Source organism: Lacerta agilis, chromosome 5 (genome assembly GCF_009819535.1).
Source record: "Lacerta agilis isolate rLacAgi1 chromosome 5, rLacAgi1.pri, whole genome shotgun sequence".
Lineage (NCBI taxonomy): Eukaryota > Metazoa > Chordata > Lepidosauria > Squamata > Lacertidae > Lacerta > Lacerta agilis.
The window spans coordinates 45,554,598-45,698,776 of record NC_046316.1 but is presented as its reverse complement, the minus strand read 5'-3'; the positions used below and the strand labels follow the sequence as shown (position 1 = coordinate 45,698,776).

Genomic DNA, 144,179 nt, shown 5'->3' with positions numbered 1-144,179 from the left:
CAATCAAATAAAACTCAGGAAGTTATGTTGAAAATTTTGGAGAAAATACAGACAAGTCGTTGGCTCCAGAAATTTTCTCCTCTGGCATCAGTGCTTAATGACATAGCCTTTCAGGGACTGAGAGAAGCTCTCAGACAAGACATTAAGCTGACTTTGTAGATATATGGTAGTATAGCAATATTATACCTCCCTCTGTGTTTTGAGCACAGTCCCTATAACCAATCTTTCTTGGAGTACTACCAGTTTTGTCCTGGTGTGTCCAGAAACAACAAGATAGATATCTGAGCCCCAGAAATCTATCAGCTTCACCTGTCCCATCATGTGGGTATTTAACCTGTCAGGTAGTTACAATATTTGTAGAGGCATGAACCTCACCTTAAGAGACAGCCAGGACTCAAGGGACAGAGAGGAAGAGGAGCTTTGCTGCTCTGGAAGGTGCAGAGACACCAGTCATAGGCCAGGAGGACTGAGACAGTGATTAGCCTCCCAAGTCATAGACCCCTGACATGGGATCGCTGGTAGCAGTATCTGAGAGCCAGAGCTCTATGTGGGAATGAATGGAGTAGTGTGTGAATTATAGACTCCAAGCCAGAGGCCTACCACTTTAGGGTCCTCCACTCCTTGGGGATGGAGTTGAGCCTAGGAAAGGTAGTCAGTTCCATGAGAAGCCCAGAAGAGCATAGTTGAGCTCTAAACATTATCCGAACAGGTGCTCTGCCAGGAGCTATCCAAGGTCCTGCAATTCTAGCCTGATGCTATCTGGCTGATAAGCCTCCCTCAGGTGTCCATCAGGCCCCATAGCTTGTGGTCAGAACAGGGCACGTAGTAACGAAGCCACCTCAGTTCAGCATCCTTAAACTACACAGAGATTTCTAGCATTTAATGCCACCCTCCCACAGCAGTACGCAAATTAAAAGGATGCGAGGGATGATGATGTGACCACCGCATGCAGGCTGCATTAAATTGCTCCCCGTGGCATTTCCCCCCATGTGCTGACTGCTGGTGTGCATTTGGCTCATCATGCAGCTCAGTGGGGAAAAGCAACCAAACTGCTTGTCAAGGCAGGCACAGAAACAATACATTAGGGGGAGACAGCTGCCACACACAGCCGTTTAAATCAGCCTCCACATGGTGGAGTGTGGGCTAATGTACACTGGCCATCAGGGTCCAGTTTAAAATGAAGTAGAGAGATATCCCTTCTCTAAATATATAGGCACTTCTAAATAGAAGTGAAGCATCAAAAGCCCTTATTAAAATTATTGTGTGTGCAAGGGCAGAAAGAAACAAGCAAGGTGTATCTCACCAGGGAGACCTGACAAACAAGTTTAATTTAAAAAATAAATAAATAAACAAGAATGGCTTTTTTTTTTTTAAAGGCTTTATACAGACATGTGTGCTTGCATGTAGCAGAAATTATCGATAGTAGACGTCTACTCGATTTGTTTCTGTTTCAACAATGGGTACTTCATATCAAAGCGTTTCTTATTATAACTTTCTGATTTGTTGAAATGTTGTTTCAAGCCTTCTGACAAAAGTGTATGACAAAAGTGAACTCATTTTCAGAGTGTGGATCCTTATGTAGTCAAAATGGCACCAACAACACACAAAAGGGAGATCTCCACAGTCTCAAGGAAATCCCAAGGCTGGTAAAAGTACACAAAAACTTTAGGGGGGAACCTGGGAGGGGGGAACTCCCCCCCAAAAAATGTCTTAAGAAGAATCAAGCATATTTAATGTCTACAAAGTGCTGGCTGACTATTGGGAAGGGGGTACAGAAAACTGAAAAGGGGGGAATGAAACTGAATGGAACATTCTGGAAAAGAGCATGGCTGGCTGGAACCCTGAATTGGAACAATGCAGACTGCAACATTCTGTTGCAGGTCATGCCAGACTATATGAGCAGCATACTAATTTTCCAAGTCTGGCTTCTTATGTAGACTACATGGCACCAGACATGCACAAGGAGCAGCTATCAGTGGGACTCAGTAGGGTTTAAGGAGATGTGAATTAAAACGATTACGAGCCTTAGTAATGATTCTTGTAAGCTGCTCTGAAAGCCTTTTTGGCTGCATTACCTCAGTGGGGAGTTTTCTGCTGCATATTTCAGCAGTGGGTGGGGCTAGACCCAAAAGTGGACAGAGCTGGACATGCACAAAATCATACACCCTTAACACACAAACGCACACTTGACACACACCCTCCTCCTATCTAGATGATCTTTTGACATAATATATTATGTGCTGCCAAAAAAAAAAATCTTCCTTTAATGGAGCTTTCTTTGCCAATGCAAATGGCAGTTTCTGGAAGCCTGATCTGCACTGGGACCATAGTGTGCCTTGCTCTCACTCTGGTCCTGATCCAGATTGGGGTATATGGACCTGTAATTTGCATTGCTGAAAAATATTCCCTCTACATAATGATCCAAAAGTAGCTCAGTGCAAAGTTATTGAACTGGGGAAACTCATTTTCAATCAATCATTTTATTTGTATGCTGCCTTTCCAAAGTTAAAACCATGCTCAAGACGGCTTACAACATATGAAAAAAATTACATAACTACAAACATAACCAAGGTAGTCATAGAAAATAAACAAAACATCAAAAAGTACGCAACCAAATTGAACAATTTCCACATAAAGCGTAAGATAAAAATAGATACAAAAAATTAGCAGTGGCAACCCCCCCCTAAACAAGAGCCCCTGAACAATACCCCTGTCCAAAATTCTGCTCAGCAGCCCCAGCCTCAGTCAAGGCAGAAAAGGCCTGCAAGGCAGGGAGCAGGTCTTCCAGGACTCACAGCCAGTAAGGCTCAAATCACCACTCAGACAAGAAGCTCATGGAGCAGAGAAGGGGTATAAATGTAATGAGGTGGATTTCAGCTATAGGGATAGGCAAACTGTATCATACGAGGTAACAAGTACTTTCTGCATGCATCCTCAGGTTCATTTAATGTGGATTAAGCACATTGCTTAAGCAAGAGCAGAAGAGTGGATTTCCCTCAACTTTTCACTATACGCTTACTACAGATGACGTTGGGAATGGACATTGAGACTCTTGTTGAGCTCAATGTCTTTGGGGAAACTCAGCCAGATGGGTGGATTAGTTAGTTAGTTAGTTAGTTAGTTAGTTAGTTAGTTACACACTAGTTCATCTGTTATCTATTTACTTTCACTTGTTTCCCCCTAGGTGTTACTTTACCACAACTTTTATCACCATGCATTAAGTCACGACATTCCACTCAGTGTAGACAATGATATTGCTTTCAGTCATTGGAAGAATGCTCACCAACTCACATGTTTTCCTTTAGCTTTGATGTGAAATGGGACTCCATTCAGGGATTTTAGTTTTTTGTTTTGTTTTGTTTTTAAGGGAGGAAGTGAGCTGAAAAAGAAGACAAGATTGACTTTCTAACCCTGCAGTGGCTGCTGATCTCAGCAAGGACACTTGAAAACCCAAACAACCTGAAAGCACAGCGCCTCATCTCAGAGCTGTTGCTGATTCAAGGTTCCCATAGTTTTCAAAATAGATGTTTTCTAATGTGAGCATAAATCTTTGCTTCCTGAAATTGTCTGCAGAATGCAAGAGGAGAGGGAGAGAGAATCAATATTTGGATAGGGTGAATGTACAGAAAACAGATTTTACTTCCTGGCAAGAAAAAATCCCTGTTTCTACAGCATAAGTAAACTGGAAAAAAAGAGTTATTAGCAGCCAGTATTTATATACCATGCACTACCCTTGATCATACTGATTATAAGACATTATTTCAGTTTGCTCCTTATCTTAGTAGGGATGTCACTTGTTTCTGCCTACCATATAGATTGCTACTGGTAATAACATTTCACAGTTTTAAAGTGAGGGGGAGAGCAGCAGGTGAGAAACATTTTAAAAAGAAGGAAGAGCCAATTTAATATTATTGCTTTTTATTGGGGTTAATCGCCCACCATTTAGACCCATTGTAGTTGGTTTGGAAAACTGGGGGACCAATTCAAAGTTGCCCACAGCCTCGTGTCTTATTAAAATGCTAAACCTAAAAGCAGCCTCAGGAAGCTGTGAGTTTAAGCCTCAGAAACTACTATGCTAGCTGGAAGTAGGAAGTCAGCACACATTTTGCTTTTTCCAGTGGTTGATGTCACTTCTGCTGTTGTGGGCAGGGGACTCTCTCTCTCTCTCTCTCTCTCTCTCTCTCTCTCCCCCCCCCCCCCAGCGGTGACTACCACAATGCGCTGTCTGCCTGCTTTCTTTGCAAAGCTTGGAGTCTGCTGTCAGTGTTGTAGTTAAATATATGACCTGCTCATCATCAACAGGTCCCAGGGTGGGTTACAATTATTTTTGTTGTTGTTGTTGTTTGTTTATATAGTATCATCAATGTACATGTCTCTGTACACACTTAAAATAAGAAATTCTACCCCAAAGAGCCATGCGGTCTAAAACAACAAATATAAATAATGCAATAAAAACCAATAGTTTAAAATGCATGATTCACAAACCATTGCACTGGGTATAATAAGAGTAGCTAAACAGACCCAAAGGCCTCAGAAGAACATTTTCAAAGAGAGATTTGAACATATGGAGTGAGGGGGGCAGCCCACAGATGTTCTGGAGGATGATTCCAAGCGATTCCAAGCATGCAACAATTTAAAACTCAAGATCATAGGAATAGGGTGGGTTCTGGAAACACATCTCATGTGTCAAAGGTCGGGGGAAAGAGGTGCACCTTCAGCATTCACTGCGTAATGAAGAAGCCAGGCACACTTCTGTGGGGAGCGAATCCAACAACTTGGGGGCTACCACAGAGAAGGCCCTCTCCCAGGCCACCCACCAGACCAAGGGAGGTGGAACTGCCAAGAAGACCCCTCTGCTGACCTTAGCACCCAGAAGGGACTGTGGAGGCCATTTAGCTCACCACTGTTCATGGTGCCTGGGTCTGCCACCTTTAAGAAGCACAAAAACATAGCAAGCTGCCTTATATCCTCAGTCAGCCCATTGATCCATCTTGCTCACTACACTGGCAGCTGCTCTCCAGGACTTTAGAGCATCTAGAGATGCCGAGTATCAAACCAGGGACCTTCTTCATACAAAGCAGATGCTCTTCTAGTGAGCCACAGCCCTTTCCTCCCCTTTGGTGTTTCCAGGAGCAGCCTCTTAGCCTATTCAATAATCTGGTCCTTGATCTCCATCAGAAAAAAAAATTTAATCATGTGCAAGTCCAGATATTGCCTGGTCCTGATATTCTCCGCTGTTCCACAAACTTTGTGCAGAATCAGTGCTCCATGTGCCACAATTTGAGAACCTCTGGTTTACAGGGAAGTAAAACATGGGAGTGAGAAAAAGTTCAGCATCCCACCTCCATGCACTCCTCTTTTTGTTCAAGTAATAAAATGCCCAGCAGCTTACTTGGTGAGCTACTGTGGTGTAGTGGCTAGATGTCTGAACTATAACCAGATAGACCTGAGTTCAAATATCACTGGGTGACCTTGCACTCTAGGCACACTGTCTCTCTCAGTCTAGCATCAGGATAAAAGACAGGAATTATGTGCATTGCCCAGAATTCCTTTGAGGAAGGTAGGATAAAAAGAGTATTGGTACACAGAGCCGTCTTAAGGGGATCTGCCGCCCTGGCGCGGCTATCCCTCCGGCGCCCCTGCCATGCCGCCTCTCCGCCGCCTCCCTCCCGCGCTTGCCGCCCCTTGGGAGGGGGGTGGGCGAGCGGGGGATGAGGGGCGTGGCGCTGGAGCGGCGCGGGGCTCTGCGCGCCCTTCCAGCGCTTCCGGGACGGGAGGCGAGGGCGGCCAGCTCGCGCTCCCGCGCGCATCCGGATGGCGCGGCGCAGCCGGGCGGCGCGGCTGGGCAGCTTGTGCTTCATCAGGTGGGCGGCTGGCTGCGCGCGGAGCGCGAGCTGCCCGGCTGCGCGCGGGAGCGCGAGCCGGCCGCCCTCGCCTCCCGTCCCGGAAGCGCTGGAAGGGCGCGCAGAGCTGTGCTCCTGTGCTCTGCTGGGCAGCCAGAGGGCGTGGCGTGGCCGGCCAGCTCCCTTGCCGGGAGTCAGAGGGCGCTGCCGGCAGGCGCTGCCAGCAGGGCTGGAGGACGGAGGCGCCCTCCAGGCCATTGCGCCCTGGCGCGCCGCGCCACCAGCCCCAATGGATGAGACGGCTCTGTTGGTACATGCTAATGGGGAAGACGAGGGAACAATGGCCATATCCCATTCCTTAGAAATCAAATGCAAACATCTAGCAAAGGGAAGCAGAAAAGGCCTTTCTAAAAGTAGAAATCATACATGCTGAGAAACAGCGAAGAATGGCAGCACAGACAAGAAGGAGTACTAGAAGATAAGAATAGAGTTTGCTAAAACAAGGTCACTGCAGGCAAGGTTTCAGATTCCAGGCTAGGCTTGTATCCTTTCATATCCAATGGAGCCAAAAGGATTGAGCTGGCAAAAGTAGAATTTCTCTGTCAGTTTCTGCCTCACCAAGGTGCTTCGCTGTCAAAGCTTATCAGATTCATCATAGATGAAAAACAAAGACATAGGACCAGAGGGAAAGGTGGTGGGTGCTTGCTTTGACTTTTCAAAATGTAAACCAAGTTCTGAGTAGACATTTGCTGAGGGAAATGTACAGAATATGTCTGCCCAGAAATAGTTCCCATTGAGTTCAATGGAAGTTAGACAAACACACACCACTGATTTGCAAAGCACTATTTATTATACCACTTTTACAGTCCTGGCTGTAAAAAGAACCTTGGGAAATGGTTGCTAAGAGTTGCTCAAAAGCCTCTATTCCCCTCACAGAACTACAGTTTCCAGTGTGGTTTATCAGTCAATCTCTCTTCCCAGGGAATTGTAGCTCTGTGAAGGGAACAGTGGTCTCCTAACAATAGGAAAATATTTGGAATAAAGTATGTCGAAGGCCTAGCTATGTTTTGTTTTCTCCCTGAATCCCAATACAGCATTTTCCTTCTAGATAGCTGTCAGAGCCCAGTTTGTTCAGGAAACTGCGTATTTCTTGTCTAGGTTGGTGATCCAGTCTCAAGGATCCTAGATAACCAATCAGGGCCATCTTTACCTGGAGGTGCAAGGGGTGTGGGGCACCTGAGCACTGAATTTTTGGGGGGCGCCAAATGTATACTTACTGTATACTGGTTCCTCTCGATTGGCGGCAGTGAAAAGCAATGGAATGAAAATCCCCGGGCCCCCATCCATCGCTCTGTTACTCCATAGCGTCAAATATTCCCGACGAGTCAGGAAACAAAAGCAGTTTTTTCCGTTGCGCCGTTGTTACAGGTGAGTGGTTTCCCCCCCTAAAAAAAGGTCAACAACTTTGGCTTTCCCCCTCCCCAAAAAAGCTCAATAATAGTTAATTTGGGGGCGTTGGGCGGATCTTTGCATATGCTAAAGACGGCCCTGTAACCAATGGCAACTGTAAACAGCAGTTTGCTTGCTTAGTACGTCCTCTCTTTGTATCAAGTGCAGCTGACATCCTAACATCACATTGTTGTGGCTTTTCTGCACCCTACACCTGCAGCACCAGCAGCTAATGGCTATGTTCACATCAAATGCATAGAATCAAAGTCCTACACTGTGGCTCTTGGGTGGTTCTTTATACGGTTTGCCTTGTGTACACTTTTGCTGCAGTGTAATTTGGTTCGTTTGCTTATGCTGTGGTTTTATTGTTATTTCACAGCAGGCATGCAAGTGTTTTTTCATAGCGACCTTGAACTGTTTGTAAAGATAATACGAGGGGCAAATGTTTAAAACAGTGAAATAAAAATGAGCAATTTGCTCAAGCATTTAATGGAGTCCATTCAGCTGACTGAAAATCAAGGACAATATTATTACCTTTGGGGCTTAGCCTGTGTGAGAGATGAAAACCAGCAACCATAAATGGAGTTTTCTGAGATTTTCAGATGATAACTACTACTAGGGGAAAAGACACAGACTTACTGTAGATCCAGAAAAGTTAGAGTGAGTCTCTTTAGTGCAAGAGGACATTGCTACTTCCTCCACCCCCTTTGTATCACCCGCCTGTGAGTCTTGTGCTGGACTAGATGTGTCTGTGGTCTGACCCAGCAGGGCTCTTCCCAAGTTCTTAAATGCTTAAAAACTTTTTTTAAAGCACACACCCGTAAATGACCTTCAAAACTTTTCCCTGCACAAAATAAAAGCTGACTCAGAGCATGAACAACTGTTTTCCCTATCTTTTATTTCTGGGTTGACATGTTGCTGCTTGGTAATCCATGGTGTTTGAAAGAGAGGAGGCAAATGGCCAACTGAGGAGCGAAGCATCATGTGCAGAGGAGGAGTAAGTTACAGTATATTCTCAACATTTATCTCTAAGCCACCTTGAGTCTCATCAGGGAAAAAGGCAAGGTAATAATAATAAAGAGTCTGGGTAGAAGCAGAAAATACTTACGGTAATGGGGAAGGACAGGAATATCCCTCTCTAGTCCCACTCCGAACACTTGCCTCTGTTTAAGGTGCTGCCAACTGCCTCTCTATTTCTTAATTAGGATGTGGATGCTTCTTTCATGCAATGTGCCAGCTTTAAGCAGCACCTCCTTTCTTGCCCTGAGTCATCATGAGTAAATCTGAGGGTGGTGCCCTTAAACGGGTTGCTTTTTAACACCCAGTTAACTGAGTCTCGCTTCTTTATTCCAGGGTATAGCTGCCGTGGAGGACTGCACCTTCATTGGAGGTTTTTACATAGAGGTTGGGGGGCCATCTGTCAGGGATTATTTAATTGTGATTTCTATATTCCAGGGGGTTGGACTAGATGACACTTGGGGTCCCCTCCACCTCTATGGTTCTATAGAAATGTGACCAGATGTGATTAGTGACACGGAAAATATAAGCAAAGATAAGCTGACAAATTTACAATGTATGATTACTCTAAGGCTGAACGAGAGTACTTGGCAGATGTACTCATGATTTTACACAGAAATTCTGAAATATCTAGCAGTACAGACAAGATGGCTTGTGTGTGTGTGTGTGTGTGTGTGTGTGTATCTTCATTCTACCCCTTCCTGAGCTTCATACTGATCACCTGTTTAAGAAATTCAACCACAACGTGTACCTTATCAAATATATATATAAAATACTGAAATTAAAGTTACCTCCCACTAAAACTAGTTTAAACAGTTGGTGTTGGTGGATCACAATTGTCAACGAAAGACAGAAAGCCAACAAGTACATACAACTTTGCAGAGGACATCTAGGAGAAACCGTTCATGTCAGCCTCTTTGTCTTCCACTTGGCATTTCCTTAAAATATACCATACTGTAAGTAGCAGGCACCGCGGCTGTCTGAGGGATAGCTTTACACCAGCTTAGCACAAAGTGTAATAAGATGCCTGATCAATACTTTGTGCAAACAAGTACAATGCAAGGCACTTAGGAAAGAGTAAGCTGAACTATTTCTGTCTAGAGGTAGTTTTTGCTTAACTAGCTGCAATTACTGGAAAGGAAGAGGAGGATACTGCTGTCAATGTGAGCTGCTTAGTTGTGAGCAACCATCCAGCGGAAGCCAATACACTGATCTAGAAGTAGTAAGAATGAGAGATAAACTATCTCAGGACCTGAGTTAGCATGTTGATGGTGGTGGTAGTGGTGATTTCCTGTCTTGGTCCCTTTTGTGATTTGCCAGCCTTTCCCAAACAGGTCTGGAATGATGTTTGTACCGTTTAGAATGCCATCATGTTTTATGGGAGGGAGAAAGTCTATCAAGCAGAGGTTGGGTGGCCATTTGTCAGGGATGCTTTAGTAGAGATACCTGCATTGCAGGGGGTTGGACTAGATGAACCTCAGGGTCCCTTCAGACTCTACAATCCTATGATTCTATGGTGTGTCAAATTCCAGTGCCCTTGTCCCAGCAATAAGGCCAGTACCTTGGGTGGAGCACTATATTGTCCCATGACATTTGACAGGAGATATCAAGAAACAAGTCACTGCCTATCTACACCGTCCTTCCTTGGGTTCTATTTGTCAGGAAACTGACATTTAGACATGTAGCTCTCATTTAGGTTGCATGAATTTGTTGCTCTCCAAAGTGGTTAATCTATAAAACTGCGGCCATTCATACTGCACATTTTCAGATGTTGTTGTTTCCCCTCATATTGATACCCAAAGCAATTTCATCCTTTTGCAATGGAAAATGAGAAGTTAAGTTCCCGTGGCTGACTTTTAGAACTATTATCAAATTCTATGGAGAAAAACGCAGGCCTTTGGAGAGAAGCCACGACACCCAGCAAAATCCCTTGAAAGGAAAGATGAACCTCGTTCCATAATAAAGCAATAATCTAAGCTCAGGGGAAGGCTTAATGATCGATACAATAAACATTTACTCAAATCTGGAATGGGAAGGAATGGATTAGTAAAGAGGTGTAAATCAGCATCTCTTTGCAAGACATCCTATTTTCATGTTTACTAGTCTACTTCACTTTTCCCCTTAAAATATTTACATTACATTTCCAAGTTTAGTAACCAGAAGAGAATGCACTTCCTGGCAGCTGGTGTGGAGGACAAAAGGTCATCGTTTAGACATTAACTGTCAGGAAATGATCTCCCCCATGGTTATATTATTACATGATGCTTTTAAGGTTCTGAGCGCTCATAGGTTCCTTTTCTAACCCTCTTCTGCTTCTAACAGCAATTTATCTTTTCTTGAGTGCTAAGCTCTTTCTGCAAAGCTTTATGCCCCACTGACTGCCAGATGCCCCTTATCTTGGAGGCAACTATCACTTAATTTCCAGTTCGTAATAGCACCATGTAACAAGTGACACTTATTTTTCACAGCTGAGCTTTCTTCTTGCTATAGCACTCCATGAAATGGATGCCAATATTGCATAATATTTGTATTTGGAAATCCCATCACCAGACAGGTTAAAGCACATCTAATGATCAATGGTACCCAAAGACTTCCTTGAAAGGATTCTCATCTTTGTACAGCTACAATCCTAAGGCTTACATAGGAGTAAGCTCTGTTGAAGACAGTGGGGTTTCTTTTTTACGTTTGAATAAACATACTCTTATTCGGAAACAGAGGCTACTTTATTATGTCATGGACACATCCTGCAAATAAGTGAATTTATTAGAGCCTAATAAATCAATGTATCAAAAGTACATAAATGCTAGAGGTCATAATGCTCACTTTGCTTGTTGTATGCAACTATAGTTACCCAAGGAAAAGAAAGCAAAATAGGCCAATTGTCCATACGTGTGTGGGAGAGAGAAATTTGTTGTGTACTCCCAACTCTTCTTGAAAGGCACAGTACCGGAATGATCAAGCATCTGTTCCAAGTATGTTAAAGGGATTTGATGTGTGTGGTCTTCACACTTGAGAGGTTCGTAGAGTTTGTATTTGGGTATCCAAAAACGAAGTGTAGAGTGAGAATTGGCTAGGAAACAGGAAGCACAGAATCAGACATTCAGTTTTATGTCAGAGATCTTCTAAAACTCCCCTGAGAAATATTTCTAATGGAGTCTTGAACATCCAGTAGCTAAACATCCCTCTGAAGAGGTTTTATGTGCTGACTTACTTGGCTATCCTATTAATTTTCTTTCTCTGTTCTTGACTGTAGTTTGTTTAACCTTACACAAATGCCGAAGTCCAAAAACCCAGGCTCTCATTCATCCCAGTAATTAATTATTTTTAAAGTCACCCTTTCCTAAAATTAGACATGGAGATGTCTCAACCTCTTACACATAACGAAAGCAGCCAGCTGTTATATATTCTACAAGGCACTGCCATCTTGCGGTTGAATTTAGGAATGACTGCTCTCACAGAGCACAATAGGGGCCATCTCACTACATTCCTGCACATCTTTTGCATCCTGAACAGCTGATTCATGGGGGGGGGACATCCCTAGCATCTGAATTTAGAGAGGAACTATGTGCATTCACCCTCATATACACGTAGATGAATTAGAGAGCAGGTGGCACTGTAGTCTAAACTACAGTTGGGCTTGCTGATCAGAAGGTCGGCAGTTCGAATACCTGCGATGGGGTGAGCTCCCGTTGCTTTGTCCCAGCTCCTGCCAACCTAGCAGTTTGAAAGCATAGCAGTGCAAGTAGATAAACAGGTACTGCTGTGGCAGGAAGGTAAACAGTGTTTCCTTGTGCTCTGGCACTCGTCACAGTATTCCATGTTCCAGAAGATGTTTAGTCATGCTGGCCACATGACCTGGAAAGCTGTCTGTGGACAAACACCGGCTCCCTCAGCTTGAAAATCGAGATGAGCGCCACACCCCATAGTCAAATTTGACTGGACTTAACCATCCAGGGGTCCTTTACCTTTTTAGATGAATTGCATCTCCGATTCAAATAAATCCACAGATATCCTTCAGTTGATATAGGCTGCAATCCAATACCCACCTAACCTGAGTGTCAGCTTTATTCAACTCACTGGAACTAACTTCTGTGTAAATGCATTGCACTGTTAGGACTGCATTTCATATCACGATTGAGTTATGGACATTTTAGCACAGTTCATGAGCAATGACTCCTCCTTAAGGGCAGTGCTATTTTTTCTTGAAATAGAGGTGCTGGAACTCACCATGAACACCTCCCTTGCTCTCTTATAATGGCAACGGTGCCCACTTGAGAGATGCCGGAATTGACTTCTGGCAAGTTCCGGCTGGAAAAAAGCACTGCTTAAGGGACAGATGAAACGATAAAACCATTAGCTTGTCTTCACCAGCACAGGTGAAGAGATATCTTCCAGCCTCAAGACTTTAATTAAGATAAGTTCTTCAGCTAGCATCCAGGAGAGGTTGAAACATTTAGAACTCCAATGCTTCAATGTTCACATCCTCCCAAAAGTTTTAAGAAGAAATTATGAAACAGATTTTTCTAAGTTGACCTTTAGGTGGATCTTTTTATGAATAATTAATTAGGAAAAAGGAATCTTCTCTTTAGATGAGTGCTCTGTTTTTAATTATGCTCTTCATATACATTCATTGTATACCTGAATGAGCGTCTCCACCCCCATCGTCGAGCCCGGACACTGAGGCCCAGCGCCGAGGGCCTTCTGGCAGTTCCCTTGCTGCGAGAAGTGAGGTTACAGGGAACCAGGCAGAGGGCCTTCTTGGTGGTGGCGCCTGCCCTGTGGAACGCCCTCCCAGCAGATGTCAAGGCAATAAGCAACTATTTGACTTTCAAAAGACAACTGAAGGCGGCCCTGTTTAGGGAAGTTTTTAATGCTTGATGCTGTATTGTTTTTAATATTCAGTTGAAAGCCACCTAGAATGGCTGGGGAAACCCAGCCAGATGGGTGGGGTATAAATAATAAATTATTATTATTACAAGGATTGGTTTTATCAAACCAAAATAAAATATCTGGCTCCTACAGCCTTTCTTTTATGCTAACTGATGGGAAGCATAGGAAATATTTTCTGCACCTACTCACAGTAACATTGTTTTAACATGGCCATTTCTCCTAAGCCACTGCCATTGCCATATAAAGGTGAGGTAAAACAAAATGATCTTGCAGCCCAAGCTACTGTGTATTCTGAAGCAGAAGGCAGCTTTGTGTTCATCAAGGTTAGTGCCTGGACTCCGAGTGGGGGTGGGGTGGGGTGGGGTGGAATTGGGCTCCCAGCACAAGACCCGGCTAAAAGGATGTAATTTCTGCTCTCAGCATGGAACCAAGTGTTAACTGCTTGGACCCCACCCTCCCCAAAAACCCCTCTGTTCTGCTGCTCTCAGTGATTCTGCAAGCCTCACCCTGCAGGGAACACCACCACCCATCTGTTTCTACCCTGAGCCTGGGAAAACTCTGATTCTTTATCCCCAATGCATGCATCCCACCACCCTTTGCTTGAGTGGCAGGCTGTGGTCTCAGACATTCTAATTGATCTTTTGGCAGCAGTATACTGTAATTTGTATGGAAATGTGCATGTGTCAGCTCAGGCCGTCCTGCAGTGGACTGTGCACAGTCGTATCGTTTAAGAAGAGCACTTCTTGATCCACAATTTTCTCTGTGTAATTTGCACCTCTGCTTTACAGGCACACGAAGAACATTTCTATATACACACACAGAGGTGATGGGCTGTCAAAACATGAAGCTTTTGAGAATATTCTATATTGACTCAAACTCGGAGCACTTAACAATCCTCCTTCAAGCAGAATAAATGAGTTGTAGGCTGTTTCCTACCTAGGCTGATGTAGTAACTGAATTTGCATATGTTGCTCTTTGTGTGTTGCACTAATCCAAAGTAAATGGCCAGAGATATGTGCATTGTGTTATGTGCAAGAACGTCATTTTTCAGTGGGATTTAGATAGTTGTGGGGCATTCCTGGATTGTGACTCGTTTGCAAGCTGTAGCTCGGCCTAGACTTTAATGTCCTGAATATTGTAATACCAGTGTGTTGTTGTTTTTTTCTACTTGTGATTGCCCTTTCAGCTCAATCTTTGTAGATCTAAATTCATTTAGAAAATGGCTTTTATTCCATATCGTATCTGCACCAAGTACTGAAAAAATTAACTAATCAAGGATTGCAGTTTAGAAAACAGGAAAAAGAGAAAAGAAAAGAAAATGGCTTTATGATAAAAGGGACACATTTCACGTAGTACTACATTGTTACCGGTAATCACTCCATACTTTTTCTCCATGAGCCTGCTGGTCTCTCTTTCATTGTGTCTCCTTGGTGAAACTGTATGTTCATTTCTCCACTTCTGCATTTTCTTTTGCACGTAGGTGGGTCAGCCTTATGAGCCTATCACATATTGATGGAGGAGGGAACTCAATTGTTCTTAGCCATTTAAAAGTGCATAACTATTTAAGAGGGAGGGAGGCAGCAATAGTGTGAGAAAGTGTGCTACACTGAGGATGAAGGGGAAGGGGGCGGGGTGGGATATGTGGAATCCTCTAGAGCAGTGATTTGAGCCTGTGGCCCCCCCCCCAGCCATTATTTGACTCCAGCTCCCATGAGCTCCAGTCAGCATGAACAATGGTAAGAGATGATGGGAATTATAGTACAGCAACTTCTGGAAGGCTACAGGTTCTCTGCCTCTGCTCAAGGGCCTAGAATGCGGTACATATAGTATACAGTATATCTATATTTTAAAGTGTTGGATGATTTTTTAAAATGCTTTTGTGGCATCTAATTGAAGAGGCACCACCACTACAGATGCTTTCATCCAGTACGGGCCTACCATCCCAGGCCTGTGAGAGCAAAGGGCCCATTGTCCATGACCAAGATGGGTGGTAGCATGGGCGTAGCCAGGATTTTTTGGGGGGGCAGAACTTGGTTGGGGGGGCCCAGAACCAACATGATTGGTCAGTTAGTTAAGTATTTCTATTGTTTTACTTGATCTAGGGGGGCAGCTGCCCCCTGCCCCCCTTGGCTATGCCCATGGGTGGTAGATCATAGAAAATACATTGGAGTGGTTTCAGCCGGGAGGTATAAGTGGCAACAAATGGGGTTGTGTTTCCTAGCTATCTCTGGCCCCCCAAAGGGAAGTCTGCTGTGTATACAAAGCTAAAGCACTCCTGATTGAATTGTAAATGGCAGTTGCCTCGGAAATCTGATTTTAGGCTACCATTTTCAAGAGCAGTGAAGCAAAATTTAAACTCCATCCACCTGCCGTTTAGATTTGTTATTCCTATTTTACGGGATATTCTACAAGTACTGTGCTTTCTTTTCTTTTCTTATGACTGTAATGGCTTAAACTCTGGTGCATTTAGGTCTCGCAGATGATTGACAGGGATTTGTTAAGGATCTTGACGTAAGAGGTAAACAATGAGAAAAGTCCATTGCCACCTAGTTTTGCTGAAAGCTATTTGATGTGTGTTCCTATGCAACAAAAATTAAGTGTCTGTGTAGGTGTTCCATGTTTTTACAAGCTCTACTCTTCAGTTGTTATAAGATATTTAAAAAAAAACCACCACAATTTTCTCCCTTCAGTAAATGCTTCCTTTTGGAGAGAGAGAAAAACCCCACTGGAAAAGCATAATTCATCTGCCCACTTACAGCCTCTATTTTCTTCCTGGCAGTGAAGCATCTTTGACTGTGATTGTTGTTTTCCCTTTAAAGAAGCCAATGTTGAACAAGTGACAGATAAGACAATTTCCTACCTTCCCTTGACCATACAGATCAATTGTTCATTTAAACTGAAGCTGGATTTTGTAGAAAGAGGGGAGGGGGAAACCCTACAAAGCAGCCAATGCACTGCAGTGAAGATTCTGCTTGGCAAATTATCCTTCTAAACCAGGAACATTTAATGGGTGCTCTCATTAAACCAGCAGGGAGTTTAAAGGCAGCTTTAGTTCTCACATACATACAGTATGTGGTAGTTGTGAGGTTGGTTTTTTTTTTATTTATAAAAAAAAGCATTCAGTGATTTCCTCCCTTGCACTGAATCATTTTATTTTCTCTGCAATCTTTCGAAACTGTTTGGAAATATTGTGCATCTTTAGCTGGGAATAATAGAATAGAATAGAAATGCATCCCTGCAGAATGCTATAAATCTTCCTGAGGATAAAAATCTATGGAGATGGGGGAAGTGAACATGGTATAGTTAATGCTGTGCTGTGACCCTATGTATTTCCACTCTTCTTACACTTTGACAATATTTTCGTATGTTTTCGTAAGTGAACACCGTGCGTATACAAATACAGGTATGCTGCATTCTCATAGGATCATCTTGCAAAGTGTATATGTCAGGTAAAAAATGTTTCATTGAAATCTGTCCTCACCCCCGCCCCAAAATGAGCAAGCAGAGGCTCTTACTTGTAAGTAAGAAAGAGATCCTTCTTCAGACAGGTAACAGTATGGGCCCAGCAGAAAACACAGGGCTCAGCAACCTTAGTTCAGGAGTTCAAGAGCAGGGCAAGAAGTTCAGAACCAGATGGAGGCAATGAAGATATCCCAACAGGTTTCCATGCCCCGCTCACCAAGCTGTTAAAGGCGAGAAGTGACATGCTGACTCATGAGGTTTGTGGGAATGTCAGGATTGCTGATGCATGCTCTCAGTCAGGATGGGTGGGTCATCGCTCACCTGTGAAGGCATTGCTTGGTTCAAGGCAACAAGACTGCACCCTCCTGTTCAGGCTCCTGTTCAGTCGCTACTGCCTCCTGCTCCCACGTCCAGGGTTGTTCAAGGCCCTCCATCGAGGCTTTCTGCTCTGCAAGAAGGGAGGGAGGGAAGAGAAGAAGAAGAGTTTGGATTTGATATCCCACTTTATCACTACCTGAAGGAGTCTCAAAGCGGCTAACATTCTCCTTTCCCTTCTTCCCCCACAACAAACACTCTGTGAGGTGAGTGGGACTGAGAGACTTCAAAGAAGTGTGACTAGCCCAAGGTCACCCAGCAGCTGCATGTGGAGGAGCGGAGACGTGAACCCAGTTCAACAGATTATGAGTCTACCACTCTTAACCACTACACCACACTGGCAGCACCCCTGCTCCCTCTTCCAAAGCTGCTGATGTTGGGATGGAAAATGGTGATCCCTGTTCCTTCCCATAATTCTGCCTCCCCCTCCAGTGTCGGAACCTGGCTCATGACAAAATTAACCATTTGAACATTATAGTTATATCGAGCCATCTGTTACACTTGATTAGACTCTGTTATTCTTAAGCATAATTGCTCTGAGCCTCAGTGAGATTCTTCCACACCGAATATGCCAACTAGTGAGCATGGCTGAGGCAGGCTTTGAAGCCAAGGAAACTCTGAACACTCCGTGGAGCTTTGCTGCTCAGATGGCATTGCTGGATGGGGGCCTAAAAGTCGGTGTGGCAATTAATATTATCACTCTGTTCAGGTGCTTGTGAAATGCAAAGTTATAGGACAAACTAGGCCTTTATTTTTGGATGTAGTTTCCTTTTGAACGATGGAGGGCTGGTCTGGTAGAGGGTATTTGATAAGTGCAGGCATGACTAGCAATATTAGCTTTGGTTTCTAATGTGGCTTAAACACAGCTCATGGGGTGGCTGGGCTCTGCCACCTTCTATGTTCATTCATCTCATCTGGCTTCAGATTCACAATGTGAAGTGGGTGGCTTTCTGGAGCCTCTGCATTGTTTCTGCCCCAACGCCTCTGGGTTTATTGGCAAAGGAGGAGGATTGCTGCTAATGACCTCCCAGGGGGGAAAAAAGGGGAAACTCCTGATTTAGCGAAGGCCATTCTTGACCTTGACACAAGATGGGACAGGCAAGGGGAAGGACTCAAAATAGAGCAAATAAAAGAAAGGGAGATCAAACAAGAGCTTGAGGCTGGCCACATCCCCTCACCCCCCATTCAGCTAACACCTGGCTCAGTTAGAAAACATGACCGGCCCAACCTTCCCCTTGCAGCCAATTGAAGCTGTCATCTCCCAGCTTGTCACCCGCTGTATCTGGAGGCCCCCAGGCTACCCCAAGAGCTCTAATTAGGCCGAAATAGTCCTTCTGCAACTGACCTGCTAAGACCTTTGGCAAAGCATTTAACATCATTAGTTAACATTTTTTCTTTTTCTTTCTTTCTTTTTTCTTTTTTAAAAAGTGTGAATGTAAATGAACAGCCAGAGTATTTCAATAGGGAATGTCAGTGGCATCGTCCCCCACACCACCTCACACAGGCATATTTTTTTCCATGAATAGTTTACTTGTACTCACAAAAGTTGGGGGACGGGGACAGCGGGATGCATGTGCAGCAGAGAGGGATCCACCAGCAGATCCAGACACACGCAGAGCAAAAGCAAGGCCAGACATGATAACCTTCCTGCCCTTTGGAGATGAAAAGAGAGGGGTGGGAACCCACGGTATCTTAAAAGATAGCACCACTCTTTCTGCGAAGTCAAAACCAGTGTTTTCCCAAGAGTTAAGTCTGCTCATCACACACGGAATTACATGTGGAGGGACAGGAAAGGAGGGAGGGAGAATAGGAGTTAGTGCAGTTTTTAAGTCAGTATTTGAAGGATGACCATGAAGTAAACATATTGAACTCTGCAGCTGTGTAAACATGTTACACATAGAATCATAGAATCATAGAGTTGGAAGCGACCATAAGGGCCATCCAGTCCAACCCCCTGCCAAGCAGGAAACACCATCAAAGCATTCCTGACAGATGGCTGTCAAGCCTCTGCTTAAAGACCTCCAAAGAAGGAGACTCCACCACACTCCTTGGTAGCAAATTCCACTGCAGTGCTTTTTTTCTTTTAAAAAAAAAGTTTAGTGCTACTCTCATTTTGACTCAAGAAAATCACCATTTTATAGTTCAAATTGGGAAAAATAAATACAGTAAATGGACAAAAGTACCAAGATTCACAAAACGTTCAGGGGTATGCGTACCCCCAGAAAAAAACCACTGCACATTTGCCTCCAAAATAGATGGCCAAGCCTGCACTTGAACTATTGTTCAAGTAGTTCATGTCAGTATCTTTTTCTTAACTTGTCTCATTTGGGTTCAAAGGGGAGAATCTTGTAATTCTACTTCCCCCCTGCAGGTATTTTGATGAGTCGTGCAGAAAGCATGTCAGGACGTGTACATATTGGCAGTGTGGAAATGCATAGAAATGAGCCTGCAAGGTACAGCCAGAAAATTACCCTGCACCGTTTCTAGTCCTTATACATCTAACAACTATGCTCATGCTTGCCATTCCTATAATACATTCCAGTAACAGCTGGCACAGTTTGCATTCTGCTAGTCATGATGGCTATGTTCTGTCTTCAGTTTTGGAGGTAGTATACCTCTGAATATCAGTTGCTGGGAAGCACATGCAGGGAGATTCCCATGTGTACTCTGGTCCCACTTGCAGGTTTCCTATGGGCATCTAGTTGGTCACCGTGAGAACAGGATGAAAGACTGGATAGTCCTTTGGCCTGATCCAAGAGGGCTCTTTTGATCATCCCCAATCACTTTCCTTCAAAAAAGTGAGAACCCAATATATTCATTTTCTCTCCAGGTCCTTTGGGTTGTTTGGACAGATTTTCAGGGGAACATTAAAAGTGTCATTCATTCAAATAGGCATTTAATCTTCAATTAAAAACCCCCTGTGCAACTACAAAAAAACCCCAGTGTAACTAACAACTAACATATGGAAAACAGTTGTATTAAAAAGAAATTTCCAAACAATCCTCTCAAACAAAACATCACCATCATAACTAACTGAACAACGAAACCTAGCAAGTCTATCAACCAGAAATGGAAGTTTCTCAGAAAGTCTTTTGGGAAACAACAGCAGTTCCATAAGTGTCCAACAGAGACGGACCAGAACATCTCCCACAGCCTTTGGACCACTTATGGACCTTGATGACAATGGGCTACAGCCTGCAATGTGAAGCAGCAGGCAGGGCTTCTGTAAGAAGTGGGGGTGTGGGGGCTAGAATCCCCTCTGTGATTGGAGGTGTGACACTGAACATTCCTGGGGATGATCTGGCAAAAAAGACTGTCATTGCAGGCATGCAATGCTAATTTATAAAGAAGGGGAAGAGCTGCAACTTTGTTTTCTTGGAACCAAAACCCAACTGAAGTGTCTTCCTTGCTGTGCCTTGGGAGCAGAGCTGAGGTAATGGAGGTTGAGAGAGCCCATGACTAGCCTAAGGGGGAACTGTGTCCTCTCCTCATGCAAATTCAGAATCTAGTGTTGTGTCCCCATCCCATGGGACTATCAGTAATGCTGCACACAAAATTGTAGCCTAATGCTGCAATGATCTAAAAATAGGGCTACTGGCTGATTAAAGAAACTTTAGTTGTTTAATCAAAGAATCATAGAATTGTAGAGTTTGAAGGAACCTTAAGGGTCATCTAGTCCAACCCCCTGCAATGCAGAAGTCCTCAGCTAAAGCATCCATGACAGATCGCCATCCAACCTCTGCTTAAAACCCCCCAAAGAAGGAGAGTCCACAACCTAGTAGTTTGATTAATTAATTAGCCAATTGATCAAATCTGCAGAAGTTTGCATAATAAGACTATAAATTCAACACTTCTAAAGAAAAATGTGGTTTCTTTGTTTTGAAACGATGTTGTGTTACAGCAAACTTTGACATATAAAAGCCATGTCTTCATCAGTTCAGGGGAAGAGCTGCTTTTAATACAGTTGGTAAGTACTTGTCCTAAAAAAGAATAACATCCACCACTCAGGAAACTGGGGGCACCTTTAAAGGTTTTTTTATATAATTGATGAACTTGCTTAAATATCTCAGCCCTAAGGAAAATACTTTTTAAAATGCCTTGGCATGTCACTCACACCGGAATCTTCATTTTTCCAACCATTAACCAAAGTATTCAGTAACACGTGCCTATATAGATGGGTCTTTAAAAGATAATGCCTGCAAATCCCTGCTTTCAAGATAATCCAAAGGAGGCTTGTTGTGTCTGTGCTTTGCAAACCGGGTAAATAAAAGGGATGCCTTATTTTGACTCTGCATGCAAATGACAGGCTGACGGAGATAACATTCCCATTGGCCTTCCCAGGGCGGAATTGTCAATAGAAATTCTGCAAAAGACACTTATGGGTGATGATTGGGGGGTGGGGTAAGCATGGAGAATATAAGAAGCCCATCATAAAGGAGCATTTAGTGCTTTAAAGCTAAATACCTCAAGCATTTTAAAGCAAAGAAGAAAATCCAGTGAAGGGAAGCCAGTAACCTTAAGCACAGAGTACTTGGGAAGTCAATGGTGCTCAGGTGCCTAACCCCTTTCCCATCACAGACCTGTCCCAACCCAGCCATTTAGGGGGCAGCCCTCCAGCTGGGAAGCTCATTGAAAAGCTCTGGCTCCCTGCCTTGCTTTAGCACATTTGCGCAAGAGCCTCCCACTATGGCCACAATGGGCTCTGGGAGAGATGAATCAAACCTGTCAACAGCTGCAGGAGGTAAGCCCACAGCATTGTCTTAAAGGGCCAGCCTTGTTAAACGCAACCCTAAGCCCTGCGGCTCAGGCACCTGCTAACAAGATGAAGCTCCCTCATCTTCCCCACACGGTGGGCATATCTTGTCTTTGTGTAATGATTTAGCTTGATCGGCTTTCCTTCCTTTCACTGCTGCAGATAAAGGGAAAGGGAGACAGGGCTGCTCCAATGACCAGATAAAGCAATTCCCTGGGAAACATTGCTTTGCAACAACTGTTCCTGGAAATGTCTCAGCGATTGGAAAGCTCTTAGGGCAGTTCAAGAGCAAGGTTGCTAAAAAAAAAAAAAAAAAGATGTTTCTGCATATGGATGATATGTCTCCTTCGTGCATTTGTCGGGAATAACAGTGAAGTTGTTTTCAGCTTTCCCAGGGCATTCCCTCTGCAAATCAGGAATTTCCATAGGATATAAAGACATTAAGTAAGGATACAATTTAAGGACGGGGAAATTATCATCATCATCATCATTATTCTGCTACCTGGAAATAAGTCCTACTAAACACAGTGGGACTTGCTTATGAGAAAATGTGTAGAATCAAACTGTTAATGTACATTAATGCCACTTAATTCAAGGTACATGAATCCTGGTAGAAGGCCATGGCTGCATTCTTGTGCATATTTACTGGGGAGTAAGTCTCATTGCACTCAGTGGGACTTCAGAGTATCCACACGTAGGATTGAAGTTACATTGCCAGATTCAGGAATAGAAGCAACTGGTGTAGTGGAACAGTTAAAGTGTTGGACTAGGAACTGGGAGACCAGGGTTCAAATCCCCATTCAGATATGAAGCTCGTTGGGTGGCCTTGGGCCAGTCATTCACTCTCAGCCTAACCTACCTTACAGGGTTGTTGTGGGGATTAAATGAGGAGGGTGAGAAGAAGCATGTATGCTGCCTTGAGCTCCTTGAAGAAAAAGTGGGATACAAATGCAATATATATATTGAAGAAGAAGTGTGCATGCACACGAAAGCTCATACCAAGAACAAACTTAGTTGTTCTCTAAGGTGCTACTGGAAGGATTTTTTTATTTTTTATTTTGTTTTGACTATGGCAGACCAACATGGCTAGCTACCTACCTGTAACTAACTAGGACTTTGTGATTTAGGCTGCAATCCTATCCACTGAATTAGCTATTACCTTCAATTTCAAGATTTAACATGCATACACAGTCAATGAGATTTTTGGTATTGGTGCCTCGCTTATGGAACTCTGTCCTAGGGATGAGGAATACACTGATTCAGTCACATTTAAAGGCAAACCTGCCTGATTTGCACATTCCAAAACATTAAGCGAACCAAAACACAGCTGTCCTTCAAAATGTGCATTTCTTTGAAAAGTGCAGTGCGGTTCTCCAGCCAAGCAATGCGTATACCAGGGTAAAATGTGCATCTACGTGGTGAATGTAGAATACAAAAATGCACGCCCCTCAGAAAAACAGTATGCAAAACTGGCACATATAAAGGAAATATCACACATATATAGGAAGTATATCCTGCCTGGTGCCTGTACCTAACATCCAAAGACAACCAGAGTCTGTCACAACCAGCCCCTGCCTCCATATCAAGCATTTGGGTCTGCAAGGTTTTACTTTAACTTTTCCAATGCCCAGCAGTTATGTTACACTGAGCACTCTGCAGCATTGTGGGAAATGTAAATAGCCGCTCCCAGCCATCCTGGGTGCACTTCTGCTAGTGTCAGGTAAAAATGAAGTGACCTTTCATGGAAGGCTAAGAGGCCATGCCAGTGGGTAATCTGGACAAGGACTTCACTCTCTCTCTCTTAAGCAAGACAGAACAGCAACAGGAAACTCTTGATCTCACTCAGATACACCTATGCACAGCACCACCTAGTGACTAAGCTGTATGATGGCATTATCCACACAGTGCTCATTAGTGTGAGCGGAGGCATAAGAGGGCATTTTGCTCAGGGCCACCTTAAAGCTTGAACCAGCCCTGGGATACAACAGAGAAAAACCTGGAAAAGAGAAAACAGAAATTTCAGATACTGCTTGCTGCTCTGCACTATCAAGATCCTATGAAGCCCTCACTGCCCGTCACTTGGTGGCAGCACTGACACACAAGATGCCAAAATCCCACAGCAAATCTCCAGTTTTACAGAGATTTGCTCAGTAGCTATAGGCAACCACCATTTCCTGAGGAATATTATGTGAGCCAACAAGTTATTCAAATCAAATTTCATCTTGTTAATAGCTAATTATTACACTACAGGTGTGAAAAAGAACAGAATTGGCGAGAGCTACCATTTCATGCCTAACCTTTCTGCAGACTGAAGTGATTTTGCAAAAAACAACAACCTAAAAACTGGAACAAAACACCAACTTAGCTGTTGCAATTTTAAACAGGATTGCCAGATCAATATTTGTTTATTTTTAAAAAATGAAAAACATTATACAACAGCAGTAACATTTACTCTACAAAGAGGGATTGTTCTTTTAACAGAGGTGTTGGGAAATGCTAGAATATCTGCAGAAATGTCTGAACATTCAGAATATTGGTTGATTCCCTGCTGGGATTTTTAATATTTCATATATTTAGCTCTGACTTCTTACTTTTGACAGCTGGGTTCGGAGCTTTGCGACAGAGGAAACATGAATGGCATTGGGATTACTTTGATTTTTGTGTATGCAGCTGGCTTACTAATGGGTTTAGATCAGGGGTGGAGAATCAGCGGCCCAGAGGTCCTGTGCAGCCCATCTCCATCCAGACCTCCAGACACCCACTCTTGTCCCCTGAGAATAGCTTCCTTTTCTGCACTGTGTTTCAGAGATGGTTAGAGATGTGGCTGCCAATGTCCCAAAGAAAGGAAGGCATTGCAGTGAGCCATGGGAAGGGATTCAAGGAAGAAATAGAGTGGTAGGAGGGGGGAAATCAGAAATGGGCAGAACCAAAACATAAGGAGAATTGTGGCAGGGGGAGGGGGACTCACTGCAAGTGATCAGTTCCAATCTGTGTTAATGAAGGGGGCAAAAAGAGGGAGAGATAAAATGTTTAAAGAGGTGTGGAGTGGGGAAGAGAAAGGGGGAGGGAGGGAGAGAGAGATGCCAGCACAATGAAATCGCACAATGCTGAAAATTATACTCATCTTTGGCTCTGTCTGTGTCTTTCTGCTCTGCCCACCACATAGATGCAACCCCAAACAATTCCTCCTGAGGGAATGTAGATTGCAGCTGGGGGCAAGGAGTCTCCTTCACCCCAATTTGGATTATGAACTCCAGTTTGTGAGTGTGGATTTTGGTTATATGGTTTTTACTTTTGGTATCTTGGGATTAAAAAAAAGTCAGTGTATAAATAATAATAAGTCTTCCTTCCTGCTCTTGAAGTCTTCACATCAGAGATGCATGGCCTGCTCTAGAAAAGAAAAGTCACATAAACATCTTCATTGCAATGTTTGTGTTGGCTCGATGGAATTGGCTAAGCAAAGTATTTCATGTACAGCAGTGTACATGCTTCTCCCCACTTCATGTTATCTGTGATGTCGGTTAGGCCGAGAGAAAGTGGCCTTAGGTAAGCGTTTTGGTTGGCTGAGAATTTTGAATTTGTGTCTCTTTGATTCTTTCCTTTCAAAGTGGCTAACAATACGTTAAAACAAAAACAAAAGTACTAAAAAGCAGCAGAATGCAATAAGATACAAAGCCATTGTTACAACAAGGAGACATATCCCCCTCCCCTGCAATAAAGACACTTCACTGCCCCAAGCTGATCACCTCTTGAACCTAAGGATTAAGAGACAAAACCTCTTTGACCACTTGGAGCAACTCTGTTGGACAACTCAGAGCAGGTACAATGGTGGCAGAAAATAAAACATCGTCACTGTTAACACAGAATAATGCTTTAAGATGTTCAGCAGCCTGTGTTTGATTGAATTCATCACTAGTCTTTCTGCCACAGTCTAGTTGTCATCCTTGCCATATTGCTGCTGCCACCAAGAAGCTAGCATAGCATGAGCAGGGAGAGGATGTTCAGGAGCGATCCTATCAACTGCCTGAGTTGTTTCCTTATTCCAGAGGTCAACCAGGGCTTCAACAGGTTTGTAAATTGAGTGACAGAAAAAGAACCCAAGATTCATCATGAAACCATCTGGACTCATCAATTTTCTGGAATGGACCATCTTAATGGGACCACTATCTCAGCAGACACTGGTAAGTTCAAACCAAATCAGGTAAGAATCTCAACATGAGGAAAGAACTATACTAAAGGTATATCCAATGAAGTTGCCCTGTTAGTTTAAGGACTTCAGAGTAGACCCACTTAGACTCAGACTCAGACCCACTATGAGGATGAATAACAATGGATAGCATCTCCTGCTAGTTTCTCATTTTCCATCATTCTTTGTTGTCTGTCAATTTTGGCATATGCCAAGAGGGGGGAAAGGGGCAAAGACAAGTTAAATTCCTTTGATATTTAGTGTTGGGAGTTGCATAAAATATTGCTTAAACTTTTCACATAAGCTCTCTGTGTATTGGGAGTTCAAGCAAAGGCCAGTTTGTTCCAAAAATAGACAGCAGTGGCAGCTTATTGACACCAGCTCCTTCTCTTCAGATGTGTTAGGTTTGGGGGTTGTTTTTGTTCTTTTTACCTTTCATGTAAAATGTCTCTCCAGAGCCCTAGTCGTTTCCACACCTATCACACTGCTGAAATCGAAGTAGATACCTATTTTTTTTTGTCCCATATTACCTAATGACCTGTGACGCGGGTGGCGCTGTGGTCTAAACCACTGAGCCTTGGGCTTGCCGGTCAGATGGTCAGCAGTTCGAATCTCTGTGATGGGTTGAGCTTCCGTTGCTCAGTCCCTGCTCCTGCCAACCTAGCAGTTCGCGCCACCACCACAGAGTCGGACACGACTGGACCTAATCGTCAGGGGTCCCTTTACCTTTACCTTTACCTTTACCTCTTCAGTTAGTGATAGTTGCAACACCAAAACTACTAATAGACAACAAATGCAAAACAAATTTGTTTTGCCATGTTTTGATTGCAGCTATAGAGAGTGAGGCTAGTTACTAATACAATTGTTATAGTCACTTAAGCTAAATATACCTTTAGTACCTCATCTATAAATATTGAATTAAACAACACATGTCATAGTTGTAGTCATCGAAGAACACAATATCTATCTCAGCTACACACACACACACACACACACACACACACACACACACTCTTTATTTTCCTTAAAAGTTAAAGAAAATAAGGGAATATTATACCCTGGATGGGGGGATAGAAATAAATTATTATTATTATTATTATTATTATTATTATTATTATTATTATTATTACCATATTATTATTTTATTATCATTATTGAACTGTCATATTTTAAAATATTTACTATGAGGATGCCAATACAGATAACTTCCCAGTAAACTTCTCAATTTGTTTAAATAAAACATTTATTCCCCCCTGCTTATTAAAAACTTCAGTTATTTGGGGGAATAGGAAAAACACTGATACATTAACACCATGCAAAATTAACACATGCTTTTTAAAAAAGTTTTGTTCACTGAGTCAAATATGCTAAATCATATTTCAACTGTGTTAGGATATCAGAACATCTTTAGATTCAAAATGTTCCAGAAAACCCACACCTCTCAGCAGAACTAATAGTGTATTGGAGATCTTAAGACTTGTATGACTTCTCATGCCAGTCACCAATTTCATAGTTGGGTTACAATAAGCACAGCTGTAATCCTAGGTGTGTCTTCTCAGAAGCAAGCTGTGCTGAGTTCTATGGGGCTTGGTTCCAGGTAAGTGAATGATTGATTGCAGCCTACAATTATTTTAAATAGCTATTCAAACCTTTAGAATACATATTAACATAATCTCGTTCAAAAACCACAGTACGAATAATTCAGGATGCAAAATATTTTATTGTCTTTACCTTAATGTAGCATGAGTTCACCTGAAAAATCCCATTGTGGATTTCCCCAAACATCCAAATTCGTTACTGCTTGTATCTTAATATTTCATCATAGCATTGTCAAAAAGTTTTGTCATTCTATTAAGCTAAACTTGATCTTCCACTTTGAAATTGTGATTAAATTATGAGTTTTGCATAGGCATAGCAATAGCTGATATAGAAACTTACACACATGCACAAAATGTAGATTTTGTGCCTACAGTCTGCAAGCCCATTAACGCAACAAATGACAACATTGCCAAGAGAGTCATTATAGTCTATTGTGTCAATGATCCTTGAACTAATAAGTCTTTAAGTAAGCCTTGACATGATAGCTTACAACAGCTCCTTCATAATGTCAGTACAATGGAATCCTAGTGAGACGTGAGATCATTCTCTTACTATGTAAATAACCTATATTGTATAGCACATATGAATTTGCACACTACAGTCTCCAAATGGATTAGGGGGAAATTGCTGCTGGTTTCCCATAAGCTAAGAAGTTGGTGATGGGAGTTGTACTGAACACTAAGCAATTATGTTTGAGTTATTTTTTGTATCCCAGAGCATTAATCCAGCTGGAAGGCCATCTCATACTAACTGGCAGGAAAAAATATTCTTTAAATACCCCTTACTCCTGATAACATTTTATGGAGAAATGCTATGAAGAATCAAAATTAAAACCATCCACATGTTATAAATTTTATGTAGACATCATTTTTAAAAAGAACACTAAATGCAACAGCACAGGTATGACTACGCTGTAGCTGGTGAGCCATGTGCTGTTTCTGTGCATTTTAAGTGCAACATAATTTTCTTGAGAAAACAAACCAAAATGCTGCTGTCTAGGTACTAGTAATAAAGTAAGAGGTTACACCTTTTCCTCAAACACATGCAGGCATCAAAGGGGAAGACAGCAGTAGTGCAGTCACCCAGCCTGCAAATTATTGGAGTTTGCAGACCAATTTGGCTGGAAGGGAAGAAACTGGACTAGAGAACATCAAATGGTGTCAGGGACTGGTTGGATACAGAGGAATGATGGGGGGGAACCAGCTGGGGAATACTAAAGGGAAGAAGGCTCAGAGTGGTGGGATGACAATGGTGGTGGGATGACAATGAGTGGTCAGAGGGATAAGACTGGAAATAGAAGGTGTCAGAAGCTGAAGAGGTAACAGGGCTCAGTGAGTGGGGAGAGTCAGTGGCAGAGAGAAGTCTAGAAGAAGCAGAATGAGAGTGGGATGAGGGAAGTCAAGAGGCAGAGATGAGTGAAGACTGAAGAGGCACAGATGTTTTCCCCTCCTGCTGTGACAAGCTACCCTTCCCCCTGGTCTCCCAGAACCAGGAGAGGCATGAAGAGGGCAGAGGAGAAATTATTGTCACGCATGTGCAGTCTTAGATTGCTTGGCTGGCTCAATATAAAAAATGTAACTTTGAAATGAAATTTCCAATGGGAAGCATAACAATTCCTTCCAAACTGCAATTCAATGTGAATTCCACATAATGCTTTCTTGAAAATTGGGGAACTAGCAGAAATTTAAGGATAACCCAATTTAGAGGAAATGAAACTAACCAAAGTTTGAGACAGTCACTTTATCTGAACACATATGGAACTGAAAGTGATGTTGCAGGAGACTTTTCCACAATTTAGCCAGATCTCATGGGATGTAGAAATACACTGCAATCACAATCACACCTCCTTTAAGGAATGTCTTTTCAATTTAGAAACTTCTTTGGTGAATACAGAGACACGAGGAGGGATTAACTCCCTGGAGAGATACTGTGATATTTCAGAAAGGATGTGAAAGGAAAAGAAAATGATTCAGTGAAGATTTTTCTTCATTACTTCCCAGCCCACCAAAGTGAGCACACAATGAGGGAGGTTCACAAACATTGATTTTAGATCTGAGGAAGTATACAGCTAACAGCATTTTAAGTGTATCAATTTTCAGTTAGTTCAACAACATTACGAATGAAAAAAGAAACAAAGTGAAAGTTTTTATGGGAAATTGCAGGCTAAAAGTGATCATTTAGATTGTGAAATGTTTCTTTTCATGAAAAGTAAAGGGTTTTTAAATACAGAAGTAAAGTCAGGTGGGGCTTTTGCTTGCTTTATCCTTGCTAGACATTTTGCAAGCTGTAATCTGTGTCCCTTTCAGGATGGTAATCTTCAGCAATTTTGTTGCTCAAAGAGTCTTTTTTTGATCCTAAGAGGTACTTGCTAGGAAATTTATAGCAATAAAGATCATAACCAACCTTTGAGAAGTCTTGAGAAACAGTACACTCTGTGTTCAAAAATAAAAAAGGCCGTACACATCTCTAACCAAACTATGCCTAAAGCTTTCTGCAATAAGCAGTTTATACAAAAAAGAGCAGTTTAAAGCTTGCTTATGAATATTGTCAAGCTTCATAAATAACTAAGTATAACCCTGGATTTTTCTGTAGCCCTTCTTGTATGCAACAATAAAAAGTCCTTACGAAGTTATTCCCATTTTCTAAAGGGAAATGTTTAAGATAGCAGAAGTTCTAGTAAATGGTCTAAGAAAGGCAATGCATCAAGGTTCAATGACAACACAGAAGAAAGAACGAACCATTTTCATATGAAAACACTACAGTGCCTAATTTATTGTGATGTGTATAAACAGCTGCAAATGTTCAAATACAGATATAGCATACCTCTTTGCACAGTTGAACCAAAGAGCAAATGTAGAAAGGGACATAGTAAAACAAATGACATATTATGGCTGTGTTTGAACATTGTAGTAAACCATGGCTTATCATGATGAGAATGAACCACAGAGAGCCTTGGGTTTAAGTGTATTCCCCTCTTTATCCCTCTGTGGGTGTCTGCAAATAGTTTGGAGGCTTTCAGTTTTGTTTTTGATTAACTGCAGTTCATCATTTCATCCCAACCTGACAAACAAATAAATCTGTTTATTCTTGACTTGCAGCATTGAAGTGACCTCCCCGGGGTACAAGCCTGGGCAGTGTGATGGAGGTCCTGGGCTGCCCAGATGACAAGAACCCCCTCTTGGCCTCATTGATGTGGCTCAAAGGAAAACAGAGCAGTGTGTTTGGCACCAACCTGGCTGCAGGAATTGCCAGAAGGAGACGTACAAGGCACCACCCAACCCTCTGAGGGACATCTCTTCAGACTTGTGTAGGGTTTACTTCTTAGCCTTTCCTTCTCCCAAAGAGACTGCAAGGCAGTGGAGGTTTAGGATCACAGTTTTCCTTCTCCTAGATGTGCTGCTTTCTCAGGTTGACGAGCCCCTACAGCACTTGCAGAAACTGCCTTCTTGACTATTGGTCTCATCCGCTCAATCTGCCAGAGCTTGTCTTCACATTCAAGGGAAGTTCCTAGCTCATTGAAGGTTTGAGACCCATTGGCTACCCTCACCTTGTTTAGCCAGCCAGTCGAAGCTATTCCTGATGTGGCCACTGTCGCATGCTGACAGCTTCTAGGAGCCACAGGTGAGAACTGGGTGCAGGGTGGAGATCAAAGGTAGACAAACTACTCCAGAAGGAGCACAGTGTGTCTCCCACCTCCCCCAACATCCCTTATTAACTATGGTTACTATAAAATAGGCCAAATTCAAACCATGAATTATGAAGTGAGCTTGTCAAACAAAAGTGGAAGTGAAAGCTTCTGATCTTTTTGTAGCTCTGCTAGAGGAGAGCAAGGAGCAAATGAATCCAGGACTCACAGCACTTTGTATAATAAACCATGGTTTGTCATGATGTGTGAACGAAGCCAGATTCTATAGCAATGTGGGAAACTTTCTTTCTTAATAGGCATCTGTCCAACTAATCCAACTCCCATCTCTTGCGGGGGCTCAATTAGTGCCAGCACCTTCTGTCAAGAGTTTGGGTGTAACCTTTGACGCCTCCCTTTCTATGGAGGCGCAGGTTGCAGCCACAGCAAAGGTGGCATTTTTCCATCTCCGCCATATTAAGCAGTTGGTCCCTTATCTCTCTCGCTCTGATCTGGCCACAGTGATCCCTGTGATGGTCACCTCCAGGCTTTGTTGTTTTAACTCGCTCAACGCAGGGCTGCCCTCGAAGCTGACCCAGAAACTCCAGCGAGTGCAGAATGCCGTGGCGAGGCTCCTTATGGGGTCCTTGCCGCGGGATCACATTCATCCAGTGCTTTACCAGCTGCACTGGCTCCCGGTGGAGTACAGGGTCAGGTTTAAGGTTTTGACCTTTAAAGCCCTATGTGGCCTAGGACCCTCGTACCTACAGCATCGTCTCTCCTGGTATGCCCTGCGGAGGACCTTAAGGTCCATAAATAACAACACTTTGGAGGTCCCAAGCCTCAAGGAGGTTAGATTGGTCTCAACTAGTGCCAGGGCCTTTTCAGCACTGGCCCCGACTTGGTGGAACACTCTGTCACAAGAGACCAGGGCCCTGCAGGATTTGACATCTTTCTGCAGGGCCTGCAAGACAGAGCTGTTTTGCCTGGCCTTCGGCTTAGACTCACTCTGACACCTTATATGGGATTTGGTATATAAATTTTCCATTGGCTTTTTGGCTGGCCCATGTAGGCTCGAGTGAATATCTGGGGTTTCCCCCTTTATGGTCTTGATTTATGGGCTACTACTAAAATGAGGCTGCATTTTAAGCTGTATTTTAAGATGAATTTTAATTAACCGTTTTTTCTTGTTTTTCCCCCTATTACTTTTTATTTTAATTTATATTTGGTGTTAGCCACCCTGAGCCCAGCCCTGGCTGGGGAGGGTGGGCTTTAAATAACATTATTTTATTATTATTATTATTATTATTATTATTATCCATTCTTTGGAAAATTGGAGTGGGCTGCTTATCATTTTTGGAAGCTGAGCTGCAGAAGGGCTTTCATGATACAGGTGAACCACTACCTCTGTTTTCAAATACAGGTGGGTAGCCGTGTTGGTCTGCCATAGTCGAAACAAAATAGGAAATTCTTTCCAGTAGCACCTTAGAGACCAACTGAGTTTGTTCTTGGTATGAGCTTCAGATCTGAAGAAGTGTGCATGCACACGAAAGCTCATACCAAGAACAAACTCAGTTGGTCTCTAAGGTGCTACTGGAAAGAATTTCCTATTTTGTTTCTGTTTTCAAATTTCTTTTTTAGACAAAACACCATCCCTGCATAAAAGGGCATATTAGGAGGTCTGAGGAAACCCAAAGGTTTTGCAGAAGGACAAAAATTATTTAGGAAAAAGCCAAAGGTGAGAAACCTCCAAAATACAAACAACAGCAACAACAACCCCAGAACACATTCAGTTGCTATGGGATGCTGGCCGGGGGGCCGGGGGAATGGAAAACCAGCAGAAGTGAAATGGAATGGAGTTTCATGAAGGCAGGTATGGTTGGCTGCTGCTCAGCACATGTGAGTGACTCAACAGGAACAGGAGGGGTTTGCTTCTGCTTCTCTCTCACCCTCTGGATGGCCTAGTGGGGAAACATGTGGCTTGTGGTGCTGTGCAAAGATAAGAAGAACAAACAAGAACGAGGCCTCTGCCAGGTTTTTTGACATCTCTCCGGGTGACGAGGCTGACTAGATACAATGGCACTTGTGAGTTGTTGTTGTTGTTGTTGTTGTTTAGTCGCTCAGTTGTGTCTGACTCTTCATGACCCCATGGACCAGAGCATACCAGGCACTACTGTCTTCCACTGCCTCCCGCAGTTTGGCCAGACTCATGTTGGTAGCTTCAAGAACTTGTGAGTCAATGGCAGTGAAAGCCGCTGCCTATGCTGGTTTTTACTTTAGTCTCAGCAGCATGGAGAATTAAGCCCACTGGGCCTAATCAAGGCTGTTTCACCACCCAAAGGGAAAGCACAGGAGACAAAGAGAGGTCATGCTGAGGCTGCTCCTGTCTTGGACCACCTTTCCTTGTGGAAGCTGCAGCAAGGACCATGGGGCTCACTGAGCCTCCTCTGGGTGGCTGTGCCACCCAAGGAAGAGAGCAGGTAAGAAGACTTGCAGGACCAGCTGGCACCTGTCTGGCTTGCTCAGCGTCTCTAAATGAGTAACTGTGGTCTTGCAGATATCAGTGGGGAGTCCAATTCCCATGAGCCTCAGGCTGCATGGCTAATGGTGAGGAATGATAGAACAGCTTGTGTGACAGCAGCTGCAGGTGGCTGTATTACTGGCCGAGCAGCCAGCATGGGTAGCACATGCAGATACTGGGAAATACCCCCCCATTAAGGATTTCCTTATTCATAGCTGTCAACTTTTTCCTTTTTAAAAGGGAAATTCCCTTTTCCCAAATAGGATTCCTCGCAAGAAAAGGGAAAAGTTGACAGCTATGCTTATTCAGGTTGAAAACTGCAATGGCTGAGCTGCTGGTAATAAAAGAGGCTGCCCAATATGTTAAGCAGGCCAGCAGCAGAAGCAAGCAAGGTAATAACTAGAGAGGATGCTGTAAAACCATAAAATTCATTGGTGGAAGATGATGTCGTGTCTACAAGGCTCCTTGCACTTGGGATGCAGTATCCTCCTCTGAAGGCTGACCGAAGAATTGATGCTTTTGAATTATGGTGCTGGAGGAGACTCTTGAGAGTCCCATGGACTGCAAAAAGATCAAACTTATCCATCCTTAAAGAAATCAGCCCTGAGTGCTCACTGGAAGGACAGATCCTGAAGTTGAGGCTCCAGTACTTTGGCCACCTCATGAGAAGAGAAGACTCCCTAGAAAAGACCCTGATGTTGGGAAAGATGGAGAGCACAAGGAGAAGGGGACGACAGAGGAGGAGATGGTTGGACAGTGTTCTCGAAGCGACTAGCATGAGTTTGGCCAAACTGCGGGAGGCAGTGAAAGATAGGCGTGCCTGGCGTGCTCTGGTCCATGGAGTCATGAAGAGTCGGACACAACTGAATGACTGAACAACAACAAATCCTCCTCTGAAAGGAGCTCTGTAGCACACTTGTCCATATAGGAGGCCCCTTGAAAGGACATCAGGAAGCTCTCCCATATGTGCCCTCTGCAATGCTGGAAAAGATTTCAACAGGCAAAGACACATTTGTGCCTGTGTGGTGATAGCAGAAACAGCCAAAGAATGTCCAGAGCTCTTAACTGCCATTTTGCCTGCCGCTCCCCCATCGCCCCCAAGTCCAAGTGGGGCTCCATTGGTCCAGCAATGCCTGTCAGTGCGGTTTGGGCGCACTTCCTGATGATTTCCCTGTAGTATGGAGTTGAAAGAAAAAACTCTGGCTGCTCCCTGTCTGAAATGAAAGGGGGAAGGCGTGGGCTGCAAGCACTGATGAAAGAAGGCACGAGTCCCAGACAAAAAAGCACCGAGACAAGGGAGGGGAAACAGTTTTTTAATGTTAGGAAGCAAAGGGAAATGCCACACACATACGAAAACAGAAACAGAGGCAAAAATCAGCAGTTGAAAAACTGGTCAAAAAGCCAAAGAATTGGTTAAGGAGGAAAAAACCAAAATGCAATCACAAGCCTGAGCAGAACGACAGGAGGGTCTCTGTCTCTGTCAATACACGTTCTCTCTCACACACATGCGCACAGAGGCGTCTGTCCCAGGTGAAAGACAGGGAACAGGCTGAGCTGACAAAAGACTCGACGGCGCTTCCCGTCTTTGGGCACCAGGTGGCGCTACAACCCGCCGTGTCCCAAGTTTATTCAATCTCCGGCGGAACCTAATCAGCCGGCGCCGCGCCCGAGACTTTAATAACGCTCAGCAGGAACTTCCTCGTCGTCCTCCCTCAGAAGTCGGGGCTGATGGATTCCTAATGGACTCTGCTAAACTATTCGGCACAGGACCGAAGCCCGAAGGAAAGAACTTGAGAAGAGAAGGGGAAAGGGAGGAAAGCGATCCCGCGAGAACATGGTAATCTCGGGGCGGGAGGCGCGCGTGCCCCGTCTCCTAGCAACGGAGCCCCGGCGCTTCTCCGGGAAGACATGGAGTATTGCGGGAACCGGGCTGCGGGCGAGCAGCAGCAGCCGCGGCGGTTCACCATTGCTGATCTCAAACACCAGGCTGCGGAGTATTACCGCAGCAACGAAGTGCCGCAGCGCCTGGAGGAGGTGCTCAACGCTATGTTCTACCAGCGCCCAGAGGACTTCTACGGGCACCTGGTAAGCTGGACCTCCGTGTAACGGCACCCCCGCTTGCGCATGCGCCTTTGGCCCAAACCGGAGGCTGGGGCGAAGTATGCCTAGTGCGCACGCGAACCGGGAGGGGGCGGGGGAGACGCCTTAGGTGTGGGACCGGCTGGGTGGGAGTGCAGAACTGCCAATGACCTTAATGCAGGTTGTGTGTGTGCATCTGCATGGTAGTATTTTGGCCCTTTACAGGGCGAGCTTCTCCATGATATTTCCGAGGCAAGTCCCACTGAGCTCCTGTGTGTCCCCATTCAATCCAACGAGAGTTACTCCTAGCTAAGTGGGTATATAGTGGCTGCGGATTTACTGCTTAAGAAGTAAACAACAACCGAGAGCCTCGACAGCACCTTAAACACCAACATATTTATTTCATGGGTTGAAATCTGCATCATCAGATGTGAAGAGTGCACTCTGGTGGTACATGAAAACCCGTGTCATAATGAATTTGTTTGCAGAGCAATCCTATGCAGGTCAACATAGAAGTAAGTTGGGCGGGCAGTGGTTAGCATATGCTACTGTGCTGCCTAACCCTGAATTCTTGGCATGTAAAAGGCTTTGATTCGTACTGGAGCCTTATTTGCCCCTACGGGTTCCCATTGTTGCGCCCGGTGAGAAAACATGGAAGCAGAAAAGACCTGAGGCTGCTGGCTTCAGAGAGAGAAAGATTTAATTTCTGCATGCAGAGGTACTTCAGTGTTTAGATAGCCAAGCAAGTACAAAACTAGTCAAATTTCAGAGTTCTTATAGACAGTTCCCTGGCTCTTCCTCTTGTCCATATAAGGAACATTTCCTGTTGTACATTTCCTGTTGTACATATAAGGCAAAAGGACATATAAGGCAAAAGGACATTTAGCCAGAGTTGGTTCATGCGCACTCTAGCAAGGCCACCCTATCTCTTGACCTAGGCAACAGTTCCTCTCTGCAAGGACAGTTCTACTGTCTACTGTTATCTCCAGACACTTAGTCATCATTTGCCAGTGCAATGCAGATCAGAGTTCACAGCTTAACAGAGCAGTTTCATACAGAAAAGCTTAAAAAGTTCTTTTATACTTAATACAGTCACTGGACTAACAATACATTCAGGTAAATATATAGGTTAGCTAATTAACCCCTTCTTCCAGTACTAATGTACATAACTTTCTCTCAACTGGCAACACTGAGAACCTGGTTCTAGCTTTTCTTATTCTGGCCTCTCAGTGTGGATGACTGGCACATCAGAATTAACTGTAAGATTATTAAAATGATTTAATAAATAACTCTTAAAATATGAACTGACCTGTATTTTGTCTTCTATTTTTTCTGCTCCTAAAGCCCTCCAATAAACTTACGTTGCTACATATCAGTATAATTTGTACTGTCACCTGCATTATGATGAGCAAGGCACACTTAGGAGGTAGAATCATCCTGTACAATTTGCAAGTCTATTGTAAAGAGGATGTTCATGAGATTCATGCCACATAACTGTATAGGTTGGCAGAGTATACTTACATGGTGTATAATCTTATGAATTTCCTCTGAACAATATACTGTAGCATATACAGTAAATGTCATGATCTGTCTTAGTTTCCCATTGGTAAAATGACAATCTTATGACGTAATCTCAGTGTTGATTCGGATATTAATAAAACAAGGGTTACAGTACACTAAGCCCAATAGAAAATGTGATTTAAATGATTGGTAATAAAAGAGGGGATCTTTTTATGATACCATATGTCATCGGAAGCAGAAATAGTATTACATGTCATAGGAAGCTCACATTTGGGCAGGCTACCAAGACCTGCCAAAATTTGTGGACCTCTACCTCTGAAATTCAACCATCAGTACAAAACATCATAGTGCCTTTTGGAGTACTTCCTGATTGATCTTTTCTCCTGAATGCCAGGCAGCATGCCCTATACTAGCATGTGTCAGGGAAAATGCTGATCCTGTATTGATTCCTGCTAGTCCAAAGGGAAGGCTAGGATCCTGCAGAATCAATGTCAGTGGCACAATCCAAGAATTTATTGTGACCCATCCTTGACTTCATTGCAGATGAACTGGTATCATTACAGTTTACCATACTCCAGAAGATTTAGTGAAAGCCAAGAGGGTACCATTAGGATTTTAAAAAGAAAGTAGATAATATTGTTGGTAATAGGTATGATCCCAAGCCATGGCTGCAGGAACTACTAAATGAGCAGTCTGATAAATGTCAGGGAAAAGGTTCACTGCAGACAACTGTATACTAGGAGAATAGAAATCTCATTTTAAATATATGGGAAATAATTGCTATAATTGTTATCTTCCAGGCAAACTACTTCTCTGAATTATCAAAGCCTCCAGTGATAACCAAGTTAGTTGGGAGAAAGGTGCTTGATGGGATTGGTCGGCCAACGTTAGAAGTGGAAGTGTCATGCCGAGTTAGGAACTGTGTCAAGGTATGAACTGTTACTTGCTTAATTCTTTATTTGATCCAGAGATATCTGACTACCAGACTGAGGGCTGCTTGAAGCCCTACAAATAATATTGTCCGTTACCTTACCGGTATATGGACACTGGTCAACCACTGCCAATTTCTGTCTCAATATGATGAAACCAAAAGGCCCAAAGTAGGTTTGATGTTAAAATGTGTCAAGGCATTTAACATATCTAGGTGTTTTCCCTCTTAAATAGCCGCTGTGTGTTATGTGTGTGTCAGGATTGGGACGATGGTGCTTGGAGAAGGGTTTCCAATACTTCTTTTTTTCCTTGACGAAAATCCCCCCTCATGCTATTAATGTGAACAGAATCTAATTAGTGTGTCCTAGGGCTGGTAGCAATTCTGGAGGAGAGTTTCTTCAAGACCACTGCATGGTAGAACGTGGTAATGTCTCCCCTCCCTGTGCACCATGATCCCGAGTATAAAAAAGGTTTAGGGGCAAATTAGACATCATACTATCACCCTTTTGAAATTTGGAAGGGTCTTGTCTGCTGTGACTTTTTATAAAATTTCTTCACTAGGGTTGAGGGATAAGGATAAGGATGAGACACCCACCAAGGAAGTCTACACAGGGCTGGCTGACCCAAGACATTTTGCTGCCTGAGGTGAACCAGAATATGGCACCCCCTGGGAATTGTAGTTTGTTAAGGGTGCTGGGTTAGGGCATGGGCAGGGAATATAAGGCTCAGAGACCAAAGGCAGCCCTCTAGGCCTTTCTGTGGGGTCCAGGCCAGTCCTCTTGAGTCGTGCTTTGCATCCTCTTTGAGTTTTTTTGTTTTGTTTTGTTAACTGAAATGTGTTTTTGGGTGGAGAGAAGGTGCTGTGGTTGTGGGAGAGGGCTCATCTCACCCCCCAGAACCAGATGCACAAATATAAGATGGGAGACACTTGGCTTACTAGTAGTACATGTGAAAAGGATCTTGGGGTCTTAGTGGATCACCACCAATAGTGTGATGCAGCAATAGAAGTATAGTATCCAGATCAAGGGAAGTAATAGTACTATTCTCTTCTGCCTTGGTCACACCACACCTGGAATTCTGGACACCACAAGGGATATTGACAAGCTAACTAATATGATCAAGCGTCTGGAAACCAAGCCTTATGCGGAATGGTTGAAGGAGCTGGGTGTGTTTAGCCTGGAAAAGAGGAGAGTGAGAGGAGATATGATAGCCATCTTCAAATATCTAAAGAGCTGTCACATGGAAGATGGAGCAAGCTTGTTTTCTCATGCTCTGGATTGTAGGACTCGAACCAATGGCTTCAAATAACAATAAAGGAGATTTTGACTTAACATCAGGAAGAGCTTTTTGACAGTAGTAGCTGTTCGACAGTGGAGCGGTCTCCCTTGGGAGGTTGTGAACTCTCCTTCATTGAAGGTTTCTAAGCAGAGGTTGGATGTCTATGGATGCTTTAGTTGAGATTCCTATATTGCAGGGGGTTGGACTAGATGACCCTTGGGGTCCCTTCCAACTCTACAATTTTCTAATAATATAACCTAGAGGCATTTGAATTATTCAGAAGTGTATATAAAGTGTAGTTTACGTGGGAAAATTGAAATGAAAGGAGCTGTGATGAATTCTACTCTAGTAATAAAATTCTTTTAAATACCTTGGCAAAAGATTTGACATACGGTATGTGGAGTTTATAACATTTGTCTGTGAAAGTGATAACCCTCTCCATACATCAAAAATAAAGCTTAAATAAGCCTTTACCACAAAATGATTTCAATGTAGTGTTTATTATGTGAAATTTCAATGGGAAACCTATTTTTAAATACTATTCTGCAGAGGATTTGTTCCAGCGTGATCTCTTCTCATGCTGAAATTCTTGAAAATGCTTCACCAGAAGCAATTGATGCTGATGAAAGGGAAAGAGAGGAATCTATAAAGATAGCAATTGAATGGATAAATGAATCACTGAATGAAATGTTCAGAGGCCTTCAACCTACTGACCAGCATAAAGCTGATGAACTTCTAGGGTAAGTTTCACATATTTATTCTGCATGTTATATAGCAATTCTTTTCTTTTAAAAATCCATTATGTTGCACTTACAAGACTGTAATTCAGGCTGCAATTCTATACTTGAGAGTAAGCCCTTTTGGACTCAGTGGGACTTACTTTTGAGCAGGCTTGTATTGGATTGTACTTGTACCTACCAGCATGTGGCATACTTGAGGATTTGAAATGGCTGTGCTTCAACCATAACAGTCTGGTGGTCTGGAGGCAGATTATGATTGAGTTGAAGCTTAGTCTGTAAATAAAATTATCATCTATCTTGGGGGATACCAACCTGGAACCCATGGAAAACTTTAATGTGTCAGAGCCTGCTGTGATTTTATTTTAAATAAAAAAGTAAGTCTCTAAGCCCTCCTAGAAAGTTAAGCAAAATGTGCAGGTGCCCTTCTAAGCAATTTTAGTGAAGTGATCACTCATGGGCTAAAACCACTGACAGATAGGAGTAAAATCAGAGCTGTGATTGATGAGTTGTTTGGACACCAGGCAATGGGAATCCCTTGGGTCCTAAAGAGTTGCTGTTTTCCCTTTTATGCACTTTATCTGGTTCTGCCTTATTTTCTAGTAGTCCTTGGAATCTCCATAGTTTGTGCTTCCTTTTTACCTAGCAATCAGGATACATCTTCCCTATGGTGGGTTTCTTTGAGATCATGTACTCCCTAGAAGTTATTTTCTGCAAATATAACTACACAGTAATTACAAAATACCATCTCTAATTTTGTGTTATGCCATGCCTTCCATGACAGCCATTTCATGACACACCCACAGCACTCTTATCGAAAATCGAAATGTGTCTACTGGTCTAAAAAGGTTGATGGCCCTTGATCTATCTAATTCACCTGCTCAAAAGTTAGCAAACATGGTTACAGCAAATGTTCATTAATTCAGAGGTGCAGTTCAGTTGCAGAGTGATGGTTGGCATGAGGATCAGGGCATAGATGCCAAGGAGGGGTGTTGGGCAGAAATGTAGGTTGCTGGGTTTGAACCAGTGGTGTGAGGTGAACTTTTTTTGTAGGGGACCAGTTAGGGTCAGAGGCACCAGCTTGTGAGGGTAATTAGGTGGTCCCTGTCAACACCTTATTACTCATCTAGTGAAGGAGCTGCAGTGGCTGCCAATATACTCCCTGGCACAGTTCAAGGACCTGCTTTTAGCATTTAAAGCCCCAAACAACTTGGGACCAGAATATCAAAAGGGGTGCCCCATGTTTACTATATCTCTGCCTTGCAGCTGCACTGCTGAGAGTACAATATACCATATAGGTGCACGCAGCCTATACTGGAAACTGGGCTTTTAGTATTGCAACTCCAGCTCTGTAGAATTAGTTACCCACCAAAAATCAGGCAGGCACCTAACATGATGTTTAGGCACCTACTGAAAATATTTTTTTGTCTGGGAAGGCTTTCTTTGAGGCTTAACCCAGTCATTTACGGAAGATTGTCTTTATAGCTGTTGAAAGTGTTTCATTGTTTTTTACAGTTTGTATGGGTGGTTTTACTGTTTTAGAGTTTGTTGAATTGGTTCTTGGAGCTTATGTTTCTGTGTTTTGTGTTGTTTTTACTGTACACCACTTCAGTGGCTTTAAGCTGTGATGTGGTCTATAAATTTGCTTAATAAATAAACTGAGTGCAGAGACCAATATATAATCAGTGCAGATCAGATAGGACCAGAATTATATAAGCTTTGTCAGGTCCATTCCAGACAGTAATCTAACAGCAGCATTTTGGACTGGTTGTAGCTTTTGGACAATTTTCAAGTCCACGTGCTTAAACACTGCTTAAACTGTGCTGGTGGCTTGCTTCCACCAGTTATTGTCTATGAAGTCTTGACTGGAGCCACTGTGTATCTCTCAACTAGATAAACAAAATGATCATGGATAGGTTTAAATGCCAAATGGCGGTAAATTTTCAATGTAACTTATATCAGAAATGTATTATTATTTATAGAAGTGAAGGTAACAAATATCAGTGTAACCTGTCACCCTACAGTAGACTTGTGTGTGTCAAGAAATTTCTTGAAGTACTAAAGCAATCAGAGTTACTGTGCTTCCTTTTATAACAGTGAATATTTTGCAAAGAAAGCAGAAGAAGATGAAGAAAGAAGGGAAGCTGAAAAGGAGAAAGAAAAAGAAATCCAGGAAGCAGAGGCTTCTGCTGCTTCAGCTGCTCCAGCTCCCTCTGGGAAAAAAAAGCCAAACAAAGCAGGTTACAGAATGGACCTTGTATCTATAAAGTAGATAGCATCCCGTTCCATTTAGCAAATGGGTATCATGGCTCTCAGGCTTGTATCCAATGAAGTTGTCCCTTTCATACAACTTCTGGTTGTGTAATGGAACTTCCCCTCCATCTTCTCTTCCTACATGCCCCTTGCACACCCACCCACCCACTCACCCACCCAAATCTTTCTCTGGAAGGTTGGCGGAACTCCCAGAACAGATTTGGGAGACCACCTGAGGAGGAGAGCATGGGGAAGTTCTATTGTGCAAGTAGGAGTCCTTGCATGAACAAGTTGCCTTTCTTGGATAAAGCCCCACATTTACCGGTACTTTCTTACCTAAGCTTATGTTTTGTTTTATCACATTTTAATTAAATGTTTTTGAAATGTTATTAATGTTGCATTTTTATTGTTTTTGAGTAAGCCACTTATTATTATATGAAGGGGTATAAAATGTTATAAATGAATGAATGAATGACACTTTTGCACATAACCCTTTATGCTTTCCTGGATTCTCCACCCTTCATGTTTTGTGTCCCCATATCAGTCTGCATACTGGACTTAATGATCCCAAGTAAAGTCATGTCAGCTGTAGATTGAGTTGTGGGTGGGTGGTGCCAGGTGATTATCTGAATAGTAATTGCTTGCCTTTGTTGCTATGTGAGGCTTCAAAATGGGAATCACACAGGCAAAACTAAAGAAAAATATTGGGAAACACTTGATCTGGATACCTAGCTCTCTTTTCTTGGACAATGCCTTATCTGAGTATCAGATATGATCCCCATATTGCATTCTTTGTCTTGACACATGAATATGCACTCAGTTGTCTCATGTTGATTTGGTTCATTTTATTAGGAATCAGATTAATAGAGGGACATGGAACAGCACATCTGCTGTGAAGTTTATGTTGGTTTGATGGGATTTGGCAGGAAAACAGCACAATGGAAGGGTGCTGAGGGTGTTCCCTTGCCACACCTTTTGGCTTTAAACTGAACTTCCAGCTGATCTAGTTGCCAGCCAGGGCTATGCCACTTGTTATCTGTAACGTTGAGTAATGTTTCATTAATGGAAACAACACCCAGATCATATTGACCCTTGAGAGCAAGAGTCTTAAGGATGTGACATCCATTGACTCTGTTTAACTTGAGGGAAATGTGTTGAGTGTTTCTCCTCTTATTGGCCTTTTGCATAATTGCAGTGACCTGTTCATGATAAGAAGAAAGTGTTCTTATTCGTATACTCTTTAACATTTCGTATCTTTCATGATTGTCGCAGTGCTTTTTTGTCTGACAGTACTCACCAGTATGGAGTACCATCACCCCTTTTGTAGCAGCTCATGACAGCCATTTTATGCCAGCACCCTTGGCATTTTTATGAAGATTATGAGTACTGGCACCCCATTTTGTACCAAAAACACTGCTCAAAGTTAAATTTGTTTAAAAGTAGTACGGTAGCAGAAGTTTGTATTGCTGCATTTGCCTCACTGATAATTTTAATTGCCATTCTTGATTTCTTAGCAAATATAACAAAATCTTTTTTACTTTTCTGGGAGAAAATATTTAATTACTGGAATTTCAGCAGTCTCAAAAGAAGCCATTATTCTCCATAAAATGACAAGAATTTGTCATTTTATGGAGAATAAAGATGATTTTTGAGAAACTTTGGAGAACAGCCTGTTGCTTAATGCCTGACACCTCACTCATACTGCACTCATTGCTGTGCATTCCAGACCTAAGAAAGATCAAATATATGATGTGCTTCAAATTAAAGAACACTTTGGTTGGGTGTCTGCATAGAGTTCCATAGTTGCACTTGACAGCTTTCATGTTCTGCTGTTCGAAAGTTCTGTTAAGTGCTTGGATTAAAAGGTCAGGTTTTCAAAGGCACTCAGCACCCACAACTAGTGCTGGATTTTCAAAAGATGCCAGCTCCTATTTTAGAGTGAAAGCAAACCATTGGATGATAAGAATTTGAGGACTTGAGGACATGAATGTCACAGTGGGAGTTTATGGTTGCTAAGCTCTATGCTTCAGAAATCCAGCCATTATTAAGGTGTCCAAGTGAGAGCCAAGTAATTTTCAAAATCTACTCTAGATTCTTAGGTTTTGTGCATATAAAACACTTTTTGGAAAGTCTGGATCTAAGGGTGCTAGAAGATGAAGGGCATAATAGTAATAAGCAATGGAAGAGAAAAGGAAATAAAAGAGAAGAGTTCTGTCTGAGACTGAAACAAGCCTTTATTGCAGAGGTCAAAATATCAGATATGTCTAAGAACAGATGTGATTTAAGCCTAAAATTTAGGTGTGACAGCATGGGTTATAGCCTGCACCATGAGAGGGAAAGGAGGCAAGCCAGCCAGCCAAACCAACCCCACCTTCCTCTCACCATTGCCACTGTGGATGACTTTTATTTTTCTCTGACTCCCTGACTAAACAACCGCTTCAACTTTCTGTTGGACCACTTTAAGCGGTCCAGCCTCCTGTCTATATTGGGCAGAGTGGTATTTAATTAATTGGTTTATAAATTGCTCCTATATTCAGTAGTGTGGAAATGTAGAGTAAAAAAATAAATATAAAACAGATAATCAAACATAAATTTTATTTATTCAAAACTGCAGACATACACAAATTTGGGAAGGACTGAGAGAAAAGCTTTTGACATGACAACATGGAGGCTTGTTTCACATCTATGGAAGATGAATTCCAGACAACTGGTGCCACAGTTCTAAGCGCATGTGTCTAAGTCACAGCATGCTTTACATGCTTTGCTATAAACATCAGCAGATCTCCATTCCCAGATCTAAGTGACCAGCATGGGATGTAGGGGGGAGAGGTGGCTTCTCAGATGCAGAACTGTACAGGCAATTCCTGTTTCCACAGGTGTTGGATTCTCGGTCAAAGCGCATGTCTGAAGAGCACACATAAGCCTGCCCCATTCCGCCCCCATTCCTCCCTCTTCCAGGTGCAAATGACCCGTGTGTCGCCAGTTGCGTGCTAATTGGACATGCGTAAATGGTTACAACCTGTATAGGGCTTCTTATATCAGTAGCAAAGTCTTTAAACTAGCTTGGTAGCAAATTGGCAGGGTTGAGTTGAATAACAGGGTCTCAGACCAATTCCCTGCTCCCCAATAAGCTATGCTTTTATTTAAGGCTGCGGTAAGGCATCAAGTTAAACACTTTTGGAGTAAATGATTTTACAAAAAAAAAAAAAAACTTTTACATTTTAATGCAAGCCCCTTTTCTTTCTTGCAGCTCTTCAACCTTTATATGGAGTATTTTAACTACCCCCTCCCATTTTATCAATTGAGGACAAGAGTCTTGGTTAGGTTTCTGTTTCTCCTTAATTACCAGGTTCCCATGCAAAACTTCCTGAACAAGTATCCCTTGCATGTTTCACCTTCCTGCAATTTTTTTACCCCTATATACACGAGTTTTCAACGTAAAAGGCAACCATTTTACAGCCTAGTCACGAACAAAACGCTTCAAAGTCCTATTCCATCACAACAGGAGATTAGTGTTAGAAAGTTCGTTAGAAGTGTCTTAATATAAGGGGTTAAGTTGGCAGTCCTCAGAACACCTATCTCTGGAGCAGTCTCTTTGACTCCAATAGAACTGATCTAGAAGAAGAAGTCCAGATTCTTTCTTTGTTTTAATTGACTTCATAGCCATATTTTACTTAACCCTATGATGTTGATATTGTCAATAGAAAACTATAAACATGGTTTTTTTTTCCTCAGGAAAGAAGTTTTCTGTGCTGGAGAAGCCCATCCCTCCTGCAGAACCCACGGAACCTGTAGTTATGGGTAGTATGGCTATTGGGTGTACATCTCTTGCTTTTGCAAAGACCTCTGCGACTCTTCATGACATGCCTTTGTACTTACATATCGCTTTGCTGAAACATGATCAGGTACTTGTATGGATTTTAGCATCCAGAATTCTCACTCAAGATAGGAATAAGAAGTAATCCAGACATATGTGCAGCTTAAGTTCTGGGGAACCTTTTGCTTAATGTTGATGGGGTGTGTATCGCAACCATATTCTAGTACATTTATTATACAAGTATGGCGTATCTCTGTGCTCTTTCTGCCACCAGAATCCATAGGAATGGCCATAATGAATCTGGCAGATATCTCTGTGCTAGAGCCAGTGCTTAGTCCTCACCTGGTGGATTGCTGTGCAAATTTGTGCCCTTGGTCCCTAACATGCAAGTGTCACGTTTTGTGACATAGCAAGTAATTCCTTTGGTTTTAATTCTAAGGCATCCAGGTAGTTGATGCTGCCCCATGCTTACTGTGCTTGCTTAATTTAATGGGGTATGTGCTGTTGACCAACAAGTAAGCCTCCCAGAGAACTGCATGGGATAGGATGGCATGTAAATTCTGAAAGTAAGTAAATAAATAATATGAAGCAATCAAGCTGCATCTATAGTTCCAGCAGTCCATAGTATTTGGGGGCATATGTAATCATCTTATTGTTCCAGGTAATTTGCAAAGTGAAGCCTAAAGAAGTTCCTACATCACTTTTTCCACTTTAGGAATCTCCTAAAGAACTGGCTTTGCCACTTCCAATGGCAACAGTTTTGAGTTGTGGAAAATCATCACCTGGAAAACTGAATCTATTGAAAGAAGTGATGGTTATACCTCCACACTGGTTACCGGTTAAACAGGTACCATGTGCAACTGTTTTCCCTTTTGTTTATAATAAAACACAATATTGAAAAGCACTTGGCCATATTATAATCAACCTGTAAGAAGTAAATTGCTTTTTTATGGCATAATCCAACTCCCTGTTCTCTACGCTTATACCCGCTGCCTTCAATTGGAGTAAGAGTGAACAGGGTGTAGGATTGAAGCCTTACTGCCTCACTACTTGTTACATTCATGGCACAATTTCTAATGATGTGGGGTTAAAAGTATTAAATACCAGGCATTAGGTGGGTGGAGGGCATTGTCCTCAGGAATGAAGTATGTGGTTTCAGTCTACTCTCTCCAGTTGTGATAAAGGTGAAAATTGTCCACTCCATGTGGCAATTAGCACGAGGAAAAAGTCTCATTGGTGTCTCCTCTGTGCTTGATGGTATTATTATTATTATTATTAGATTGCTAAACGCATCATTAATGTAACATGTTATTAGGTCCTTAAACATAACAAAACATTTATGAATAAATAAATAAAAATATTTGTCCAGTAGCACCTTAAAGGTAAAGGGACCCCTGGCCATTAGGTCCAGTCGCGGATGACTCTGGGGTTGCGGCGCTCACCTCACTCTGTAGGCTGAGGGAGCAAGCGTACAGTTTCCGGGTCATGTGGTCACCATGACCAGAGGTACCGCTTTGGCGGGAAGGTAAATGGTGTTTCCGTGCGCTGCTCTGGTTCGCCAGAAGTGGCTTAGTCATGCTGGCCACATGACCCGGAAGCTGTACGCCGGCTCCCTCGGCCAGTAAAGCAAGATGAGCGCCGCAACCCCAGAGTCGTCTGCAACTGGACCTAACGGTCAGGGGTCCCTTTACCTTTATCTAGTAACTTTTGGAAAAGGTCACTTGTTTTCAGAATGTAATTATTGTGAGCCTGGCTGCTTTCGGACGGGTGGCAGATGCTGTCAGAGGAAGAGGAGAGTGCAAGCATGCCAACAGCATGGAGTGGACCAAGGAGGGTGATGCCGCCAGCTCCATTGCCTTTAGAGGCTATGGGAAGGAAGGCAGTTCCCCTGGCTCCCTGTCAAGCCCCGTGCAAACAAGGAAGGAATTCCCTAGCAATGGGGGAAGGCATCAACCAGTCAGGAGGGGTGGTTGGACAGCTGGAGGAAGCAGAGGGTCTGACCTCTGACCTCTCACAGAGAACTCAGTGCTGTCTGCACCACTGGGAACAGGCTCCTGCCCCATTTGGAGAAGTGTGTGCCACCAGTCTCATTGAGAGAGAGGCTTGTGGGCAAGTGACCATGTCTCACTTTTAGAAGCTGGTGGAGGGGCTGTGCCCATTTTTTTTTTTTAAGACTTCTTAGCTTTCATTCGGTCATGAACTTTTAGGCTTGCCTTTGGTGATCTGTAGCTGTAGTGTGGCCTAAATTGCTGTAAGCCTTGAGTAAAGCTTACTTACACACATACTGTCACTGAGTTTGGGATGGGAGCCAGGGCAATTACTTTTAATAGAAAAAATAAATTGTGGTTCTGTGGGATTTTTAAAATTTTATTTTGCAGGGTGTAGAAAGATGTGTGGATATTCAGAGAGAAGTAATGAAGTTGCTGAGTCAAACTACTAACATGGTAAGATACGTTATAAATTAATCTTTTTTTATTTTCAAGAGTGTGTGTGTGTTTATATATGTGTGTGTGTTTGTGTGTGTGCATGTATACCTTGCTTTACAGAAGGTATACACAAGTCTGGTCTGCTGCCCTGGCTGAAAGTTAACTTTTCAAGTAAAACCACCAGAAGTAAATCAAACCCATTATCTTTTTATACAGTATGGCAACCATTTATTTCATTTATGCACCAGGAAGACCAAACAAGAAAGCCACCTCAAACTCATGGGAACTTATGGAGAGACCCATTTAATTAGGGACTCAAGTTACTATTGTATCTGTTTTTCACATTTCTATGCAGGTGCCAGGTTGTCTATTAAAATTTTCTCAATAGAACGAACTATTAGCTGCTTTTGTATTGGCTTACAGTTCATGTTTATTTATTGACACATATTTGTTACTTGTTGCGGCAAATAAAAATCCCAAAAGGAAAAAAAGCATACAAATGATTGCATTAAATTCCTTAAATAAATTGGAAGCATCACAATATTCGAATATATAAAATACTTAATACCCTAATTGTACCGTGTTATCAATGCTTGTTTGCTACACTGCTTTATTACTGTAGTGGTAACAGATAAATACAACCTCTCCAGATGCCCTTAGGATGTGGTGTACTATTATATATTTCATATGCCTAAATTCTGAAAAAGTCATTAATGTGCTTCATTTTATTTGCTGCAGATAATCTGTTCAAAATCAGGGAGGTTTATTCAGTGATGTTTTGGATATCTGCTGTCAGTTCACAATAAATACGTTCTGTTTCAAACTATGTGTTCTGCACTATACCCAACTTTTATCTTGGATAGTATCTTTGAAGCTATTACAGTACAGTGGTACCTCGGGTTACAGATGCTTCAGGTTACAGACGCTTCAGGTTACATACTCCACTAACCCAGAAATAATGCTTCAGGTCAAGAACTTTGCTTCAGGATAAGAACAGAAATTGTGCTCTGGCGGTGCAGCAGCAGCGGGAGGCCCCATTAGCTAAAGTGGTGCTTCAGGTTAAGAACAGTTTCAGGTTAAGAACGGACCTCCGGAACGAATTAACCAGAGGTACCACTGTATTTAAAAGATGGCTAATTTTTTGGTTACTATTTTTCCCTGAATATATAATATTGGTGTTTCTAAACAATTTTTTAAAACCTTTGTAACAGCCTAGTTCTATGGGAGAAGGTAAAAAGACTTCACGGGATGCTGCAAAAAAAGCTCCGGTAAGAAAAAATAACAATACAGTTTTAAACTTTAGGAGTGGATTATTGCACAAAACAGTTGTTAGAATCATAAGGTGACAGGTTTATTAGGAAGTGTGATGGCCCTTGATGTATTGAGACTTGTGTACCATTATTTGTTGGGAGGGATTTATATTATACTATATTGTGAATAGAACAGAAGATTGCTTTCCATCTATCAGCCTTTCTGACATAATTATATCAACCATTAGAAGCTCAGGTTTGTAGGAATTCCTACTGCACTTCACACTGATTGACGAAGGAAATGGAGGCACACACTGTCTCTTAAACCTGGAACCAATGTTACTCCTGTGATGATGGCAGCATAGTGCTCAAATAAGTCATGCTGGTTTTGTCTCTAGTTCCTGTTGCTTAGATCTGTATCAGTCCACGGCTTGTGATTTCCTAGGTATTCTAGAGACTCAAAATGTGGTGCATCCACTGCCTATGAGCTAGGTTCAGTCATGTGTTCAAAAGCAGAATATGAAATCGTCCAGTAAGAGTTACTTATTATTGATAGCCAAATTGGAAGCCCAATTTGGTTAGGAATGATTTTTTAAATTTTTTTTTATTATAAGAACATTCTTAAAACAACCAATTCAATAAAAAATATCATAGTGATGCACACTACAATAATTAAAACATCAAAAATTATAAAAAAACATAAAATGTAGAACATGTTTATTGTATTTTGTTAATTAGACTGGGAGTTAGCAATGCTCCCGTGAGGATGTATGTATGAACAAATATGGGTTATGTAGGTTTGATGGTGAGGAGCGATTGCTCTCCAGGATAGGGAGAGAAGAGCAGGTAAATTTAATTGGAATTTTTTATGTGTACAGTTGCATTTTTAAAATGTTTTCTCTATAATACTCTTAGATTTAATGTTTAATAAATGATTACATTAAATGGATTTATTTTTATTTAAACCGTTGCTAAAAACCATTTTGATAAGAGAGGAAACTAAATAAATATTGTGTGAAAAATGTAGTGTGAAAAATAAAAATATACAGGATCATATTTAACATTGGTTCCGCTCAAAGTTAGACGCACTGAAATGAATGAACATGACTAACTTAGCAGTATTAATTTCAGTGGGTCTACTCCAAGTAGCACTTACTTGCACGTAACTGATAATTACATAGACTTTTCTTACAAACCACTGATTTAGTAGGATTGGGGGATGAGACAAATAAGCATGCATATACGGTAATTGCAGCCTTCTGGGTTGATATGCTTAGGATTTTACAACATCTGGTGTTGGTAGGATTCTGCCACCACCTTCAGTGTTAAATTGTTTGCATTCTAGGGCCAAGATGGCTTCTGTTTCTGTTGTCATTGGCACACATTGCCCACTTTTAAATTGACTTCAGTGGGAGAGTTTGGCGCATGGTTAAATCTCTCCCACTGAATCAGATTAATTATGCTTCATTTTAAGTGAATCATGTCCATTATTTTTGTTTCATATTTTATTAAACTTCATAGGAATACTGCATCATTTGGAAGCAGCAAAATTGTTTCATCCTGTTTCTTTTGTTTAATTGCCTAAGGACTACAATATATTTCTATTTTCTCCTTTTCAAACTTTGTGGAAGTATGTCAAATCTGAATGTATGAAAGAGCATGCTGGGAACATTAGCCAAGCCATCTGCAAGAAGCTGGTTCCTTCATGTAGATGCTGATAATTTATATATAGCTGATGCACATAAAAATAAGAATCCAATCATAAACTGAATTATAAAATAGCTATACAGGGAGATAATATCCTATCTGGCTAGGTTGTAGGACAGTATGGTACCTATATAATGCAGCAGGAGATGGGCTTGGGGGTCTTATTCGGAGATTGGCAGAACATTCCGTGTACATGACTATATGAAATTAATACCAGTGTTTTTTAATTCATTTACAGTCTCCTGTTCTTAAGAAGATGTCTCACTTAGGCTGCCTGGTAACAGGGTTTGAAAGTCTTGAACAACCTTTGGCTTTGATCCAGTCTGCTTGTACACACCTTTCCTTGGAACTAGGAATAGATGTATACTTGGGAATAAATTGTGCTGCTCATGAACTAATCGACTTTGTAAGCATTAATTTTTTGTGTCTTTATTTTCAACTTTCTTTTGTCTTGTTCAGTATCTCTTCCTCTCTCCCCAAAAGGGATCCATCAAGGGGATGGGCTCTGTAAAGGGAAGGAAGTCTATTAACAGACTTCATTCATGCAAAAGGCCAGTGGCTCCTTTGCAGCACCTCAATGTTTCTAATTATCGTACTTTAGTCCTATCATTATCTATTAAAAAGAAAAGTGAGCACCTTCAACTCTGATAGTGATTTTTACCTTTCAGTATTTTTAATTTTAGTCCAAGGGAAAATATGAAGTAATACTTGGAACGCTCAAGAGCCCTGATGAAATGGTGGATGTGTATGTGGACCTAATTCGTAAATTCCCATCTATTATGACATTAATAGATCCACTGAGGAAAGAGGTAGGAGCTTTTTCTCTCTTTGTTTTGGTATTTTTATCACTGTCCTTGAGGAGAACCAAACAATAAAAGAAACACATAAAATGTATTTAAACTTTGGGAGGGGTATGTTTTATAGAAAAGAGGAAGTCATAGATGAAAGAAAATTTCACTGAGCTTCATTCCTCAGCATTGTGGCGCTTATCCAATTAAAGTTAGACACACTTTAGTCCTACTTAAATCAGCGTAACATAATTTTGACCAAGATGGCAATCCTGTATCGGGATATGTCTGAGTAGACCAGAATAGGATTTTGTTGTAACTTAAGCTCCATTATAATGCTTAATTTCCATTGATATCAAACTTTAGATGACTGAGGGACTGTTTGTATGAAATGTATGAGATGCAGACATCATATTAAAGTCTCGTTTTCAGAGAAGGATTGCAAAATACAGCACAATTAACTAGGACGAGAATATTTGCCACATTTCTGTGTTCAACTATTTGATATTTTAACTCTATATATTGTTGACTTGTGTTTTGTTGTGAACTACGGTACCTTAGAAGGATTTGTATCCTGAAGAGGGCTATCAGTGACTATAATAAATAAATACATTAAAGTAAAAATCAGTGGCAGTGCAGTTAGCTTGAATTAAGTCTACCTCAGTAGACTTAAGACGTTTAATAGATATATGCTTATAGATACAAGTCTCGTTCTCTACCAACTGAGCTATCCCAGGTCACATGACAACATGGATTGCCATCAGAGCCCAAATGGCCAAAGAATAGGGAAGTAGTTTAGAGCCTCACAGTTTTAAAGTTGTGATATTAACTTAAAGTCAATATTTGACACCTTCTGTTGTTGGAAAGTTATAGTTTCATTCTAGGTATCTGCTAGTTCTGTATGCAAATTGAAATTGAAAAGTTGACCATGCACTTGTACCATTGTAGGAGCTAAAGTGAGTGTATTTTGAGTGTATTTATGAGGGAGAGGAAACCATCAGAAACTAACATGCTGCAGCTGCAGTGCCTACATGTTTTCTGCAGTCTCTCCACACTCCTGAGAAAGGCTGCATGCTCTGGGGCTTTCCTCTTCCTACTGTGAGGCTGATAGAAGTAAGGAGAAAAGAGAAATAAACTTGGACATCGCCCTTGTCCTTGATCCTCGATTGGACTGTCAGACAGTCTAGTTGCCAGCTAACTGCTATAAAACAGGATAAACGCTTTCCTATCTGAGCAACACTGAACTCCCAAATATAGCTGCCTCCAGTCCCCTCTTAATGCAGGCCATTAAAATCCAGACAAAACTAAGAGGTCTTACAATAGTTCTGGGAAGACAATCAGGCTGTGATTTTGGCAAGTCTCCAAAAAGAGAGAATTCTGTAATTGTGGAGCAGCCATTAAGAAGCGGTACATGCCCATGGCATACAGATTGTATACTGAGGAAATGTTTTCTCAGAGATCATAGTGGAGACATACGAGCGAGGATGGAAATACATATCTTGCTGCTTTAGAATTACTGGCAAAATATACTAGTTTCTGTTGTAGAGGTATGGATAAGGAAATGTTGGCAGACAAAGCATAATGGATAACATTGATTTCCTTTAAACCTAAATGAGACAGGAAAATTCACTCTATTGATTTCTTTTAAAAAATCAGCCTTCTGTTGCAAACTGTAATAGGAATAAAACTGATAACGCATAAATATAAACACATTTAATTTTTTTAAAAAAAGATAAAAGTGTTGTGAAGTACATTGGGGGGGAAATGTGAAACAGGACACATTACATATGGTTAAATATATAACTATTGATTCTGCTTTACTGTCATCTTCATATAAAAATGCATTGTTTTACAATAAATGGTTCTCTTTAGTGTTTGAAAAAATGTAACAAGAACAAATTTAAATATAGGGAAGATGGCAGGGTTTTTTATGGTATTAGGGACAAAGATTACTATGGCTTTACCACAATCATCTGTTTACTTGATGCCTCTCTGGGTATTTAAAAGGAAAGGAAAATAAATGGTTAAATAAATAGCACAATATAGTCCTGTGAGCTTCCAGTACCACAAAGAATGTTGATGGCTTAGAGATAAACTATCTTTCTTATTGTCTGAAGAGGGAATTCAGAGTTTACACTGAATGCCAAAGCCTGCCTTTGCTGCTATCTTTGTTGGATGGGAACACGCTGTTGCTCAGTAATAGCTATGCTAAAATCTGTAGGCAGCTTCCCATACACCTTCCAGCCAAGTGGGAAAGGGAAAAGAAAAGGTCCAAAGCAGAAATGGGTGACCCCTTTTCAGCCCAAGAGCTGCATGACCCCATGGGCAACCTTCCAGGGACTGTGTGACAATGGTGGACAGGGCCAAAAGTGGGGGAAGCAATGACTTAACATTTGTATAGCTGGGTCTGTATCAGTCCGACAAAAATCAATGGTTTATATGCACAGCACACATACACACACTTTCCATCCCCAGACCTGCAAGAAACATCACAGTTCAAGGATACATTTCAGCAAAACAAGATCACTCAAGGGCACAGAGCAGGGCTGGTGGGAGGCAGGGTATGGCCTGTCGAGGGCGTGTGACTTTTGGAGAACCCTCACATCCCATCTTACTGTATAGCAATCAAATATATGGCAGTGGTTATAATTATTTCATTCACAAATTGTTTGCCAAAGTGATTTGTAATATAATAAAAACATAGAGAAAACAGTTACATGTGTAAAATCATGTTTAAGATACAGTGGTACCTCGGGTTACATATGCTTCAGGTTACATACGCTTTCAGGTTACATACTCTGCTAACCCAGAAATAACGCTTCAGGTTAAGAACTTTGCTTCAGGTTAAAAACAGAAATCATGCTTTGGCGGCGCAGTGGCAGCGGGAGGCCCCATTAGCTAAAGTGGTGCTTCAGGTTAAGAACAGTTTCAGGTTAAGAACGGACCTCTGGAACGAATTAAGTACGTAACCAGAGGTACCACTGTACCGAGTATATATATTTATAGTTTAAAACAAAAACAGCACATACATAGACTCAATCCAAACCCACTACCAACTGGGATAATATCTCAGTTTAGAAGGGTTGACCATTCACCAATTGGCTGGTGCTGATGGGAACTGAACTCCAGCAACATCTGGAGGGTGCCATGTTGTTCTGTCCCAGCTATACAAAGTAGAGAGGGAAGAATGGGAACCAAAAAATGCATATTTTGGGTTCCCATTCTAAGCAGATTAGAGTCTTGGACAGAAGCACTTCTGTAGGGTTGCAGGTATTAGTTGTAGGGGCCCATTTGTCTTCTCTAAAACAGCACATACTGAAGTTTATACTGTACTGAAAATACAGAGTATCCATCTGGTTTCTGGAATTAACTTCTGAAATTTTTAATCCCTTATTTTGCTATTTGTATAGGACCGGCAGCAGTGGATCACATTACGCAACACGTTGGGATCTAAATGTTATATTTTTGCAGAAGAATTGTGCAAGAGTGTATCTAAACTTATGGAGAACCACAACATACCAAAATGCAGTGGTCTTGTCCTAAAATATACCAATGAAGCTAAAATTTCTGACCTCTGTAAAATAACTCAGCTTTTAGATGGTGAGGAGAGGAAAGAACGGAATTAAAAGTACACACTATAGGTTTGCCTATACGATCTGTAAAAGGATGTAACATGTTATACTTAAATACAGTAATTGACAGTGTTAGAAATGCTTATTAGACAAAATTGGCTCTCATCATGGCACAACAATAGAGTTGTGGGCTCATGTTCAAAATATATTAAATGAATTCTTAGAATACAGTACAGCTCAAAGTGCTGTATAGAGCCAGGGTAACAGGGTGTATCTTTCATACGAATCGTTTCTGTTGTATATTTCTATGGACATTTTACAAGTTTTCAAAATGTAACAAAGCTGCTGAAATAAATGAACTCTAAGCTTCAGAATTGAATTTATACTAGCTAGAGAAGTGGGATTTCCCTCTTTCTTCTTTAATATGCAGCTATATTTTGTATAAGTTTAGATTAAATTAAATGCCTCAGTGCCTCACTTTTGTCTTGAATATGCTACCAAAATGATATGTTCAGTCATTAGTAGTCATAGAAAGTGACAGAGCAAGTATTTAAGCTGTTACACAGAATGGCCACAATCCAACACTGAGTTAAATGAGTTCAAGCCCTTTTAAATAAGTGAGCTTAAGTTCTCAAACCTCAGTTGGATTATGGACAATGGATTTAACAGAACAAGAGAAGACATGGGGGGGGGGGGAGAAAAAACTATTGTAATAGCCAAAGGCAAACAATGGAAAACAGATAGTATTTTGGCTGGATAGAGAAATGAAGACCAAAAAGCACTTTTCATTTCCATCCTACACAGGTCGAAAGCGTATTTCCATTTTAGGCAGTCCAGATGGAGAGACTTCTGATGACAGTCTTGTAGACCTGGCAAGTAAAGTAGCGAAAGCTGTTCAATTGCTCAAATACTGCTTTTTATCTTGACGTGGCCCATAGTAGAAATGTTGTCTGTAGTTGAAACACAGGTAACCTTTTAGAAAATTGGCTTTTTTGAGAGTCGCCTTTTAAAGAGAGTTAATCTTTGAACTATAAGGGGCGGAAGATGCACAACAGTGGGCTATGGTAGCACAGTGAAAATATGTATTGTCTCTTGCTGACATTTTAAGGAAAAGTTAAGCAAATTATTCAAAACATAGAGCACTGACAGTATTTCTTGAATAACAGGTCTTAATGGACTCAGGCTAGTCTCTTTGTGTTAAAGCATAATTGCATAGAGGATGTCACTAAAAATTGGCCACTTATTTAAAATTAATGTGTGAATTTTAGTCCACCCCCCTCCCAGTCACCCTACCCTGCCTCCTGCTGTCTTCTGAGCTTCCAATTCCCTTCCTTTCAGCACTATACTGTTTTCCTGACTCTCAGCTCAGTGTGGTTTCCCTTTCCTCTTCTCTGGCTTGGGTAGCTCTTTCTCCCTACCTATCCCACCAATGCTAGAGCTTGCATGAAATTCCCTCCTAACAGTTTTTCCTTTGACTCATTGTAGCCAAGGTATTTGTTAAAATGCCATGCCTGACATTTCTTCTTACTCTCTGACCTTACAGCAGTCCAGTCAATGGCCTGTTTACATGAAGGTCATGTGGTTCACATGAAGGAAGCAAAAAATCAACCAGAAGCCAAATTTTAGCACAGCATTACAAAGCAAAGGGCATTTTCAGTACACACTCACTGTCCTGTGGAATAAATGCTTCGGCCATGCATTTGGCAGTGTTACAAACACAAGCATAAATGCTTAATTGTAGGCCTCCACATAGAGATGAGAAATATGAATGTTACATAATTGAAGTCTGCTTCTAAGTCACCCAAGTTATGTAAATAGCAGAAAAAATTGATTCATTTTATTCTCAAGACTGGAGGTTTAAAATGGTAATGTTTTTGTTTAAGGCTGTTGGACTGAGAACTAGGTTCATCAAGTTGGGAGGTCTTTCACGTGGCGAGAGGGTGGCCAAATACAACCGTCTTCTTGCAATAGAGGAAGAACTTGGCAAGAATGGAAGACTTGGTAAAAAAAAAAAACCCTCTTTCTTACATTGTTTTCGGTGTTTAATGAATAAGAATACAAAGATTGGAAAAGGAGTGATTGAAAACACTCTGCAGGAGGGAAGGAGAATCAAAAGACTATAAATAAGCACTTGCAGAAAACAGGGTGACATTTGCCACAAAGTACATTGTCCTTATAATGAGTTGTCTGTTTACCTGAATGTTAAAATAAGACATCCTTTAGGCACAACCTACAACAAGCTTTTCATGAGCAGAATTAATTGGTTGGAATCTCCAAGGCCAATGGAGAACATTTTTAATGTTGTTGGGGTTTTTTGTTCACACAGAATTTTAGCTGGAGGCAGGCATGTTGCAGATGATGCTTTGAAAATTGTTCTGTATATATAAAGATGCAGAAATGTAGTGCTGTGAAAACACTATACGCCAACTGCATATTGAGTATCAGATGTAGTAGCAGTCCTGGTAAGGGACCTGCTTGGTGATCGCTCAGAGGCTTTGTGCTCAGAAGTTCCAGCTTCAGTCTGTGACATGTCTGACTAAAAGGAGTTAGCAAGTAACAGGAAAGGTCTTTTCCTGAGACCCTGGAAAGAGCAGTTGCATGGACAAATGATTGGGCATGGTGTAGGACAGCTTCCTATGTTCCAGTTCATTCTGCCAGTGGCATCAACCCAAATGAAAAAAAGTATTTAATTGTATATTGCCCATGGCATGTCATTGGAATTTTACATTTGTCAGCTGTTCCATAGGCTGTGCAAAATCTATGGGCACAATCCTTCCCTATGCAGGAATCCTCAAATGGCATAGCCGAGGCCTAGTTTCCCTGCTTTCTTCCTTGGTGCGTACACACAGATGCAGGCACTGTGCCAAGCCATTACAGGGAATAAGTGTATGTGCCCATAACTCCATAGCCTCTCTTGTAAGCTAAGGAACATGAGTTTGAAGCTCGCATTCCTTCAGCAGAGTGAGGAGGGCTGGATGAATATACGAGGAGTACATAGGCTTCCCATCTCCTAGACTGACCTGAAACAACTTGGATGTGGCCGGTTTAAATGCACGGATGCTGTGGCTGTTCAGCAAAGAACTATGCCCTCTAATGCTTAAATATATGTTAAAATACAAGAACAAATTGCAGCTGCTGTGTTTACAGATGTAGAATAGAACTGTTTACAAACGAAATAACAGTCCATGCTTTTACAGAGTCAGTGTAGTGTGTTTGCTAGGAGTGTGAGCTGTGAGGCAAGAAGGCTTGGCTTTACACTGCACGTGACTTAACAGTGCAATTCTACATCTGTACTCCTAGTTAAGTATGTCTAGGACCCCAGCCATACCAGTTTAATCTCGATAGGTACAAGCCTGCTAAAGTTAAGCACTTTTAAATCACATTGCTTTTGCTGAAAGACTTTTGTATCTGCTTAAAAAAAACACCTCAAGATACAAATATTCCATTTCAGGTGAAAGAGAGGATCATGAATTTGTTGATTATACTGAAGAGGAAGAAGAGGAGGAGGAGGAAGAACTTGAGTCTACTGATATTACTGCAAGGACAGAGCGCTCTGCTACATAGAAAGTGATGTTTCAGACTTGCCGTTTTTTGACCCAGAACCGACCCCTGAATTCTTCATTTTGAGGCCAACAACATCTTCCCACAGCACTACTACAATGGGGCAACAGTTGGCCCGACACAGTCAGTCCTTTGGTTTTATTATCCTTTAAAATGTTTATATTTCTGCTATCCATCCTTTAACTCAGCTTAATGGGAATTTACCATATGGAATAACAGTTGTTTGTTCTAGAAAGATATGACAGCACTCTCTTTGAATCGGGGAAACAGTGTAGGGCAGAAGGACCACAGAATCCATGAGTAATGCATGCTTTACTAGTCTGTTATTCCATTTATGAATGTGTTTTTTTAATGCAGTGTTCACTTTGGAGTCATTTTTTTCAAAGTAAGCACCATAATAATAATAAAATTTAAAATGTTTGCCATGATTTTGTTTTAAGACATTAATTTTCACACACAATTTTAAAAAACACTTTGCCAAGCTGATTTTCCTTTCCAATAACAGTGTCAGCAGTCAAAGTACAATTCAGGTTTATCTATCTCTGAAGTAAATTTCCCTGAAAGTCTGAATAGATCAGGGGTGAGGAAACTGACTCAGAGCCAAATGTGGCCACCCAAGCTTCTTTATTTGGCGTTTGAGACTCTTTCCAGTCCTGATCTGTGCTTTCCCTCAAGTGCTTTTTGCCTGACCTGACTATATATGCTTGAACTATAATGCCTCTTGCATGCCTGACGTGGCAGGAATATACCCTGCTGTACAAGGCAAAAGTCACATCCATTACTCTGCTCATTTTTGGCTCTAACCCCACCCACCACCACTGCCCATTGTCTGAAAAACATTTCCCAGCCCTGGAGTCTATAGTGGTCATTTTCAAATGCAGCTGTGCAGCCAAATGCATGGAGTAATCTTCTCTGCAAATGCTTCCCATTCAACAGAAGACCTCTATCTTTGTACACAAAGAATGCATATTTTGATTTGACTCCTTCCACGGATATTAATTGGTATGATGTAACCTGTATACAGAAGTTTCATTCATTCATACATACAGGTACATATGACCTTGATTGGGCTGGCTTTCATTACTGACTGCTAGCCCCATGCTTTTTCTGGGGCTCTGTCTGTCTTAAGGACCAGTGTTTGATTCCTGTATCTTACGGCCAGTCACCAGTTTTGCTACATGACACACTAAAAACTGATGTACCAGGCTACCCCTGTCTTAAAGCTAGAAAGACCAACAAAATGCCACAATTTTTGGGAAAAAAGTCAAAAACCTTTTTTAATAAGCAGCATTAAAAAGATAAATAATTTATATCATAGTATAACAAATAATTTAACTAGAAAGAAATACATTTTCATTTTTTTTGCATATTCTCCTGTAAGAATTCAAGGAAAAATACATTTAGAAATCGCCATATGAAATTCATTGTAATCAAACTGATATCTAAGTGCAAAAGCAATTAGTAGGAAACAAAACCTACTGAAGGGCAAGTTCATGGAAAGCAAATGGACATGTTTCCCCATATTTATGAAACAGTTAAATGATTAGATCAATCCCATTATTTGCTTAACAAACATGCAAAATAAAAATAAAAATTACACACACAGTTACTACACTAACAATGCAATCCTATATGTATCTAACTTAGAGCAGGTCTCGACCAATACATTTTGCTGCCTGAGGCAGTGCAAGCAAATTGTGCACCTTTGGTCATGGTGCATATATGTACCTTAGGCTGGTCAAGTTACTTTGACATCTGAGGCAGAAAATCCCACAGCCACCTCTTCCTGGGAGTGAAAACACAATAACAATAAATTAAATAATCATTTGTTGTCTTTTCATGGCACCCAAAATCTGCCAGAGACGGCTGCTTCACTCTGCCTAATGGTAGGGCTGGCCCTGACTCGGACAGTGGGGCTTTCTCCCAGGGAAGTGTGTATAGGATTACAGCTTTTAATGGTTTGCTTTTCAGGAGATAAGCATTGAACAACTACTATAAAGCCAAGCTAACAAACCAAACACATTCATCTTTTAATCCTAATTACTGATCATTGTCACCTATCATTAAAATCTCACAGTGCATTCAAGAACATTACCACCCAATTTCAAACTAACATTAAATTGCTCAAGTGTTTTTTTGTTTTTTAAAGGAGATGATCACATCTGTTCACTGTAGTGTAAAAAGCATGATTTTGGAAACGTGAAAACTGTATAAAAAGCACATTTGTCACTGTCTTCAATGAGGAAATGAGTGATGCCACGTAAGCTATTTCACCTGGTTAAAAAACAACAACCCCATGATGTTTTCACAGACTATTGTTTTCAGGTGTCATTTTACAGTAGAATAAATGATAGAAGCCTGATGCTGATTCACTGAAGAACTGCAGCATATATAGCAGGCATGTCCAACTCCCAAGAGACTGCAATATACTCCCAGTATATATATATATAAAAACTGGCAGTGATCTACCCATTGTCATTGGAGTGAGAAGTGGGCGTGAGGAGGGGATGGGTTGCTCAGACTTGAGCTTTTTGGGGGGAGGATTGCAGAGTTGTTGAGCTTTTGGGGTTGGTCTCACGATCTACCAGGATCAGCCAGGGATCTACCAGTAGATCATGATCTACTGGTTGGACATGCCTGACATATAGGCTGGTGCTTTGTGGCCCAAGTACATTCTTTAGGCAGCACAGCACATGAAAATGTTTATTAATCTCCTCACTGGAGGGATGCAGTGGAGAAAAGAATTTTGGTGGTCTCCATATGAGATTCTATTACTGTGCTCTTAAGCCTTTTAAAACAGACAGAAGCTGCTTCCTATACTTGATCCTAGATACTATACCTGCATTTATTAAATATAGAGCCACAAGAGAAGGTCAGTGCAATACAAGATTTCTATAGACTTGGTCTTGTGAAATGATTCAGCTGCCTGCAGCCCCATGTACATGTTACTCATGGGTAAGGCATACTCTAAAATGCCCTGGTCTGTACTAAAGAACTGTGCATTGAGTGTAGTTGTCAGTACAGTGGTGCCCCGCTAGACGAAAATAATTCGTTCTGCGAATTTTTTCGTCTAGCGGTTTTTTCGTCTAGCGAAGCGGCAATGACAGCCGCGCTCCGCTAAACGAAAAAAAAAGACGAAAATTTTTTGTCTTGCGAAGCAGCCCCATTGACTTATTCGTCTTGCGGGGCAGCTTCCGCTAGATGAATGCCGTTCGTCTAGCAAGTTTTTCGTCTAGCGAGGCATTCGTCTAGCGGGGCACCACTGTACAAACATACATAATTTTATTTGTATGCTGCCTTTCCAGTTCCAACCATACTCAAGGCGCCTTACAACATGAAAAAATGTTACAAAAAGAGTAATAAATAAAGAAAACATTTAAATGCACAAGCAGACCGAACAATTTCCACATAAATCACAGGATCTAAAATAAAGATTCAAAGAACCAACAGCAACAACTCTCCCAGACAACACCCCCCAAAACAGCACCCCAGCCACAGTCTGCACAGGAAGTCCAAGATGCCTCCTTGTCTGTAAGGCTTTGTGCATTTTGGACATCTGGCTGTTTGGGCGTCCTAACTGCATGGAGGCCCTACACAGGAGGAGGTGCTTGGGCGTTGGCCTTCTTATGCCGACAACCACACTCAATGTGTGGTTGTTGTTTTTTAAAAAAGGTTGGCTGTTAAAAAAATGCTCTTGCCCATATTCATGCATTCTCTACACATGAGTAACATGCACACAGGGTTTACACAGCCTGGCAGAACAATCAAGATATGACATGCTGGTAAACGTGAATGTTTAGTTGAAAAAACAGTTGGGGAAAGATGGCATTTGGGTTTTTCCCCTCAAGAGATGCCTCAAAATGGTCAAATATACCAATTTCTGATCACTGTAGAAACCCAAAACGTGCAAAGTGCTGAAAAAAACAATAATGGAAGTCTCAGCAATTAGCAACCAAATTCCCATTAGAGGAGCACCACCGAGAGCTGGAGGCATGTTCTAGATGTGCCTATAGACGACATTCTTCCTGGGTTATTGATAAGCAAAGCAGTTGTTGAAGTGTGTCACAGCTGCACATGGTAAATTAGAAACATGCACGAAAGCAGACATTTCAATGAAGTGCAGGCAGGCAACAGAAATGCTAAGCCCTTATTTGAAAAGAGCAGAATGTTTGAGGCAGCACTTTAAAATATGGCTAAGACTGCAAGAAACTGTAGGCTGTCCTCTTGCCACAGGCAGCAAAACCATGACCACCACTTTTCTCCTATGCAGCACAGAGGTGTTAGTGAAGATCACAGCTACTTTAAAATGCCACATAAACTGCACACTTACTATGATGCCCGCAGCTTTCCAGGGAAGAGGCCATGGCTGCATAATGAGAGCTAAGTACTGGTTAACATAATATGTGTGGAGACACAGCATGGTCTGAACTCTCAGAAAGGACCATGAATGTTCTGGGTGATGAAATGATACTATGGACTATAGAAAGGTTTTTAGTTTTCCTAAGTTTATCGAACTCCATAAACACCTTGCCTGGTGTGCCACAAGGCCCAGTTGGACAACAACAGCTGTCCTATCCAGAGAGACGACTGGCTTGTTTTTCATTGGGTGTACAGACAAAAATATTTGCTTGGGGGTTTAGAGCAGTTTAGCAGCTACTGTATGTATTTTAGATGCTTTTGTTTAATACAATTTGCCTTTCATTTCCAGGTATAAGATAACTTGTAAACTACTTCTGGTAGATGCAATGCACTTAATTCTACAGTATTTGTATGCAGGAAACTATAAACCTATAATAGGGGTACAATTTTGAACATTGTGGATATAGGAACTATAAGAACTGAAAGATGCAATGAATCTGGGTTTCTTAATAATGTTCAATGTCCATCTGTTAACTATGATTTTGATTCATAAGTGAAAACTATGACATTTGGGATTTTAGCCAGCTTCTGCTCATGGCCTTATGTAGTATGAGTACCACTGGTGAAACCAGGGTGAAAGGGCAGATTTGCCCTCCTTGTCTTAGAACTGGGGTGCTGCTTTAGTCTGCCTCCCTGAGCAAGTATTTATTTTATTTCATCAAGGTAGACAGATGAAGCCAAGTGGGGACAGAATTAAGCAACAAAATGGCAACCAAGCAGAAGCTGCACGAAACTGCATCCATATGAAACAGCATCTGTATGGTCAGTTCTTTGCATCAGCCAGCTCACTATGCTGCCTGTCTCAAAATGGCACAAAACATCCCTGGCAGATGGTTCTTGTAGAAATTATGGTCCATGTGGTGAACCACCACACATTAAGAGCCCTCTGCATGGAGAAGCTTCCAAGCAAACTCAGACCATTTTATGTTAAGGCATAAAAATGAATTCCAGGTTCCCTCTGCAGTGAAAATGGAACCAGGATTAATGAGTGGTTTGGTGCTAAGTATGAAGCATAACAAAAGAGTGGCTGAGGAAACACAGCCAGGTGGGCAGGGTATAAATAAAATAATAATAATAATAATAATAATAATAATAATAATAATAATAATAATAATAATTTATTTAAAACTATCAGTTGGAATGAAATTAGGTGAGAAATTAAGCCATTTATGTAGACAGGAGTGCAAAACCTAGCTGGGTTGTATGATGTCTGAACAGGTCGATTATTTTAAGGGAAATAGGCCTCATTTACTTTCTTCTCCGTAAGGAATTCAGTGGCATTGAAAGCCATGCCTTGGAAGCATCAGCTTGCTATTGCTAACTTCTGTGACTGATCCTGCCAACAGCAAAACAATACTCAAGGGGACACTGCTGACAAGATCCTGTTATAAGGCAGAACTACTGAGTCTTTGCTTTTCAAAAATATCTAAGTACAGCTGTTATGGGTAAGATGGATAAAATAGTCCTTATATAAAATTATGTTGGGCTACTGAGGTATAGCTATGTGGGAATGAATCCACTGGGGACTTCTCTTGTACAGGCCTCTTTGAAACAAATGGAAATTGCATAAACTCTTGTGCATTTTTTAAGGCTGTTATTCTGTAGCCACCTACCTAGGAGTGAACCCCAATGAATCAATGTAAAATACTTATGAGCAGACATGCACAGAATTGCATTGTTGAATGACAGAACATGGTGCCCTAATAAGGGAACAGATTAAAAAGTAACTAATTTTAGTACAGAACTTTTAAAAAGCACCACTGGCATTCCCCATGAAACAGAAGGAATGTGTCTTTTATGATGATATCTCCTACAACATATTTGTATATAACCTAATAACCAAGATAATCTACCTTTTCTCTTAAAAACTGTGCCTCTTTGCCATATGCAGATATATGCAAACAGTGATCTATTAAAAGCAATACAATTAACTAACAGTGCAGTTCTAAACATTTGTGCTCAGTTCTACTATTTTTAATGGGACATAGTCTAGTGGATGCACAAGACTGTAGCTGAAGAGCCTTTTAATCAGGTGGTAGCTCAAATTTTCATAAGTCTTGCAGAGAAGTCCCCAGTACATTTGGGACAAGCCTTTTGGCTGCGCATACGTCCTCAACGAACAACATCAAAATGTGGATCAACACCCTGGCTTGTTCCAAATCTGTTAACCATATAATGAAGGAAAGACTTCCTGGTTGGTTGGATTGCTTGTGTGAAGAGACTACATGGATGGCCAAAAGGCTCACTTATATCTTGCCTTATTAAGGTGAGTTAAGTTCATCTTTCCTTTTCTAAAACTGATTTGTGGCTGCATCTATCAGTAGAAGTGCATTTCTGTGATTACCTAATCAATCTATCAGTTTTGGTGAGCTTTCAGTCCTAAACAAGGCATCAATATAAAATAATAATATCAAAATAAATTTTGATGTACTGCATAATTTAAGAAAGAAACCCAATACAATAATTCAGTAAAAACTTCCCTGCTGCTACAGGAGAAAGTCCAATGTGAGACTTTAAATTGTATATAACTTAAGGTCATTTCAATAAAAAATCATGGTTACATGATTAGAGACTAGGAGGAGTTGCATTCAGATAAGCACTACTCAAAGTAGTCCCATTCAAATTAATAGATGTAAGTTACTTATACCTATTAATTTAAATGTGTAGAATTCCATGCTGCACTATGGAAATTGTTCCAGAGCAAGCATTTTTGCTTGCCAGATGGAATGATCTCCCCTTGTGCTGTTCTGGGGGGTTTCCTGACCTGAGCAGATTTGGGGAGGTAGCAGGGGGTACACAGCGGGAGAAGTCCTTGTTGTGCTAGCAAGACATATTGCATTGGTTTTTGCTACTGCGACAACTTAGCTGAATCCAACCCAAAGGATCTACTCTGAGTACAACTAAATTGGATACAACCCTATAGAATTAAGCCCTTCCCAGTATACACAAATGAAACAACTGACACTCACTGAAAGGAACTTCCAGAAGTTAATGCCTTTTAGCACATCAATTAGCAATGAGAGCTGTCTGTCTCTTTTGTTTTCCGAACGCTAGTATCTTTATGAAGCTGACGACCTTTTTCTTCAGTCCCCTTGTCTTGATTCAGATGTCCAGGCGTGGGCTCTTTGGTTTTCTCAGGACTCAGTAGTACCATTGATTCTGCTTCCTTTTCTGTACCAGCAACCTTATTTTTAAGCCCCATGTTGGCCGATGACCTGGAAGCACAAAGCAACATGTAAATATAGGAACAAATCATTAACATACTGGCTTGCATCCCTACTTCAAAAGCACTAAGTACAGATTATTTGGCTATTTTGAGTGCAGAATATGGTAGCTGCCAAGAAGCTATAAGTATTGGAAAGAACAAGAAGAATCCTTTGGGGAGAACGAAATTGATGTGATTGGTCCAATTATTATTGGAGCAGTTTGGGCAATTGTTCAGGAAGGAAGGTTACTCAGCAAGGGCAAGGTGAAATAGAAATGCTGCCATTTCAACTGTTTTGTATTTGATTAGATGGGAAAGCCATAAAGCCCTACAGTTTTAAAGAAAGAAAGCCAGATCACAGAAATAACAAATTGTCATCCTTGCAGAATTTTATGTTCAGGTTCCAGATTTCTTCAACAATAAATTGCTACTTTATAACAGCAAAACCTTGTTCTTCCTCTGTGATCTTCACAGTTCAAATTATATACACCACAATCACACCAAACACTGGAACTTGAGACTAACTAATTCAGAACCTGGCTGTAGCCGATCCATTTGGCAAGTCCGTTTGGCCATTATTCACATTCCAAAGTCTTATTTTATGCAGATTCTGCCTGCTGCTTATTTTTGTTTTTGCTAAAAATGGAACAGGTCCCTCCCTTAACATCACCGTGAATGAAACTTTGGAAGTGACATAAACAACAAGAAGAGTTATTTTAGAAAATGCTACCTCTGAAAAGATGATTGCCCCAACACTATCAAAATGGTCAAAGCCATAAATGCCAAGGTCTTTAAAAAAAATAAATCACTTTAGAGGTAACCATCTTTCAAAATCTCAACAGCTGGACTATTTAACACAATCTGGTGAATCAGAGTATAATTCTTCACTGGGATCTCCACAGGGGGCCTGCATTAGTGGATGGCAGCAATCCAACGGCTGATGCACTGCCAAAGAGTGTGAAGCCTGTGTCATTTACAATAATAAAAAAGGATAACAGAGCAATCATATTTATCACCTTTGAGGACAGAAAAATGGGAGATTAAAGTCTGTCACTATAACACAGTTTAATGGCAAAACCCAGTGATTATGTTCTAGCACAAAATAAAATTGCCGCTCAGGGTTCCTTTGGTGCATCTCCGCCCCCAAGTCCCCTTTTTACACAACTGCTGTTATTTACGGTGCAATATTATTGTTAAAAACCATAAAATCTCTCTCAAGTGTTTACTGCTGACTTACCACACTGTACCCTGAGCTGAAATTTGGCACAGCTTAACGACACTGTGCAAAACAGATTTTTGAATTCTGTATAAAACAGTACAATCCGCTCAGCTTTATTGTAACTGTCAGTGGTACTTTATTGTTCTGAACACAATTTGTACAGGAGCAGATCATGGTGGGATTGCACTCAGCCCTTGCTTCATACCAGAAAAATCTCAGCGGCATTAGTGAAACTTTGCTCTTCTGTTCTGGAATAAGTTTCAGCTGCGATGAAACTGATTTTTAAAAATGCTATCTGTGCAGACTATTTTTGTGGGTAGGGCAGTTGGGAGGAGAAAAATTAAGTCTGCGCTGTATTGCTATGAAGGATCACTCAGGCGTTTTTTGACCTATAAACCAGTTTGTATGGCATGATGTTTAACTAGTACTTGTGAAAGCAGATATGAAGTGACAGAGTCTTAACTTCTAGCTCTGTGCATACTCTATTGATAACACGGTTCTGAAAGTCAATATGCAAATTAATAGTTGTGCAGGAAGAAGAAAGCATTTATTTATTTTTTGAAGAAAGGTTGGATGTAGTCTCCCTTTTATGCAATGGCAGCAGCACTCAGTCCAGATTTTAAACATCAGCTAAATGCTATTAACCTATGAATTAAGAACTAAAGACATAATTAACAAGATAAACAGTAACAGCTTGGGGTTTTATTGTGTAAGCTCATACAAACATTCTAATAATAACTGCTATCAGCCAATAATTTCAAACACCCGCTGCCACTCTCAGTGCAAGGACTTACACATCACGAAAGATAACACAAATCATGAAACATGGAAAGCAAAAGTGATAAGACAGTACTTCGCACGAGAGTCAGGGCTATAGGTCGCCTGTCCACCATTTTCATGCAAAGAAAAAGTATTAATCCAAACAGCAATGACAAGACCATAAGCTTGTGCCTTAGATTTTTTGATCTCCCATTGAAACTTCATTTATTTAGGTATTTTTACACAGCCTTTCATGTGGCATCCCATCATACTCAAATCCTCTTGGTTTTGATGCAGCATTTGCTTTACTACAATCTGAAACTGAAACCTTAAAAAGAAGAAACGATTCTCCAAAATACATGCCAGTCTGACAAATGGCCTTTATAATTTGTAGAAGTAATGCAAACATTGTCATATCTTGCTCTAGAGTCTAGAGCAACATTCTCTATCTGAAGTTTATGTGATATCTCCACTGAATGTAAAGCCTCTAGACTGCATTAATTCCAGTCCTACAAAGGGAACTAGAAACTAATTTGCCACCTTGGAATTATTAAAACACATACCAGTAGCTCCTGGTGGATATGAATCGTGCATCTGAGCCACGGAACACCACTATCAGTGATTCCCCCAAAGACCTCCTCCCCAAAAGACCTCCGTGATTGGACAGAGTCACTGGGGATCAGGAAGTCCTTGAGGCACCCTAGACCCAAATTGTTAATGGCCTTGTAGCATATTGGCAACCAGTGCAGACTTTTGAGTACTGGAGCTATGTGCTGGTCACAGTCTGTCCCCACCAGCAGTCTAGCCACAACCTTTTCCACCAGCTAGACCCCCTGGGCCAGACCCATAGAGTTCTATGGTTAGTACTGATTACAAACCATCAGGGTATTACTGTTTGAAGTAACAGGCTCCTGGGTTACCCAGGAGCAATCTCATTGAGCAGTACTTATACAACACATTAGATACATAAAGAAAATAGCAGAAATGCTAAAGGCTCCTGCAGCATAGGAAGGTGGATATGAATGAGGACACGACATTGGAGACACTGTGCTAGATCTTCTTTTTAAGAAATATTCTTAGGATTTCTTCTAGCCATTGTATGGCATGCAATAAAGAGCAGCGAGAAGATGCTGAAACTGCTCAGATTTAAAGCATGTTTCTGATGTATCTATGCACCCTTCTTTCACCATCCACAAGGCATCAATCTTTTAAGGAAGAAGATTCTCAGCTTCCAACACATCCTGTTGTTCTTTCCAATTTGTTGTTAAAGCTTAATTGCCCATGCACAAACTGCACACAGAAAACCTTTGTAGTTGACTCTCTCTAAGGCTGAGCTGTTTCCTGCAGTGCCAGTAGACAATTCAGTGGTGCTAAGATTACAGCTGAGGGAAAAAGAGAAAATCCTTTAATTGTATAAAATCATCAGATTAAACCTTACCCAATATGTGGCTTCTTCTGTTAACCGAGTTCTCTACTACATGGAAATGTTTACTAAGTGCAGAGAATGTACTAAGTAAAAGGAAGGGGGAAGGTTGGAAGAGTAAGATACAGCAACTTTCCCGTCCATGTACGAACACCACAGGAACGTCAGGAACTGTTCCACACTGAACAAAATTAGCACCTAGTTTCTCTGAAGAAACTGCCTAAATGAAACTCCTGCTGTGTTTAATTTTGCAGAGAACAATTGGATTAGGTCTCATGTATTATACACAATCTATCCTCCATCCACTGGTATTTTCTCTTGTCTTTCATCCCTAAACCACTTCCTCTGCAACTTGGGTTGAGCATGGGAGATGGGTTCAAATGTACAGCGGACTTTAATGATAAATTCTTAATACTGACAGCAAACCTCATGCAAAGCTTATCTTAAGCTGCAAAATTCAATCTTGTGTATGAATGAAAAAATAGCTAAGTAACCATTCAAGCCAATACAATTCTCCCTAAGACGTTCTGTGACTGTTTTCTGATTTCTTTCTTTCTTTTTAAAAGTATTTCACATTCTGTGACTTTGAGTTAGTGGACAGTGGACTGTAAATAAATGATATTGGATATCTGAACATATAAGACTAGCAGGCTTACTTTACTTTTAAATTCTAAAAATTGAATTCATTTACTTTGAAATAGTGCCAACCTGTTGCAAACTAGTATGTGTGGTTTAACAGATCTCTTCCTTTATTGACTTACATGTCGCCTTGTTATGAAACAGATATATGTTCCAGTGCCCATCTCCCTCAAGTCATGCCTCCTTCTTTTGCATCCGCCATCAATCAACTTTGTTCTCCACTTAAAATATGCAACCTACTTACGTAAGCTTTCGCTCTAACCTAAATGAAAGCATATTGGAAAGGTAGGGTGGTCAGTGGAAAAGTAGGGCTTCATTCAGTGATCTCAGCATGTAGGTGGAAACAGATTGTGGTTAAAAGACCAAGAGAAACCATGGATTTGCAGAGGTTAAGCTGTAGGCAAGCAGAATTAGGCAGGACTGTTTTGCTGCTTATGAGGTGTGAAAGTTAAGGCAGACAACCTAAACTTGCAGTGTTCATGCTTTGCGATGCATAAATCAACTGGGAAATGTCTTAACTCTTCCTACAACCAGGATAATCACCAGTTTCTTCCAGACTGCCAAAATCAGTGCAAAAGCATTACAAGTTTTTCTAGGCACTGAAAGAGCAAATTGCAAGAACACTAAATAAATGGCCTGTTGGAAGAATACAATGACATGGCACATGATTTGTTCATTCCTGTTGTTGCTTACAAAGCAGTTGACAATTTCTGAAATGCCCCCCCAAAGGCTTTGAAGTACCGGTAATATGATGACAGCAACATGCAACAACACTAATCTGGTCTTCCTTGGAAAAACACCCAGGAGAAGATAGTACAAGCTGTTGGGTCAACAGACCAAGTACTCTTACAATATTTGTTACAATGAAATCTAAATCTGTTCTGGTGCAACCAGAAGTACAGTGGTACCTCAGGTTAAGAACTTAATTTGTTCTGGAAGTCTGTTCTTAACCTGAAACTGTTCTTAACCTGAGGTACCACTTTAGCTAATGGAGTCTCCCCGCTGGGTTAGCGGAGTCTGTAACCTGAAGCATCTGTAACCCGAGGTACCACTGTAGTAGTAATAAAAGGAGTTGTTTGACTTCACAGCAGCCTTTCTGAAATTATAGCATGCTGCTCTTTAATCAACTCCATGCTGCAATTCCATGCCGTAACATATTAATCCAACTGCTCTTCTTTGGCTTAAGTATACATAAGGGGGCACAAATTTGCCATTAAACATGGTAGTTCCTTTAGCCTTTGCTTCTCCTTTGTATATTTTAGTCACAATGAATTAGAAATAAGCCTTCTGAAGTTTATATCTAACAGCCAAACGATATGCTATGTTAAACACACTGGCCTGTTAACTGGTCAGCTTCATAAACCAAGGAAATGGTTATCTCAAACCAGGCCATAGTTTTTAAAAAAAATTAAATTGTTATTTTAAATTATTTTTAAAAAGCAGCTGCAGTGCAATCTGATAACAATCAGGACTGTGGAGACAGGGGGACACATACAGGAGGGAAACTGCCACGGGTTCAAATTTTTATCAGGATCACAGTCCAAGGAGGATGGGTGAAAATAAAATCTCTCCTATCTCACTACAGTCTGATCACCCCCACACAATAGTGTAGCTAGCCAGGGGCGGTCCACTGGGTGCCACGGGGTGTCTGTAGTGTGGCACGGTGGCTACAGTGCGTTGGGGGTTGGGATTCTGGGCAGCAAGGGAGCTTGCGGGTAGCGGAGCCGCTTCCCATCCCTGAAATCAGCAGCTGCCCTTAAAAAAAGCTGAACAACAACGGTCTGTTGCTACACCACTGCCCCCACACCACTGCTATTTGAAGAATCATGGAACACCAAACTATGTGTTCAGTGTAATGTGGATTCTGTCCACTGTCCTCATGTCACAAAGCTTGACTCATGTTTTGTCAGAATGGTTCTGTCATCCGACTACATTACTTATTTGCTACTCATATATTATCATTGTGTGCTCTCGCTCGCTCTCCCTCTCCCTCTCTCTCCCTGGGATGTATGGAGTCTTGGGGGAATGGTAGTACCTCTGGTGGGGGACATGTTGTCCTCCTTTTGGGGTAGTCTTTCCACCTTTGGTCCCCACCCTGCACACAGCTCTCACCTGTGGCTCCTAGAAGCTGTCAGCATGTGAAAGTGGCCATACCCTGGGAACGGCTTCAACTGGCCAGCTAAACCAGGTGAGATTAGCTGATGGGTCTCAAACCCTTGGTGGTTTAGAAACTTCTCCTGCTTGCAATGACAAACTCTGGAAGAATGAAGGGATGACGCCCTGTATGCCTCCTTCTGGCAACTCCTACAGCCATGGTGGTGCCAAACATACTGCTCTGCTTTCCTTTGGACCACATCAGTGAGGCCAAGAGGGGGTCTTATCGACTAGAGAGCCCAGTACTTCATACACACTGCCCAGGCTTGCATCCTGAGGAAGTCACTTTGGTGCTGCTAACGCAGCGGTTTGACTTCGCCCCCAGAGGCATACTCCATTGTCTTTCAAGCTAGATGGATGTCAACAATCTCTCTTTGCCACTCTTTAAAAAATGCCACAGAGTTGTGTACGATTGTACACGCCTACAATATTTAAACAGTGACTCATGCAAACATAGATGCAGGGAATGCTCATATAAACAGGGCAGCCAAGTACAAAACAAGATAAGGTGACATTTGAGCAAAACCCAAGAGGGTTTAAGTTGGCAAAGGTTCCACAAGAAAGCAAGCCCAAAATTCCCATGTGTGGCAGCTACTTTAGCCTAAAGGGGCCATCTAAGGGCATTCAGCTGAAAGCAAGTCAGGCCTTGAAATTGTCCAACAACGTTAGCACCTCTGCAACAGACTATTTCTAATGTGTATCTATAAATATAAATTAGACTATGCAATTCTTAAAAATACTGATCAGTGTCCTCTTGTTCTGGCGACAGCTAAGTAGCCCCTGTAGTAGTTGCTCTTTTGTAGCCCCCACAGAGGGGTACTCCCCTAGTCAGCAGTAGATTCTGAAAGGCTGCTCAGATTGCCCCAGGTAAACATTGCCAAATGGACTCACAATTCAGCAGTTTCATAATATGGCCATTGTCTACTGGCTGCATGACTAGGTCACACCAAGACTACATAGCCTCTACAAAGCCGGTGACACTTGTTTTACTTTTTAAGCATATAATTTTAAATAAGAAGGTGTCCTTTTTTGGTTGTTGCTGAATAGGCAAGCTGCATAATCAACAGAGTTTCACGTATGCTTTTACAGCTCCTAACAACTATGACAGTCGATACAAGATCCTTTTCATGGTCAATTCATCACGCATTCTGGGAGACCTTGGGCCCCGCAATTATTTCATTTCCTTCCTTGCAAATGCAATTTCCACTTAGTTTACTAGAATAAAAGGTAGACAAAAAGGTAGCAAGAGTAAGTAGAATCTTCTGATTAACATTATCCATCCAAAGCAGTGGAAATCCACAGATGAACAAAGCCGTAATTCACAGAAAAACAACAACTCATCCCTGAACTAAATTGCCTTTGTGTTTCACTAGTGGCTCACAAATGCAACAATAATGATGTCAAATTAAACAAATTTAATCAGAAAGATAGAAACTCGGTAATCTTTTATCAGGGATGTGTGAATGAGAAGAAATAAAATACAACTAGAGAGCTATTTCCTTTCAAAACATACTTTAAAAAAACCCAAACATTTAAAACAGAATGAGATGAAAACCATAAAAGCAAGAGAAATAAGAAATAAGGTTTTTAGCCTGTTTTTATGAATGATAAAGGAAGCACACAAAAATAGGCGTGAATTGAATTTCCACTTCATTTGCTGAGATTTACCCCTTTGAACTATGAGATGCAGTTGTTTGAGAATAGGTGTTCCTTTTTCAACTGATAGAACAGGAAATCAGAGGTTTAATTAACCATGATTATAACATTTTGCTGATCTGATTTGTCTCACCTATTTCCTTTTTTCCTCTTGTAAGTAATAAACTGCCTAACATCCGGAAAAGAGGACCAAATGGAAAGCATCAGAGAAGTTTATAGAAAGCTGGGGATTGTTATAAAACAAACTGACCCTCGACCGGATCTGTCTGAAGTGTGCATTTCTGAAGCAGGATTAACTCTTTGATGATTAAACAGCACTTTGAAAGAAAATGTACAGTCAGGTAATACCTTGGGCAAACCGAACTGCGGATTTATTCAGCCAAACAGATGGAAGCTTCAAAGCTCTTGATCACACCTCCAGGTAGCTCGGCATTCTGTTTACCACTGATTAAAAGTTGCATCGCCAGCTGCATCTTAGGCTAAGAAAATATACATATTCCTGGCAAAATTGAATATGCATTGCTGCTGCTACTGAGATATATTGCCAAATTAGTTAATGGCTAATTTGCAGTAGTATAATTCAGTTATTCAGGACTGTAGCAACCCAAGAACTGCAGCTGTCATTTAAATGGGAACGTGTACATCCCAAACACTGAAAAATGAAATACAAATAAGAGATGGCATATTATGACATCTAATGATATAAAGAGTGATATTTCAGTTTTCCATCTTCACAGATAGTAATCCCCAAAGCCTTTATTATCTCAATTAGATTAAATTTAGGACATTTAACTTGCCTCATCTTTGTACAAGGTCAGGAACAGAAATCATGCAAGTGAATATGAGCAGTAATCACAATCCTTTTTTAATGCAAATGTTATTCTTTGCATTGTGCTTATGTTTTCAGCTGAGAGGGATTTAAAAACAAAGTGCTAGCAGGAACAGGAAGTCATAGTTTTACACAACTGCTGTGTCATACATGTCTAGATCTTCTTGAAATATCAACTCCTCTTTTTGAATGGAGGGGTTTTGAAAGACCTAAATGACATGATCTCATTGCAAGGGAGATCATCAACAAACATATACTACTTACTGAATGTCGGAACTTGTGCTTTCAACCATTTTGTGACACTTTTCATCCGACCCCAAAGAATTGGGACCAAGTTCTGCTGCCAGAGTTTTCTTGTTCAATCCAGACTGTGTTTCAATGGAACCCAACACTGGCATAGATTTGGATTCAGAAGAAGCCAATATTCCAATTGGATCTAAAACCCAAAGAATACAGCATCTGCATTATTAAATTACATTATTATACACTTATAGAGTGGCATTGTGCCAAAGCATTAATTAGTCCAGATCAATTTTGATCACTATATGCACCACTTTCTATTGAAGACTGTGCCACTTAAGACACACACACACCCTCACTTTTTCAAGGTTTTCTTCCCCGATGTATTATCTGGATGTGCTCACTTTGGAAAATAATTAGCATTTTATTTGTATGTACAACTGTTCTTGGAACAACGAATAAGGTTTTCTTATTTCCTATGAGTCTGAAATCATATTCCTGATGTATAAGCTTATATGATAACTATCAGTTATTGTTCCTATGATACATAGTTAATTTATGAACCTATTGGAAAGAAAGCATATCGGTGGAAACAATCACAATGGCTTTAGTGTCAGTGTCTGAACTTCAGAGCAGAAGGTTGCCTAGAATGGCTTTACTGAACAATGCTGGGGATGTTAGAGTGCAGCTCTTATGAGACCATAGATCAGCCAAGAAAGCAATCAGAGCTCACTCAATTAATGAGGACTGAAATGTTAAAGGTTTCAAAAGGAAGGCAATTAGACCTTTGGAACAGCATTGAAGAGATAACATAATTCAGTTGCAGGATCAGAAAATATCTTGGTAACTTACTGCTATTATCTTGATCAGTCGTCACCTTCCTGAGCCGCAAAATTCTTTCTAATTCTGTTTCATTACTATCTGCCTCAAGGGATTTTAGGCTTCTTGAACTTGCAGATGTATTCATCGTTTCCTAAAATAAAATATATCAGGAAAATGGTCAGCCATGTAACAGTCAACAGAAGATGTCATAATCATACATCAAAATTTGCTGGAAAGTATGTAATCCTGACTTGATTACCAAAAATTCTTCATACATGGGGCTGCCCTTGAAGACTACATAAAAAGTCCAGTTGGCTCAGAATACTGTAGCCAGATTATTGACTGGAACTGGTCACTTGGAACTTATCTCAACAGCATTCATAATAATAATAAATTCACCGACTTCCTGTTTGTTTCTATGTACAATTCAAGATGATGGTTTCAACCTATGAATGGCTTGGCACTGTTGCATACTGGTGACACCTTGCCCCAATTCTCCTAATGACCACTCCCAGCAGCTTCATAGACATCAAATAACACTGGAGACAAAACTGTGCAGTGTCCCCCAGAGATCAACTAACAGAGTGTTAAGGCACACTCACCTAATGCTACTTTCTGGAAACGACCCTGTATGTACGCAGAAGTGAAACCACCATAAAACAGTGACCTCAGCTGCTGACTCATAGAGACAGTCCAAGATGTTACCATGATCAATGGCATCAAAAGCCACCAACAGATTCAGGAGAATCATCAGGGTCACACACCCCTGTTCCTCTCCTGAAGAAAGTCCTCATAAGGAATACAAAGGCTAATTCTGGTTTGAGCCCAGGGTTGGAATGGGTCAAGACCATCTGCAACTGAATCCCTACCACTTTCTCAATCACTTTGCCTAACAAAGGTCTATTGGTAATTGGGCAGTAGCTGGAATAAACCTCTGAGTCCAGGGTTGGTTTTTTCAGGAATGGCCATATCACTGCTTCCTTTAAGGAAGTAGGGACCACCCTATCACACAATGAAGTGTGATCTACCCAGTTAACCCTCCATGGCAGGCACAAACCAGCCAATGGGCATGTGTTGAGAGCATGTATTAAGCCACACAACTGCAAATGCTTCAAAAACCTTTTTGAGTACTGGTAAGTCTCTTTCCCCATGGAACTGGTGTGGGACCAATACTAAGCTGCATTTCCTAGCCTGCACATGTAAAGCCTTGATAGTGCTCATGCTTCTCTTGACTATTGGGAAGAAAATGGAAAATGCAGCACATTAATTCATAAAATTGGCACATCTTTCAAGTTTTCAGCAAAACAGCACTTAATTCCCAATGTTTCCTTCAATTAACTTAAATCCTGCATTTTGTTAGTATTCTGAATTTAACAGAGGAGGCATATTATTAACACATAACTCCTTGGTATTGTGCTCATGCTACAGATCTAGTAGCAAAGGAAATAAAGTAAGGTGTTTTACATCAAGCTTGAAATGGAACAAATTAATATCACTTTGTTTACAACAATTATACGGAGAACTACACAAAATGCATAATTAGCACAGTAACAATATGCATATAAGGATTTAGCTTTACACCTCCCAACCTTATTTTTCCTGTCTCACTGTGCTAATGACTAGCCTGGCAAATGCACTAGAAGTTGGTTTTATCGAGTGTTCCTTTTTACTCTTCATAGTGAAGAGATTTGCATGGAACCAGTTAGATCTATTAGAACAGGTACTAAGATTCAGCTGAAATTAGGCAGGCGTAAATCTGTCAATTTCAGTTTCTCATTTTCCCAATCTTACATTAAGTTATCCACATTTCCATATTACTTATTACTTTGTGATTTTTTTAAAAGGTCTCCTCAGCATGTAAGTGCCAATTTCTCCTAATGTACACATTTTTGCATGCCAATTCCCCTGATAGAGGGCATTTTTAATGTTATTTTCACACATGTATGCATTATATACACATTTTACCCTAGTATATTAATTTTTATACCCATTGCTTGGCTGGAGAACTGCACTGTAACATTTGGAGAAGCACAAAATTTGAAGGATGGGGATGTTTCAGTTCGTGAATTGTTTCAGGAAGTGAGAATTAGTTAGGTTCACTATTAAATGTGATTTGATCCAATTTTCTTCCCCATCCCTATGTTTGGAATGTCACATGAGTTCACATAATTAAGAAAAAAGAAAACATAGTTCTGAACACCTGTCTACATCCACCATCTTCTTTCCCTTGGGGCACTTTTCAGCAACGACACAAGGACACAAAGTATAATGCAAAGTTGTTGTTTTCTCTCTTTTTCTTACCAAAATTCCCTTTAACTCTTTCATTGCACTCTCAGAGGGTTTGGGTACTTCTGGCTGTAAATGAAAACAAAACACCCATCTAGGTAATGTGATTTTGCAGACGTTGACTAAAGAATTTAGGCATGCACAAGAGGAAAATTGGAGGCAAGGCTATTGGAAGAGGGTTTTCACCACAAAGAAATATGCTAAACTATGCCAGCTTCCCAATAGGTGGGTTCCTGTTGCCTACTAGGAGGGACTCAGGAGTGGGGTGGGGTGGAAGGGAGGTTGGTGTGGTGCAAACATGCTGACAGGAGCGCTGAATTGGCTCTGCTGGTGTGTTTGCACTACACTGACCTCCCCCCACCTCAGTAAGCAGCAGTGACCTACCTTGCAGGAAGCTAGTGCAGAAATTTGATCTTACCCAGTGACTGCTTCTGAATGAAGTAATATAAATCAGATGAACCTTAATGGTAGGAAATGGTTTTGGAAACTTTCAAAAAAGTCATTATTTTGCTATCTGCCTGGGTCATCTCCCCTTGAAAGGGGAAAGAAATGAGTGTGGTCTTATAAGTTAGTCATATAAGGCTGCATTAACTCTGCAATCCAGGTTGGAGTGCCTCAGCGGCTGTTACCCTCCTTTCCTTCTGCCCAACATAATCAATCCCATTTCTTCTGACAGATTATGGCAAGCTCTTGCTTTCACAGGCATTAGCTAGGGGTCAGTTTGAAGAGATGGAGAGTGAGCCTGCCCCCCTGATTACTTTTTAGCAACCTACAGTTTATCTATCAATAGGCAGGTATGCTGAGAGTTGTAGTCCAACAATATATGGGAACTCAAGGTTGAATTACACTGCACTAGAGGAGCTTCAGGACCCATCTATTCTCCTGGAACAGAGCATGTATTTTATAATAACACAGTTCTTCCCCCCACCATGTTTTACATGCAAGTTGTTAACAAACCTTTGTCTTAGAACGGCTGGTCTGATTAACAGGTCTAAGGTGAACCCCCTTTTTAATTCTATCCATCATTTCTTCAACAGCTTGTCTCTTCAGATCCGATACTTCTCCTGTTGCAAAACAACAAAAAAGTCAAATTACTTTCTTTCAGGAGGTTCCTTCCTTTCACTGTAAATTGAGGAAAACAAAGAGCCAGAAAAAACAGCCTTCCTGACTCACACTGCTTAAGAATATTGATTTCCAAACCGTACCACAGACGTTATAAAGCTAGAATTAAGGATGGGATTTGGAAAGGAAATGGTTATTTCTATTATTTTAAAATATTTCATATTACTTTGCCTACTCATATTAGGTGCTCATGCTACTACTCACTCAATGCTTTGACTTGCTACCAAGTTAATCTGGAATTCTACTAACAGTTTCTGATTTACAAAAATAAGGTGGGTCCAAAAAATATACATCTCAAGTGTCAATGCCAAGGTGAACAGGTGCATCTTCAGCATTTACTGAAAGCTGTATAATGAAGGTGTCAGACACACCTCTGTGGGGAGGGAGTTCTACAAATTAGGGGCTACTACAGTGAGGACTGTGGAGATGGTGGTTCAGAACCTGAAGACACACTGCTACTGCCCTAAATTGGCTCTCTGCTGCACACATTTGCCATCCAACACACAGATGGCACTGAGATATGGATGGAGCTAGTGTACACAACCCTGATCTCCCCCTCATTGCTTGAATGACTGAAAAGGGCTAAAGATGGTTCTTACAATTCAAGAACATAGGAGCATAATAGCCCTGCTGGTTCATGCCAGTGGTCCATCTAGCCCATCATCCCGTTCTCAGTGGCCAACCAGATTCCAGCAGGAACCAAGCATGGGAGCACTCTTCCCTCCTGTGGTTTGCAGCAACTGTTATGCAGAAGCATTACAGTCGTACCTCAGGTTACGTACGCTCCGGGTTACATACTTTTCGGGTTACGAACTGTAACCCGTAACCAATTACGTACTCAACCCGGGGTACCACTGTACTACCTCAGATCGTGTAGACAGAGCATAGATATCAAGGCTACTAGCCATTGATAACCTTATCCAGGGCCGTCTTAAGGAGATCGGCCGCCGTGGTGCAGCGATCCCTCCGGCGCCCACAGCATACCGCCTCTCCGCTGCCTCCCTCTCGCGCTTGCCGCCCCTCAGGAAGGGGGGTGGGCGAGCAGGGGATGAGGGACGTGGCGCTGGAGCGGCGCGGGGCTCTGCGCGCCGTTCCAGTGCTCACGGGGAGGGGAGGGGGGCGGTCGGTATGCCGGTGGGCTCGATCCTTCTGGCGCCCCCATGCCTCCAGGGCGTTCGGGGGAGAGCATGGGCGGCGCAAGCACCCGGCCGTCCATGGGGGCGGGGGGGGGAGGCCGCCGGCGGGGCGGGGGGGAGGCCACCGGCGGGGCCGCGCGGCTCCCCCCCCGCTCGCTGCACTCAAAGACAGGGCTGTGCCGCCGGCACGCGAGCGCCCGCCCGCTCACCCGTCCATGGGGTCGGGTTGGGGAGGGGGCGGCTGGTATGCCGGCGGGCTCGCACTGGCACCCCTGGGGGCCCAGCGCCCTGGTGCACCGCGCCACCAGCCCAAATGGATGAGGCGGCCCTGACCTTATCCTCCATGAATTTGCCCAGGCCTGTTTTAAACCCATCCAAGATGGTGGCCATCACTACCTCTAATGTGAAAAAGTTCAATAGTTCCGATGATGCACTGTGTGAAGTGAAATGAAAAGCTTTCTTATGTAAATCAAGTACCTAGAAAGCTCAGATATCACCTTACTGCACTAGGAACAAGGTTCATTTTGCTAGGGGAAAAATGTGCTGTACCTGAGCCTTGCTGAGATGCCTTTTCTTTCTTTGCCACGCTGCTATTTGCATGAGACTTCTTACGAATCATTGACATCAGCGACCTTTCACAAAGTAAAGATGGAAGACAGTCATTCAAGCTTTCTCTTGAACCTGACACCTGCACTTTCAGAACCAAGTTAGCACACTTAGTTGCCCGTAGTCCCATCTGACGAGAAGGCATAACAAACACTTGTAGGATCAGGGCCTGTTCCTATGACATGTATTGTGGAAAGAGCTGGCGTTAACCTACAAACAGCTAAGCTTTCTTATTGACATGAGTGTTCAAACACTTCCAGGCAGAGGTAGAAATGTCACACCTCCTTAATTATTATTTTTTTTAAATACACCGAACGTATTATTTGTTTCACAATTGCTGTTGACAAGGCATAGTGCAAAACACTCAAGATCTGAATATTAAAAGGTAACATGGCACCGTGACATATGTGACAAAATAAAGCCTTCTCACACAATAAAAAATTGAAGGGTTAGGAACGTTAACATAACGCATAACACTCCAGAGAACAATGCCACCCAGCAGGGAGCCTCTATATTGTCCCCTTGTTTCGACAGTATGTATTTGCTGGAATAGGGCTACTGGTAAACAAACAAAATGAGAACAGAAAATAAAAACCCTCACATTATCTATGCTTTTGGTTCAATCTGCAAGGCATGATATTAATCTTAAACAGGCACTGCCAAGTCAATATTTGACCAAATATGAGGTTTCCTGTCATTCCTTCCTCCTTCCCTTTTACTTTAATACAAAAAGCTTTCAACATGCCTTAAAGGGGGGAATGGGGGAGCTGTTGTTATTATTATGTGTCTGTACCTGGATGTCTTGAGCACCTTTTAAAATGCTAAATGGCAGGCAAATGAATAAATAAATCCAGTGATCTTTGAAACAGCCACCACAATTGCCTGCAATGTTTGGAGGATAAGCACATTTGAGAACGGCAAGAACACTTCCAAAGCATAAAGGCTAACCTGCATGACAGGTTGCATGCTGATTAAATTGAAATTGACCAATTTTCATTCTCTGTGTTAAAAAGGATCAAAGTGTGCCCCAACCATATTTTATCCTTTGTGCAGTATGCCAGTGACAATAGTGCAGTGTCTGTTACAAGTATAATGGACAGAGAGGATGCCTATCCCTCTCTCTCTTAAAAGGAAACTAGATGCATTTATTTATCTATTTTAAATTATTTATTTTCCATTCTCCCTCCATGAGATCAGGGAAGTTGACAGTAAAACAACAAAAATAACAACAAACACACACTATAAAATATGAACAAATTGAGAATAGAGACCACAAAGTGGTGGGGCTGCCACAGAAAAAGCCCTTTCACACACTATCATAGGGTTACCAGACGTCCCCAGGGACAGTCCCTGGATTTGCAAATTTGTCCCCGGACAAATTCCGTCCCCGGAATGTCCCCAGATTTTCAAATCTGTCCCCAGGAAACGTGGCAGTGGCAGTCTCAGCAGCCCGGAGCCAGCTTGGTAGCACAGTTGGCTCTGGCTGGCTTCAGGAGCTGCTTGCTGCCCCCATTTTTCCTCGCTGGAAGTCCCCATATGATGTGTCTTGTGCGCAACACATCATATGGGGACTTCCGAAGAGGAAAAATGGTGGGCGCAGCGGGCAGCTCCTGAAACCAGCCAGAGCCAACTGCGCTACCAGGCTGGCTCCGGGCTGCTGAGGCTGCCACTGCCAAAGGGGAACTGGGGACGTCCGGCGGTACAGATCTCCTGCCCCCTTCCCCCTTTATTTTGACTGATTGGGGGAGGTTCGGGAGTTGTGGCCGGCCATTGCCCAGTTTTTAAAAAACTCTGCGCATTTATGTTTCACAGGGTGCGAAAGAAGGGTTTTGCACCTTGCCTGGCCGAGAAACTGCGCCCCTTGCGCAATGGCCGCCTACCCGTGACTCCTGAGCCTCCCCCGATCTGTCAAAACAAAGGGGGAAGGTAGCAGGAGATGGGAAGGCTCAGGAGCCACGGGCGGGCAGCGTGCCGTTGCCCAGGTTTTTTAAAAACTCTGTGCATTTATGTTTCACAGGGTGCAAAAGAAGGACTTTGCAGCTTTATACAATATGCATGTGTGCTTGGGCTCAGGGTCTTTTGCCTCACCATCCCCACTACTGATTCCCTGTTGCTACTCAGCTTTAGAAAGAAAAAGAAAAAGAAAAGTGTCTAATAGTAGATGGTTGGAGGAACACAAGACTAAGTCTAGGGTGTGGGGAGGGAGTAAAAGAGAAAATATTTTTTCCCATTAAACACTTAATATCTCCTTTATTAGTATAAAATACCAAGCTAGAATCAAACCCCTTTCCAACTTCAATCTCATTACCAGGAAGCAGACAAGAGTTAAGAGTTAATTAAGTTTTATGATAATAGTTTAATCAATGTGTCCAGCAGATTATCTGATGGAAATATAGCTACTATTCTGAGATATTAGTAACTGTGCTCATCAAATGTAAGAATGAATGCAAAAAATCTTCCATAATCAGTTACCAATTTTAGATCTGGAATGTTTTAGGTTACACAAAATAATAATAAAAATAACTAATAATAACCCCCATTGTTCTGCCCAGGCACTGAGGTCCAGCGCCGAGGGCCTTCTGGTGGTTCCCTCATTGTGAGAAGTGAAGTTACAGGGAACAAGACAGAGGGCCTTCTTGGTAGTGGTGCCCACCCTGTGAAACACCCTTCCATCAGATGTTCATCAGATAAACAACTATATGACTTTTAGAAGACATCTGAAGGCAGAGGGACATGTTAATGTTTGATGTTTTATTGTGTTTTATATTTTGCTGGAAGCCGCCCAGAGAGGTTGGGGCAACCCAGTCAGATGGGCAGCTTATAAACAAACAAACAAACAAACAAACAAACACAACAACAACAATTTTATTATTTATATCCCACCCATCTGGCTTGGTTTCCTTACAGCATATATAAAAACATAAGAAAACATCAAGCATTAAAAAACAGAATATCTTTAACAGACAATAAATAGCTTTACAATGATGATTTAAGATATCATTCATTCAGCTGTTCAAAACACGAACCTACAGTATGCCTTCATCTAGGCTTTAGATCATGTGTGAATATTATTCTGCATTAAGTACTTCATAGCTTTAAAACGGATTATACTCCTGCCTGGTTTTGGAATACCACAGAAAGGCTTTTAAGAGATACAGTACTGAGCACACTGGGAGCATGGCATGCAAAGAATCAACGGAGTAGCTGTTCTCTTCAAATAGACCTAAATTGCACTGGAAGTAAATAAAGCAGTTGGGCTGAGTAAAAAGATTAAGCAAATCACATGAGGCAAAAGGAAGGTAGAAACAGGAGGCTTAGAAAACAGGGCTATTTGGGAATTCATGTGACTGAATTGGATGCTTTATGGCAGGCTAAGTTTCCATTAAAACTGCACATATTTAAGTCACACATTGATACATGTATTGAAAAACCACTCTTGTTCAGAAAGTTTGGAGCAATAAATTGCAAGGAAGCATTCATCCTTACAATTCTTCCCCTATGTTATAATGTCTGTTCTTGCTGAATGCTAAGCACACGCGGCTAACAATTACTATGTTTTAATGGGTTTGGATTCATGCAATGTCCCAGGACCCCTGTAAACCACCTGCCATAATGTTGCTTTGAGACAAAGAGAGTAACTCCAAACGTCTTAATGGCAGTGCATGGCTGATTCCTGAGATCACCTGCATATAGGCAGCGGGATATACTGCTAGTAGATTGGATAATTAATATAATTTTAGAATTTTAGAGTTAGAAGGGACCTTGGAGGTCATTTAATCCAACTTGCTGTTATAATGCAGGATCCCTGAAAGATGGTTGCCCAGCCTCTGACCAAACACCTCCAGCAAAGAGCTCACCAACTCCCAAAGCAGACAGGTATTAACAGCTTGATTGTCCTGGATAATGGGTTATGCAACAGGTTAAAATTGTAGAAATTACATATGAACTGAGTATATGTATTTGAATTTGGTTTCATCCAGTCACCCAACCTGTTTTTCTTCCCAGGAGGCAAAAGCACATATTTATCCTCAATATGCTTAGAATTAACTCCTAAAACAGGGGTTGGCAAGATTTACCTTGCCTGGGCCGGATCACTCCTGCGGAGATCCTCCGTGGGCCGGACCGGTGCAGCGCCAGAAATCGCACCTGCGCAGAAGCAATTTTGGGCGTCTGCACATGCACAGAAGCGATTTCTGAAACCGTGGAAGAGAGTCCCCGCACCATGCTGCGCCGGGTTAGCACAGTGCGCTGGGACTTGCCGAGCAGGCTGCTCGGTTCCGGGGCGGCTCATGGGCCAGTTAAACGGCCTCCATGGGCTGCTTCCAGCCCATGGGCCGCACGTTGCCGACTCCTGTCCTAAAAGCATATACTTCTGACCAGGAGCAGCGGGCAGAGAGGATCATGGCAATGCAGCAGTAGCACTGCTGCCACTTACCAGAAGGGAAAGGGAGAGGAGAGAGGCGGTGGGGAGCATGGCACTGTTGAGGGCACACCTGTGGAGACAACCCAGTTCCCCCGCCACTCACCTGCACAGCTCTGACTTCCCTGTCACCTCAGTAAGTGGTTGCAATGTCACTATCAGGAGGCCAGGGCTGTAATGCAGCCCCTTCATCCTGGCCACTCCTGCTTCTGTCTAAGCAAACAGTGTAAAGAATCAGTAAGTATATAATTTTACTTACCTTATTGGATTTGGAGGTGGAGGAGGTGGAGGAGGAAGAGGAGGAGGTGGAGGTGGTGGTGGTGGTGGTGGTGGTATAACATTTTCTGATTGGTGTATTCTTTTTTGAAGCTCTTCGACTGCACAGAGACAGAATCGAGCCCTCAGCTAAAATGCTCCTCTACCCATGTGCATGTGCATTTAAACGATGCATGCAGGGGGTTGGCAAAATAAAAAGCAAGTCCTTTAAAACGCAAACGGATTAACAGCCCACTGGACTACGACGGTGAAACCCCAGCTACAGCTTGTCAGAATCAATTAGGTACTGAGAGTCAGTAAGTATCCTATACAGAAATAATTTCACAGTAAAAAACAAACAAACAAAAAACACAAAACCTTAGAAACCTGCATTTTGGAGATTTTATGAAAATAACTAGGATGAAGATATCACTGTCTGTTTTCTCATTATCTTAGTATTTTTGTAAGGAGAAAATGTCATCACGCTGCCGTTCGTGTGGTTGTCAACAGGCGAGCATGCAAACTGTATAGCACAATAGCAAGTGGACTGACAGCAAGGAAAGCAGGCAGATGACTCGACTGAGCAGGATGGCAGAGCAAGTCAGTGAGCAAGCAGGCAGCCAGGTGGCCCAGGCAAGTCTTCCCACGTTCCCTGTTTTACCACTGCCACCTGCCTGTTTGCTCGAGTGTCCAGGCAGCCAAGGCTTTCACGCGCTCCCTGTCATTGTCACACACAAACACCACAGTTCACCCAACCCCCCCCCCCTCACAGCTTGCCCCCAAATCCAAGGGCCCGCTGCCATTTGCACTGGAGAGGGGAATGAGGAGGAAGGAGTCTTTCCCTTCTTTGCTCCGCACTGCCACCCACTTCCTCCTGTAGGTGGGCTTGGCGAGCAACACAAGCAGGGACAGCAGTTCCTAGTGCTATCCTAATGAGGAAGCAAGAATTTATTTATTCAGGTATGAGAGGAAATGTAATGGCTGCCGCTGTCATGTGCCAGACTTTAGCTCCTGAAGGTAAAGAAGCTGTCTGCTTAGTTTTCTGGGAGAAAACACCTCTCTGATCATAGCACTCCCTAAATATATAGTCTTTGGTTTCCCTTTTGTATGTTCAATGTTTATGAGTGTTGGAATAACAATCAGTAGGGATGAAAATAACTAGATCCAGGTCCTTTGCAAATAAAGGATCACTGAAGTCAAATGAAAATGTATGGATTCCATAGAAGCATCATTTCTCTCTTTTTCTGAGTTCCTGGGTCCAACTTAATAGTGTCCTTTTGGGCTGGTATCTGTTGCTAAACTTGGAAGATAAATCTAGGACACACAATTGCATGCTGGGAAAAGCAACCAGCTTTGGCTCTTAAAACTAAATGTTTTTGTACTGATAACTGGTTTTCTTTACTCGTATTTCATAATATGTAGCTCTGGTGGGCATGCTACCACTTCGAAATCCCTGAAGAATCATTAGTGGCTTCTTCCTTCTCACTTTTTGATACAGTAAACAACCATTATTTTTGTCGTTCAGATAATAGCTGAATGTGGCAGCCATTAAAGGACGCCATCAAGTTGAAATGTAGTCAATACATATACTCAGGTAATTTATTTCGTGTCCTATAGTGGTCCCAGAGTGGGTTCCCTTGGTAATTTCCATAGGTTTTCCAGTCACTTTACAAGGCTGTGATTAATTTAACACACAACACTGTAAAACAGTTTTAGGACCTTGCACAAAGGCATTAGTATGTTTTTCTTTTGACATTTTCCATCCACGTAATCCAGCTGCTTTAGGATAGTTAAACAGTACTTCCCCTGCTGGTAACTGTATTTTGAATTTATTAAGAAATGGCAATCTTAGATAAAGAGTAGTAAATTACAGTTTTTAGCATTTAATAGGTACGATGCTGTAAGCTGGTCAGGCACCATCCTGGCAAATAAGTCTTTGGTAACAACTAAATTACAGTAGTTTATCCATACTGTATGCATTCTAAGTGGTTTTGTCAGTGCTCCTGATGTCTTGCTTTAGCCTATAAACTGGACAAATAATAGCCAGCAAGTCAGACAGTTTCTACAGTCAGATAGTGAGGGGTAAATGTTTTGCCTGATGTGCAGGGAATTAGCCACACAGCTCCCATGGATTTTAGCCATTAACACCCATGGGAGTTGCAAAGTTAATTCCTTCTGCATAGCCTTCGACACAGCATTTACTTTTTAAAATGTCAGTCGCACAAGGGCACATAACGTGTTGCTGCTTCCCAACTCTCATTGCAAAGGGCTAAATCATTTCTTGGAATATACTAATAACTTCTGCAACTAGAATGTCGTGAGGATATTTTTTTAAAATCCCTATGTGACTTCTGCATTTGGAAGAAAGAATACCAACTGAGTGAATACAAAAGGGTTAGACAAGGTGGTTGTGATGCAACTTAAGTCCTGCTGGTTTGAATGGGGAATAAGTGCACCTAGCTAAGGCTGCGATCCAAACTCACTCACCCCTGCCTGTGGAGCAACTACATCCACAACCCAGCCACTCACGGTGGCCACAGAGAAAGTGGTGGGAGGGCAACCAAGCCCTGCACAAGCTCCAGGCTGATGCACTGATAGGGTGCAGATCAAGTCCAGTGCTGGCCACAATGACTGGAGGACTGGATCAAGATCCAGCCAATCCCGGGCTGGCTCAACTCCTCACTGCCCTTAGAACACCCTGTTTGAGGACTTTCCAATGGCAGGGATACCACCAACAGGCCTCTCTGCCCCTCAGCCAGGTGAAATGAACAGTGGGGTGCTTCCACTCAATCCAAAAAACACAGAGAGAGACAGCCTGGTGTACGGGGCAGTTGGATTGCTCTGTTTTGTAAACATACTTTACAAAACATGCATTAATGAAATTCTAGTCACAAATATAGCTTGAAAACTCCAAGCACTGATTATCATGAAACCACATGGTTATGTCTTAACTGGAGTTCACATTTAATTCTATTTGGTTTACTTCCATCATACTAAGATTGAATATGGTATCAAATTTATTCAGTATTTTACCTGAATGCTTTAGGTTTTTAACTTTTTCTTCAGCATTCTGGTATTTTTCCTCTAATTCTTTTTTATCTTCTTCTAAAAGTTCTAGCTGCTGTTTAAGGGATTTGATTTCCTTATTCAAGACTTCATTAGCTAATTGTTCTTCCAGTTCTTCAACCTGTTATTGACAAATACAAAATTGCAATGTAAATCAACATCTTGTTTTGTCCCACATACCAACTTAACAAAGAAGCACACCCAACCAAGTCAAGCTAATGACTCCCCAGAACCCAAAAAATTATCTGGCAGTAGAAAAACTGGAATCCTGTCAATATGTAACAGAATACAGCCATACCTTGGATCCCAAACGCCTTGGTATTCGGGCATTTTGGCTCCTGAAGACCGCAAACCCATAAGTGAGTGTTCCGTTTTGCAAACGTTCTTTGGAACCCGAATGTCCAACGGGGCTTCCGATTGGCTGCAGGAGCTTCCTGCAGCCAACCGGAAGCCACACTTTCGTTTCCGAACGTTCTGAAAGTCAAACAGACTTCTGGAATGGATTCCGTTCAACTTCTGAGGTACCACTGTACTCTAAATGTTGTTATTTAAACACAGTGCTTAATAGTTCAAGGTTTAAAAAACATGCTAGAAATGAGGAAGCATTTGTAGCATTTATGGATGTATTGGGGTTGTGGTTTTTTTTTTTTTTAATCTGTTCTATCCAGATTAAAATCTGTCCAGAATTTCAAAGTTTTATAATGCAATTTTATAACGCAATCCTAAGAGTGGTCAGGGGAGAGTGGGATCCATGACTGCATCCCAAATCTTCTGAGGGCAGATCAACGGAGGAAGAGAACCGACATTTTTTCCTTCCATTTTACACCAGCTCCAGGCTTAGAGTAATCATTAATCATACTCAGAGTAGACACATGAAACTCGGTAGACTTGAGCAGGCATCCCCAAACCGGCCCTCCAAATGTTTTGGGACTACAACTCCCAACATCCCTAGCTAACAGGAACAGTGGTCAGGGAAGATGGGAATTGTAGTCCCAAAACATCTGGAGGGCCGAGTTTGGGGATGCCTGGATTTGAGAAACTCAAGTTCATTGATTTTAGCAGGTCTGCTCTTAATTTGACTTAGTTGGATATTACTCTCTGTTTTGAAGCTACAGTCTGAACTATTGTATACTCCACTCTTGTGGCTACAGAGTTGGGCATTACTACTACTGAAAACCATCGACTACACATGTCGCAAGCCAGATTTTAAACCTGCAGCATGGTTAATTTCCTGAGGTGCCTGACAGTTGCTGAAAATCAGAAAATCCATTCATCTAGCCCAATGTTGGCACAAGCAGTTAATCAAAATATATGAAGAACACAACAAAAATCTCCCCCTTGGAGAGCCATGAAGATCTCATAATTTGGTTTGTATTCAACTAGAATGTTGTTTTGTCAATTATTATTTTACAAAACACTTCAATTCTGGAGTGCCTAAATGTTTTAAAGAGGATTTAAAAGAGGGGAGCATACACCTTCTTACAGGGTTTTTTTTATCTCAAGCAATAAAACACTAATGTAAGTTATTAAATGGCTGCATCTGTTAAATGTTATTATTCACACACTCTTTCTTTAACCCCTGCTGTTTGCAATGGGGGAATTATAGAATAGTCAAGTTGAAGGGCTGAGACACGGTAAAATAAAGACCTCTCTGCCCCTGTACACAATCTGAACAAATTTGGAAAACGAATCCTTTCCCAGAATCTGGGAATTACTCCCAATGTATAAATACACAAACATGTGTGCATTATGTTTTTGAAGCAATCGCTGCTTTCTTTTTCCTATTCCTAAAAATTGGGGGAAATAACATGGCTTCAATTTTAACTATTATCCAAACAACTTAGTAATTGCTTCCAGTACTGTAGATTGCTAAAATCTCCACCAAATTGAAACCAATAGAAATCCAAATAATTCTTCTGCAGAATATTCCAAATACTTCCAGTGCCGTTTGTTCATGTGTGTATCACACTACTTCGCATATGTAGCTTGTTAGCTTTCTTTCTTTCATCAGGACTTAAAAGACAAGGGAACACACTTCCTGTTTATTTGAAGAGATACCCAGAAGCTACCTCCTCCTTTTAAAGGCCACAGTGTGGTGTCTCAGTGGCCTGCTTGTTATGCTAAGCCAATCTCTGCCTTAGACAAGTGTATGAGCATGTGGGGCTTCTGGAGAAGAGCTCATGGCCCAGTTCTTTTTACTACTGCATGGCGCCAACCTGCATCAAAAAATTGCTCTTACTTAAACCACCTGATTAGTCTGGAGAGAGCTTAACTATGACTCTGGGTTTGGATTACATACTAAGGAAAACCTTTGACTTATGGTCCATCCATACTTGTCCCATGATTTCAAGTCACAGGTCCAAGACTTTCTTCTTCTTTTTAGCAGCCACTTTCATTGGGAGAACCCGCTGTTTACTGCTCTAAATCGGAACAAACGTGAGTTGAGCTTTTTGTGGATTGTTCCAAGTCAGCAGGAAAAATTGGATTTCCCTGGGGAAAGCAATGGGACAAATAAAAGCACTTGGACCCATGACTTGAAATTACAGTACAAATGGTCATGTGGATGGGTCCTTACTATGCTGCAGCAGCAAAAGGGGGAAAGGGAAAAAAGGACCAGGGAGTTTACAAAACAATTACATGCTCCTCTCTGGAGACCCAGGCATTCTCATTAAGCCAAAGAATCACAGAATTGTAATTTGGAAGGGACCCAAACGTCATCTAGTCCACCCCCTGCATCGCAAGAATCACAGTCCCCGTCTTCCAGCCCCAGGACGGCTAGCTGCGTTACCCCTCTGGCTTAGCCTCTTCAGCACCCACTTTGGGAGGATGGTCAGAACCTCGCCCCAATTATTTGTGATGCTGTTACGCTGTTAAAGCTTCACTGTGCAGTCCAGAATCTCACTAACAATGTCTTGGTGCAGAAGGGGATGGATATTTCACACTGGTTTAGACAACCTTTTAGTTAGACAACCACCTTTAGTATTTCATATTTGTAATGTTTTATTGGCTATTTAATGCATTTCATATTTTATTATTGTAAATTGCTTCAGGACCCCTCTGGGTGTGTGAAGTGATATGTCAATATGATAACCTAAACTAAATGAAACCAGCTTGATAACTTACAATCCAGAAGTGGCTTGCAAGGCAGGTCAGAGTCACTACCCTAGCTACCTGGCAGGTGGGTCACTGTTGCTTACTGGGAGGAAGAAACAGAGGAGTTGGGGAGAGGGAAGCATGGTGCAAACACACTAGCAGGGGTGCTGGATTGCCTTAGTTCAGGCATCCCCAAACTCGGCCCTCCAGATGATTTGGGACTACAGTTCCCATCATCCCTGACCACTGGTCCTGTTAGCTAGGGATGATGGGAGTTTCAGTCCCAAAACATCTGGAGAGCCGAGTTTGGGGATGCGTGGCTTACCGTATTTTCTGGCGTATAAGACGACTGGGCGTATAAGACGACCCCCAACTTTTGAGAAGATTTTCCTGGATTAAAAAGTAGTCTTATACGCCAGAATATACAGTAGTTGGTGTGTTTGCAGTGCACTGACCTCCCCACTGCCTCACCTCTCCCCTGCTCCCGCCCATTAAGCAACAGTGACCCAAAGCTCTGTCCCACTCAGTGAGCAACTTCTGCTTACTATATATTCTTCAGTTTGGGGAGACAGGTGTCAGAAACAAAGTACACCACAGTCCCTGAAAAGTACAGTGCTTACCTTTTGCTGGTGCTGCAGCCTCTCTTCCTCCAGTGTTTGATTCAGCTTGGCATTTTCATCCAGGGCTTTCAAAAGCTGTTCGTCGGGGGCAGCATTTTGCAGGAGAAGCTGACTTTGCCGCTTCAGTGTTTTTTGTTCAATAAACATCTACCAAACATGACCAAATTGCAAATTAGATCATTTGCCCAGCATTTATTCAAACCCGGGTATATGGGAAATTGGTTATCTAGCATCCAGATGGAACAGGCACCAGGAAAATCTACAGGCACACACCAGAATCTTGCCACCCCCTCTATCTAGGAAACATTCAGGATCTCAGCAGGTCAATGCTAAGAGAAAATGACTGGACTATACCCTAAAGTCTGCCTAGTCTTCTATTAGATTCGCTCCAAAGGAAAAAGGCTTTATTTTACAATGGTGGAAAAGCTGGAAAAGAAGCTTCCTATTCCTCTTAGGAATCTTTATGGAACTGTCCAATTTCAGATCTGTCCCCCACCCACCCCCAAACACTGCCCCATATGTGTTTTAGGATTACCGTACTGTATTAGAAATAGAATGCCACATTATTTCTTGTCCAAATTCCATGCTGTTTGTTATATAACTTATTAACACATCATTAAACAAAAACGAAACCAAATATCTGGACACTTGCTTGTTTTTACAAACAGCCCATGCACCCCTTGAACTGACTATATTTCCAAATCTATGAAATATGATCAGTGCTCTCTACTCTTAACTTCGTCAATCACCTGTTTGCAAATGAGGTAAAATATGGCTGAGTGGTAGATTTTGGCATTTATTGGCTTACGCCCTTCAACCTAACAGGTGTTTCAGCACTGTCATGATGGATAGTGCTGATCACAGTTCCATAGACAAGGACCTACACTGAAACTAGTCCATGTGTAAAATGTAGTGAAAGAAATAAACACAGAAAGAACAGTGTTGTATGCCAGGTCACCAGGTCATGTGACCAAGCTGAACGGGCTTAGGATGCAGCCTAAGTTCCTCTTTTCTAGTCCCGCCCCCAAGAACACCCCTTTTTCGGAACTTACACTGGCCTCAAGTCAGGCAGCTGTGGCTTACCTGGCTAAGCCACAATGAGCAAGTTACACTGATGTATTTTGGGCTGAGTCACAACTGGGGACTTAATGCAAGCTGAGACTAAAATCAGCTGATTGAGCAGGAGATCAACTGCATTCTAAGCTGCTCAACCCAGCAGATCTTGCCATATGATTGGCCCCATAGTATGACAAGTATTAGATTCCTTTACAATGGAATTCCTTGGCACTCTCCCTCCAATAAGCTGAATCTTCCACTATACTCTGCAGGTGACAGGTTTCAGATTCTAAGGCTAATGTGTTTGTCCCCTGACCTCACCCAATTCCTGTATATGACAACTGAAGCTATGGGGTGTTACATTAATTATAGTCATATAGCAGGTCCCCTCGCTCCCGCCCTTTGCGAACTAGGCTATATATAAGAATCTTTTCATAAGTGCAGGTTTTTCAATCCATTTAGAGACACGTCACATATTAATGGAAGAGTTATTACAAAATAACCCAAAGGCCATTAATGCATCTAAATGAGAGTTATTGTGGAGCTCGTCACTAAAAAAGCCCATTGATATCTCTGAATCAATAGCATGCAATCTCATGAGAGGAGCAACATTCTTATACAAGGAGGTCATGGCTGTCGGAAATTATAAGCGTTTTCCTCTACTGTTGCGGGGGGTGGGGGTGGGGAAGCAGATAACAGCATTTGACCTTTTTGTATGCAAATGTTCAATACTGGATTTTAAATACAATGTCTGCCAAGTGTGGCACAATGACAAGGGCATCCTAAGTAACCAAGATAAGTAAAGGAATTGCACTTTAAAAATAACTGTATTATGCACATATTAGATTGTGTATGGAACCTTTATTACTGACACATAGGCAGTAAAATTGAGCAAAATGATAGGCAGGTCAATGGAACTTTCCTAGTTCCCAACCCACATACACCCTCAGTGTCAGGCTGCACCAGATATCAAGGGCGGAGGAAGGGGGTGCGGTAGGGGTGGTCCACACCGGGTGTCACCACTGAGGGGGGGTGACAAAATGCCAGGCGGCACTCACCGCAGAGCCTGCAGCGTGCTCGGGCCACACGGCTCTCCTGGGAGTGACGCAGTGGCTAGGGCACGTGCAGGCTCCACGCTGCCCCAAACGGTCCGCCCGCCGCCTCCCCCTCAGCTGTAGGGCAGCTGAGTGGGAGGAGGCAGGCAGATTCCTTGGAGGCCCCGCCCCAGGCGCCTGATCGGCTGGCTCCGCCACTGCCAGTTATCACCCACATATTCTCAAGCCCACCTCCATACCTTTATGGGAGAATATCTGTGTTTTTAATCTGATAGTGTCATTCAATTCAACAGTAGCAAGTGATTTTGCAACAGGTGTGCTAAGATGAGGACCTCTATCCTGACTTGAACAAGTTGAACTTCATTTGAATGTGAGACTGGTGGGTTTCTAAAGTTAGACAAGAGAGACTTTTTATAAAAGAATTTGGTACATTTTGTCGCATCTGCTTGCCTGCATTAAATTTATAAGAGACAAGCTTTCAAGGTGTCACAGAAATATGGTCAAGGCCACAGATGCACTCTAGTCCAATTCTGGGAGTAGACACTCTTAAAATGAGCATGATAAACGTACACCCTTCTGCAGAGTGGAAATAAGACAGTATTTATTTATAAATAAACAGAGGCCGCTATGGAGTAAATGGTCCTTTACTTCAGATAACCTGTATCAAGCTAAAATATACAACTGGGTAGACATACAATCTACAAATACTAGTCTTATTACAGTTGTGGCATATATATGAACCTTGACAGATTGACTGGACGTATACATACAAATGGTCTTAACTGATTTTAATGTTGAATTCTTATATTAAAATAATAATAATAATAATAATAATAATAATAATAATAATAATAATAATTCCCCCAACTGATGGGCCATTGCGTCTTGGCTTTCGTTTACTTATGAATACATCACTCCCTGCACCTTATTCTAGACTGTTTGTGTACTGCACATATTTAATGTCTGTGGCATATATAACCTTCATTCCTTACTTAGGTTATTTTTTAAAAAGTCCATGTTTCAAAACCTGATTTGATCTGTAGATTCTGTTGGCTTACCGTGTTTCTCATAAAATAAGACGGGCCTATAAAATAAGCCATGGGAGGATTTTCAAGCGTTCATAAAATATAAGACATACCCCGAAAATAAGCCGTAGTGCTGGGCAGTTCTGGAGGGCGCCAAGGAATAGGAAGAGGTCTGTCGTGTTGGCGCCCAGAACCGGATGTTGCTGCTGCTTCAGCCCCGAGCCAGCGGGATCCATCAGCAGCAGCCGCCGCAGCACGCGCTGTGTGAAGCCCCGTGCCAGCGGGATCCAACAGAAGCTGCAGCGCGCGCAGCGTGGAGTCCCGAGCCAGCGGGATCCAGCCGCAGCGCGCGCCGCGTGGAGCCCCGAGCTAGCGGGATCCAGTCGCAGCGCGCGCTCTGTGAAGCCCCGTGCCAGCGGGATATAGCAGAAGCTGCAGCGCGCGCAGCGTGGAGTCCTGAGCCAGCGGGATCCAGCCGCAGCGCGCGCCGCGTGGAGCCCCGAGCTAGCGGGATCCAGTCGCAGCGCGCGCTCTGTGAAGCCCCGTGCCAGCGGGATATAGCAGAAGCTGCAGCGCGCGCAGCGTGGAGTCCTGAGCCAGCGGGATCCAGCCGCAGCGCGCGCCGTGTGGAGCCCCGAGCTAGCGGGATATACCGTAGCAGAAGCTGCAGCGCGCGCAGCGTGGAGCCCCGAGCCTGCGGGATCCAGCAGTGCTCTGTACGGTAGCAATTTGAATCCTCCTCCTCCTGCCGCGGCTCAGGGCGATCCGCGCGGCGCTGCTGGGCACTTTTTCAGCACTTCAGCAACAGCCAGTTCCGGGGGCCGAGCCACGGCAGGAAGAGGAGGAGGCTTGCCAGGTCAGCGCCCAGCTGCGCCGCGCCCCGAGCATCCGGGAGCCAGCAGGAGGAGGAGGCGGTGGCCTGCCGGGTCGGCGCCCAGCAGGGCCACGTGCCCTGAGCCAGCTGAACCCAGCAGCAGCAATGCTGGCCACGGCAGGAGAAGGCAGGCGCCCAGAACCATATAGTACTTAATAAAAAAAAAAGACACCCCCGAAAATAAGCCATAGGCTTATTTTCTTGAGTAAAATAAATATAAGACGGTGTCTTATTTTATGAGAAACACGGTACATACCTCCTGTGCAAAGGATTCCGCTCTCTGCCGCAGATCTTTCTCCAATTCAAAGTTTACTTGCAGCTCTTCATATTCTTCTACTGCCAGTACAGACACTATTTAAAGCACAAAAAAGACAAAACAAATCCAAACACACAACAACACATAACAACACACAAAATGAACAAATTAGGAAACAAAATAAAAGTGACCATAAGCTGCAAGCCATTGCCATTCATATACAAAGTGCATCAAATAAACTTCAAAATGACATGTTGTATCATGCCATGAAACAAGATTACACAAGATTTATGGTTGCATGCAACCATAAAAGCTTTAGCTGCAATACTGCATTGGTGGATAAATAATCCCAGAAGTGTAGTGCAGTGAGGTGGAAGACTGGCTTCTGTGCAAATAGCTTTGCTGGGGGGAAGGAAGCATGTCTTGTCTTTTTCCAAAAACAAAGATTTGTTGTTATTTATTAGTATTTATAATCTGCCTTTCACCCAAGGCAGATATGCACAATCTAAGCCCAATCTAAACAAAATCTAAAACAGCATTGTGGGCTGGCCTCGCTCACCTGATTGGTTGCATCACTGCTGCTTATTGTAAGGTAGATGGGGAGGGGCAAAAAGACAGTGAGACAATAAGGAGAGGGCGTCCTAACCAGTTCCAGCTGTGGCTCACTGCAGGTCATTAGGACTGAGTTTTGCAACTAGGCCTGATTCTTGATTTGCAATATTCTGGCAGTGCAGATCAGGTACAAAATTCTGGCCGTGCCCAGCAAATCTCTCTTAAATCTTCCTTATGAAATGTAAGTTGAAAATTGGTTTCCTCTTGGCAGTTTCTAATTCATACAGTGGTACCTCGGGTTAAGAACTTAATTTGTTCTGGAGGTCCGTTCTTAACCTGAGGTACCACTTTAGCTAATGGGGCCTCCTGCTGCCACCACGCAATTTCTGTTCTCATCCTGAAGCAAAGTTCTTAACCCAAGGTACTATTTGTGAGTTAGCGGAGTCTGTAACCTGAAGCGTCTGTAACCTGAAGTGCCACTGTATTGCAAAGGGACTTTTCATGGTGCTTTGACTGTTTTGGCTCTGGCGAGGGAGTGCTTCCAAGCGCACAGTGGATTTACTGAGTATATAGATTTTGAAATTCTATGCCATTATTCTGAAAACTGACTCTTAGAGCTGAAGTATGTTGCGAAATCAGTGCTTGTGAGCAGTCATTAAGAGATTTTGAAGAGTTGATTGTTACTACTTTCAAGTCCCAGTTGAGCTGTGTGGGCAGAACAATACGAAGGAGCCTACACAATATCTGTGCACATTCTGGGTAATTTTAGCCAGCAGGCTTGGCCCCAATTTCATGAACCAGTGTTTTACAATCAACTTGTGGGGCTGGGAGCTATGTATTGATAATGTTTAGTAATGGAGAAACCTGTTCTGTAGGTAAGAACGCAAGAAGAGTCTGTTGGATCAGCCTTGCTCCCCTGATTCTGGCTTTTATTATATTTACTTACAATAATTTATAAACTAATTACTTTTTTTTAAAAAAAAATCCTAAGCAATGTGCATAAAAAGAATATACAACAATTATAAATAATATTCAAATAAAACCAGGAAGATTTTTAAAAAGGGTACACAAAACTAGATGATACGTTTTCTGATTTGGGCCTTGCTGCATCTATATAGGAGAGGAACTGCAGTAACAAGGCTCTCCAAATGGCAGTGCTGAGAAATCAAACTGGAGGAGAAGATGACTATGAAGCAAACGTACGTACTTCGGTTACATTTTTCCAACACCTTCTGCTGCTTCTGAACTTCGGCTGTCAAGACTGCATTTTCTTCCTTGACTTTATTTACCTGCGTAGTAGGGGGAGACATAGAATCATAGAACTGAAATGTTGGGGGCACCACAGGAGTCATCTAGCTCAACCCCCTACAACATGAGATACATGAAATCTTTTGCCCAACATGGAGGTTGAACTCACAACCCCGAGATTAAGAGTCTCATGCGCTACTGACTGAGCATAAAACATAACAGAGATCATCAGGAAAACAAAAACACACAGTGATTTACATGGTATGAAATTTGGCTGTAACTCAACCAATATGCTAACACTGGTATTTCATTAGGTATTGGCCTGTTCAGAGTTCTCCCGTGTTCTTTTCTGCTCTTGCTGATGTGCCTGTAAGAAGTGACAAGCCTTTTTTGCTCCTAATTTTTTTCTAGCTAACCAAGCAATCTTAAGTTACTCTGACACACTCCTTGGTTTCAAAGGAATTTACTTTTTAATATGTTTGCTCACCATACCAACCAAAGCTGCAATAAACAGCTAGAATACTTTAAAGTGCTTTACTGAATAATAACCGAGAGCTGAGAAGTAGCAATAAGTACTTCATGCACAGCAAGGAGATTTTAAAGCCCTTGCATACAAGGATGTAGAATCTTAGCTAGCAAGATCGCTTGTGGGAGATGGAGGGGGCAGGAGACTTAAGAGACACACAGCTAAGTCTCTCTCTGGCTATAGATTTGTACAGGGTAATACAATAGCATCAAACAGCAATGAGGGGGTTGCTGATCCCCACTTTGGTGAAGTTAAGAGTGCTTTTGAGTCATACTTTCTGCCTTCATCTCCTCTTATGGATTTTGGAGGCCAGCTGATGGTTGTGATACAAAGCTCCAAAATCCTGACACTGGACCTGAGAAAAAGCTGGTTGGGAGAGATTATCCCAAACTACCATAAAAGCCCCCATGTTCAGCCCTAGTATGGGACTGCACTGGAGTCTGGTTAGTTTGTAATATCAGGGCAATCCATCCAAGTGCACAAACACTCAGGTGCTGATACAAATTATTGTTTACCACATTCCTTTCTCTAGGATCCAGCAGATTTCGTCGAAAGGAAAATAGATATTTGAGAGGGGAAGTGAACAACGGAAAGGCTCCCACCCTTAAAAAAAAGAAACAGTTAACAATCCTGATGAACCTGTGGGGTTAGGTATTATCCAATTAACTTCACAGTGGACAGTCATAAACCAAAAACTAGGCACAAAAAGTCAACGTCACATTCACCAACTCTCTGCTTTCCTGACACAGTACTTACATCCACAATTTCTTCTATTAATTTGCTCCTCAGGTTTTCCAGCTCAATGGTTAAGGCCTTCTTTTCCTCCTGAAGAGATATAATTTGATCCCGCAGATCTACATTTTCGAGAGTGGTGGTGGGAGTTCATTTTTCATTTGAGACAAAAACACACACAATAAGCAAACAAAGACAGACACCGGCAGGAAAAGCTGAAGAATCGGTCATCAATAGGTTCTTAAATTATTAAGAAGGCAGGTGCCTTACATGCAGATACCATTACAAGTTTGCCTTGTCTGGTCCTTTGTCTTAGTTTGATTTTCATTGCAGAGACATCATAGTCTGAAAAGCCAGAAATTCAGAGGCGGTAATGCTTCTGAATACCAGTTGCTGGGAACCACAGGAGGGGAGAGTGCTCTTGTGACCAGATCCTGCTTGCAGGGTTCCCACAGGCATCTGGCTGGCCTCTGTGAGAACAGGATTCTAGACTAATTGGCCATTGGCCTGATGCAGCAGGCTCTCAACTGTTTTGAGTTCAGTTCTGCAGTGCACAATGCATCTCTCAGCCTGCCTTAGAGACCAGGCATCCCTTAGAAAGGGCTGCAGTTCTCGGTGTCAAAATAATGCAAAAGGTCATAGGTTCAATCCCTGGCGTGTTCAGGTATGTGCAAAAGATTCCTGTCTGAAATCCCAAAAAGCTGCTGCTAGAGTATTATTATATATTATTATACAGCCCTTCGTCTGAAGATCACAGGGTGGTTTACAGTATAAAAACACAAAATACTTGAAATAATAATAATAATAATAATAATAATAATAAATGGATCAGTGGCTGACTCAGTAAAGGCCAGCTTCAGACCCAGTCCAAAATAAGAGCCCATGAATGATGAAAATTTCATCTCTGTGAGGGCCCTATTGGTTGGTTTCAAATCCTACTGGAAGCCCATTAGCTGCATCTAAAATCTCTTATACATCTAGACAAACATTTACTCATTACAGTACAACTCAACTTGATTCATGCTCGCTTTTTGAAAAGGCACCCCACCCTAATTCAGAAGCAAGCACCCACCTTTTATCATCTGCTGGCAAAGCACCGAGTCACATGCCCCTGGACTACCTTCCGTATCTGTGGACGATTCTTCATCATCAATGTTTATTTCTTCAGTGATTATTTCCGGCCCCAGTTTTGCCATGTACAACATGCTGATTCTTTTCAGAGTCTTGTTTTCTTTGTTCAGCTACAAAATTCCAAGCACATACTCTGTTGCTTAAAAAAAAACCCATTCTCTTTCCTTTCTTAAGTGAAATAGAAATATGTCAGTCATCCCAAGGCCACCAAGCATAAATGATACGAATCTGAAACATTCACTGAGATGGAACTGAGGAGTGTGTCAAGCAAGCATTTCAGAAAGAAAGAAAAAACAGCTTCTGGTGGCTGGAGTGGAGTGGGGTGTTCAGACTTCAGAAGCAGAGCAATGGGTTGTATCCAGCAGTTCCCTTTGTCCAACAGAAAGAGTTACTCCAAAGGAAGTGAACCTTTAGATCAGGACTGGGGAACCTGGTGCCCACCAGATGTTGTTGCACTCCAACTCCCATCAATCCCACCTATTGTGGCCATAGTCAGGAATTTGTAGTTCAGCAATGTGTGGAGGGCCAAAGGTTGCCCAGTCCTGCTCTAGATGCTACTTAGCTTTTCTTAAACTCTGGAGTGGGCCATTTTGGGGAATGGACAATGTCTTCCACCCAGCAGGTAAGGTCAGAGGGGCAGAGGCAGGCCACATGGAACACTCCGCTCTATCCTCCACATCCATAATGCTGCTCTCCCCACCTTACAGCACCTGCTACCAGAGGCAACTGCCCCATCATATCTAATGGTAGGGCCGTCCTGCCCTCTGCATTGTTTTTAAGTGTGGTTGTCTAGTGAGCATCTTGATTCAAGATTAAATGGCTTACCTGACTTAAACCACAGAAAGCTGCACTGATTCTCTGAATTTCAAAGAAAAGTTTTGCAGAAATGGAGGTGGGGTGGGGGTTAGGAGAAAAAGAAAGGTTTTCATAAAGAGTCTGAAAAATCAATTTTGAAAGGAGGTCAGCAGAACAAGAGAGAGAACAGAAGGACTATGCTAGACAATCACTATGCTTATTTTAGCACTCTCCATTCCTTTCATTTCTACTGTTTTGCCCCTGAATGTACATTTTCATTAACAGAAGGAAAGTGTTCACAGCAGCCATGATTATTCCAGATCAGCAATGGAAGAGGTTTTATAAATACGGAGTCAAGTTCCAATGTCTAATAAAACCAAAAGAGCAGAAATTGACAAGGTTATGCTACTCATTTGCACATTGGGAGCCCTTATAATATGCCATGCTTTTGTCATATTCTGAAATATGCACTACACTAAAACACTACATATTAGCATGGCCAAGCCTTACAAAGGAGGATATTGTTCACTTAGGGCAACCCTGAAAACACCTGCTAAAATCATAGCAGGCAGTCTCCACAATCTATGCAAGATAGAGACATGTATCATAATCCTGCAACTTGATGTGGAGGGGGCTCAGTGGCTTGCACAGCTTTCCCCCCTAAATTATTTTGTATTACAAGATGTGCAAGAGGCTGCCATAGACCTAATAATTCAGAAAGCATGCATAATAAAAAATCAGTGCAGGTGCAGAGAATAGACTGATGGACAGGTCCCTCCCCTCCCCATCTACTCCTGAAAAATTTCAATGCATTCCTGAAGACATAGCAACTACCCTGTTCCTAGCTGTACCTCATGTGATACTGGAAACTCTTGAATTGTGAAATGTAGGCACAATTTCTGCCATACACATGGACAGTGTTATAGCAGCAAGCATGGCCTTGCCCAAACTGATTGGTAAACTCTCTCAAACTTCCATGATCTCTGTGTGTAGTAGGCAGGGGTTGCATTAGTTTTGATTTCTTGGACAGGTCCTCACATAATAGTGATTGATTGCTTAGGGTGGGGGAGAGACTGGTTTCTTGAAACACAGTATATAGCTGGATCTGGTTTTGCAGCTAGGGATGGGTGAGTTTCATGCAGGTTGGAAGATGATGGGGAGACAGGGGATAGAGTGGCGGCAAATAGAGAAAGGGGCTGCAGAAAGAAAGAAAAAGAAGTGACAAAAAACAAAAATGTTGCTGCTGACCTTTAAAGCCCTAAACAGCTTCAGTCTTGTATACCTGAAGGAGTGCCTCCACCCACATCGTTAAGCCCAGACAATGAGGTCCAGCTCTGATTGCCTTCTGGTGGTTCTCTCATTGTGAGAAGTGAAGTTACAGGGAAGCAGGCAAAGGGCCTTCTCGGTTTGACATGTAATGTTTTATGTTTTATTGAGTTTTTATATTTTGCTGGAAACCGCCCAGAGTGGCTGGGGCAACCCAGTCAGTTAGCATAATAATAATAATAATAATAATAATAATAATAATAATAATAATAATAAGTGGCCTCGCCCACCTTTTGCTCAGTCCCTACTCATGTTTCACTCATTGGTATATGTGGTCCCTCACTGCTGTCCCTCAAGGGAATGCAGCCCTTGGCAGGAAAAAAAGCTTGCCTGTCTGTGGTATAGTGTAGAGCATATATAAAATAGATAGTTGAACAAGTGCAATTATATCCTCTATTCAAGCATAACAAGAGTCCTTCTGGAACAGGACAGTGCCCCATCTAGTACTACATCCTGTTCTTACAGTGGCCAACCAGATGCCCATGCGAAGCCTGCAAGCAGGACCTGAGTGCAACAGCACTCTTTCCTCCTGAAGCTACAAGCAAAAGGTATTCAGAAGCAAGCTCCAGCAGTCTAGAACAGAGCTTTCCAAACTTTTCCTGTTCTTGACACACTTTTTAGACATACATCATTTCGTGATACAGTAATTTAGTTTTACTAGCAAACCAGAGGTTAAGCTAACCCCTTTCCAGCCCTGGGAGGAGTGCAGGGAGTGTTCATGCAACACAGCTACACACTGCAGCTGACACACAGTTTGGAAAGCTCTGGTCTAGAACATGGCCATCAGGGTCAGTAGCCAGTGACAGCCTTATCCTCCATGGATTTGTCTAAACCTCTTTTAAACCCATCAAAGCAAGGCAGCCAAGCAATATAAAGCCATACAGGCAATCAGCTAAAAGAAAATGAATCTATCTTACAAAGTTATGGACCACATGATCCATAACAGGTGGATCCCATTCCTTTTGTGTTTGTTCTTTCTGTTATGATAAAAAAATGGAACCACCCCCTTTGGGAGATGCACAAGGTCACAATGCAAGGGCAGCTTGCAGATCTGCCCATAGGAGATGTCCAACTTTTATTTTGAATTATTATCAAGAATCACCAAGGGAACACAAGGCACTTGTGCTTTCTCATAACTTCCCCTGTCCAACATTTATAATAGCAAAAAGTTATTCAAAGGGCTCATCCAGACTTCCACTTATCCTGCTGCTTTCCCCTCGGGAAGCTCAGTCTTTACCACTGAAATGTCAATCTGGTTTTCTGCAGATTGACATTTGCTCTGATTCAGCACTAAAGAGCAGGGGAAAGCACAGGACAAGTAGAAAACCACTTGGACCCAATCTTCCTAGGCACGGGAAAAGTAGAAGCATGGACGAGCCCTAAGACACAAGATCTTCTTTTCCTGGGAAGGGATGCCACATAGTAAGAAGAGATCACCACTCTTGTCCTCAAACACAAATCCTCAGCCTCTGAAAGAGGGAGATCTTCCCAGTCACCCTGCATTGCTAGTTCCTCTAAGTGTGTTTCACTCCTAAAGATCTAGACAGAAAATGTGAGAAACCCTTCCAGGGTCGGTCGAAGAGTGAATCAGCTTTGACAAAGCAAACCACACAGGAAGGTGCTAGTCTCTTAGCTGTCAGAGTGTGTCACTCCATGCAAAGAATGGAAAGAAACGATAGTTACAGTCATAAATTCATTTTCTTAGTTATACGTTGATTGACTATATTATGAATCCTAATGTAGTATCATTATGCAAACAATTAAGTTAATATATCCAGAAAGTACATTGCTAATGCATCTAAATTAAAAAAGATTTCCTACTTGTGGGATTTCTGCTACATCTGAAGAAGTACTTTGGGAAGGAGATTTTGCAAGGGGGGGGGCCTGCGGCGTGCACAAATGCACACAGACTAGCCAGCATTGCTAATGAAATTTGGCTCAAAATTGCCACAATCCATTTTCTGATTATGAAGTGGCTCAGATGTGTTATTCACAACTGTGTGTGTGTGTGTGTGTGTGTGTGTGTGTGTGTATCCATGAAGAGATAAAAACATTCTGTAATAATAATAATGCACTTCTGATGAGATGGAATATAGAAAATTATATACTTGGTAAATTCATCAACCTAGATGCAATCAACAGAGCAGTACAGGTCACCTTTTGCTTGCTCCACAGTTTGCTTTCATAAACAATCACCTGAAATGTAATACTCTGGCTGACTTTTCCATTTGATTCACACACTGAAATGCTCATTATTCTTTCATGTCGCAGACACTCAGGGCATTTCTAAACTTGTTTATCAGTTACCCCAGATGCATAAAATGGTATGTGGGAGGTAGGGGTGAAGGGAGGCAGAATAAAAAAGTAAACATTCAATGAATTATCATTTTTTTGCTTTGTTTTTTTAAAAAGCTTGAAAACCCAGTCAAGCAAATCTATCTTTAGGGGACTGCACATACTGAGCAAATAAAATACTAACATACATATTGCATTGCTTGAAGGAAAGCAAAACATCCTTTATTACAGTATATTCTGGCGTATAAGACTACTTTTTAATCCAGGAAAATCTTCTCAAAAGTCGAGGGTCGTCTTATACGCTGGGTGGAAAATCTGTGGTCGAGTATATCTCAAACTCTATATTTTAACTGGAAAAGTTGGGGGTCGTCTTATACGCCCAGTCGTCTTATACGCCGGAATATACGGTATGTCCAAAAGTAAACAGTCAACTTCCCATCCTCTCCCCGCTTCCTGGCTCAAGCAACCCCACTCAGGGCTGCTTCATAAAGCTCTTTTTTGTCAGAAATAACATAAAACTAAAGATTGCCACATATCATGACTGCACACACATATTTGGCCAATGATGACTCCCCTGCATATGTATATGGGACAAAACAGAAGCATCTATAATCATAATAGGACTATTTTTCATATAAGTTGCAGGCCATATTCCACACTTGAGTGCTTTCCATGTAGGAATTTTGTCATGCACTGAATCTGTGTGAGGGCACATCCTTCAGCACTGACAAGTATGGAACTGATTGCACATATATACTGGGGTGTCAGGTTGGGCTGGGCTGGGCACACCCTTCCTGGGTGCAAGACATACTGGCTGCATCCACACACCTGTTTATTCTATTTCCCTAACTGTTAATTTCCATATTATATTTGAGCCTTCACACAATGTAAAAGCCACTACTGGAAAACTAATGGCACCTATTTAGTGCTTGTTTCTGTGTTACTTGGTTCCAGAAAAAACCCACAAATCATTTGCAGCCAGAAACCCAGAAAATTGAGGGAGTCAGGTGATGAATTTGGGGTGGTATACTGGCATACAGTTCTTTCCTGTTGGTCTCATGGGGGAATTGTGCAGGAACAGACACATGCATGTGCAGAAAGGGTGGGGGAGTAGTGACACCGAATGAAATCTAGCACAACATGCTAGTGTCTCGGTTAAAAAGCCACAGTTCCATAACGCTATAGGTACTGCAGCATGAAAGGAAAACGTATGTCTGAATGTGCCCATCTGGACATGGCTTCTTACACCTCTTTGGGCAATTGACGTACACTGTTAGGTTGTTTTTATAATTGCATCCTCTCCTAAGTACTATGCAAAAAACAGTAATTTTTAACAGTATATTTTTGAAAGGAAAGGAAATGGGACAGAAGCAGTAGCACTTTACTCAGGGAATCTAACACAATAACTTACACATTTGAATGCGCCCACAATGCATATTAACTCAGATATTGAACCTCACTCTTCATGAGCGTCAGTGCCAAGTAGCAGCACACAGGATCTCAACATTAGAGAGCAATCCTTTGCGTATTTACTGGGGTGGGTGGGGAATCGTTCTGTTCAATGGCACTTACTTCTAAAATGTGTAAAGGATTGTGGTTTCAGTCTCCTCTGCTGACCTTACAGCTTCTCGGGCCTTCCAAGTGGACTACAAAGGATCAGCATCATTGTTATGCGACTCAAGCTTGCCAGCCACAATGAATCAGTGTTTCAGAAACCCTCATATTAGGTGTTCCACACAGAGGAAAAATAAAATATATATTCTTACCTTAGTGGCCAGAGCTTCTGCACTTTCACGGCATGTCTTCTCAATTTCAAGGTGGCTCTGTATGCAGCTCACTTCCTCAATGACCATGTGAGAAACTAAAGCATAAGGGGAAAATATCTGATTCACGCAGTGTTTAATGAGTCAAGCCTTCCCTCACTCTGATTTTTATTTTACTCAGATCATTCATCCTATGATTATGAAAATCTAATTCAACTTCCACGTCAACTACTTTTTTAAAGGTAACACTTTATCCATACTAAGCAAAACACACACACACACACACACATATATATATATGGACCAGATGTTTATGACAAAAATGATGCATAGTATTTCTAAAGTTTTGAATACAAGGAGAAACAGGATTCCCATCTGATCCTATGGCTGTTTGATCAGACTGCCTCAGAAGGAAGTTTTTAATGGAACTTACTATCAAGAGAGAGCACTGGATTGCAGTCTGAAATTCCTAACAGAACCTACTAAACATTAACTCGTCTTTCCCGGTGCTTCACCTCTCCCCAAAGTGCATCCTGTATTATTTCTAGCCCTTCTACTTTACCTCTACTTCTGCATTCCTGCCTTCATTCTCCCTGCCCCAAATCACCCCCCTTCAAAATTCATGCCTTCCATTCTTATAACAATCACATTTTCTTACTTACCTCTTCCCACTTCCTATAGCTTATATCATAGCAAGCACAAAAATAATTTCAAACTATTTTTATCATCCTAATTGTTGTTGTTATTATGATTACATTTATATCCCAACTTTCCTCCAAGCACTCATAACTGGCACACATGGTTCTACCCCACCCCAATTTTATCACCACAACAACCCTGTGAGGTTGATTAGGCGGAGGCTCAAAGTCGCTTAGTGAGCTACATGGCTGAGTTGGGATTTGAACCCGGGTCTCCCGGGTCCCTGTCCAACCACTACACCGCAGTAGGAATTGGAAGGGTGGGGAAAACGGCTTAATTCCAGTCCCCAAAGCTGGCTGAAAGGTGCAACAGAGTTTTCAAGATGCAAAGATTCAGGGGTGACACTGGTGAGAGTGGACTCTCTTCCTTCATAACAACATAACATAGGAGAATGCCTTATACTGAGTCAGACCATTGGCCCGTCTAGCTCAGTAATGTTTACACTGAGCCTGCTGAGGTTTCAGGCAGGGTTCTCTCTAGGAGTAGCCAGTGGCACAGAGCGGGTGGGGCTGTGTTGCCCTCCAAGCATCTCAACACTGCTGCTTACCAAGGGAGATGGGGTGTGTGAGAGAGGCGTGGCGGCTATGCAGTCAACAAAAACTCCTGCCACCAAGCACTGCACCACACTGAGTTCCCCACCCCTCACCCAGTCCATAAGTGGCAGCGACAGCGTTGGGAAGCCAGGAAAGCAACGGAAAGAGAGCTGCTTCTGGTTCTCTTCCAGCCTTACTTGGAGATTGAAGCTTTGGCATAGAAGGTCACACATGACTATTCTTCAGAAGCACCCATACAGTGGTACCTCAGGTTGCGGACACGATCCGTTCCGGGGTGCCATTCGCACCCCAAAAAGTCCACAACCCGAGCGGCGATATCGCACATGCATGGAAGCGTGATATCGTGCTTCTGCGCATGCACGACCTGCGCAGAACGATTCTGCGCATGTGCACGCAGTGAAACCCGGAAGTAAACACTTCCGGGTTTGCTGCGTTCATAACCAGCACCGTTCGCAACCTGCAGCGAACGCAACACGAGGTACGACTGTATTTCTGGCCAGACTGATGGATCTGTAACCTGACCATCACTGTCTATGATATTTTAGTTACAGGTGGGTAGCCGTGTTGGTCTGCCATAGTCGAAACAAAATAGAAAATTCTTTCCAGTAGCACCTTAGAGAACAACTGAGTTTGTTCTTGGTATGAGCTTTCGTGTGCACACGAAAGCTCATACCAAGAACAAACTCTGTTGGTCTCTAAGGTGCTACTGGAAAGAATTTTCTATTTTGTTTCGACTATGATATTTTACACATATTTGATAACATTGCTTAAGTTATTTTGAAGCATTAAATATAACCTTTCTAAGTGCCTTTAAGAATTGTTTAACTCTTCGGTGAAGTTTTGTATCCAAATTTATTGCAAGCTGCCATGAGCATTTTTTTAATGGAAAGTTGGAGTATAAATATTAAAAAAAAAACTGCCGTCACCATAATATTTTACATGTTTACTAAGGAGTTCCACCGGGTGGTACCGTGCTTTTTGCTAAAAAAAATTTTTAACAAAAAATGGGTGTCGTCTTATACACAGATAGTGAATGCAGAGGGGGGACGACGACGTGTGATAAATGGCAGCAGCAAGCAGGAGACTGGGTGGGTGATTGGTGGCTGCGGCAATTGGGCAGGCAAATGGTGGCTGTGGCAAGGCGGGCAGGCAACTGGCAGCTGTGAAAAGTGGGTGGGTGGGCTGTTGGTGGCAGCAAGCGGGCGGACAATTGGCGGCTGTGGCAAGGTGTGCGATCGGCAGTGGCTGTGGCAAGCGATCGGCAGTGGTGGGAAGGCGGGTGAGCGATTGGCGATAGTGACCTCCCTCACCCCCCCAAAAAACGCTAAACAACCTAATTTCTTAATTTTGGGTTTAAAAAAATAGGGGTTGTCTTATACATGGGGGCATCTTATACATGGAAAAATGTGGTATTTAACTTTTAAAATGTGCAAGCAGAACAGTTTATGTTTATGTACTGGGGCTTTCACCCTCTCCTTGTCCCACGGCATCACCAAATCCGCTTGGGAAGGTTGGGGAAACCCTGCAGAACAGATTTAGGGGGCATGCACTAGGTTGAATGCAACTCATTGTGTTTAGTAGGACCTATTCCCAAGTAGGCATGCATTAGATTGCCCTTGTATATGCTGAAGGGCAGAGCTATAACCTTGATATCTCTGCCTTGAATACAGAAGGCTCACTGTCTCATCTTCCAAACCCAATGTGAAAACTTCAGAATAAAAGCAGCCTCCAGTTGTAGGACAGTCACCCAACTGCATATAAATGATATTGTTATAAAGTTGTGAATATCTGATGCTGGGAAACACAAGTCCTGCTTTCATGGCTTGCTTACAGGTTTCCCACAGGGCATCTGGTTGGCCACTGTGAGAACAGGATGAGTCACTAGCCTGATCCTGCAGTGCTCTTCTTATGTGTACTGTGCATCATTATGGGATACTAGAGTTGAGGTGTTTTCTTCCCACTCTATTCCTCCTTGGTCAGACCACACCTGGAGCACTGTGTCCAATTCTGAGCACCACAATTTAAGAAGCACAGTTCTATGATTCTTTCACACTTGAATCCAAGCCCTTTGGGGCTTTATTGGTGGTGGGTGGGGAAACAGTGCTGTGAGCTGTGGCTCGAAAATGAATAAGAGGCCAATGGCTTTCTTCCTCGTTTGCTATAATTGTTATTTATGTTTCGAGTTCTGTCAGCATCTGGCACTGTACCACCAGAGAGATGAAAGAAAACAGCCTTAACCAAAGGAGATATACATAGACACACCGCAAGAGCCTAGATGTGTTGTTATAGCTGAGCCTAGAAAACCAACACATGGCAGTAGTTTCCCATGTAGATGAGGTAGAAACACAGAGACACCAAGGGAAATACTCAGCCCTGGGATCCAATAATCAAAAGAACACAGAAGCCCTGTACTTTAAGAGGTTTATCTTCTATTAGGTCAGCCCAGGCTACCTATTTGGCAGCGTGTCATAAGCCAAGAACAGGAGTAAGCACTGCATGCCCTGCAGACATACTGTCAGAAAATGGAATGAGTTGAGCAAAGCGTGGGGAAATGCAGCAAATAATCTCTGCCACATGCTGCAGTGGAAGGAAAGAATAATAAAACAAATGGTCATCTGCCAACCTCTCTTAGGCCACAATCCTACGCCCACTTACTTGGGAGAAAGCTCCTCTGAGCTCAGTGCAAATCACTTCTGAATAAACACATATAGGATCAGGCCGCATGGGAAACCAACTTCAGTGTCCTAGAAATCTAAAGATGTTGAGCCAAGAAAGCAAAGCCCATAGGTTGGATCCTGCTAAAGAAGGTATTTTGCAGTCTTCTACCACACCAGCCTGGCATGTTACAATTTTCTAAGTGTACACAAAACAGGCTTTACATGTGCAATTCAATGTGTAAAGTGTACATTTGGAAATGTGGGGAAAATCCAACATTGTGTGAGCTGGCTTCTGCACCCCCCAACTTCAGAGAGCTGCATTGGGGAGAAGAGGAAGGGGAAGTCCCATTGTGCAAGCAGATGTCCATTTTGTCCACACATAGACACCACTGATTTTCACCCAGTGTGTATTATGCAGACACACAGACCAGGTAGTTCAGGTTTGGTACCCGGATGTATGGTAGCGTAGAATGCATTCCAACCTGAAGAATCACAACAAACAGAAAAAATAAGCTATTGCTAATGTGTCACTGAGTTGTGACATCTGTCTAATCCATTGTCAAAAGAAAAGGAAAAGTGATTACATGGCATTTCTCCAAAAAGCTGTTTTGTTGTTTCATAAAGTTAGCCAAGAAAGTTCTGATTCCTTTTACATTAAATGGTAGGAGTAGTGCATAAAAAAAGAGAGTCACTTCACATTAATGGTAGGAGGTAAAAATTAACTAGATTTTTCATGTAAAATATAAAGGTTTTTTTTAAGACCTCATGGTTCATTGAAAGATTAGTTAACCTGCAATTATGATTAAATTCCAAAGGTAAAATGTATCTGAACACACACACACACACACACACACACACACACCCCTTCCTAAGACTGTCCAAAGTTCTTATTATGCTGATATTAAAATTCATAAAGCAACACTAAGTGGCCAAAAACCTCTCCAACCTCAACATTTTTTCAGGGGTAATAATAATATGCAGCAAATGCAGGCCAACCAAAAACCACTTAACTAATTAGTAGTTGCAGTCGCCGAGAAAACATGAATCAACACTGTTATTACAAGTGGCACATTTGAGTGGCATCTAATTATGACTTGATGAGCGTGATACTTGCATTATCAACATTACTACCACATCCCATCAGGGACTAAAAGCCGCTGATGGCATTGACTGCAAGAAACTCCCCCTCAATGGCACTGCAGCACCCAACAATCTCCTTGGCAGGGGCACCCTCACTAAATGACACGTTAAGCGTAATTACTGGCCGACATTGTAAATAAACAGGATTGGAAGTGAAAATTGTACCAAGTGCATAAGACACAATCTGACACATTGGAAGTGGCAGCCTTAATTGAGAGTTTCTTTGACTGCTCAAGATCATTTCAACTGCATTTCTCGGAGGACAGTGATTATAACTGTGGAGACAGACGGCATAATGGTATCAGCACTGCTGACAGAGCAGTGAATTAAATTGTATCTGCTGTTGTGTGAAAGCCTTGATGAGAAGTACAGATCCTTAGTGGTCTTATCATTATCACACAATGGTCATGTTGTCATCAACCTTTCTGGCTCCAATTGAAAAGAAATGATTGTGTGTTGAAGCTTCCCCCCCTACCACCACCTCCTATCTCTTCTGCTGAATAGAACCAATTTTCAGAGAGCTATGAAATCACGCTATAGGGCCTAAAATGCAGCTGCTTGGCATACAGACTGGGCCCCATTAAACAGGAATCACGCACAATATGTGTTTATGCCGGGAGAACAAATAGACACTGAGCGCAGGCCAAGTTTATTCACAGACACAAAGCCCGTGTAGCTCTTCATCAATATAATTGCCTTTTATATTGTCGTTTAAATAATGGGCTCCATTATTGCTGTAAAATCCTAATATTCCTGGCATTTTATCGCTATGTTTACAAGGTATGTCTTTTTCCCCCCTTTCTTTTTTAAAAAAGGGAGGGGTGAAGCACATGAAAGGGAAGATAAAGGAAAACCCACGGCATTTTACAAGAGCAAATATTACTTTCAAATATTAAGCCTCCACTCCTTGACATTTTCCGCCAGGCTCTTGAATTCCCAGTATCACTAGCACATATTAACAAGCCGCAAGGTGTCTGTGTGTGCCTGCCCTATTCCTTCCACTTCTTTTCACAGGAATTCGACTTCTTAGGCCTTACCTCCCCTCCCCCGCCCCAACATACAGCCACTCCACCAGATTATTTCAAAACAGCTTAAAGTTTAGGACTGTTTCACTGGAGGTTTTTCTACTGCATTTATGAACCGATGCAGACCCCAGTCGTGTTATCTTTCTTAGTTATCTATGTATGAGGTGCAGGTTCTTTCTTTTAATCCTCTATTGCTAATGCCTAATACTGCAACAAAACATACTATGGTGACAGAGACCTAACATAACAGGCTGCAATACTGTTGTCATCTCCTCTCTTGAGAAGCTATTCACGGGAGGGCTTTCCACTCCCATTAGCTGTGCTTTGTTACCTCCAGACACCACATGGCATCAATAGAACCATTATCACACAAGAGGGAAAACTGGATATTTGGTGGAGGGGGTGAGTTGTTAGCATATTTATTCCTTGCGCCAGTGGGAGACATCATCATACCCACTTTAAATTTGGTTATGTAGATGTGCTTGATCCTTCATAAAGAAGTCAGCAGCCTGAGCCTTAGACAGTAAAGCAAACAAGCCTTCTCCAATACATTGAATTTGGGTCCCCACCACAGAGATATTCAAAGGAAGAGTTCCACACAGCCGTCACAGCCAGTTCCAATTAGAATCCTCCATATGTGGGAAAGAATAGCAAAAGCACACAGGAATAAATGTAAAATGTAAATAAAAGAGGGCAAGGGCAGAGATTTCTTTGCCTTGCAATTCTTTGAACTAAAAAAGATGTTCTCTGTCTATCAGCCCCTGGGTATTACAAAAATTAAAAAATAATAATACTTCAGCAGTTGACAAATGTTGAAAGTAAGGAGGCAAAAGCTGGCATTTAGTGTATTCATTTCAATTAATTTTACTTATAAAAGTCTTTTGGAGAACAAGTACTCCTGCCACTTTTCAACCCAAGTAATGCTATCCAAATGGAAGTATTTAAAGGAATATTTCATTCCCCTATACAGAGGAGAGAGAGAGAGAGAGAGAGAGGAAGGAACATTGCAATAAGACACTAAACAGAAGTGATTCTTTGACCAGAATGTAAATGTAACTGTTGATGCCTTCACCATGTCAGAGCTGAAATGTAGGTTTTCTATGAGGTTGCAAGAGCCTAGAAAGCTTATTGACATATGTTTTGGCATTACATCACAAAAACAGTGTTTATCATTTTCCAAAGTCTGCAGAACAGACAGAAATTCCTCGTCGCTGCATCTTCGTGACAGGGAGAACTATACCACTTTAATTTCTGCCTACTTTTAACAGCATTTGAGCCCTACGGTAACTTGTTTCAAAAAAACAATATGGAGCTTGCTTCCTATTTATTTAGAACGAAGTAAATGATGTTTTCAAAGCTCTACAATTACCTTTAAAACATATACAATAAAATATTTCTCATAACTGCAGTTCCATCAACTTACGCTTCTCATGAGGCATTTAAGCAGGGGAGGGGTGGCAGAGGGGGTGGCAGAAACCCCGCTAGGAAAAACTTTGTGTCTACTGTGCCAGAAAAGGTCATCCTTGTCAAGCTTTTCCCGCATTTTTTGTGGGTGGAGAGCAAAGATAATTTCAAGGGACTGCCATAAAACTGCCTCTCAACCTGTCTCAGCTATTGCTTTCATTCCTACACATTTTCATGGCGGTTCAACATCTGGAAGATTTTACCAGCTACAATAGGGAAATAGAAATCCCACAAGAGGACTATTAGGACTACCTCATGCTGTATTTTGAGGAGGGAAAGAATATGATGCAAAGTGGGGAGAAAGAGACCCCCTTTCTCGAGTTCTCTGTATGTACCAAAGGAATTGGGGACACAAAGGGGTCTTACAATAGGCTTCAGAGAAGGCAGAAGTGGGCAAGTCTATCCCACTGCTGCTACCCCTCACTAAAACCCGCTTCAAGGCAATGAGGATATTAGCATTGCCCATTTCTGAGCGTGATCTTAAAGAAGCAGAGATGGTAATGCAAACCAAAAACAAAGATCACCTCCTCCAAGTTACCTGAAGGAGCGTCTCCACCCCCATCGTTCTACCCAGACACTGAGGTCCAGTGCTGAGGGCCTTCTGGCAGTTTCCTTGCTGCGAGAAGCCAAGTTACAGGGAACCAGGCAGAGGGCCTTCTCGGTAGTGGCACCCACCCTGTGGAACGCCCTCCCACCAGATGTCAAAGAGAAAAACAGACTTTTAGAAGACATCTGAAAGCAGCCCTGTTTAGGGAAGCTTTTAATGTTTAATAGATTATTGTATTTTAACATTCTGTTGGAAGCCACACAGAGTGGCTGGGGAAACCCAGCCAGATGGGCGGGGTATAAATAATATAAATATATTATTATTACTATTATTATTATTATTATTATTATTATTCCCATTCTTTGTGGGGCCAAGCCATAGGAGTCAACTCCTAGGGGCCAAGATCACTTTGGCCTGCTCAGTAAAATATTTGAGGGGCGGACCCCCCCCCCCCGCCAGTTGATGGGCATTGCCATTCAAATGGTGTGTGTCCACTGTGTCATGTGATCAATTATGTGCAGCAGGGCTTACCACCTGCCCCCCAAAAAATGTATTTTAAGTTGGCACCCCTGGTCCAAGCATATTGTACCTAGTCAGTACCACACTACTTATTGGTTTGCCCAACCCACAAGGACAGCAGCCTTATTCAAAGATTTAAATCTCCCAGTTGAGAGATCGACTGGGTATCTGATTAACTTTTTATTAGGGGTTAAGTTTGGAGAAGAAGAAGAAGAAGAAGAGTTTGGATTTGATATCCCGCTTTTCACTACCCTAAGGAGTCTCAAAGCGGCTAACATTCTCCTTTCCCTTCCTCCCCCACAACAAACACTCTGTGAGGTGAGTGAGGCTGAGAGACTTCAGAGAAGTGTGAAAAGTTTGCGGGGATGATAAGTTGAATTCTTCAGGGGAGCAAACTCTTATCTGACAGAATGTCTGATTTTAACAATCATTCTGTATAAGGTATTTTACTCTGTATAATTGGACTACTGTTAGTAGTATTTTTGTACATTATTAATCTTCTCTCTCTTTTTAAATTTCAGTTAATTTTTTCTTTTTTCCCTTTCCTCGCTAAATCTGAAAATCAATTTTTTTTTTTTTTAAAAAAAAAAACCTATAAGGGTAAAACCCCAGAGTAACTGAATTACTGTACAAATTTCCAAAAGTTAGATCTGAGTCACAACACAAAAGGTACTCAGAAATAGCTAACTGGTATTTGCCCATTTGATCTGTTAGCATAGAACCTTTATTCCTTTGGAAAACACAACTGTACTTACTTTTCTGAATCTCTTCCAACTGCTTGACTGCTTCATCTCTCTGCTGTTTGATTTTGTCACACTGCCGGAAGATACAATGGCATTTTCAGAATTTAAATAATTAAAGCAACTTCCACATAATCAACAGAAAGCAAAACAATGATCAAGAATTAGGATAAAGCTACAAGAGCAGATTTAACTTACAACTAAATCTTAAAGAAAGGCAGGTTGTAATTTGGGGCCAAGTCCTGCTTTTAGTTTTTAAACTCCAGTACAAAAAGTGTCAAGGTTCAAATGACAAGATTAATAAGCTGCACCATCAATTGTGAAGAGGACAAGCAAGTTAAAATGGACAGGTTTCATCTAAAGAAAAATAATGTCCCAGTGTGAGGGTGCTGCCCATGGCTTCAACTTGAGATCATGGACTGCATTATATAGCAGCTGTATAAGGGTATGCCCATGCAGATATGCCTATAGATGAAAAAATTGGAAGTCCTTGGTGAATTCAGGTAATCAAATAGAAAGGTTGCAAGGACTCAGTCCAGGACGAAAATAAACAATGGTTTCCTCTATTTTTGTTGTTTAAAGTATGAAACAAATTCCAGTTGCAATGATTTTTAACTCCAGGACAAGGCCCTGTTTCGTTTATGCTTCATCAGCTGTCGTTTCTTAGTTTTATGGTCAAAGTGTACCAAGTGTGTTTGACTAGCTAAGTGTGTTTGACTAGCTAATGACTAATTGTGCTAGGGTATCTCACCTTTTCTTCCAAAGTTCAACTAATCCCTTGAATGGGTAAACAAATCAGGCAGTAGAGACCTATCCTCACCTTCTATGTGCATATATACTGATCAAGTGAAAGGGGAAGGGGACCAGCCCACTAGCCCTACTCCTGACTTCTACATGGGCAGAAGGTAAGAGTGGCACTTATCAGGAGAGCTGTTATTGTACAGAAGTCCCATGCTCACCTTCTGTCAAATGCACAGAGGACAGGGCAGGACCAGCAACATGATCTGCTTCCCCTACACATATATGGTACATGCACTTACAGGAGACACTAAGGATTAAAAGTCAAGGAAGATGTGATGCAGGAGATCTGTGATCAGGCTCTCTTGTTTCTTTAAAGTTATAAGCAGCTATAGGGGAAGGGGGCTGAATTGGATCAAGGCCATGCTGCAGGTAAAACGCGTTGCCACGTGCAAGTTTCCACAATATAAATCACACCACTTATACTGATATTTGCCTTACAGGGGGGAATGCACCAGAAAAACAACAGCTTTTGTTTGGTGTTGGAGTGGAGTGGGGTGGGGGGAGAAGCTGATTGGAATATGTCTATCCTCTCTCCACCATGCAACTTCCAAATTTGATTGAACCATGCTCGTATCTTCTTTTACCTTTATTTGTTTGTTTATTAACAAAGGATTCCTGACCCTGCTTGCTCTGCTCACCAATTCTGCCTACTCACCAGCTCCTTTGCCAGCACCCTTTCCCATCACCTGGCCAACCCCTCCTCCCTTTACACAAAATTCACCCCCTCACAACTCTCACAAACCTCCCTATCCCCTCCAAAGGAAGGGGAGGGGCTTCAGAGAGAAGTTTGTCAAACTGTTATTTGAAGCACCTCCTCCCCTTCCATTAAACCTCACTGCAGCTGTGTTTAATATAGGGGGAAGGCACTTCAGAGAGCAGTTTGGCAAATGACTTGCTAAAGTTCCTCCCCTTCTCCGTTAAACAGGTCACATGGGAGGCTTACAATTTTAAACACACACACTAATTAAACTAAAAATCAGTTAATAAACATCATTAGCCATTCTTTTGACACATGCCATCAACTATGCACATCTTAGGGAATAAGAACAAGCAATGATGAAGCCACACAAATTTCCCTGGGTGGGGAGTTCCAAAAGTGTGGGGCCACTACTGAAAAGGCCTTGCCCCTAGCACCCACAAGCCTCATAGTTCTTACTGGCAGGCCAGTGAAAGACAACCTGGGAAATCACAGATCTCCCATATCACATCTAATTTGTGCTCTGAAGCTTTTCAAGGCATTGTTATATAAAAGTAACTGTCATAGAAAGACTTGAGTTTGGAAAATGTTAGCTGTTATTTCAACCTAGCAAAAACCAAATTCTACTGAAATTTCAGGACTGCAGCCTGCATATCCATTCATTGAAATAAAGCAAAATGATAAGCAACTGTGGGAGAAGATGGAATTAAAATGTCTCATTGAAAAACCAGATATGCCTGCCACAACAATGCCTACCATGTTTTTTAATATATTAAAAAAGAAGCCCTTTATGTCTTAGAATGCAAATGAATGGTCAAGGACAGCAATTCCGGAGGTGCCAGCTGCCCCTGCCTCCAAAGTAGTATTCTTTTCTCAAATCTTAACACACAAAAACATCCATACAAAGACAAATCCTCTTAGGGTATGGAAGAGAAGAAGAAATATTCACATGAGTGGTTCACATTGATCAGACTCAGAGGCTTGAATATATGGATAGTTTTGCTATAAATCAATAGTATGTTGTATTTACTTTATGGGAAGAAGACTGTGAGTGGAAATAAAAAAAGGAAACAGTGCAAATGTATAGCTTTCTAGCAACAGAAACTGGTGGTTTCCATGAACAAAAACGTGCAATGTGGACACAAAAAAAGTTCAGAAATATGGATTAGAGAAAACCAATGACTTATTATTCTGACTCTCTTAAAATTTGTCTCAGTGCAGATGTTAACGCCACTGTTTTCTTAACCGTTGTTAAAAGATCAGGAGCTAGTCAGAGTCATGTACACTCACTTCCCAACTTCTGCAGCATGAATTTCCTCCAACGTTCCCTTGTCAGCCTTCACCATGGCAAAGCATTACATCAATGACTCCTATCAGGTTCCGTCTCAGCTAGGGAGTGCAAATCTGCATCAATTTCAAAACCTGATTCAGATAGCAATTCTGGTTAGTGTTGACGATCATTAGTCTTGATGTAGGGGTGTACTGCAGTCTACAAGAAGTTGTTTTGAGCTGGAAAGTGGGGAGAGGACTACACAACACTGTAGTCTCCTCTCAGTTTTATCTGCGACATTACTGATGGAATTAGTACACTAGTCTACTGCCAAAAAAAATCATCACACAAAAGGCCTTTTCATATGCTAACTTATATTTACAGTTGCAAATTTGTAATTCAAAAAGAAATATAGTGCATTCTGTCCAGGTGCTAACTGATAATGGACAACTTCAAGGCCCTCTCCCTTCTTATAGTGCTTATCTTAAACTGGACCAGGACTGGATGACCCTTCAGATGGTGGCCTCCTTCAAACAGAAGAATGTCTCCTGACAGCCCTTCAAACCCTGCAGTAAACCAAGGCTTCTGGTTTGTTGCTCCTAGCTCCATGAAGGGAACAATTGTTCCTGACACAGGAACAATTCAACAGTGTGCTTGAGCAAAGTGCTTGTTGGTGGTGAGCCAAAGTTTATGGTTTATCAAGATCCACCTACTGGCATTGTTGGTAAAATAATTGTTGATTTAGAAGATTAATTGCCCACCTTTCAGTACAAGTTTCACAAAACAATAAAGGCAATCACAAAAACAGTAAATGGAAAAACCCAACAGCAGCAATAAAAGCCTAAATAGTATCAAGTCACATTAACTTAAAGCCTGTTTAAAAAGAAAGAAAAATATTTAAACTTATCTAAAAAAGACGAGCTCTCAAATTCTGTCCTCAGCTGTCACAACTTTGGGAGACCACAAGGGAAACTTGCTTTATGGGTGTTAATATTCTGATGGCCTATCAAGTACTGGATCTCGAAAGGCAATAGAGTACGTATGGGAGAAGATGCTTCCTCCGTGGTCCCAGACTTAAACCAGTGCCATCCTTGACATGTCTACTCACTTGTCCCATTAAGCTCAACAAAGCTTATTACCAGTGAAGTAGGTATAGGATCACAGCTTAAAAGAAATAGCACCCCACATTTAGACTACAAACCAGGAATACTCAACCAATGGCCAAATCCCTCTTGTCTAAGAAGGGATGTGGTTGATGAATCAACAGAATATGATAAAACATGATTGTGGACATTGTCTTGGCATGGACATCTACCAGGAGCACTCCCAAGCTGCCAACCTGCCCCTTCTGGGTGAGTGTAAGCCTATTTAGGACAGGAATTTCCATCACTCCCCAAGCATTGGGACTACACACACCATGAGCTATTTCTTCACTCTGTCCAAATTAAGCTTCTATTTATTCAGTCATCCAATCCACAAGCAACTTTAGACCATCTTTTAGGAATGGAATGTTGGAGGCTGCCTTATACTCATTCAGACCAATGGCCCATCCAGTTCAGTACTGTCTACATTGACTGAAGGTTGCTCTGCAACATTTCAAGACTGGAGTCTTTCCCAGCCTACCTGTAGATGCTGGGGATCTTCTGCATGCAAAGGAGATGTTCTCCCAATGAGCTACAGACTTCCCACTAAATTAGACCAGGGCACTGGGTTCAGATGGAGAGGAGGAATGGTGATGGGAGTCATTCCACATAGTTCACTGTTTCACCTGCTGTAGTGACCATCATGAGCACTAGGTTTCTATCCATTTCTTTGAGTGTGAGAGTAGGGAGGAGTTTGCAAGAAACCTGATATTTGTTTTTGCTTTGCACCTCCAACAGGCATAAGAAGAAAATGATTGCAGTGTGTGCTCCGGCTTTCAAACTGCATCCCGGCCAGGATTAGGATAGGAATCATGGTCTAAGAGGCACATTGTGGTGCTGGTGACAGTCTGAAATTAGTGTGTAAATAAGGAAGTAGTTTTGTTACTGGTTTCTGCTGAAAACTTGCATGAGAAATGTTCTTATCTGAACTAAATACGGGCAATGTCAACTATAGCTAACTACAATGAGAATTCTCTTATATCAACATATCAAGTTTGGCAGTTCTCATTTTTATCAGTCTATGGCTGCAATCCAAGATACACTTACCTGGGAGAAAGTCCCACTGAACATAATGGGGCTTACTTCTAAGTAGACGTTTATGGCCTTGTTATCCACTGGGACATACATATACACTGTGCCACTGCTGGGAGCTGGTTGGCATTGGCTCATGACAGGGCCTTCTAAGTGGTGGCTCCCTGATTAGGTACATCTGTCTCCCTCATTACTGACTTTTAAGAGGAATTTAAAAGCATTCCTGTTTAGCCAGGTATTTGATGGCTGAACAACACTGAATCTGGCAAAAGGAAATCATTGACTGAGAGAATGTAAATGCTTTAAAATAATATTTTTAAACTGTTTTTAGAACTTTTTAAATAGTATTGTTTTAGTGCTGCTGCTCTGGGCTCCTTTGTGGAATGCAGGTATAAATCAAATAAATAAATAAAGGACAAAATTACTAAGCAAATTGGTAATACAAAGATATACATACCAGTAATTTCCACTATCACAGAGGTACCAAAGTACTACTATGGTTATGGAAGTTGCTGCAAATACTTCCTCATATGGATAAAATATCTGTAAGGGGAAATGCCGATTGTGCCAAGGTCCATCAAATCAATAGTTACACAATATTTTATATCACATGAAAAGAAGTACAAACCTCTTCTTTTGTTTTCTTATTTTCTGCTCTTAGATCTTCATATTCACCAATAGCTACAAAAACAAGATACAGAAAAAGTTATCTTGGTGGTCCTCTTCATGGAAATCTCATTAACTTTCACACATCCAAACTTCATGTTGCAAGTCTATAATAAAGATCACTTTGCTTACTGGAATAACACATAGCATTTATACAGAACTTTAAAAGAGTGTTCAGGTAGTATCATAGAATCATCACAGACATTATCTGAGCAATTAAAAGACTTTTAAAAATTATTTCGCAAACATAAATGACATCTAAAATAATTCCATTAGATGTCAGTCTGGCTTCTCCAGAAGCAAATGATGATACAGATGAAGTCTGGGAAATAAGATGCTTGGAAGGAAAGATTATAGACAGTAATGAAAAGGCAAGAACTAGCAGAGTTGCACACTTTTTTTGCTTTATGACCACAGCTTCATAATTAGATTTAGGATGTTATGTATCCGATCATTTTGTTATTCATGCAGAATACAGTATACCCTTTATTTAGTAATTGTGCATTACTGAACCACATGTTCTCTCACAATCAAACTAGCTGGTATAGTCAGATCATGAGTGACGTTAGATATTCAGTAACTGCAACACCAATGGTGTTTTGACTTTATAGCCTCAACTTAATTTTAATTACCGATTTCTAATTTTCCCCACAAGGTGTGCATAGCGGTGCGTAACTGTAGGACGGTTCACACAACATCACACACACAGTCACAGTTATGACACTATACAGATAACTTTGATATTGTTACCACAAACAAAATGCTTTTTAGCAGGCTCAGTTCACACGTCCAGCTGCAAGTAATGTGCTTATTTATTATAACATTTATAAGCTGCCCTTTAAAATGGTCCCAGGAGAGCTTTACATCAACAAAAAAACTACAGAAACAATAAAACTAGTAACAAATAAAAGCAGCATTTAAAAGCAATCATGCATAGAAATTGCAGGTATCTATTTATTTAGTTATTATATTTATTTGTTATTTATTTGTTGTCTCATACAGGAGGTCTCTGGGCCACATACAATGCTAATATCTAATACCAGAAATAAAACCATAAAAAATACAAACAATTCAGCCAATATTCAAGTCAAGGGGGAAATATCAAATAATTTAATCATACAAAAGGAGCAAAAACACCCAGATGCAACCTAAAACCAGGTAATCCCTATCAGTTTAGAAGAGCCTGAATTAAATAATATTGTGATAACATTTAAAAAAGATGTTTAAAGAATAGAAAAGTATTTGCCAGGCATGTGTAAATCTAGCCCTATAGAGGCTTGAGACACCATGAACCCAATGAGTGATGCCCGACCTGGACTTGTCAATTGATTTCTGTGGGTCTACTCTGATCATGACATACAACTGGGTATCACTCTGTGATCTACTTTTATATAAAAAGCGGGTCAGACTTTAACCTGCTGCTTAGCAAATTATGTGCAGACATTTTCCATGAAAGATTAACCAGTTGTCACGGAGCCCAAGACGATTCCTGTACCATGTCTTCTGCCCAGCTTTAAACTGTTCCTTCTGACATTGTCTGGTCTGCAACACATTCAGAACATCTATTAATTATTGATGCACTTTCTAAAGTATTTATAAAGGTAACCTTAGTGTGAGGCATAAATTCAGAAGTTCTGGGAGTATAAAAGGCTAACAGAAGTGCTAGACTTCACAGACTCAGACTACAAGCCTATGCAGTTTCTTAGAATTAAATCCCATTGAATTCAATGGGGTTGACTTCTGAGAAGACATGCCTAGGAGTCTGTGGCTAGAGTACCAATAGCCTCTTTGGTCTTTGTTCTAAAAAAGGAGTGAGGTAACTTCAGCCTTCAGTCCAAAAGGTCTCATTCACCTATGTTTTAAATTTATAAAGCATTAAGTGCCTATACATACAGGATCTGCTAGGGCACGCACAAAGTAATCTGGGTTAACTGATCCAAAGAACATACTGCTGTTTACACAGTAAGTTGCCACGCTCAGTTAGATTCAGGTTTAACTAGTCCAACATTCTTTGTAAGAATCCCAGCAACCAAATAAGTACTAGGAGGCCCACCAGGAACAAGACATTTCTCTACGGGGGAAAGCAAGGGCCAATCTTATTTATTTATTTGTTTACTTACACGTATACACTGCTTTATTGTAAAACCAAAACAAAACAAAAAACTCAAATGGTTTACAAAAAGATAAAACAAAACAAAAATACAACCACACTTAAAAGCATACAAAAGTTATACAGTAATACTAAAACAACATCAACTTTCTAAGCATGAGTAGGCTTGGCCTACACTGTCCTATAATGCTAGCAAAGGCAGCTACTAGTGTGCATGCCATTTAGTTATTCCCAAATCAACAGTCAGGCTCTCACTTTGCTCCTCCTAGTAAAAGCAGTGTGCACAAATCAGGAAGCTTTGTGTTCATAATTATGTCAAAATCACAGATTGTGGTTTGTTGCTCCCTAAAACACAAACTTCCATAAGCCTGCAGCAAACCACATTATAGGGTATGGATAGGAAGCAACAAACCATGGTTCATATGTGATAGAAAGTCAAGGTTTCCTGATTTATTTATCCTGTTCATGCCAAAAGAGTGAAGCAGAAGTAATCAGATGGCATACACCACCAGCATGCTGCTCATTCATGGTATGCCAGTGACATACTGTCTCTGAACATGAACGTTCCAAATAGCCATTGAGACAAATAGCCTGTGGTTTATCTCTGTCAACCATTGATTCCATGAATTTATGACTCACATTCTCCAGCTCCCTGAAATCAAAAGGACCTGGAAACTAAACTCTAATAGTCAGAAGTATTCAGTTAAAAACAACAGTCAGAAGTATCCAGCACACAAAAGAAGGCTAGATACTTGGCTACTTCTATATTCACAACTGTCTTAAAAAAAACAAAAAAACAAAGGGAAAAACCAACATTCAGGGGTTGCCTGTCAGCAGTAAATGTGGGCAGCTGATGTGTGAACATGTAGAAATATGTGATAATGGCTGGAGCTGAGGGGACATTGGATGACTCCAAAGTTTAAAGGGAGGGTAGGTTTTCCACATTCTATCCTGGTTATGATTTCCTCCACTGAGATACTCTGGTAAGTGTAAAATACTGTACTGCAGCAAGTGTTTGATAATGTTTTCCTGCCACTCCCTATACAGTGGTACCTCGCATTACAAACACCTCGGGTTACAGACTCCGCTAACCTGGAAGCAGTAACTCAGGTTACGAACTTTGCCCCAGGATAAGAACAGAAATCGGGCGGCGGCGGGAGGCCTCATTAGCTAAAGTGGTACCTCAGGTTAAGAACGGTTTCAGGTTAAGAACGGACCTCTGGAACAAATTAAGTTCGTAACCAGAGGTACCACTGTACTTTAGGGCCACATTCACACTATTCATTTGACACATTATGATACCACCTTAAACATTAATGGCTTCCCTCAAAGAATTCTGAGAGCTGTTGTTAGCAGGCTCCTACTGTAGGGTTACCAGACATCCCCGTTTCCCGGGGACAGTCCCCGGATTTGCGAATAAGTCCCCAGACAAATTCCATCCCCGGAATGTCCCCGGCTTTCATCTAATGTCCCCGGGAAACGCAACAGCAGCAGTCTCAGCAGCCTGGAGCAGTTGGCTCTGGCTGGCTTCAGGAGCTGCTCGGAAGTCCCCACATGGCGGTGGTGCAGGGGCTCTAAGATGCAGCTTCTGGGCTGCCTCCACCTTCCCTGACCCCAGCAATTAAGGGGATCCCTCAGTTGGGAAGGGAGGCTTCCCATTGCCTAAGTGAGAGATCCCTGCCCCCTCCTGCTTGCATGCAAGCTCTGATAGGTAGCGTGAAGCCTCCCTTCACAGCTGAGAGATCCCCGCCCCATTCCTGCTTGCATGCAAGTAGGAGTTGGGATGGGGCTGCTCTGAAAGGCAGTGTGAAGCCTCCCTTCCTAGCTGAGGTATCCCCGCCCCCTCCTGCTTGCACAGAAGTAGGAATGGGATTGGGGCTGCTACAATGGGAAGGGAGGCATCGCGCTGCCCAAGCCTCGATGCCGCTCTTGGACCACCTTCCATGCCTGACCCACCGTGCACCGCTTTCCCCACCATCACCACCACCGAAGAACCAACAACTCAGGGGCTCCTGGAGAAAGGAGATAGAAGCCTCGGAGGAAGGGGAAACGTGGCGGTTCAGGTCAAGGAGGCAGCCATCCCTCTGCCCCTGCCATCGCTGCAGCATCAACATCCCGAACGTGTAGTATTTAATTAATTAAATAATTAAAGTGTCCCCAGATTCATTGAAAAAAAATCTGGTAACCTTATCCTACTGCCCTCCCAGAACTACAACTCCAGAGTAGTTTAACAATTCCTCTTCCCATGAGAATTTTGAGAATGGTTGTTCCATGAGGGGAAGAGAGCTCTCCTTAACAAATGGTAGCTCCCATAATTCTTTGTGGGAAATCATGACTGTTCAAAGTGGCATTATGGTACAGTGGTACCTCGGGTTACAAACACTTTGGGTTACAGAGTCCGCTAACCTGGAAGTAGTACTTCGGGTTAAGAACTTTACCTCAGGATGAGAACAGAAATGGCGCGCGGGGGGGGGGGGCGGCGGCAGCAGGAGGCCCATTAGCTAAAGTGGTACCTCAGATTAATTTGACCTCCGGAACAAATTAAGTTCGTAACCAGAGGCACCACTGTATTTCAAACCTATGGTATCAATTTGGCCTAGAACAGTAACTCTGTTCAGACATTCTATTATCACTGCATTGAGTGGAAGAGCAGGCACCCACATATCCCCTGCGAGCCCCACCTTGTGATATCCGTGCACTGGGGGAATGCCTGAAAAGGCAAGCCTGCTCTTTCGCCTCATGATTTGCAACCATGTTCTGAATGACCATTCTGTAGACATCCATGGCTTCCCTTTTCAAACTTTCCCCAAATGCATGGACAGCAGAAGGGGGAGGGCAGTAGAAAATGTGATCGCAGGCAAGACCCTGCTCACCACAAAATACAAAATTGTGTGATTTTGAATGTCTGCAACATTGGAGAGCTGCTGTCAACCACAGTACTGTAGTCAATACTGAACTAGAGGGGCCAACAGTCTGACTCCGTATGAGGCCAGATGCCAACAACGAAAACCTTCAGATGCCACAAGCTGCCCAGGGTGTGCCATCAGCATGCACAGAACTGACAAGAGGCTGGTAACATGGCTTGAAGTTTAAAACAAGCTGAAAACTAGAGCTGACACTGCCTGAATAGGCAATGGAAAAATAGATGGAAGAAGCAGGGATGCATGCTGACCACCACTCAATTCTACTAGATGATACACAGTATACAGTATTTTAAACCTGTCCCTTTCTCCAAGGACCTCATATAGTTCCATGGGCATAGCCAAGGGGGGGGGCAGGGAGGGGCAGCTGCTCCCCTAAATCAATAAAAATACATAGCAACCTGAGGTTCTGGCCCCGCTAACAAAAGGTCTGCCCCCCACAACAAAAATCCTGGCTACGCCCATGTATACTTCCCCTCTTTTATTCTCACAACAACCCTGTGAGGTAGCTCATGCAGCAAGAGCATTAGCTGGTAGTTAGCCACCCCATGAGTTTCATCACTGAATGGGGATTTAGAAATTTGGGGTTCCCTAATCCTAGCCTAGTAGCTACTATAACCACTACTCCATGCTTCCTTTTGTTAATTTTTAACCAGCAGCAGGTATGTATTTAAAAGTTACCTTCCTATATGAGAATCAGCTGCCTGCTCAATTAGTGGGGAGACTCCCTAGTTTGAATCATTTTGCGCTTTGCTGCAGGGAAGGTAAAAACACCAGGCGAACCTTGTTTTCTTGGAACCCTTCCAACTGGGAAAAAGGGATTGTTTCACTTTGGGGAATAAGGCTCTTTCGTAGGGGGAGGGGACGTACAAAGCCAGGCACGTGCCACGGATTTCATCACCCCTTGCGCCCAAACCCACAAATCGTCTTTTCCTCTTCCAGCGCCAGGTGGATAAGAAAACAATAAGCCTTTGCAGCCGATGGGAGGAGGTGGCGCAAGCCGATTAAATAATCAAACCCGCCCGATTTACCAGGCAACCGAGGAGAGGGGATTGCATTTTCCTGCAGGGAGAAACAAGGAGGCAAACGGGAAATCTTCCGAATCCGGTTGGGGTGTGTGTGTGTGTGGAGCGGGTGGAAGAGCTGCCTCCAGGCCTCGGGGTTCAGAGACGCCAGCCCTATTAGCAAGCGCTTCCCCGGGGAGGGGGACCCATTTCCCTACCAGCTCCAATGCGGGGCGGATCCGGTTGCCCGAGCTCACGAGCGGCGTCCCCTCCCCTCGCCCCCGCCACCCTGCGTCTGTCTCGCCGTCTGGCTGCTGCCTTTTGACACTGGGCAGCGCGGCGCGAGCGACCTCCCGCCCACAGAGGGGGTCCTCGCTAGGCGGGCGGCCAAAGCGCCGCTCAGGTCGCCCGGGTGCTTTTTGTTTCGGCAGCGGCGCGCCAGCCGCTCCCCGAGCCTCTTGCCGTTTCCCGCCCAGGCGCTGCAGGAGGAGCGGCCGGCCGGTGCATTCGGCCCCCCGGTCCTCAACCTCATCCTGCGCGGCTTACCTTGGTCTTTAAGGCCGCCCAGCAGCTCCAGCTGCCTCGCCTCTTCGGAGCCGCTCATGCTGCCGGGCCGCCCGAGAGCGTCTGGCTCGGCACCCGGAAATGCCGCCCGAGCGCGTCAGGCAGGCGCCGCTTTCACCTGCGAGCGCCGAGAGGGGCGGAGAGGCTGGCCGCGTGCGCTGGGGCAGAGCCCTCCTGCTGCCGCCGCGTTTGCACATGCCTGGCCTTCTGGCGGCCGCTTTCGCCCCGTTCGTATAGGGCAGGAGGGAAGCCAGGCTTTTTTTTTTTTTTAAAGGAAGCGAGAGACAAAGTTTGCTTCCCCAAAAACAACAAACATGTCATGGAGATGCAGTGATAATGCTCTATCCTCCCAGTTACTCCTGTTTCGGGAATGAATGAGCTTTCATCTTTTACATAGCTTGCAAAATATTTGCCACGCACTGTTCCCAGTGGTGGTTGCAAGGTCCCACTGGAATTAAATTGGATGGGCCCAATTAAACATAAAGGAAGGGCAGGGTGTGGTGAAATCTTACTATCATTTCAAACAAAAAGACATGCAAGTGGCTCTCTGGGGTATATTGAACTATCTGAGGGTGAGGTATCTATTTAAAAATATTCCTAACCTGTTCTAAGCGATGCATTGTACAACAGCACAATTCTATGTTAAAGACTACAGCAATATTTAAAAAACCAAGTTAGTCTGGTGGTGGTACAGGCTCCAATCTTATCAATCAGTTAAATCCTGCACAAGAAGAAAGGTCCTCACGAGAAATACTGAAGCAAATAACTGAAGTTGTTTCACATATGGAAGAGGGAAAGGCATTCCAAAGTAAAGGGACAACAGTGGAAAATGTCCATTTTCAGGTCATTGCCTTACGATTTGTTGGGTGAGGTACGATGAGTAAAGTTTTCCCCAATGATTGAAGTGACCTTACAGAGCTATGCAAAGGCAGGTGTTCCTTAGGTAAGCTGCTCCTGCATTGTTTAGAGATTTACATACTAATAACAAAACTTTGAATATAGTCCACTAGCCAGCCAGTGTGCTGCTGTAATATGTGCATGCCCAGGTGCTCAACTAACTTAACAGCAGCTGTGTTCTGCACTAGCTACAGCTTCCAGACAATCTCAAGGGAAGCCCCACATTAAGTGCATAACAGTTTTTCATGAGATTGTTATCTACACACGAGTCACAGTAGCCAAGCTATCCCTGGCCAGCAAAGCATATACCGTAGATGGAGTATAAGTCTAAGATGATAGCAGGCACTCCTCAAACCTGGGAACCACTTACCTACAAAGTCTTCATCTTATCAGGATTCCATCTCACCTGTGGGCTCCATCCAGCACACCATTGCATCCAAGCATCAGTTCAAAAGAGCCATGGCCTCTACCGATTTAGATGTAACAGAGAAGCAGACCTGGGTGTCATCAGCATGATACCTCATCCCACCTCCCCACAAACGATGGCCACCATACAGGAGATGTGCACATAGCCCCACCCAATGTGTTGAACCTGGCCCCATACATAGGAATGGAACCACAGGAAAACATATGAGAGAGATGGTCTAGGAGGATACCATGGTCAACAGTATCAAAAGCCATTGAGATATCAAACAAGCACTACCACTCCCTGGACGACACACACACACAGTCAACTCCCCACTCCCAAATAAGCCATGGTGGGCGAGGGTCAAAAGAGCATGTAGTTTTTATATCCATCACTTAGATAATACTAAACGTTAATAACCCCCAAATAAACATGCAAACGTCTTGGCTGTATGTGAAAATGTGTACTGTATTATAGGCAGTGCTTTTCGGGGGGGGCACAGGGGTACACATACCCCTAATCATTTTGTTAATCTTTGTACTTTTGTCCATTTACTGTATTTATTTTTCTCAATTTGAACCATAGAATGGTGATTTTCTTGAGTCAAAATGAGAGTACCCCTAAACATTTTTAAAGAAAAAAAAGCACTGATTATAGGACATAAATAAGATTGTGGTAATGTATATTGTAGGTATGGAATGCAACAAACCCCCCCCCCCCATTTTTTTTAATGGTAGATTTACACAAATGAACTGACATATTTCATTGCAAACCTTTTGCACTAAACACCATCTACAGGTCTACCAGACATAGATTAAAGGCTATATATATTAACCAGCTCTCCTCTATGCAGACAATATGCTCAGAGAAATCTTGTCCTCCTCACCCGTTATCAGAGGAAAAGAAGCTGCCATCATGCTCCCAGTTGTGGGGGAATTTAATATGGGACTTTGGCAAGTTTTAGGCACAAGTCTGATCCAGAGCATTTTTACTCAAACATAAAAATGGGGGTGGGCAGGGTTGACTAGGGCTGTTCAGGACTTCAGTGGGTTTTAAGTAGCCTTAATGGGACAAATAGTGTGCGCTTGCTTCAGGGGGATCATAGGTAGGGGGAGCGATGTAAAGGTGGGATGATGTTTACTGATAGACTCTAAGATGTACTAGTGAGATACAGCATTTTTAAAAAAGAAGGGGGTGGTACTAAGTTAAATGCTATATGGCACATAGAAGCACAGGCATTCAAGATTACTGAGTGGCTGACTCATCAGAAGGTCAAATCATGACTTGTCATGACCTATTCAGCTCGTGGCATGACATCTTACAACTTCAGGATGAAATGGTGAAACGGCAGACTACCAATTAGTCAACATATGAAAGCAACCCACAGAGCAAATTCCAATAAAGATTTTTTTTTTTTTTTTAAACCTACTAGGCAACAGCATCAAATTGTTACGTGTTTTGGCACAAAGGCGCCTGAACTTTTCCAGCTCTGTCCATTTAAGTATTATTTTAGCAGTAATTAATTGAGCAGAACATCTTGGGGGAGAGGCTGGCACTGCTGCACGTTTGTGTAGCAATCTTTTCAATGTTTTACTTTCTTTCCTGTATGCATTGCGAAGTTACCTCTGATTTAGGGAAATAGCCCCATTTAACAGAGCGGGAGAGGGTTTAGAGGGAAATGAAGGGACATATGTGATCCAGCTCTCTTCCTAATGGGGCATATACTGCTTTTCACATCTGTAAGTCTCATCATGTTCAGTGAGGCTTATTCCCAGGTAGGTGTCCATAAAGGCACTTAGGCTTACTTCCAGACCTGGGAGTAAGGCCCACTGAACATAGTAGGATTACTTCTTAGTAAGCATGCATAGGACTACACTATCATGCTGCAATATTTCATACATGGGAAATAAGCCCTATTAAAAATAGTGGGACTTGCATCTGAGTAAACGTGCTCGTTGCACTATGGATCACATATATAGAACAAATAGGAACTGAAAAAGATTGCACGAACAATCCTCTCAGGCCTGTAATTCTGCAGCTATGAATACTAAACTGCGCTAGTTAAGGGAGAAAATCATTTAAAAAATAAACATTGAGGAACAAACAGCAATAAAAGGCAAGCTTCATATATAGGAGTTAAAGTAATTTGCAGCACGTTTTACTGAGTTATCTGATGTATCGATCTTCAGCACTGGAGACAAACTGAATTGATGATGTTTAAACAACACTGTCTGTTGAATAATCAATATGTAGCAGCATGGTATCTATCTCTTCATTCAGAGGCATTACAGGGCTGTGATTCAATCTATGAGGTGTTTTAAAGCACAAGCTTATGCATGTCTACTCAGAAGTAAGTTCCACTGAATCCAATGGAGCTTTTCCCCACATAACTGCATATAGGATTGCAGCTTTAAAATATGTTCTTATCCAAAAACATTTATTCTATGAATGGCAATTTTTGAACAGTAATGCATAATCTGCATTTTAACACATTCATTTTACTACTGTGGTGGAGAGGAATGTGGTTCAGAAATGGGGAAGAGAGGCCACCCCCTTGCCTGTTTGTTCAAAAACTAGATTATTTCTGAAATGAATCACAACTTGCGATGCTCATGTATACTTCTACACAGCATAAGCACAGATCTTGTGTTTCTACCAGGTCAGAATTAGTATAACATGTACATATCTTCCTGGCCATTGAAGGAAGCATAATATATATTAATATGTAAATGGGTATTTGTGTGTCCCTTACACACACACACACACACACAGAGAGAGAGAGAGAGAGAGAGAGAGAGATCCCTATACGAGAATCATTAGATTTCCTGAGTGGACTTGTTTTCATAGCCAAATTACTAAAGAGAGAGACAACAAGCAAGGTTCAGACTGCCTTTTCTTTCCACATGTCTATCATTCCGCATTTTGGTATTCTGTCACTCTTAAGCCAGTTTCCTCGAAGATCAGCTCCAGCTTTGAGGGTGGAGCCCCTCTGGTGGTAGCAGTGGTGGGCAGCACTCTGAGCAGCCAGGTCCACCTGTTTTTATTTCCCAATAATGCCCTGGATTGACACTCTATCAGGGACATGTGAGTACTGTAGTTTGAATTATTATTATTATTATTATTATTATTATTATTAAATTTTATATATTGTCCTTCATCTGAAGAACACAGGGCAGTTTACAGTATAAAAACACAAAATATATAACACAACAACAAGACAATCAAGGATCTGGAAACCAAGCCTTATGAAGAACACTTGAGAGAATTCGTTATGTTTAGCCTGGTAAAGAGGAGACTGAGAGGAGATGCAGTAGTCATCTTCAAATATCTAAAGGACAGAAACATGGAAAATTGAGCAAGCGGCGGCGGAGGAAGCCGCTCAGGTGCCTGGGGTGGCGCACCCAGGGGCGGGGCGCACCCAGGGGCCTCCGGAGTCTGCCTGCCTCCTCCCACTCAGCCGCCCTACAGCTGGGGGGGGGAAGGCAGCAGGAGGACCGTTTGGGCAGCACAAAGCCTGCGTGTGCCCAAGCCACCACATGGCTCGGGTGTGCTGCAGGCCCCGCAGTGAGTGCCCACCAGCATTTTGTCACCCCCTCAGTGGTGACACCCAGGGCAGCCTGCACCCACTGCACCCCCCTTTCCTCCGCCCCTGGGAGCAGGCTTGTTTTCTCCTGCTTTGAAGGGTTGGGACCTGAACCAATGGCTTCAAGTTCAAGAAAGGAGATTGTGACTAAACAGCAGGAAGGATTTTCTGACAGTAAGAGTTGTTTGACAATGGATTGGACTCCCATGAGAGGTGGTGGGCTCTCCATCATCTGAGGTTTTTAAGCAGAGGTTGGATGGCCATCTGTCATGGATGCTTTAGCTGAGATTCCTGGATTGCAGGAGGTTGGACTAGATGATCCTGGGGGTCCCTTCCAACTCTACAATTCTATGATTCTATAATTCTGTAACAGCAACCCAATAACCCCACTCTCGGACACATTTAAAGGGCCATAGATCATTTAATAAACCAAGAAAGAACTGTCATGTAGTAGTGTTATTCCAGCATATTAGCTAGAGAACTAGCTAAAGAAGGCTGGTCGGCAAAGAATTGATGCTTTTGAATTATGGTGCTGGAGGAGACTCTTGAGAGTCCCATGGACTGCAAGAAGATCAAACCTATCGATTCTGAAGGAAATCAGCCCTGAGTGCTAACTGGAAGGACAGACCCTGAAGCTGAGGCTCCAATACTTTGGCCACCTCATGAGAAGAGAAGACTCCCAGGAAAAGACCCTGGTGTTGGGAAAGATGGAGGGCACAAGGAGAAGGGGACGACAGAGGACGAGATGGTTGGACAGTGTTCTCAAAGCTACCAACATGAGTCTGACCAAACTGCAGGAAGCAGTGGAAGACAGGAGTGCTTGGCGTGCTCTGGTCCATGGGGTCACGAAGAGTCGGACACGACTAAACTACTAAAATACAACAACAAAGCTAGAAAACCAAAGTTTAATACACATAAACTAATATACCTTGATTACTAGAGAAGTCTTGAGATGAGACATCAGTACAGCTCTTTCTCTTCTTCTACATCATCTACACTCCTCAGCCTGTTTCCCAAGACACCCAAATAAAACATCTGAAAATGTGACAGTTTTGTATGTAACAGTTAAAATCTTTTGCACAAAGTTTCAGCAGTATGTGGTGCCTTCCAGATGTTGGACTACAACTCCCATTTCCAAAGATCATCTGACTTAAACCTTAATGGAGGCCAATGGTCCAACAGGCATCAAACTGTATCATTTATTAATTCAGTCCATGGGGTGGTCCAAGTGCAGGACTTGAGACATTGCACAACAAATTGGACGAGTGCAGAGCATTTTATCATTTGTATAGCAGGTCAATCCCATAGGCATCTATGTGGGTGTAAGGAAATATAATTGCAGAGACAAACAAACCTTCATACAAAATGCCATAAAGAATTAATGGCAATAAACCATTGAGTCTATAATTAACATTATGAATAAGTTTAAAATGCAGCCCATATTTGCTCTCATATATTATTACAGAGTTGCTAACGGATGCAAATTTCCTATCAAATCAGCCAGGACCAAATAATAGCTCTAGCATAATATATGAGAATAAGTGTCAGCTGTATATCTATCTACATTGAAAACCAACTAATCAAAACACATTCATAGCCAAATACCTTCTATGATTAAAGTAGCAGAATCTAATGACGATAAATCCTTTTTTAACTTTACCATTTGATTTGCAGCATTAACATGATTTTTCGCGAGCCGGCCACTCCCACTCTGGTGGATTTTGCCTGTCTAGGCAAAGAAATTACAACCTTGATGAGAAGATAAATTAGGGGGGGAAAGCCCAGAATAAACACATAATGTAATGTTTTAAAACACATTGTTCCGATGCAATTAACAATACTGTCAGTGAAATGCACAGCTATGAATGGTGGGTGTCACAAGACGCTTCTAGAATAGCTTCTTCTCCTATAAGTTACAAAAGAAATTTGAGGGTGGTGGTTTGTTAGGAAATGTGGAGTCCAACCTTTCCTCTAAGGAGTTTGTGGGACCATGAGCATGCAGCAATATAAATTCATCTATGTGTGTCACCAGCATTTCTATAATACTAGGTGATGGAAGTGCCAAGGAAATAACAGAACAGCACAAGAAGCCTTTTATTACAATAACCTTGGCAAAGCTGATCTTATTTCTGAATGACAGCATTTTAAACACTACATCTCTGCAACAGAAGAGCCAGTGTCCATGTTCAGCCTTTGTACCAAGATAAAGGCTAGCGTGCTGGACTCCATATTTCCTAGCGCTGCGGTGGTTTTACAGATTTTCTTTCCTAGAATGGTACAAAAATACAGTACCATAGAGTCCTTTTCAAAGCCAAAGCCAATAAAACACAAGAAGCATGTCCATATGCTGCCAGCAAGACTGAATTCTTTATCCTCAAGTAGTGAGAGCTAAATCTGACATTATAGCATCTCAGTATATTGCAGAGTATATTGCAGAGAACTTGGGGGTTGCACATTCTCTATCCCCTTCCACTTCAGTGTTCGAACATATGCAGGCTGCCTGCTAATTCTCACCTAAACATTTCCTTCTTCACATTAGCATCACACAGGAAGTATGAGGATAGTTCTGATATTCTGATATCATGAGAATGTAAGAAAAGCTTGCTAGATCAGGCCAAAAGCCCATCTACCGGTAGTTCAACATCCTGCTTTCACAAGGCCAGCCAGATACCTGTGGGATACTCACAAGCAGGATCTGAGCACAAGAGCAGTCTCCCCTCCTGTGGTTTCCAGCAACTGGTATTCCAAAGCATTGTAGTGGTTTAGTCGTTTAGTCATGTCCGACTCTTCGTGACCCCATGGACCAGAGCACGCCAGGCACTCCTATCCTTCACTGCCTCTCGCAGTTTGGTCAAACTCATGTTGGTAGCTTCGAGAACACTGTCCAACCATCTCATCCTCTGTCGTCCCCTTCTCCTTGTGCCCTCCATCTTTCCCAACATCAAGGTTCAAATTCAAATTCAAACTTTATTTGCGTAGCCGACTGGCCATAGCATCTAAAAGACAAACACCAACAAAAATACAACAAATATGGCTACCAATAAAACCTTATAACCTATTAAAACTCAAGGTAATAGCTCCTTGGACCTTAACATAAATAGTAAAATGATAATAATAATAATGATAATAATAAAATCCTATGCTGGGTCTTTTTTTCGGTGATGAGCATTTCTTTATGGACCAGCTATTACTGCCTCCAATTGAGGAAGCTGAGCATGCCTATCCTTCTCAGAAACCTCACTGGTCATATGTGCCCCATGAAAAAAAAATTCTGCCTCAAAATCTGGAAATAAGACCATCTTCCTAAATCATTTATTTATTTCATAAAATTTATACATTAAATAAAATAAATTTATTTATTTTATAAAATTTATATTTAAGATACCTAGACAGCATCTTAAAAAGCAAAGACATCACCTTGCCGACAAAGGTCTGTATAGTTAAAGCTAGTTAAAGCTATGGTTTTCCAAGCAGTAATGTACGGAAGTGAGAGCTGGACCATAAAGAAGGCTGATCGCCGTAGAATTGATGCTTTTGAATTATGGTGCTGGAGGAGACTCTTGAGAGTCCCATGGACTGCAAGAAGATCAAACCTATCCATTCTCAAAGAAATCAGCCCTGAGTGCTCACTAGAAGGACAGATCCTGAAATTGAGGCTCCAGTACTTTGGCCACCTCATGAGAAGAGAAGACTCCCTAGAAAAGACCCTGATGTTGGGAAAGATGGAGGGCACAAGGAGAAGGGGACGACAGAGGATGAGATGGTTGGACAGTGTTCTCGAAGCTACTAACATGAGTTTGGCCAAACTGCGAGAGGCAGTGAAGAATAGGCGTGCCTGGCGTGCTCTGGTCCATGGGGTCACGAAGAGTCGGACACGACTGAACGACTGAACAACAACAACAATACACCACTTGGTTGTAAAAAAACCAACCACAACACCTCAAAATGGTTTACAAACAGATAAACCAATAAAATCAAGAAAAAATTACAATACTTTAAAACATACAGAAATTTGTAATGCTAAACATTAAGATTCACATCAGCACTTCTAGGCATCTGGGTAGGCTTGCCTAAACAAGGGTGCTTTTTGCGGGCACAAAAATTTAAACAGCCTGTAAACTGATTTTTCCCCAGGAAACATTCAGGCGGGGGGGGGGGGGATGACTGAAAAATGTTTCATTTATATAGTAAAGGAAGAGTCAATGTATCCTTCATTCAATGAATGTATATTCATTTCTTTTTTTGCAAATTTCCAAAAAAGTGAAGTTTATGAAGTTTTGGAACTATTTTTAGGGAAATTTGCAAAACAAAACAAAAAAAAATCAAGACATCCTACATGAGTTGCCATATGTCTGGGTTTTCCTGGACTTTTTGGGGGGGGGGTGATTTTCAGAAATTCTACCCAGATGCTATTTCCAGTGGATGAATCCTGGATATGTTCAGGAAGACATGGACATATGACAGCCCTACCTTAAGGGGGCCTCTCTCTTTTTGGAAGTTTCAGTCTTCTGCAGGCAATTTTGAGCCAACTATATGACAATATTTATTATTATTATTATTATTATTATTATTATTATTATTATTATTATTATTATTATTAATTTAATTTAATTTATATAATGCCCTATACCTGGAGATCTCAGGGTGGTTCACATAAAAAGATCACAGTATATACAATAAAAATAAAAGCAATAACCCAATAATACACCCCTCCCCCAAAAAGAGCCACATTTTAAAAGGGTATGGGATATTGATCGGGTCAACCAAAGACCTGGTTGAAAAGGAATGTTTTTGCCTGGAGCCTAAAGGTGTATAATGAAGGCACCAGGCAAACTTCCCTGGGGAGAGCATTTCACAGACAGGGAGCCACTGCAGAGAAGCCCCGTTCTTGTGTTGCCACCCTCTGGAGCTCTTGAGGAGGAGGCACATGAAGGAGGGCCTCAGAAGATGATCTCAGGGTCTGGGTAGGTTCATATGGAAAGAGGCAGTCCTTGAGGTATTGCGGTCCTGAACCGTTTAATAACATAAGACATAAGAACATGCACTTTGAATCTTGATCTAAAACAGGAATTCTCTTGTGCTTTGGAAGCTATCCAGCCTATTAAATATGGTGAGTTGGTGGGTGCCTTCCTTACACTTTCTCTTTTGTACCCATCCTGGCAACTACATTTCTTAACCGAGATGCCTACCTGTGTCATAAATTCATGTGTGAACCCCTTTGTGTTCATGCTCTCTGTTGAACATTGTTGAATGATGATAGAAATCTTAAAGCTATGCTGGCAAATGATGATGATGATGATGATGATGATGATGATGATGATGATGTCATATTCATAGAAATACAAAGATGCAGACTATAAGTCTGAGCAAAAGCCTCCATCCCTGAAAAGTAATTATGCTAAATGGTGACAAATTCTCCATTCCTGGGGAATTCATTGTTGAAAAGGTAGGGCATGTAACATATTCTAAATTTGCCCCCTTTTACAGTTATGCCAGATAAATTTAGTGTATTCAGTTTGTGCCCTTTTGCCAGGAAATAAACCCAATTGAAGACAGTTGGGATTTTGAGTAAACATTCATTGGATTACACTGTTCTGCAATTAGGGGCCGTATGCAGGAACTTTAAAAGCATACTATGTGGTGGTGCCTGTAACTGCTTGAGAAGGTATCCATGGGATTACGTCCAGCATCACCACTCCTCCTCTTGGAGCATAGGCCTGTGAATGACACAGAGTTAAGTTGAGCCTTATTCCCCATCAAGTGTGTCTTGGATTACAGTCCTGGATATGGGGGAAGACAAAGGGGTGGTACTAAACACACAGCCAGACCAGAAAATATAGGTGACTGTCTACTTATGGCACGTGATAAGCATTAAAGCAATTAGAGCACCCTTTCTCAACCTTAGGTCCCCAGACGTTGTTGGACTAGAACTCCCATCACCCCCGACCACTGGTCATGCTAGCTAGGGATGATGGAATTTGTAGTCCAACTGTTGTTGAGAAAGGCTGAGCTAGAGTGTGGCTGCTGTTTGTCTGAATCGGATATATACAAGGTATGTGTGCATGTCATTTGTGCATGTCATGTGTGGAAGTCATCCTATAAGATACAGTATATCTTATGATTTCATGCTGATTGTATGTATATTGTTTAATATATATATCTTCTCATTGGATTGTACTTTTATTTTGCTGATGGTACAGTATAAAAAGTTTGCAAATAAATAAATAAAATTTTAAGGGTGCACTCCCGGACGGTGTGAATAATTGCACCCAAGGAAATCGGGGAGTGAGAAATGATGCAAGAAAGAAAAGTCTGAGTAAGTCTTACCCACTTCCTGCCTGGCCTGGGGAAAGCTGGTAGGATATTGGAAGTGGGGCAGATTCACCACTTTTCATCCTCCCTGGCCCCACCTGAGATTGTGTTGTAGGCCTAATTGAATTCAGCTGTACAGCAGGTCCTGTGGAATTCAGGGAGCGAATCATTGGATGACTCAGTATATTTCTGGCTCATGTCAATTTCACAATTGTTCATTTGTAAGTTTGTTCCATTCCATTTCTGCATTTATCTGCTTAATTTTTTAAAAAACTGTATGAAAATTTGTAATTTTAATGCACCATTAAAGATCTATTTAATGATATATTTTACCATAAAATATATGTTTTCTTACATATTGTATCTCATTGTATGTATTTCTAAATGTATTTTGTCCCAAAATGGACATTTCTAACCTGGTGCATTTTTTGAGCTGAGAATGGTAGTACAAAATTAAGAGGAGTGCGAAATCTGAAGACTAATTATGTTCTGATCTGTACATTAGGATGAAGTGTGAATAATGTCCATTTCCACTGGAATTCAAAGAAAACTGAATGCCTAATGCATCCCTACTTCAAAGCATACATGGATAGAATAAGGATTCACTTCTTATATTGTGATAAGCTGTTGTAATTATATAAAACTATATAGTAAATTCAACTTCACAGAGGCAGATACACATTTGCACATTGGTCAAGGTCTGTTTGGTATTCTTTACTGTGTTGCCATACACCATCCATTATGCCAGCACTTTGTCTTGATCTTTATGATGCAGCTCGTTAACATTTGTTCCTGCTCATTATGTAGTTTCCATAAGAATGCTAGATTATCCCACTATATTAATTTGCTGTTGTTGTTTTTTTAAAAAAGAAATTCTGAGCAAAGCCACTGGCTTGCCTTCAAAATAAATACTCTACAATGGCAGCTTTCTTTTGAATATTTATGACTTTCATGACCTTTCCACGTTGCCTTGCAGTGCTTACTACTCTTACTCCCTTTGTTTCAGAGACAATGGGTAATTTATTTGTGTGGCTGCTTTTAATATAGAATTAGGCCACCTGGAATGAAACACTCAAGTTTCACTCATTTCTTGCCGCCACCACTCTTTTGAATTACAATTTTTTTTACTTCCGGCGGCGGACGCCATTGCGGGTGGTCGTGGGTTGCTTCGGCTGCGAAGCACCCAGTCCATCCCGGGGGTTAGGAGCCCTGCTACCGCAAAGCGGGGCTCCGGTTGGGGTGCGGGAAGAGCGTCCCGCACTCTGGGCTCCCCGGCTGTGCCCGTTGTGGCTCCGAACCCTTCCCCCGCTCCCCCTGTAAAGGGGGAGTGGGGGTGAAGGGACGACGGAGCCGGGCTACAGGGGAAATGCCCCAACCGGGATGTAAATGCGGCGACAAAGCCTGTGATGAGCGTCTAAGTTCTACCTGTCATTAAGGAGCTGTTAAGAACCCAGAGGCTGTAAGTAATTGATTGACTCTTTGTTTTCCTGGAACGATCTGGGGGAAAGAAGAAAGGCAGCCCGCCTCCCTCCCTTCGGGTGGTGAAAGAAATTAACTCTTTAAGTGACTGCTGCTACAACAATCAATTGAAAGCATTTGGAATTTGAAAACTGAGTCTGTTGAGATCTCCTTTTGGGGGTTAACTGAGGAAAAAATATCTCCATTTGAAGTTTTGGTCTTTATACTCCGGCATTGGAGAAATGGCGGCGACTTGGACTTTCGTGGGAAAAAATTGAAACAAAGGAAGGAAGAGACAGGAACTGAAACTTGATACCCATCCTCCCCCCCAAGATGCTGGATTTTGCGCTCGTGTTGGCATTGAATGATTGGGAGGATGAGGAAAAGCTTACTGTCTTTCAACTGGAACTGCTTGATCGGAAACTAAAAGCCTTGAGTGGAATTATAAATGGAAAGAACTTATTTTCCACAGAAGAGGCTTTTCAAAAGTTTTACACAATGGAAACTGACTTTTGCAAAGAGCTGGGAGAGGTGTTGGAAGGATGGTTTGAGACGGCTGGGCAACTCCGAATGGAAGAGGGGCCGGTTTCTGGGGGTGGCAGCCCTGGAACGGGAAGATTTTCAATATCCAGACCCCGAGGTGGCAGCTCGGGGGCAAGGGACATAGAATTAAGATTTCTACAAGAAGAAGTAGTATGGCACAAAGAAACGGAGAAACCCAGAATGGAGGGGATGAATATCCTGAAGCTCGATGCAAGGTTTGTTGTGAATGCAGCCTGGATCTGTGGACATCCAGAAGAAGATATTTGGAGAACCGGTTCTGGTGAAAGGCAGAAAAAAACAATGGACAGAGGGGGAGTGGGTTGAAGTATTAAATGTATAATCTGAATGGCCTGCCACGGTATCCGAAATCGGAGTGTGAAGTCTGTTAATTATAAGTCTATTCTAAATAAGTAAGGAGATATTGAACTTTAAGTTAAAAGCAGCATGATAAACGATAGAAGAAATAAGTTTAGCTATAAGAATACTTGGTTAAGATTTAGGTTATAATGCAAAGATTAAGACAATTGTGTTTTTTCTTTTTAAGTAAAGTTAAATTTTTTATAGAGAAAAGTTGTTAAGGAAATAGTTTACTGTTCCAAAACCGAAGGTGTATAGGCGGGGGAAGTCAAACGTCAAGATTCAGAACTAGAATTTTTTTTTTGTAAGGTATATAGATAAGAAGAAGAATCCTGACATTATGTGTATTTGTATTTGTTTTGGTATTTGTAGGTGTGGGGTTGGGTTTGTGTTATTTGGTGAAAATGTCAATAAATTCTGTTTGAATTACAAATTTTGTAATAATATTGAAAACGAATGACTTCTGCTGCACAACCTTCACCCTGTAAAATTGCTAAATACATCATGACTTCACACACAATAAAATAAATAAATGTCAGGGGCAGTTGCCGGGAGCAGGTCAGTAATAACTCACACAGTGTCAGTGAAGTTAACTCTATATTCAAAGAAACAAACAGCTTAGGAGGACAGGCCTAGTGAGCACAGCAACTTTTCTTGGCAGATCTTGCCCCAATGAGGCAGTTGTGAGGACTGAAGGTCCCTGCCTTCCCACAACTCTCTAACTGTCCTCCTTCCCTGGGTCCATCCCAAGCAATATGAGACTCTGTCGACACATCTGTTTCTGCTTCACCCTCTTCATAGCTCTGTGGATTCTGGGAGACCAAGGGGGGGA

The 144,179-nt window shown here is 42.1% G+C and overlaps 2 protein-coding genes across 5 annotated transcripts; one reads left to right on the top strand and one right to left on the bottom strand.

Annotated features, from left to right (window-relative positions):
* Positions 1-35,425: 35,425 nt before the first annotated feature.
* On the top strand, positions 35,426-60,016 carry ENO4 (enolase 4). Of its 4 annotated transcripts, XM_033149556.1 has the most exons (14): positions 35,431-35,802; positions 38,118-38,246; positions 40,075-40,265; positions 42,360-42,502; positions 46,251-46,420; positions 47,048-47,179; positions 48,711-48,776; positions 49,970-50,026; positions 51,954-52,121; positions 52,399-52,524; positions 55,914-56,103; positions 56,880-56,947; positions 57,959-58,076; positions 59,527-60,016. In XM_033149556.1, exons 1-14 carry the CDS (start codon positions 35,626-35,628, stop codon positions 59,637-59,639), a joined length of 1,848 nt encoding a protein of 615 aa, XP_033005447.1. In that variant the 5' UTR covers positions 35,431-35,625; the 3' UTR covers positions 59,640-60,016. The 4 variants fall into 4 exon arrangements, with proteins under 4 accessions (XP_033005450.1, XP_033005448.1, XP_033005449.1 ...); XM_033149557.1 differs by lacking the exon at positions 51,954-52,121 and having other exon boundaries at positions 35,428-35,802; XM_033149559.1 differs by lacking the exons at positions 56,880-56,947; positions 59,527-60,016 and having other exon boundaries at positions 35,426-35,802.
* Positions 60,017-60,894: 878 nt separating this feature from the next.
* Positions 60,895-129,940, bottom strand: SHTN1 (shootin 1). The gene is made up of 18 exons (XM_033149554.1): positions 129,774-129,940; positions 123,155-123,207; positions 117,600-117,660; positions 108,243-108,337; positions 102,002-102,170; positions 100,954-101,051; positions 99,631-99,712; positions 97,872-97,966; positions 93,606-93,752; positions 89,860-90,013; positions 86,831-86,948; positions 82,095-82,177; positions 80,245-80,351; positions 79,303-79,356; positions 77,032-77,152; positions 76,204-76,375; positions 67,025-67,270; positions 60,895-61,422 (listed from the first exon to the last, which is right to left on the bottom strand). Exons 1-17 carry the CDS (start codon positions 129,829-129,831, stop codon positions 67,066-67,068), a joined length of 1,872 nt encoding a protein of 623 aa, XP_033005445.1. The 5' UTR covers positions 129,832-129,940; the 3' UTR covers positions 60,895-61,422; positions 67,025-67,065.
* Between the last annotated feature and the right edge of the window lie 14,239 nt (positions 129,941-144,179).

Coding starts and splice junctions, on each gene's coding strand:
- ENO4 (XM_033149556.1), top strand. CDS start 35,626: ATGGAGTATTGCGGGAACCGGGCTGCGGGCGAGCAGCAGCAGCCGCGG. Junction 47,180..48,710: donor ACTGGTTACCGGTTAAACAG/GTACCATGTGCA, acceptor TTTATTTTGCAG/GGTGTAGAAAGATGTGTGGA. Junction 56,948..57,958: donor ATGACAGTCTTGTAGACCTG/GCAAGTAAAGTA, acceptor TTTTTGTTTAAG/GCTGTTGGACTGAGAACTAG.
- SHTN1 (XM_033149554.1), bottom strand. CDS start 129,831: ATGAGCGGCTCCGAAGAGGCGAGGCAGCTGGAGCTGCTGGGCGGCCTT. Junction 102,171..108,242: donor CAGAAGCTCTGGCCACTAAG/GTAAGAATATAT, acceptor GGAATTTTGTAG/CTGAACAAAGAAAACAAGAC. Junction 79,357..80,244: donor CCAGCCGTTCTAAGACAAAG/GTTTGTTAACAA, acceptor TTTCATTTACAG/CCAGAAGTACCCAAACCCTC.